Raw genomic sequence first — 144,179 nt, forward strand, 5'->3', positions numbered from 1 at the left:
GGACTGTGGTGTTATGGGTCCACAGCTCGCTAAGCAAAGGCCATTCATTTTAAATAAGTAATCGATGCACTCGCGGCTTAGCGAGGGGACGTTGGGCCATAGTGGGCCGCGGGACGATCCGTAGGGTGTGGGCGTTTCTCACCTAGTGCACAGGTGAGGAACTGCCCACATTCATGATTGTCCCGTGGCTAATGCTGCTGTGGCCCTCGTCATTTAAAAAGAAGCGCGAGTCGGTTGTGAGGAGGAAAAAAATGGAGGAATGAGAAAAAGAACGAGGTAAAGAAGAGAGGACGAAGGTTACAGGGAGCGAGGAAGCAGGCGGTGCGTGCGTGTGTTGAGCGCGCGATCGAGGGCAGCTGTAGGGAAGCTGGGTGTTAGGCCAACACCCAGACGTTTGAGTTGATGTTGCTCCCGCTGAGTGACCAGGTAGCGGGAGTGCCTAGAGGAAAGCGACGAGCCGCAGAAGGCCGAGGAAAGGCAGCGGAAGTCGGGAGGCTTGGTGGTGGAGTCCCCAATGTGTGCGTCCTGGTCATTGGTGGACATCAAGTCTCGGGGGCTGGGATGAGTGCCATACCGGAGCCAGGGATCGGGAGGTCTTCAGTCTCACGAAAGTGTAGAGGAGGGCAACTGCAGAGAGCGTCTTGCCTGCTGCTTGGCCCAAACGGGATAAGCAGGTGAGACGCTAATAAACGATGCACCGGATTTGTTGTTGTTTTAAAGACTGCTTCCATGAGAAGATTTTAACCTCTGGTTTTAAGGATGTGTTTTTTTTTCTATTTATTGGTTTTATCCCCCACGTTCTTATATTGGATTATTTAATGAAGAACTTTTGAAGAACTGCACTATTTATGGAACACTGTTTTTGTTGACTGTTTTTAATAAAAGCACTGTTTTCACTTTTAACCATCCCCTTTTTCAGATGCTCAATTATTGCCTCCATTGACTAGCTCTCTCGGTTTCATTATCGACGGTGTTGGGTTCAAGGGTTCCCAAACATCAAAGGGAGCGTGGAGCCAGAACCCACATCGTCACAGGGACCCATGTTGCCTCTTCGGGCTGTACCCGGCCGAGCCCCATGGGTGCAGGCCCGGCCACCAGGTGCTCGCCATAGAGCCCCACCTCCAGGCCTGGCTCCAGAGGGGGGCCCTGGTGACCTGCGTCCGGGCGAGGGGAAACGCCGTCCAAATTTTTTATTCGTCACAGAAGATCTATTGAACTGCTCTTTGTCTCATCCCTCACCTAGGACCAGTTTGCCTTCGGTGGCCCTACCAGGCCCTAACAGAGCTCCTAGGATCATTGGGACACGCAAACCCCTCCACCATGATAAGGTGGCAGTTTGAGAAGGGGGAAGCAGTGCAGTGTCAACACCGTATATGGTGGGGATGGTGTGCTGCTGACCTCGACTCGGGACGTTGTGGGGAGTACTTCGAAGACCTCCTCAATCTCACTAACATGCCTTCCAGTGAGGAAGCAGAGCCTGGGGACTCCGAGGTGGGCTCCCCCATCTCTGGGGCTGAGGTCACCGAGGTGGATAAAAAACTCCTTGGTGGCAGGGCCCCGGGGGTGGATGAGATACGCCTGGAGTTCCTCAAGGCTCTGGATGTTGTAGGACTGTCTTGGTTGACACGTCTCTGTAACATCGCATGGACATCGGGGACAGTGCCTCTGGATTGGCAGACCGGGGTGGTGGTCCCCCTTTTTAAAATGGGGGACTAGAGGGTGTGGTCCAACTACAGAGGGATATACACTCGTCAGCCTCCCTGGAAAAGTCTATTTGGGGGTTCTGGAGAGGAGGGTCCATCGGATTGTCAAACCTTGGATTCAGGAGGAACAGTGTGGTTTTCGTCCTGGTCGCAGAACAGTGGACCAGCTCTACACCCTTAGCAGAATCCTGGAGGGTACATGGGAGTTTGCCCAACCAGTCTACATGTGTTTTGTGGACTTGGAAAAGGCGTTCGACCATGTCCCTCAGGGAATCCTGTGGGGGGTGTTCCGGGAGTATGGGGTACCGGACCCCCGATAAGAGCTGTTCGGTCGCTGTACAAACGGTGTCAGAGCTTGGTCCGCATTGCCGGCAGTAAGTCAAGCCCATTTCCCGTGAGAGTTGGACTCCGCCAGGGATGCCCTTTGTCACCGATTCTGTTCATAACTTTTATAGACAGAATTTCTAGGCACAGCCAGGGTGTTCAGGGGGTCCGGTTTGGTGGACAGGATTGGGCCACTGCTTTTTGCAGATGATGTTGTCCTGTTTGCTTCATCGGGCCATGATCTTTAGCTCTCTCTGAATCGGTTCGCAGCTGAGTGTGAAGCGGCTGGGATGGGAATCAGCACCTCCAAATCCAAGACCATGGTCCTCAGCCGGAAAAGGGTGCAGTGCCGTCTCAGGGTTGGGGGAGAGATCCTGCCCCAAGTGGAGGAGTTCAAGTATCTCGGGTCTTGTTCATGAGTGAGGGAAGAATGGACTGTGAGAACGACAGGCGGATCGGTGCAGCGTCTGCAGTGATGCGGGCTCTGCATCGGTCTGTTGTGGTGAAAAAGGAGTTGAGTTGTAAGGCAAAGCTCTCAATTTACCAGTTGATCTACATTCCTACCCTCACCTATGATCATGAGCTATGGGTAGTGACCAAAAGAACGAGATTACGAATACAAGTGGCTGAAATTAGCTTCCTCCGCAGAGTGTCTGGGCTTTTCCTTAAAGACAGGTTGAGAAGCTCAGTCATCCGGGAGGGTTTCAGAGTACAGCCGCTGCTCCTTCGCATCGAGAGGAGTCAGATGAGGTGGCTCGGGCATCTGATCAGGATGCCTCCTGGACGCCTCCCTGGTGAGGTGTTCCAGGCACATGTAACCAGGAGGAGGCCCCGGGGAAGACCCAGGACATGCTGGAGGGACTATGTCCCCGGCTGGCCTGGGAAAACCTTGGGATTCTCCCGAAAGAGCTAGAAGAAGTGGCCGGGGAGAGGGAAGTCTGGGCCTCTCTGCTCAAGCTGCTGCCCCTGTGACCCGACCTCGGATATGCGGAAGAAGATGGATGGATGGATGGATGGATGAACTTTTGTTAGTGCAGATCAATGAATCACCTGGCTCCAATATAAAGAAGTAGCAAGTTGTTGTGTTTTTGGTTCAGAGCTGGTTGCTAGGCGTTTGTACCATGCTTCCAATTTTAATCTTTAATTTTCTACTTTTCTTATTCCTTTTTTTTATCTGTGGCTTACTGTGTCTGTCTGGCCCCTTTCACCTGTCTACTTAGGTATCAGTAATTTTAATCATCTATGGATCCCTTTATACAGAGCAGTTTATTTAGTTGTTGCCTTCTATCGTCATAATTTGGTTTACGATTCCAAGATGCTTTCCTGGTTATTAAACTTAAAATATAAAAAATTATCAGAAAAAAGTAGGTACCTGTCAAGTGCCTGATGCTGCTTGACTAGGCTCTAGCCCATTATGATCTTGACCTACCAAAAATGTGTGTTCAAAAAAATTTATGATTTTAAGTAGATGCTTCTACTGATAATGAATGTTTCATTCTTCTGTCCGTTACTTACGCAATGTACTGTATTAACATATTTCTTTTGGGGTAAAAGTAACAAGAAATTCCTTACAATTACACAGTACACTGTTCGAGTCATTCACATGTGCATGGTTATAAAACAGTAAATACAAACAGTAAAGATGTCAACACTTGAATTGCTACTTCCTCATAAACACTAAATTCTACATTTAGAAAAAAATACAGTTTCTTAAATATGAACATTTCAAAAAAGAAAGGCAGGAATTGTATAATGTAAAATTCAATCAAGATCAGAATTTCAAAAGGAATATGGTTAATACAGCTGAAATGAATAACATAATATTCTCACCTCGGTTTAATTTAATTTATTATCACTGGGGGCTATAACGTATTCTGGCCACATTGTTTGTGAGGCATTAACAAACCCTGGACAATACACCAGTCCATTACAGGAACTACTTATGCACACACCCTTACTGACACAGGACCAATGTGAAATGGCAAATTAGCCTAGGGTTCCCATTCAGAAAATTTAAAACATGCAAAGAACTGGGTATGGGATTTGAACATAGAAGGCAGTTTCTAACCACTGTCACACTCTGGTTTTCTTTCCTTTGAATTAAAATAACTAGAAAAAACAAAGACTTAAAACAGTTTATTTAGCATCGTCTTTTTTATTACAATTATATATCATATTAAGACATATCAATGAATTCGATTTTAATTTCAATTATAAAAACATAGAACTCTTCCCTTACATAATACAGTATTAATATGCATCAAATGTTTTTTGCTCTTTAAAATTTGTAATAAGTTATTTCTTTATGAAATACAGTAATAATAACCTTAACATTTACTGTAAACCATTAGTAATCTAAATTATGAAAAACTGACACCATTCGTTCCCAAAACAAGAATTACTGTCTTTGTGCACTGATAATTAAAATAAAAATGAAGAAAACATCCCATTATACCTGTCTTTATTTACAACTAAAGTTAATACAAAACACTTTACTGCATATTATATAGATATATTATGTTTGTCTTGGAAATTATTTCATTTAATTAATAAATATTAATAAAATAAATTGATCTATTTCTTTATCGGAAGTGGACATTATTTCTGATAATTAAATATTCCATAAACACATTGTAATTTAATGGTTGACAGTTAATGGGAGATTTCACTTTGTGTAAAGAAAGCAAATGTGTAGTTTTCTAAATGAAGAACCTCTCTCTAGGTCACTGGCTTATGTTAACTGCCTGCTAATATTATGGAACTTGCATTTTTCTTACATCAAAACTGAATATGTTGTTTTATAGAGTATATAATTAAAAACTGCTTAGAATTCTAAACTTGACCAGTTTGTAATGTAGTCCAATGAATTGACAGTGAATATTTCAAGCTCTTTTGTTGCTTTGTACAATGATAAAATAACCAACATATTCCAGAATAATAAAGCCCCTAGTTAGTTACTTTTATGTTACTGTTGTTAATTTGAAAACATTAATATGTACAAAGTTTCTGATGGATATTTTTATTTTTCCGTTAAAGGCCTACAACTGGTATATAAGACAGGACTATCAAAGTTAATACCATTATGAGTAAAACATTCCAGATTGCGTTAGTGAATGACTTGGGACATGACTTTTTCCCATGACCCTTAAGTTTAAACCACTCCACAACCTCATCTAGATTATATGATTGTGGTTTATATCCTAGATCTTGTTTAGCTTTTTCTAAACTGAAATAATGTGTGACTCCAGTCTTATACACCTCTGTGCGTGTCAACAGTGGTTGAAAATTATAAGCGGGACCTATAAGGAAATGAAACATCTCAGTAAGAAAGGCAAAAAAATATATTAAAGATATTGGAAGACGGACTGTTGGAAATCTATATCCTAAACCTTCAACTAATGGCCGAAAAAATTCAAAGTTGTTTACTGGTTTCCCATCAGAAATAAAGTAGGGCTGTCCTGAAGCTCTGTAATTCTTCTCAGCTGTTAAAGCATCTGCGGCGATGATGTGTGCAGCAACAAGATTATCCACATGCACAAACTCTACAAGGCTATTCACATCACCATAGACAAACTTAAAAATACCTCTTTCAATATAGCTGACAATTCTGGGGAGATGACGCTGTTCACCAGGTCCATAGATGCCTGCAGGACGAAGTGCACAAGTTCTTAGGACATCAGATCCATTTTCTAGTTTCATACCATTGGCTTTTAGAACTGCCATTTCAGCTATTGATTTTGTTTTAGAGTAGTAGTCTGGATGTAGATGAAGTGGTAGATAAGGAAGTGTTTCATTTCCATTTTTTATTACCTGACCTCCAAATACTACATTAAATGTGCTAGTATAAACCAGTCTTGGGACTCCAATTTTCAGGCAGGCCTGGATCACATTCTCTGTTCCTGTTACATTTACTTCTTCAATTAGTCTTCTGTTTAATTGTTCCCGTCCAGACATTCCATAGGACGCTATATGGAAAACACAGTTTGCATTTTTAAGGGCATCCTCTACATCTGAATAGCTGCGCACATCTCCCTGTAAAAATGTAATCTCTTTTGGAAAGTTCTCTATTGGTTTTCGGATATCAAAAAGTGTGACTTTTAAACCCTTTTCATTTAGTGCACAACCAAGCCTACAAAAAAAAAAAAAAGAATTGTAATAGGCATATTTAGAATTTAACTGAATAAACATTCAATATTATAATTTAAAATTAACATGCAGAAAAATTATTTTGTCAGTTATTAAAAAAACACTTCACAAGTTTAGAACATGTTTACTTAAATTCATCACCTAGTGGTTTTAGTTTTCATAAATAAATTAGGTAAACTCAATGACCTACCAATAGGTCTCCCTCTGATATCCAATGCAGGTAGATAGTGACTCCTGCCTACACTGGACATCTGATTGTTCATGAGCCGAACAGGATCAACGGAGAGAAGAGGCACAGACTAAAATTGAAGGGTGAAAGGTGCAAGTTTATTTACAAGAGTGCTGTACAACAAAAGCGCAGTTGTGGGCTTTGATTCACAGTCCTTCAGTACTGACACTCCTTCAAAAATAAAGACAAAAAAAGAAAAATATGGTGTATTTACAAAAACAGTGCACTCCTACAAAAACTACATGCACACTCCAAAAATGAAGGTAGTTTTCTTTCTTTAGCTCGGGCTCAGAAAGCTCCTTCAACAGGAAAAAATAAAGTAAAAAAAAATGCACAAGAAAAAAATCAAGTGTGTATAATATATACAAAAATAAAAAACAATTGCAGCAATCCATAAATCAAAACTATCCCAACACCATATAAGTACATATACCTCCACCAAAATTATCACATATCCCGTGTTTGCTCCTTCCTCTCCTTTTCTAATGCTGAGAAACTTGCCCATGCTTTTATCACATCCCACATCGATTATTGTAATTCGCTGCTGGCAGGTGCCCCATCTAATCTTATATCACAACTCCAGCTTATTTAAAACTCAGCTGCAAGAGCTCTCACTCGAACCAGCAGCAGCGAGCACATAACATCCATCCTGCTCCGTCTTCACTGACTCCCTGTGTCTTACAGAATTGAATATAAAATCCTACTAATAACCTACAAAGCCTTAAATAACCTCACGCCAAACTACATCAGTGACCTCCTCCATCACTATGTGCCTGCCCACTCACTAAGGTCCTCTGATTCTGGCAATCTTGTTGTGCCCCACACTAATCTACACTCCATGGGTGACTACCTATCCAGGTAGACACTGGCACAATCAATCCATGCGCCGTGACACACCCCGAGCAACTTTCTACTTAAAATCGAACCCCTGTGGTCACGTGCTTATAAGCCCCTCTGGATGGCCAACAGCTATGCTGAGCTCAAGCTCACCAGTTGGTAAATCTCATTTATTTACAAAATGGAATCCCCATCTCTCACTCAACCTTGGTTACAAAAGCAAATGCTGGCCATTTCTGTCAGGCGCACCACACCTTAAACCGCCTGCACTGGGCAGGCTGCAAGAACACCAGCGTGTTAAACTGAACACGTGTGGATGAGCCTGTACTGGTCATTGTACCTGCTCCATGTGCGTCCAGACTCACCGTGCCTTACAGTTCTCACCCAGTGGCAGCACCTTCAACACACAAGCGTGTGTGTTGACACTGCCAGATCTGAAGACTAGCATGGCGAACTGCTAAAGTGACTATAGCTGCAGGTGGAAGTCTCATTTTACTTTATGGTGCCAAGTAGAGTTGTGTTGTGATGCAGTTCTTTGTGAAGTTCTTTGTACCACGTGAAGGTCACTGAGAGAATAAAACTGAATAATTAAAAACAACAGCAAACCTTTATGCAAAAATTTACACTGGGTGTTACAGACTCAAATCAAATGTATGTTTTTTATTATATTATAGCAATAATAATAATAATAATAATAATAGCAGCTCACTACTCTGTCGTGTCCAGTCTCAAACCCAGTAACTTGAGTTATAAGGAAGCAGTTCTTACCTCTATACCATTCTAGAATACATATCAACTTCCTGTCAACTGACATTTGAGCTTGGGTTTTTAACTCATTGACAGCAACATGTAAAACGAATGATTTTTTTCTTTAGTTATATTCTTGAATAAAAGCACACATGTTTATTTGATATTTGGACTAAAGTCTTCACACATTATGCACTTCACGTCATTATTAGTATAATATGGAAAAAGTTTCTGCTTTAGGCATGTGAGTAGCATTTCTTTCCTGGCATTTCCTTTCATCCTACACTTACCCATATCTTTGTAGACACAGAACACACATGAAATGCATGTATTCCAAATAATGATATACTGTATTATTTACCCTATACAACTCCAGGCACCTCACATCACGATAAAAACACTTTAGCTGGGAGAACTTCACCTGTGTTGGTGGGGGTGATGGGATAGCAGGGCTGGGATTACGAGTTTTTTTGCAGGCTTCAGGGACACTAGTGTGAAGGTTTCTTTAACTTAAATTTGGTAATCACTCCCTTGGTGAACTAAGCACAATCATTAAATTTGGGGGAAGGGGTTTAATCTAGTGCAATTGTCAGAGCTAGAGGGGGGAAAAATTGTGACCCACTAACATTATAAACAATAGCAACTTACAACCAAAAGTGGGCTGTGACACAGTGGTTGAGAAACACCGCCATAGCATATTTCAAGGCTAAAAAATATTTTTTGCTTTAAAAAGATAGGTCAGGTTAGGTTGGGGAGGATTCAACGGTACAGCACGTTGGCACACTCACCACACAATGAAACAGCTCAGGATCCTGGTTCGCAACCCCCCCAGGGAGACACATGGTCCAGTCCCACACTCCAGAAATGACCATCTACCTATCACAGCCAGGTGTTACATGGGGATCCCTTTGGTCTGGTCCAGCCACTCGGGTCCTCAACAATGAGGATCCTGCGAGCCGGATCACCCTTGGAGAATCACACCACATGGCCGTAGTGCTATAACTGACGCTTCTTCACAATGCAGGTAATGTGCATCATTCAGGACTCCATGAGAACCACTCATTCAACACAAAGACAAACCAGCAGTACCTAAAGATTCCCCAAAGAGACACAGTACTGAAGGAGTCCAGTCTTAATCTCAGGTCACTGGATAGCGTCCATGTCTTGCAACCATATAGAAAGACAGGAAGCACCAGGTCTCTAAAGACTTGGAACCTCGGCATTTTGCATAGATATCAGGAGTGCCACATACCTCTTTCCAGCAACCTAGTGATCCCACACACTCTCCCAATCTGTTGTAAAAAGGCGCTATATAGGTGCCTGACCCGACACAGACTCACACTGGTGGCACGTAAAAAAACAAGAACACTTTTATTTATCTTCCCCTGTTGGGCATGTCTTCCCCATAATTCCCACAGGCACAACACAGTTCCACAAGAACACACAAGCACACCCTTCTTTGGCACCACCTCTCCTCCTCCAAGCTTCGTCCTCTTCCTCCCGACTCTGGCCATTGAGTGATGGCTGCTGGCCCCTTTTATAGTCCACCCGGAAATGCACCAGGTGGTTGACTGCTGAGTTCTGGCTGCACTTCCGGGTGTGGTGAATACACTGCCCATACGGGCTCAGGAGTCCCAGCTGCAGCACCCCCTGGCAGCGCCAGCGGTAGCCAACAGGGCTGCACACAACTCCAATTCCTATGGAGCCCTGCGGGAAACCAAGGCACTGCTCCAACCCAGGGAGGCGGCCATCTAGCGTCCAGGGGGAGGTATTGCAAAGTCCAGGGCTACTCCCCCTGAATATACAGTGAAAAGGCGTCCCGGCCAGGGTCCATGTCCGCCACACTGTCTATTGACTTCATAGGAAGAATCACCAGAGACATGAACGTTGCTGCTGAGGAAAGTAAACTGCTTGACAAAGCCGACACTCTCTACGCAGACAGACACATGGCTGATGGCTATGCCTAAGAGGTCATTAAAGGCCTGGTTCATGGTTTTTATCCAGGACACTCGCAAGCCCAGACATTCAGACCCCTCACTTAATCTCTTCAGACCCCCAATCAGAGCCTCCATTGACACCACGAAGATCACAGCATCATCAGCTAAGGCAAGATCAGTGAATGCCCCACAGCCACTGGACCCCACGAATTTGCCCAACACCCAATCTATGTAAGCATTGAACAGAGAAAGAGCAAGAATACACCCCTGATAAACCCCAGAATCAACTGGGAAAAACACAGATATTCTTCCTCAACTCTGCACAGTACTCACAGTACTAGTGTACAGGCTGGTCATGATGTCCAGCAACTTTGAGGGGATTCCACAAAGTCTCAGGATGTCCCAAAGGGCAGCTCAATCAACTGAGTCAAATGCTTTACAAAAAAAGGCTGCAAGGAAACTCTGCCGATATTTGCATTTATGCTCCATGAGAACGCTCAGTGCCAGGGTGCGGTAGATAGACAACTTAGGTGAAAAACCAGACTGCTCTGGTCGCTGGTAGGTAAGCAAGTGATCACAGATCCTATTGTGAATGACCCTAGCAAGGACCATACCCAGCACCGAGAGCAGTGCTATCACTCTGTAGTTGCGGCAAACCAGGCAATCACCCTTCCCTTTCCAGATAGGGACAACAAGACCTATTTTCCAGTCAGTTCGGATGACACCCATCTCCCAAATGGAAGCAAATATTGCTTGCAATGCCTAGAGGACAGCATTACTACCAGCCTGGAGAAGTTTACCCTGTATACCAGAGATCTCTGCAGTGTCCCCTACCATCAGTTGGTTCACCACCTATGCAATCTCAGTGAGATTAGGTGGTTCACAGTTAAATGGAGGATCAGCCTGAAGAACCGTGGACCCAGAGATATCCAGCATCCTTGCCGGAGGATCAGCTTTAAACAGCTGCTCAAAGTAGCTAGCCCAGTGGGTCACAACTGTAGTGTCATCCATAAACTGAACTGTTGCATCAGTAAAAGTTCTGTTATACTGCCAGGACATCACAATACAATTGTCACTTCCTATCTATCAAGTGGGAATCAGTATGCACCAGGGAGGCAAGCAATTGTGCGGCACAACAGGAAGGCTAGAGTAAGACAGGGGTTTTGGAGTTACCTGTTATTTGCTTCAGAAACCGTTTTGGTACTGGCACTGAAGTTTGAAAGCTGTTATCAATACTACAGTCAAAATTTTGGTACCGATTACACCCTAGTGGGCCTCCAGAATCATTACAAAGTATTCTAATGTGATTTCTGTTAATAGTCGATGTCTCTAGCTGGCTATTGTTAAAGGTGCTATCATAATGGACACTTCCATGCCATCTCCCAACATAAATACAAGTTTGAAGGCAAGGGACATATAAAATATAGTAAACAATAATGTCAATTAGAGAAATTTGTATTTTACGTGCATGAAATTTGTTTAAAATAGTTGAACAATGTATAACAGGAAAGGAAACTTGTAGGTATTAGAATAAAGAACACATACAGTACATTAAATGAGTACTTACATTTCTGTGGTACACAAATGTATTGTGTAAGCAGTCCTCAAGGTCAAAAATCCCAGTTCTGCTTACTTTGCTATAAAGAGTAATGGATAGATTTCCTTGTGGTCATGTTCACTAAGCAAAACAATATATCTTGAATTTACGTGTGGAGAAGGTCCTGGCAGCATTGTTAATGCCCCAGATAACCATTTTTAATGAATATTTTTGATTCCACCAACCAGCACAGAAAAGACAGCCTAGCAAAGCAATTTTTGTAAAAGTGTGCTCAACAGAAACTGTCACGTGTCATCTCCTTTTGGACTCCAGACATATTTCAACACATTTGAAAAGACAATATTATTACTGGAACCACATCTTAGTATAACTGTTGATGGGGTTCACAAGATTCTCATGAGCTACTAGGACACTGTTGTTAAATATGTCCATTTAAATAGGCTACAAATCATATTTATAGACAAACCACACCTTAAAAAGTACATCGAATTTAGGACTAGGTTGAATTTAGGATTTATAGTAGAAATGCAAGGTGACAGTTTTTGACTGTAATGCTTAAGATATTACATTTTAACCTCATATACAGGTATACCTCATATATATACTGCTCACAAAAATTAAAGGAACACTTTAAAGAAACACATTAGATATATCAGATCTCAATATGAAGTTGGATATCTATACAAATAACGACAGGGCAATGTCTTAGGAACAAAAGGATGCCAAGTCTTTTAATGGAAATAAAAGTTTTCTGCCTACAGAGGGCTCAATTGTGTAGACACCCTAAAATCAGAGTGAAATGAAGATGTGGCAGGCTAGTCCATTTTTTCAAAAACTTAATTTCTGCTACTCAAAATGCTTTTCAGTATCTTGTGTGGCCCCCACGAGCTTGTATGCATGCTTGACAACGTCGGGGCATGCTCCTAATGAGACGACAGATGGTGTCTTGTGGCATTTCCTCCCAGATCTATATGAGGGCATCCCTGAGCTGTTGTACAGTCTGAGGAGCAACCTGGCGGCGCCTAATGGACTGAAACATAATGTCCCACAGATGTTCTATTGGGTTTAAGTCAGGGGATCGTGAAGGCCATTCAATTGTTTCAATTCCTTTATCCTCCAGGTACTGCCTGCATACTCTTGCCACATGAGGCCGGGCATTGTCGTGCATTAGGAGGAAACCAGGACTGCACCAGCGTAGGGTCTGACAATGGGTTCAAGGATTTCAACTCGATACCTTATGGCAGTCAGAGCACCATTTCCTACGCAGTAGATGTCTGTGCGTCCCTCCATGTATATGCCTCCCCAGACCATCACTGACCCACCACCAAACCTGTCATGTTGAACGACGTTGCAGGCAGCATATCGTTCTCCTTGTCTTCTCCAGACTCTTTCACGTCTATCACAGCTGCTCAGGGTGAACCTGCTCTCGTCTGTAAAAAGTACAGGTCGCCAGAGGTGGACTTGCCAATTCTGGTGTTCTTGAGCAAATGCCAGTCGAGCTCCACGGTGCTGGGCAGTGAGCACAGGGCCCACTACAGGACGTCGGGCCCTCAGGCCATCTTCATGAAGTCTGTTCCTGATTGTTTGGGTAGAGACATTCACACCAGTGGCCCTTTGGAGGTCATTCTGTAGGGCACGAGCAGTGCTCAGCCTGTTCCGCCTTGCACAAAGGAGCAGGTATCGGTCCTGCTGATGGGTTGAGGACCTTCTGCGGCCCTGTCCAGCTCTCCGAGAATAACAGCCAGTCTCCTGAAATCTCCTCCATGTTCTGGAGATTGTGCTGGGAGACACATTAAACCTTCTTGCTGCAGCACGTGTGGATGTGCCATCCTGGAGAAGTTGGACAACCTGTGCAACTTCTGTAGGGTTAAGGAATCGCCTCATACTGCCAGTAGAGATGATTACTCAAGCCAAAACTAGCACGAGTGGAAAACCAGCCAAAAAACATCAAGAGGGAGAAACTTGAAATGACCTCCACATGTAAAACCAGTCCTGCTTTGAGGGTTTTCTAATTGTTGCCACTTTAGTGCACCTGTCGTTAAGTCCATGAACACCAATACAGCTGAAAGTGATTAACAATGACCTCAGCTGCTTAACCAACCAGAAAATTATCAGACAGGTTTAATTGATTTCATGCCAGGCCCAATAAAAAAAGTGTTCCTTTAATTTTTGGGAGCAGTGTATATAATAAGTGTATTAATTTTATGACAACACATATTTTATTATAGTTTATGAGAAGAAACAAGCTAAAGCTAAAAGCAGCAGTTCAACTGTCATAAAAAACAAGCATAGGAGATGGACATTGCTAGATATGGAAATAATTAAGTTTGTAAAACTGTAACACCCAGTACCACTAATAGCTGGTCACGTGGTGAACTCATGTTAAAATGAAACAGCCAAAGCTGGGATAGATCAAGGTTTTTATTGACACTTTCTGGTGAAATGAGTCCTGGGGGTGTCTTAATGATTTAATTTATTAGTGTTTTAATTGGTTTAATATGGACATGCAATGTATGGGATTTGCAATCTAGATATATAAATATAGTCAACAGATCTATACTAATAAAAGGCAAAGCCCTCACTGACTCACTCACTCACTCACTGACTCACTCACTCACTCATTACTAATTCTCCAACTTCCCGTGTAGGTAGAAGCCTGAAATTTGACAGGCTCATTCCTTATAGCCTACTTACAAAAGTTGGGCAGGTTTCATTTCGAAATTCTACGCGTAATGGTCATAATTGGAACCTATTTTTCTCCATATACTGTAATGGATGTTAGCCCGATGGCCGTTGGGGGCGGAGCTGCGTGTGACATCATCACGCCTCCCACATAATTACGTGAACTGACTGTGACCGCAGTACCTAGAAAAGAAGGAAGAGCCCCCAAAGAGCGCTGAAGAAAAACGCCGAATACTTTATTCACGAGATACAAGTTTAATGAGAAGACACGAGGTATAAACGAGACTTTGGATCACTTTGTAACTGAGTTAAACTTGCTGTAGCGAGAAACTTTTAAGTGCCGGGTATTAGCTAACATTAAATAACATCGTGGACATCGCAAGATCGCACTAGATAGCACAGGCACAGCTCAGAAGCTTCGATGCATGTACCTCGAGCGGCTCACGTGAACTGACTATGAGCGCAGTGTGCAGAGAAAGCAAGACCTCTAAAGAGCGCGGAGAGTTTTGCTCACGTGAACGTGTCTGCAAAAAGTGGCGTTTCCTGCACTGCAAAAATACTACAAAAGTCAGGTAGTCAGCGCACGCGTGCGTAGCAATGCCGGCCTTTGAGACGCTGACTAAGCTTCTGCCTTAAGTAAAAGTAAACGAGTCTGCAAAAAGTGGCGTTTCCTTCACTGCAAAAATACTACAAAAGTCGGGCGGCCAGCGCGCAAGCACGCCTGCATAGCTGTGCTGGCCTTTGAGACGCTGACTGCGCTTCTGCCTTAAGTGAAAGTAAACACTTTTAATTTTTTTCCCCCTTGCCATGAGCTATAGCCCAGACAACTGTAAACACGGGATCCCATTTCTAAACCGCGGCAAACTAATATTAAGGCGCTTCGCACTTTCTTTTACACGTATACGATTATGAAGTCGTCAGGTCGGATTATGAAACACGCACAGGAGTGGAGGACCGACAGTGCCATCCCGGAGAAGTAAATGTCAGGGCCGTCTCTCCAGTCTACACGAGACCCACCACGACGCTCATATCGTCAGTGAATACATCTCTCTACACTATATTAAAGAAAAAGGCAAGTTTCCTTTCTTTACACCTTTTTTCCTTTTATCCCCAACCAAAGCCTTTCTCTCTTAACACTGCAGAGCACACAAAAATGATTTTCTTTTAATTGCTGATAATGCCGGTAAGGCACATTACCACACGCAGAAATTTGGATGTTCACATAGAAAATGTCATTTCTATACCACAGCCGTCGTGTAGCGCCTTTCAAAAGGGACCAACTACCAGGAGATGATCCATATACATTTTAGCTGCTGTTAGTACTACTTACCTGTTATGTTATATCGGCTTTAAAATGTAGCTTACCCGAAACCACTCCACTGGTGCTCAGTGTATCTTTACTTCTTAAAACGTTAATGTTTTACTGTTTAATAGCTTATAGACTACATTTTATTTTTTTCCCTTGCACTCAGTGAGCGAGGCCAATGACTGATCAGTTATATATATATATATATATATATATATATATATATATATATATATATTGTCAGGGATGCCAGGGGCAATGACCCGGCCGGGACGCCATGAGGGACCGGAAGAGGGTCAAAGCCCACCCTGGATCACGTGGGGGCCGCCTTCCTGGTTGCTCTGGGGGCCACGGGTACAGGGCATGGAAGCTCCACCCTGTAGAGGCCCGTGGTCACCGCCAGGAGGCACCCCAATGCCTTGGGGAGCTGTTACCCCAGCACTTCCGCCACACCAGGAAGTGCTGGGGGGAAGATTTAGGACAGCACCCGGAGAGCTGCCGGGAGGACAGCCAGCACTTCTGCCACCTGGGGCTCATCCGGGGACTGTATAAAAGTGGCTGTCTCCATTCATTCAGAGCTAGAGTCGGGTGGAAGAGGACGAGGCAAGAGAGGAGAGTGGAGGCAGCCCGAAGAAAGGCATTGAGTGGCCAGGACTGAATATTGGGGTTTGTGCACATGGGACTGGGTCTGAGTGACCATTATTTGTAAATATTATTACATATATATAGTAGTATATATATATAATAAACGTGTGGTGGTGAGTCCGGGTCGGCTCCACAATATATATATTTCGTAATAAATGAAACACACACCATGGTGCAACACGAGAGGCTTCGCCTCTAGCGCTGACGTCCGAGGTTCGATTCCCGAGACGGGGTGCAGTGAGTGTGTACGCCTGATGAGCCCAGAATTAGGCGAAACACGTGCCACGTATTGTTTGCATTATTTGACAGTGAAACTATTTCAGTATATTCAATATATATAAATCAGCGCTCCCCGATTCATTTGACCCTCGCACCCCCTTGGTTTGAGAAGTATTAAAAAATTATGAGGTTAATGCAGAAAAAAAGATCACCAATTGAAGCTTTATGAATAATGGATAATTTATTCCCCATCAATAATTATTTTGGTAAAGCCATGCTCAGTGTGATCCTCCTTCCATGTTCTAATTTTTTTGCGACTAGCCATGATTACATGAAAGGTAAAAAAGTAAGAGCGAAGCAAGGGTGACATATCCAGGCAGGCAGGCGACACCTCAATAGCTCGAATTTGGATATAAATAGGATCTATTTAGTCGACAGAAATATCTTTGGTAGGAATGTAAGTTGAATTTACTCTTTAAATTTCTATGGTGAAGAAAAATTTATGCAATGCTGACTAAATTTACCTTTCATTTCTACCAAACATATTTCTGTCGACTAAATAAAAATTACTTATATTTAAAATTTAAATAGAACTTAAACAGATACAATACTTCATAATACCCACACAGCACTACAGTAACTGCATGTAAGAGCAGGAGTCTTAACAAGAAGCATATTACAGTGATACAAAATAGCCTGCCCATTTAATTTTTTAGGAATGGATAGATAAATTAAGATTTTGCACCCCCAGCAACAGCTGCTCGCACCCCAAAGGAGATATATATATATATATAGATATATATATATATATATATAGAGAGAGAGAGAGAGATATTGAGAGAGATATATATAGATAACAGTGACAAAACAATTACATTCATTACATTGACAATCATGTTACGTTATTTTCAAAATGTTTCCTTTTCTTTTTCATTACTTCTTTAACACATTACTTCTCTGCTGCAAAGTGAGGGTATTTTGCTATATATATATATATATATATACTGTATATATATATAATGTATGTGTGTTTGTGTATATATATTGTGGCAGTAGGGGGCGCTAGTGCTCCCTTGAACCCTCAGGTACAACTCCAGACACCAGGTAAAAGTCAAAGACTTTTTATTTTTTTCCACAGTGCAACAAGCACCTTCCACACTACTCATACAAAACAATCAATAAACCAAATATTCTCTCTCCTCCTCGCCCAGACACTTTGCTCCTCTCCGTCCCAGCACAGCTCAGTGTCTGGACTGGCCCATAGTCCTTTTATAGCCCCTGACCCGGAGGCATTCCTGTCCAATCAGACCACAGTTCCTTATTCCTTCCTGGTCAGGGCAAAGAGTCCTGTTCTTCACCCCGGGAGCACGTCGTTCCTTCCCGTCACGTGACCGTGACGTACTCCTGGGTTATAGAGCACACAAGAGCCCATGAGCCCCCCTACAGCGACTCCCGGTCGTCCCCAAGGTATCCAGCAGGGCTGTGTAAAAACACTACATAGTCCATAAGGCCCTGCTGGAACTTGGGGCACGATCCTGCTGTCGAGAGAGCTCCTCCTGGTGGCCTGGGGGTGAGGGCCGGAGCACGAAGCCAGCAGTCCTCCACAATATGTACAGTATATTTATCTGTATGTATGTATGTATGTATATATGTATATGTGTGTGTATATATATTTATATATATGTAGATGTGTATATGTATATATCTATAGATATGTGTATGTGTGGATATGTGTATATGTAGATATGTTTATATGTATATATGTCTATGTATAAATGTTTATATGTGTGTGTGTCTGTGTGTGTGTGTATATATATATTGTGAAGGATGGCCGGCCATTTATCCCGGCCAATACCCCCAAGCCGCCAGGTGGAGCCCTCCTTGCAGTGTGGAGGTCCCCAGAAGACCAGCAGGGCATCATGGACATTGGAGTTTTCATGCAAAGCCCTGCTGGATGCCATGGGGGCCACAGGAGGGAGCTGCAGGGAGGACCAAGGGCTTCTTCGTGCCCTGTGACCCGGAGGTTCGTCACAGGAAGAGCGACGGACTTCCGGGTTGAAGAAAAGGACTATTTACCCTGACCCGGAAGGAATAAGGACTTGTGGACTATTGGGCAGAAACACTTCCGGGTCAGGAGATATAAAAGGACTGTGGGAGCTCCCAGATGGCGAGCTGAGCTGGGTGGAATGGGGGCAACGCGTCTGGGAGCTGGAGGATTGGTTTATTGTATTTGAGATTTATTATATGAGTATTGTGGTAGAGAGTGTGCTTTGTGTACTGTGGAAGAGAAATAAAGTCAACATTTGGACTTTTACCTGGTGTCTGGAGTCGTGGACAGGGGTTCAAGGGAGCGAGAGCGCCCCCTATCGTTCACAATGGCGTAGCCGTCAGGATACTCTAGCGTCGTTTGCAGAGGACTTGAATAAAATATTTCTGTGGATAACGAACCCCGAAGAAGACTACGGAATCAGGAATCACCACAGCATCGCCAAAACCCGAAAAAACCGAGTCCAAAATGGGAAAGAAGAAGGGCGAGCAAAGCGACAACGCCAGCGGGAGTGCCGTAGGTGCAATGGCCGACGCTCGGGAGGAGTTAAGGAGAGGCCTTACAAGTCCGGAGAAACCTCCAGGAAGCAACGATCCCTCTAAGGTACGTGCTGGGAACGACATTAAAAATCCTTTTATTGTTTCTCACCTTGTCCCGTGCATGTACCTTGGAGATGACCACCTGGAGGCTCCGAGGGGAAAAGGAGACTGCCCCGACGACGACGGCCTTCTCCTGTCGAAGCCAGAGCGCCTAGAAATCGACTTCCGCATGATGGCAGCCGACGAGGGACACGGTAGCAAACCCGGTGCATTCTGGGAAGGAGGAGCTCTGCTTCCTGATGTTTGCACCTTCGAGCCCGAAGGAACGGACTTGGTCTTTCCGAAGGGGAAGGGGGAGGCGAGCGAGGCATCGCTCAACTCTCAAGAAGGTAAGGAGGGTCGGGAAGTAGCTGATCGGGATGTCGAAAAAATATTAAAGACAGACCGCAGTTCGCCGAAGAAGGCAACTCGACCCTCTGAGAACTCCAAGTCCCAGAAGCCTCCGCGAGACCCGTCAGAGCACGTGCCTGAAGCAGGCGTGCTCATTGGCTCCCGGTTGGCAGGTAACGCGAACAAGGAAGTGAGTGTTCTGCCGGTCGAAACAAATAATTATATAAACTTACTGGAGCTCGAAAAACTAATCGAGCCCGTAGCGAGTGTCTTACAGGTCCTGACGACCATTGAAAAGATCGTCGGGGATTTGGGAGCGGCAGCCAGAGAGCCGTTGGAGAAGGTGAGGGCCTACGGCGGCGATTTGGTGGGAGCCTCCGTAATGAATGATGCGACGATACAGGTAAGCGAGACCCGTATCGCATATAATAGAGGGACGCGTGTGATCCGGCCCGCGTTTAATAAGTAGCTGGTGCCAATACACGGCGCACCCTACAAGAGAGGCGGTACGTTAACCGAAAGTGGTCAGCGGAAGGGCTAATCGATCCGGGGCAGCTAGACAGTGCTGATTCCCGGAGCGAGACGACCCTTAAGACGCCGCCACCGGTAATTTGTAAATCAAGAGGGGTGCAGACAGTAAAGGGGCTCTCTTCTTGTAATAGAGAGACCCAGACTATATATAAGCCCCAGATTAAACAGGAGGGCTCTAAGATTAAACCGAGGTCTCCTGACAAGAAAGGAAAAGAAGCAGAAAGAGAAAAAGCACCGGTAGAGGCGGCAGGGGTTTCTCTCCCAGCAAAAGGGGCGGACCTAACATTTCCTTATTGTTTTCAGTCCCGTAGGGGAAGAATACCAGGAGGACAGAGGCAGTGTTACGGGTGCCGAAGGTTGGGCCATATTTGGCAGAACTGTCCTTGGAGAGAGGGGGACAAGATGTCGATTTGGAATAATATTCCCCCTAGGTTCTCCAGGGACCAAGATGTTCATTTTAATCAAGGCTCAACCAGGACGTCCTCTTGGAGGAAGACTTCCCTCTCGGGGCAGGCCACTCAATAATAATTGTCGCTGGGGATACTGTGAAGGATGGCCGGCCATTTATCCCGGCCAATACCCCCAAGCCGCCAGGTGGAGCCCTCCTTGCAGCGTGGAGGTCCCCAGAAGACCAGCAGGGCATCATGGACATTGGAGTTTTATGCAAAGCCCTGCTGGATGCCGTGGGGGCCACAGGAGGGAGCTGCAGGGAGGACCGAGGGCTTCTTCGTGCCCTGTGACCCGGAGGTTCGTCACAGGAAGAGCGACGGACTTCCGGGTTGAAGAAAGGACTATTTACCCTGACCCGGAAGGAATAAGGACTTGTGGACTATTGGGCAGAAACACTTCCGGGTCAGGAGATATAAAAGGACTGTGGGAGCTCCCAGACGGCGAGCTGAGCTGGGTGGAAGGGTGGCAACGCGTCTGGGAGCTGGAGGATTGGTTTATTGTATTTGAGATTTATTATATGAGTATTGTGGTAGAGAGTGTGCTTTGTGCACTGTGGAAGAGAAATAAAGTCAACATTTGGACTTTTACCTGGTGTCTGGAGTCGTGGACAGGGGTTCAAGGGAGCGAGAGCGCCCCCTATCGTTCACAATATATATATGACAGCAACACTCATATCAATGACAAAACAATTACATTAACAATCATGTTACTTTATTTTTAAAATTTTTCCTTTTCTTTTTCATAACTTCTTTAACACATATGGCAGTAGGGGGCGCTAGTGCTCCCTTGAACCATCAGGGATGACTCCAAACACCAGGTAAAAGTCCAAGACTTTTTATTTTTTAGCACCAATGTGCACCAAGCACCTTCCACACTACTCATAAACAATAATCAAATAGCACACTAATCACTCCTCCTCGCCCAGACACTTTGCTCCTCTCCCTCCCAGCACAGCTCACCGTCTGGACTGAGTCTTCATCCTTTTATAGCCCCTGACCCGGAGGTGTTCCTGTCCCAGCAGTCCACAGTTCCTTACTCCTTCCGGGTCAGGGCCATCAATCCATTACTTTAACCCGGGAGCACGACATTCCTTCCCGTCACGTGATCGTGACGTACTCCCGGGTCATAAAGCATCACAGAGTCCATAAGCCCCCCCCCACAGCGACTACTGGTGGTCCCCAAGGTATCCAACAGCGCTGCGTATAAATACTATAAAGTTCATAAGGCCCTGCTGGACCTCGGGGCACTATCCTGCTGTCAGGAGAGCTCCTCCTGGCGGCCTGGGGGTGAGGACCGGCATGAGAAGCCGGCAGTCCTCCACACACACTACTCCGCTGTGAAGCGCAGGTATTCTGCTAGTATGTAATATAATAAATAAATAATAAATAATAGATATAGATAATACAGAAATTATCAGTGTATGATAATAGTTGTTTAAGACATGTGTAAACAATGATAGGTCAGAATGTTTCACAGCAGAAGGATATCAAGAGTGTCAAAGTACTTAAAGGTCGTATGAGATTTTCAGTTCTTTTTCTACATGCACACTCGTCTTTGCAGGAAAGTGACTTATATGTATAAAAGTTCTGTTTTTAGAGGTGGTTGAAGCAGTGTGGAAGATCCCAGGGGGCAGCATGGTGTTAAGGAATCTGACAGCTTGAGGATGTAAAAATTCTCCTGAAGCCTGGCAGATCTGACTTTGATGCTGCAGTATCTTCTCTTGGATGGCAGAAGTGTGAAAAGTCCATGTGAGGGGTGTAAGGGGTCATGCACAATGCTGCAGGCCTTGCGGACACTGCGTTTATAAAATATGTCCTGTAGTGAAGGGAAAGGCACCCCAATAATGTTCTCTGCTGTCTTCACTATCTTTTGCAGGCGCTGCGGTCGGATATGTTGCAGTTGCCATTCCATACATTGATGTAGCTGGTCAGAACAGTCTCATTGGTGCCTCTGTAGAACATGGTGATGATGGAAGGGGCAAGACTTGCTTGCTTCAGCTGCCTCAGTATGTGTAGTCTCTGCTGGGCTTTCTTGATTAGTGATGAGGTGTTATGCGTCCACGTAAGTTCCTTAGTTATGTGCAAACAGAGGAACTTGGTATTGGTACTCCTAACAGTCTCCACATTTAAACCGTTGATGCTAATATGTGGGCAGGATGTGATTTTCTGAAGTCCACGATTATCTCTTTTGCCTTGTCAACATTGAGAGATAGATTGTTGTCTTCACACCAAGCAGACTGCTGTTCCACCTCATCTCTGTATGATGTTTCATCATCCCTGCTTATCAGTCCCAGCACCGCCGTATCATCCACAAACTTGATGATGTGGTTGGTGTTATGCGTGGCTGTGCAGTTGTGAGTCTGCAGGATAAACAGCAGTGGACTAAGCACGCAGCCCTGCAGCGCTCCAGCACTCAGTGTGATGTTGCTGAAAGAGTTAAAGCCCATCCGAACTGACAAAAGTCCAGGATCCAATTGCAGAGTGTGGTGTTCAGGCCCAACTTACTCAGTTTTACAACCCTCTTTTGAGGGATGATTGTGTTGAAGGCAGATCTAAAGTCTATGAATAGCATCCTGACATATGTGTCTTTTTTATCCAGATGTGTCAGGCAGAGGTGAAGGGCAGAGCATATGGCATCCTCAGTTTACCTGTTTGAGCACTATGCAAACTGAAGAGGGTCAAGGGAGGCAGGGAGATTAGTCTTTACGTGTGACAAGACTAACCTTTCAAAGCACTTCATTATGATTGGTGTGAGTGCAACTGGTCGGTAGTCATTCAAGCATGTCACTGATGACTTCTTCGGCACTGGTATGATAGTGGTCGACTTGAAGCATGCTGGGACTGATGACTGGCTAAGAGATGTGTTGAAGATGTCTGTGAGGACACCAGCCAGTTGACTGGCACATTCTTTCTGAGCACACGACCAGGTATGTTGTCAGGTCCTGCAGCCTTGCATGGATTGACTCTGGATAGAGTCCTCTTCACGTCAGTTATGGAGAGACAGAGTCCCTGGTCAGTGGAGGGAAGTGTTGCTTTTCTCGCAAGCTCTTTGTTTTGCGCCTCAAACCGTGCAAAGAAGTTGTTCAGCTCATCAGGAAGGGAGGCATCACCATCGCTGCTTTGTAGGTTGGACATGTAGTTTGTAATTGTCTGAACGCCCTGCCACATACGGCGTGTATCTCTGGTCCTGCTGAATTGTTTGTTAATCCTCCGCACGTATGCCCACTTAGCTCTCCTTATAGCGCGAGATAGGTTGGCTCTGGTCACCCTGAGGGCGGACTTGTCTCCAGATCTGAAGGCTGCATTTCTGATCTTGTGCAGCTTGTGCACTTCTCTTGTTATCCAGGGCTTTTGGTTGGCTCTTGTGGTAACATCCTTGGTAACAGTAACATCCTCTATGCATTTGGAGATGTAGCCAGTCAGAGAGTCTGTGTGCTCCTCCAGAATGATGGAGTCACCATCCCTGCTGCCTCCCTGAAAATGTCCCAGTCTGTAAATTTGAAGCAGTCTTTGACAGCTGAAACAGCATCAACCTGCCACACTCTAATGTTCTTGTAGGCTGTTTAGTGTGCTTCAGCAGGGACTTGTATGCAGGAACCATAAAAACACTGATATGGTCTGAGTAGCCAAGGTGGGGGCGGGGTAGAGCCTTGTAGGCGTCATTTGCGCTTGTGTAAACATTGTCCAGACAGTTTCCCCCTCTAGTAGCAAAGTTCACATTTTGAAAGAATTTTGGAAGAACTGACTTCAAGTTGGCATGATTGAAGTCTCCAGCAATAATGAAAAATGCCTTGGGGTGGTCGTTTGCAATTTGCTGATGATCTTGTAGAGTTCCGCTAGTGCCTGGTTAGCATTTGCTCCAGGCGGGAGGTAGACAGCAACCACCAGCACGCAACTGTATTCCCTTGGCAGGTAGAAAGGCCTGCGCCTTACTGATAAAACCTCTATCAGCGGGGAGCAGTGTCGCGCAACTGAGGCAGCGTTCGTACACCACTCTCTGTTCATATAAACACACAGTCCCCTCCCCCTCTGCGGGTGTTACCAGACAAAGAGGCGTCTCTGTCCGCCTCGAAGATGGCCAGTCCATCTAGCTGGATGGTTGAGTCTGCAATGTTTTTCTGGAGCCATGTCTCAGTGAAAATAAAGATGCAACAGTCTCTCATTTCCCACTGCTTGGCCCGCTGCAGCTTTATATAATCCAGCTTGTTGTCCAGTGATCGGACATTCGCAAGCAGAATGGACAGTATCGCAGGTCTGGCAGGGTCAGTTTTTAGCCTTGTGCTAACACCGCCGTGTTTCCCTCGTTTCTGCTTCTGATCGCTGCGCTTACATTTTCACCAGCTCAGCTTCTCAGGCTGCCAAAGTAAGCAAAGGCTGCGGAGCATCTCTGTCACCTCACTGGATATTTAGGCTCAGTTTCTTCGGAAATCGAGCAGGATTTGCCGCTTGTAAATGTATGTCTGCGTACTACTATCACTTAAATCTACTTCTTTTCTTATACTAGTTGACAATGACGAACAAAGATTAACACTAAACACCACGGACTCTGGAGCTCTGTAAGCCGCAGTCTGCACAGGTGCTGCCATATTGCTAACTACACATCAATATTGCTGCTACTTATTTGTCTTGTCTTTGCACAATGTCTTGTCTTGTTTGTGTTTTAATTTTAAATTAAAATTTTAATTCTATTTTTAATTTATTATTTGCACGTCATGTTGTTACACTATGGACCCTGAGCTTCGCAATTTCGATTATCTGTATACTTGTATATATGGCTGAGATTACAATAAAGCTCACTTTGACTAACTCATGCTGGTGAAGGATTACCATTAACTTGTTGTGGACACAGAATCCATTAAATTCATGATATTACAGCTCTCTGAATAACTAAAATACTGAGATGTATATGTGATATCATTTTCATGATGATAGGAGTTTAAGCATGATATTAAACATGGGGACACGGTGGCGCAATGATTGTGCGTGACCTTCAATAAAATAATTTATTGCAGCAGTACTGTCTTTCAAATGTACTAACCTCCAATTTCTGTCCTTCCTTTTCTTTCTCCAAATACCCAATCGCCACACAATCAACTCTGTAATAGACGTTAAGCCATCTGTAAGCTTATAACGCCGACTCTTCAAAACTTTTAAGGAACACTGAAATATCTTTGTAGTACACGTTTAATTATTCTATCCTTCATGCCAGTCCCAGTGAACCATACAGTGCGAGGCAGGAACAATCTGTGAACGGAGCACCAGATCCTTGCTAGCGTAGCGACACCGTGTCCTTTAATTATTAACAATATAGATTATTTAAATAAAGTTAGCTTTATCTGTATAATATAATAAACATATTTTGCTGCATTTCATCTTAAAAATTATATTGTCATCATATGTAAATACGCGCTTTATAAAGTGGCTCAGGTTGTGCAATATTATAACTGTATCGCAAGTTTACAGTGAGGTAATTGTACCAGTGGAACCTCGGTTCACGAACGTCTCGGTATACGTATAACTCGGTTTACGATCAAAAAGTTCACAAAACTTTTGCCTCGGCTCACAACCACACACTCGGTATACGAACAAGCCAGCTTCCCTTTTGGTTTGTGCGCGCCGATAATTTCCGCACATGTTGCATTGTTCTTAGTCAGATGTGCATGCTTGTGTGTGCTTGCATGTGCGTGCGTGCTTGCTTTCGCTGTGAACTCTTTGTGCTCTATTTCATTTCACTTCCGGTTCGTACGCGCCGATTACTGTATTTAAGCATGTGTTCAGCCTCTCCCTGTTCATTGTTCTCAGTCAGACGTGCGTGCTTTACCTGTGAACTCTTTGTGCTCTACAGTATTTTGTGTGCTTTTGCAGTTAACCATGGCTTCTAAGCACTGTAACCTCCTCTCCACCCAGTTCTTCCTCACTTCATGCCAGAACTGGACACACGCAAGGTTAGTTTTCTTGGTGGTTTATGATTAGTTTTTGTATTACGGATTTTTCAAATGTAAATTTTTCGGTTTGTAGTGTGAATTGTTGCAATGTTACTTTTCTTGGTTGTTTATAAAGTTACAGATTTTTCAAATGTTTATTTTTTTTCCCTGTGCTTAAAATTCATTTTAAAAAAAAGCGTTTACAGTGATCGGGTTGTAAGGCTGTTAGCGTGAACTTCTGCAATATTATTTTCTTGGTTGCTTATGGTTGGTTTTTAAATAAAGTTTGGATTTGTTCAAATGTTCCTTTTTTTCCCCCTGTGCTTAAAACTCATTAAAAAAAGTGTTTACAGCGATCGGGTTGTAAGGCTATAGCGCGAACTCTTGCAATGTTAGTTTTCTCTGTTGTTCAAGGTTTTCTCTGTGTTTTTTAATGTTTTTACATTTAGTTTACTATTACGATGTGCATTCTATGGTGTGATTAACTATATTTGTGCTTAAAAATGTTTAAAAAAATATATTTACATACAGTTCGTACGGTCTGGAATGGATTAATTGTATTTACATACAATCCAATGGGTTCACGACCAAATCAGTTTACAACCAGAGTTTTGGAACGAATTATGGTCGTGAACCGAGGTTCCACGATACTTATAAGTACAAACAGTTCTACAAGGAGCAGTTGATGGAGTGATTGATTGCGTTTAGAGCTCTTGGGATGAAACTGTTTCTGAACCGCGTGGTCCGTACAGTAAAGGTTTTGAAGCGTTTGCCGTGTGTGTGAGAAGCAGTTCAAATATGAAGAATGCTCTGAGTGGTGTAGTGAGAGTAATATGGAAAAAGATGATCTGCTGTGGCAACCCCTAACGGGAGCAGCTGAAAGAAGAAGAAGAAGGTGCAGTGAGAGTAACAACGCTAAAGCAGCTATAATATTTGGAGTAGTTTGACCATTCTGTGGACCATTATATTGTTACAAGTTAATTACAATCAGATGCCTTAAACTAATAAACAATATGCGGTTAATTTCAGTGTATTTATAAAGCCGCGTCAGTAATTTGGATCTGAAAAAGAAAGATAAACCACACAGGAACAGCAGCACTGCTTCTATGCTGGGTGCCGCCAGTCTGCAAAACTGAGCGGAGAACTTGCGTACGACAGGGTATGAGGTACTGTGGAAATATGCGTGGCTTCACACCAAGTTTGGATTTTATACATCGCGATTTGAACGTGTAAACGTTCTTACGCAACATTTCTGTGCGTACACACCATTCATACATGAGGCCCCAGATCTTTTGCCCCATATGTATCAAAGCAATACAGCATACTTGACCATGCAAATATGGCAGTAGTGAAAAGACTTGGAAAGAATCTACTATAAACATGGAAGGACCTCGGAGGCCCAGAACAAAATAAAGATAAAGCAATTGCAGGCTATACAAAAAGAATTCGCAGAATCTAAATCAATACTGTCCTCCAGCTATGGAAATGTGGTACTATCCATGGGCTGCAGGTAAAGATCTGGCAATGCCTCACAAAGATCACACTTAATTTGTGTCCATTACAACTTTATTTTAATGTTTACCATTGAGCACTCAATATTAACAACTACTTCTGGGTTAGTGTCACATTAAAGCAGCGTGTCCTGCTATTGGGCAAGGCACTGGGTGATTTTCAGGGATGAGTCCATCTTCTCTGTTGGGGCTAATGAGCTTAATTCTGAGAACATGACTGACTGTATATGCATATATATAAATATATATATATATATAAATATACATATACATATATATATATATACACTAATATAGGGTGGTCCAGATCTAATTATGCAATTTTCATTACGCTAGATAGATAGATAGATAGATAGATAGATAGATAGATAGATAGATAGATAGATAGATAGATAGATGCTTTATTAATCCCAAGGGGAAATTCACATTCACATAAACGCTAAGTTTATTACATATAAAATCACCCGAAAAATCCCGGACCATCAAGAAGTGTGCGAACTGTCGAAATGGACAATCGTTTTCGCGCCAAACTGGAATTGTTCCCACATAAATCAAAGTCATCCAGACAATCTGGATCTGCAAAATTAGATCTGGACCACCCTGTATATATACACATATATATAAATATATATACATATACAGTCAGTCATTGTCCAACCCATTATATCCTAACACAGGGTCACAGGGTTCTGCTGGAGACAATCCCAATCAACACAGGGCGCAAGACAGGAACAAACCCCAGGCAGGGTGCCAGCCCACCGCTGAGCACACACACACACAGCAAGCACACAATAGGGATAATTTAGGATTGCCAATGCACCTAACCTGCATGTCTTTGGACTGTGGGATGAAACCAGAGCACCCAGAGGAAACCCATGCAGACACGGGGAGAGCATGCAAACTCCATGCGGGGAGGACCCGGGAAACCAACCCAGAGTTACTTACTGCAAGGCAGTAGTGCTACCATTGCGCCACTGTACATACATATGCTCTAAACACTTAAAAGATTTATATATATACTAGCAAAATACCCGCGCTTCGCAGCGGTGAAGTACTGCCTTAAAATTTTTATTAAGAAGAAAATTAAACCTTTTTAAACTGAGGGAAAATATACCAATAATTATTTGTTAAGGATCTCTTTGTATACCACATTGTGAGTTCGGCCCTCCGGTTGTAATATGACCAAGCTGTGCGCTGAGCTTACTCTTGAGCATGCAACGTACAGTTGGCCATGTAAACAGTAATCTTGGTTCAAATCTCACAGCTTGGATTGCTGCATTCATAATCGGTATGAGTTTCATGATTTGTTTCAATTACGACAGTATTTGTAGGACTTGTGTTGAAGAGACATTCGGCATCTGTCAAGCGTTGTAAGTATACAACCGGTTTCATCGATAACTTTACATGTAGCTTTTGAGAGTTTAAACATTCATAAACATCAAAGTGTCCACTACTGAAATCGTCACCTGTCAATCAAAGATGTTTAAGAGGCATTGGCGGTTGTCAAAAGGTGTGAAATATTTGGCCATTTCGGTACACTTGAAAGCAACAACCAAACAATTCACCGGCAGCCATCAACTCACATGCAGATGCATACGTGAAGGGCTTAAGCATTTCACTCTTCTAGTGCTCCTATGTAGAATAATTATCTCCTGTACTGTCATCAGTCCACACCTTGAACCTGTCCCAGTCAAAAAATACATAAGACACAATGTTCCTCCGGATATCAAGAGTGAGCCTGATATGGCCGTGCAATATGTAACAAAGAGAATGGAAAAGGCAGGTGCTATCACCCGGCTTGGAAACCACTCGGTAAGTGACAGTTCTTTGGAATGATAAAGGAAATGGGTACCTGAACAATGTAAAGTAAGTCTAAAATACCTACACAATAACTATAATTGTAATAAACAAACAATAAAACAGCGGAGAAGCCGTGGATTAAATAAAAAGGCTGCAGTTATCAGCAGGGAGACATGAATCCCATGGCGAAGCAAGGAAGGGAATGTAGAGACTGGAGCGACGGACGGCCTTATATAGGCAGGCAGCCAACAACGTGGGAGGCGTTGGGATGGGGGACCCAACGCCGCCTCACACAGTGACCGAGCTGCAGGCTATGGATGTATATATGTATGTAAGTAGCATTCAGATAGCGACGGGAACCCGCGTACCAAATTTCTTGAAGATGGGCCCATAAGTAACAAAGACCGTTAAAAAGTTCAATATGGCGGCCGACAGTGGCATCATACCACCAGTATAAGAAACAAATTTCAGCCTTCTACATACACAGGAAGTTGGAGAATTAGTGACGTTGGAAAGTTCAATATGGCGGCTGACAGTGGCATCATACCACCAAAATAAGTATGTACGTTGGTTTCGGTTAGTGCAGGGAAGCCGCCTACCAAATTTCGTGAAGCTGGGGCCATGAATAAGAAAGTTCAACATGGTGGACGTTGTTGACCGTTATGACCGTTACGCATAGAATTTCGAAATGAAACCTGCTTAACTTTTGTAAGTAAGCTGTAAGGAATGAGCCTGCCAAATTTCAGCCTTCTACCTACACGGGAAGTTGGAGAATTAGTGACGTTGGAAAGTTCTATATGGCGACCGACAGTGGCATCATACCATCGAAATAAATATGTACTTCGGTTTCGGTTATCACAGGGAAGCTGCCTACCAAATTTCGTGAAGATGGGGCCATAAATAAGAAAGTTCAACATGGCGGACATTGTCGACCATTATGACTGTTACGTGTAGAATTTCGAAATGAAACCTGCTTAACTTTTGTAAGTAAGCTGAAAGGAATAAGCCTGTCAAATTTCAGCCTTCTACCTACACGGGAAGTTGGAGAATTAGTGATGAGTGAGTGAGTCAGTCAGTCAGTGAGGGCTTTGCCTTTTATTAGTATAGATATATATATATAGATTTTTTTTTTTTTCAAAATATAAACAATAAAAAAAACGTAAAATAAAGTTTTATTTTTCAAAATAAAACATAAACGTACAGTAAGTTGGAGGGATGTGGGAGCCCCTTTTTGCGGAACCTGGTTCAGCTGCACCATTTGCAGTTTTGCAACATATGGTCCATGGTAAATACAGCAATGGAAAATTTCTGTGGCACCCCTTTATCCTTGATGGCCTAAGCATGTACTTATTTTGCTTAATCCATCCCTAAAAGGACAGCATTTGGTACCTGTTAGATTTCATGCAGGTTTTATTTTGTCTTTTGTTGTGCAGTTAGGTTCTGTGTGAACGAGAACTGACAACCAATGAATTCCTATCTGGAAGTAAAATGTATTAACACAGCAACAAGGAATAAGGAATGTGGATTTTTTGGATTTTGCAAACAGAAGAGAGTCTTGTCCGACTGATGTCTTGTGTTTTACATACCACAACAGAATCGAAAAAATAAAAAAAACAGAAGAGATTGTGGGTGAACTCGCCATATCTGTTAAGCACGATCTCAGTTAGGAAGAATGCTATTGGCTGTCACAAAAAGATTTGAGCATGACTTCGCTGGAAAGTTGGCATGGAGTTGGTAAGTGTGACATGGCCAACAATTTTCAGTGATGTAAACAGCAACACAATCAGCAACTGCAGTCTGCAAATCTGACGTATCCCCCAGAAAGTATTTGTGTAATGCGATATCGGCTTTAGTCCTCAATAAACCCATTTCAAAGCTTGTCCAAATAAAACAGCACTTAAGATGTATCTTGTGAGCCATCTAGTGGCAAAGGAGCAATCTGTTGCACACCCAGTTTTGTCTGTAGTGATGGAAAAGAAAAAATGTTATTCTCATTTTTAATATAGAATTGAGAGTACAAAGTTCCTGACACAGTATTCATCAATGGAGACCAATGCTCAAAAACAGCAAATAGTATCAAGAAATGTATGAAAAAAATCCCCAATTATTCATGTTGCATGATCCACCTATTAGGCACACAATTGTATGTTCCAAACGTGTATACTTTGGTTAAAATACTGTTAAATAAACCACTTTTGAATTGTTGGATTTAAGATCCATTTCTCTCCTCACTTCTTGGTTGCTAAACCACAAATTGAGTACCTCAAATGTACATCGGGTTTTTGTGAAACTGCAGAAGTAAATCGATTTTATGTTTATTGAAGTAATTCACCTGAGCTCAAATATGAGGCATATTTTCCATCTAAAAATGTTTTAACATTCTTACTTTAACTTCTAATCTCTAGTTCGACACTTTTTTTAGACTATGCTGTACTGACTCACATGAGGGGGATGACATCCAAATGAATGAGCCATTCCTGGGCAGGATTCCTGACCAGTGAATGAGCTAGGCAAAGTGGGTTTCAGTTCAAAAGCTAATTCTCATTACAGCATGTTCCACTTTTGTTCATGAGAAAATTTTCCAGGAAAACTTTATTTAGCAATATTTTAGCAAATCTAAGTATGTTCGGAACATTTCAGCATATGAGGGGATACCTGACAGTTAAATAATGCAGCACAAGTAACTTGAGATTTTTTCCATGGACATTTTGAAATTGCTGTTTACAAGTGATCTTCATTGATTCCTATTGTATCAGGAATTTTGTTATATCTATTCTCTTAAATATGAGATTAAAACATTTTCTCTACAACTACAAACAACATGGGGTAAAGAATTGATAAAAATCAGTTTTGGGTGGAGTACTCATTAAGCTGAAAATAATGTGCAGTTGAGGTTCAAGTTCAAGTTAAAGTTTATTTGTACAAAGTAAATTGAATGTTTCCAAGTGAAAGCAGTAACAGTAGCACAACACCCACAAGTGACTCAAAAAAAGACAATGAATACATGAAAACATTTTTCCTTGAAATAAACCTCTTTGCTGCTGGATTTGTAACATCTGAGTATCATTCTGGGTTACTGGTCCACTCAAGAAAGCCCATACATAAATATATTCATACACAAAATTTCAGTTGGAACAGCTCTCTGCGATAAAAGCAACAGTTTTGGTTTTAAATATTAATGGCCTAGTTCAAATATAAAACACACCATTCATCACATCCACTTTTCTTAAGATTTGGATGCAAGAGGGCTCTTCAGAATTCAAAGCAAGAGTGTGAAATTGCACTATAATTAATTTCACTTTTGAGCATACAACAGACAGTACCAAAAAATCAGTATGGGTTGCAATACAGTGCTTGAATGTAAATTACATTTTAGTGATAACACAGGAAATCATTCAATGGAAGATGTTACAGTGCAATACAACCAACTGTACTATACATGAAAATAGAATCAAGTACATTAACTTACATAATAATTATGATGTACACAAATAAACAGAGTAAAATAAACACGGAATTGAGTCAAGTGAACAGCTTTAATAATATTTCATTTAAAACTAACCACACTGGCGTAATGCCTCTGTCCATTTCAATCTTTGCTGATCGAGGTGTGTGTACATTTGTTTGTTCATTTCTTTTTTTTCATCATCAAGCATATAGATATATATGATAGGTCAAAAAAGATGTCAGCTATCTTCACTTATAAATTTCTTTGAGTGTGTGCATACAGGTGTTGTTCTGGCACTGCCAGTTAAGTTCTAATTATTGTGATGGGTGGCCACTACCTGGGTGGATGGGACACCAGGGATTCCCACAGGGCATGTCGGGAACTGGAGTTTGGTGAAGCCCTGTTGGGTTCCATGGGGGCCTCCAGCGCACCTGGGAATGATTCCAGGTAATACTGATGAGCCACCTGGATCACTCCCAGGGCCTGAATAAGAAGATCTGCCTCACTCCATTGAGGAGCAAGATTTGGGAGGAAGGAGTGGACAAAGCCTGAGGAAGAGTGGATGGAGGATTGACTGGCGGCAAGGAAGGGAATGGACTGTATATTGGTGTGGTGTTGGTGGTTTGTACTCTTTTGATTATAAATAAGCACGGGTGTTGAATTGAACCTGTGTCCTGCCTGTCTGTGTCGGGGGTTAGGGTGGTGGTACACCCCTTGTGGATAACATTGTTTAGCAAACCATTGCAACCCTAACATAAAAACCCTAATGCCAATGCTGATGCTGCAGGAAACAGGATGCCAATATGACAGGAAGTAGGAAGTGAGTGCAGCAGCAGTAAGCAAACAATTCTTTGCCATCCTACTTTGTTAGCCCTTGTGAAGGTATTCCCTGTAAGTTATCTCTTTTGTCTATTTTTTTTTTATTTTTTTTTATTATTTTTATAAATTTTATTGCACTCCATACAAAGCAATCAAGTTTTTACAAAAAGAAAAATAGAGTTAAGAGCAGATCGATCCCCACCCTTGAGAGAGAGAGCAAGCCAAACGGCATAAAAATTTTACAGCTTTTAAACATACCTAAATTAATAAATTCTCTATGCTTCATGAACTTATTTTAAAATATTACTGATTAGATCCTGCCATGTTTTGAAAAACGTCTGTACAGATCCTCTAACTGAGTATTTGATTTTTCCAATTTCAAATAATATAACACATCAGTTTCCCACTGACTTAAAAGAGGAGAGTTTGGATTCTTCCAGTTTATCAGAATAAGTCTGCGTGCCAAAAGTGTAGTGGATGCAATCACAATTAGTTTGTCTTTCTCCACTTTAAGCCCCTCTGGAAGAACCCCAAACACAGCTGTTAATGGGTTAGGAGGGATTGTGAGTCCAAGGCTATCTGAAAGGTAATTAAAAATTTTTGTCCAGAATAATGTTAATTTGGTGCAGGCCCAGAACATGTGACCTAGTGAGGCTGGAACTAGTTTGCAGCGTTCACAGGTTGGATCATGCCTTGGATACATTTTGGAGAGTTTTAGTCGAGACAGATGTGCTCGATAAATAATTTTTAGTTGTATAATTGTATACTTTGCGCATATGGAGCTCGACTGAATTCTCTGCATTGCTACTTTCCACTCCTCTTCTGATATATTAATTGAGAGATCTTTTTCCCAGTGTCCTCTTGGATCTTTGAAAGGGAGGGATTGTAAAATGATTTTATATATTGCAGAGATGGAGTCTAAGTCCTTGAGATTGAGCAATATTTTTTCCAGCATGGATGAGGGTGCAAGATGAGGAAGATGTCTAGTTTTATAGCTTTTGTTTAAGCAACTTTTGTTATGGAATGTCAAAGTAAATGTTATATTTCAACACGTAAATTTACTGAGCTTTCAGCTGTTATGCTCTTAGTTATTTACTTTATGTTACTTACACAAGTACTTATTAGTGTTTATTTGTATTTGTATTTACAGTTTTACACCATTTGTGCAATTAAACATTCTTAACATCACTTCATGGCTCCAGGAATTATTGCATGAAGGTGTTTACCTTCCTGGATAATTGAACAGGAAATTCAGTGAGGCCAGTACAGTGAAAAGGGAGACTTAAAAGCAAGATTCCTCAGTGGCTTTGACTCCATTGTCTTATATGGCATCTTAAGGCAAGAATAACAGCTGCAGTAATTAGCTCAAGGATTGCTAGAGGAGTTACAGCTACTACAGTGTCAAGTTGTCTATGTAAAATGGAATTTCAAGAATCAGAAGTTAGATCTGTTGTTTGTCGTTCGACTAAATCTTAATCTGTTTCAAATGTCAGTGTGGCAGCAGCCAAAGCACGTGCTAAGGCTGAAGCTGCCCAAGCTAGAGCTGCCTTTTCAAAGAAGCAGATTGAAATTAGAATAGAAAAGGCCAGTCAAGAAGCCAAGTTACATGCTCTGGAGAGAGAGAGAGAGGCAGAGGCTGTACTGGCTGAAGCAGCTGTGATGGAAGCTGCAGTTGCAAACCTAGAGTCCACTGAAATTGAACTCGGTTCCCAGTTGCTGCCAGTACAGAGCCCACAGGAGCAGACTGAACAGTACATAAATGAGCATAGTGGCAGGCATTCATTCAGGTTAGGATATATGAATAATGGCCCCATGCCGGACATACATGTTCTCAACCTGGTAGTAGATGAAAATATAGCCAGAGAAGTAGAAGACTATTTGGCATCAGGTCATCCTGCAGATACTACCGTACACAATAATGAGTCTTCTTTAAGGCAAAGTAGCCATCCTGCCATTTTAAGTAATCAGCCAAGCAATTCCAAGAGCCCGCCTCTGTTAACACCTTGCCCCAGTCATTATAACCACCACATGGATGAAAATGCTGGAAACTCTAATGACCATACCTTGATGGATTTAGCAAGATATCTGGCATGAGGCCAACTGACATCATCAGAACTAAATAAGTTTGATTAATTATTTGACCTGTAAATTCATATTTCTTAATGCCACAGAGACATTGGGCCTTACAGCAGGAGAAAAGATAGATTTATTGATTAACTCTTTCAGAGCGGATGTCGATTTTTGTCAAAAGGAGAGGTTGACGGTGATCATCAACTGTAAACGGCGACAAAACCCGTCGTTATGTTTCAGATGGAAGTTTAGTGGCTAGAAGGAAAGTGAACTTCATTGTTTTGACCAAGATTGACTGCACTCGCATGAGTAGCGAGAGGTAAACAACAGCACAAATGGCATCAACATCTGGCAAGAGAACGAGGCGAATGCGTAAAGCGAGATACTCCGTGCACAATGTTTTATCACTGAATTGGACTCTGACTTGCTGGACTCCAATTCTGATATAAGTGATTGTAAATGAATGTGAGATACCAGCATCAGCAGATTAGTGGTGCTAAGCGGGTTCGTGTAGCTGACGCGTCTACAGCATCATTCACCTGAGAGGACCGTCATAGCTTGGGACAGAATCTGCAGAACATGCACGTAACATCAATTCAGCAAATAAGCAGAACTTGTTTATTGGGCTGCAGTGCCTTTGGGAGAGATTGGAGGAGATTTACGGGAAAGAGTACTTTGAGAGGCTGATGAATGAAGAGAACGAGAGAGACAAGAGGTTGGATGATGTGGAAATAGTGAATCAGGAAGTGCAATGGATTAGCAAGGAGGAAGTAAGGACAGCTATGAAGAGAATGAAAAATGGAAAGGCCATTGGTCCAGATGACATACCTGTGGAAGCATGGAGGTGTTTAGGAGAGATAGGAGTTTTTAACCAGATTGTTAACTGGAATATTAGAAAGTGAGAGGATGCCTGAGGAGTGGAGAATAAGTGTACTGGTGCCGATAAATTAAGAATAAGGGGGATGTGCAGGACTGTAATAATTACAGGGGGATAAAATTGATGAGCCACAGCATGAAGTTATGGGAAAGAGTAGAGTCTTTTTCCAGTTTTCTGTGGTGGCGATCTGCGCCACCACCACCTAATCAAAGCACCATGATGTCCCTACATTGATAGATTAAAGGCCAGAAGTCTACGTGATCGTCATCCTCAAGTCCTTCCATGACAACCCTGAATACAATGAGGACTGCTCATTTATGTTAGGTAGAATGTCTAGAGGGGGCTGGGCGGTCTCATGGCCTGGAACCCCTGCAGATTTTATTTTTTCTCCAGCCGTCTGGAGTTTTTTTGTTGGTTTTTCTATCCTCCCTGGCCATCGGACCTTACTTTTATTCTATGTTAATTAGTGTTCTCTTATTTTAATTCTTACTTTGTCTTTTTTTCTCTTTCTTCCTCATGTAAAGCACTTTGAGCTACATTATTTGTATGAAAATGTGCTATATAAATAAATGTTGTTGTTGTAGTGGAAGCTAGGTTAAGAAGTAAGGTGATGATTAGTGAGCAGCAGTATGGTTTCATGCCAAGAAAGAGCAAGGCAGATGCGATGTTTGCTCTGAGGATGTTGATGGAGAAGTATAGAAAAGGCCAGAAGGAGTTGCATTGCGTCTTTGTGGACCTGGAGAAAGTATATGACAGGGTGCCTCGAGAGGAGCTGTGGTATTGTATGAAAAAATCGGGGGAGTGGCAGAGGAGTATGTAAGAGTTGTACAGGATATGTACGAGGGAAGTTTGACAGTGGTAAGGTCTGTGGTAGGAGTGAGAGATGCATTCAACGTGGAGGTGGGATTACATCAGGGATTGGCTCTGAGCCCTTTCTTATTTGTAATGGTGATGGACAGACAAGATTAGACAGGAGTCCCCGTGGACTATGATGTTTGCTGATGACATTGTGATCTGTAGCAATAGTACGAAGCAGGTTGAGGAGACCCTGGAGAGGTGGAGATATGCTCTAGAGAGGAGAGGAACAAGGCAGAACACATGTGTGTAAATGAGAGGGCAGTGGTAGAGCTGCTGCCTTGCAGTAAGGAGATCTGGGTTCGCTTCTTGGGTCCTCCCTGCGTGGAGTTTGCATGTTCTCCCTATGTCTGTGTGGATTTCCTCCAGGTGTTCTGGTTTCCTCCCACAGTCCAAAGACATGCAGATTAGGTGCAATGGTGATCCTAAATTGTCCATAGCATGTGCTTGGTGTGTGTGTGTGTGTGCTGTGTGGTGGGCTGGCCAGAGTATATTTTCTGCCTTGCGCCCTGTGTTGGCTGGGATTGGCTCCAGCAGACCCCTGTGACCCTGTAGTTAGGATATAGCGGGTTGGATAATGGATGGATGGATAAATGAGAGGGACGTCAGTGGAATGGTGAGGATGCAAGGAGTAGATTTGGTGAAGGTGGGTGAGTTTAAATGGGGATTGTGGAAGAGAGGTGAAAAAGAGAGTGCAGGCAGGGTGGAATGGATGGGGAAGAGTGTCAGGAGTAATTTGTGACAGAAGGGTTTCAAAGAGTGAAAGGAAAGGTCTACAGGATGGTAGTGAGACCAGATATGTTATATGGGTTGGAGATGGTGGCACTGACCAGAAAGCAGGAGACAGAGCTATACATAGCAGAGTTAAAGATGCTAAGATTTGCACTGGGTGTGACAAGGATGGACAAGATTAGAAATGAGTACATTACAGGGTCAGCTCAGGTTGGACAACTGGGAGACAAAGTCAGAGAGGCGAGATTGCGTTGGTTTGGACATGTCCAGAGAAGAGACACTGAGTATATTTGGAGAAGGATAGAGCTGCCAGGGAAGAGGAAAAGAGGAAGGCCTAAGAGAAAGTTTATGGATGTGGTGCTTTTATTGCTCAGTTATTTCTAAAAAAAAAAGGTCCACATTCTTATATAATAATTTGTCATTTTGTTCCTCTCTTGCAGATGAGCGAGACAAAGTACAAAAAAAAGACGTTCACAAAATAGGTCAACAAGCACTTGACAAAGGTGAGAATAGTCTTAATTATTTTTTAAGAGGAAACAGACAGAGAAAAGGTCAAACATGTATTGTTTCTATTGAATGCGGTACTGCCCACTGTTGTGACAGAGACCACAAATATCAGTGTGACTACAGTTGATGCTTATTAGTTAGTAAAGGGATGGAGTATATCAGAACTCGTGCTAGCACTGTGATCAAATGCCCATATAAGTCGGCATTAATACACAGAGAGAGAGGTTAAAGAGCACACACTGATACAGTACATTGCTGCACCCACCACATGACAAACCAACTCAGGATCCCAGATTAGGACCTGAGTGCAGTCATGCAACAGGTGACACCTCAGCACCGCACTAGTTCAGATGGAGTAGAACCAGTGTGAAGTTTTTTATGGTGGCTGGAGTGCCAATTCTGCCACCAACCCCCAAGATTTCCCTGCAGGGCCTACATGCAGGGATGGATGCAGATTAACGTCATACCCAGGACGGAGCAATTGCAGGTTAAGGGCCTTGCTCAAGGGCCCAACAGAGCAGAGTCCCTTTTAGTATTTACAGGATTCGAACCTTCCGATTGCCAGTGCAGATCCCTAGCCTCAGAGCCACCAATCCGCCCTACACAGTCCACATGAAAAGAGTGTAAGGTGATCCCAACTTTGGCCAATTTTGTTTTATTTAATTAATTTCTTTTTTTTTTTGAAGCAGAGGACTTGACAGCTGAAATGTGCATCCTGCACATATCTTCTTTATAAACTTTCATTCAGTGGTGTTTATTTCAGATGTTTTTAAAACCGTATACAGTAGATGCTAGGTGATGGATTTTTTCCTTGATGCATTACGCAAAGTTTGAATTTCAAATGCTCTTTTAGGCCATCCATTCTCTTGTTTTATTATAGTAGTTTTAAATTATTAGCATATCAGCCAATTTCTATTCTTGTAACATTGTTTTTTCAGATAATGTAAAAGGTAAATAAATGCTACAAGGTAACTTAACTGCTGTGTTTCTTCCTGCTGCTGCAGGTGATGAGTGTAGCAGAACAAGACGCAGAGGACAGAAAGATATGGAAGAAGATGATCCTCTGTGGCAACCCTAACAGGAGCAGCCAAGAGAAGAAGAAGGAGGAGATTTACGGGTCACCAGAAGTCATAGAAAGTGCTCTGCTTGCAAAACTGGACAATTTTCCTAAAATACTACCTAAAAAGCACCAAAAGATTTAAGATCTGAGTGATTTACTGTTTGAGATTGAAGCTGGAAAACGAGATGGCTTTTTACCAGGGCTTTCCTACTTGGATACTGTTAGCAGTGTAAACCCAATAGTAGAAAAGCTTCCATATACGCTTCAGGAGAAGTGGATGATGCAGGGTTCCCGCTATAATCAAGAACACAGGTTTGCCTTTCCCCAATTTTCCTTCTTTTCACAGTTTATACGTGGTGAAGCTAAAGCACATAATGACCCCAGCTATACTCTCCCCTCCTCCACTGTTAACCGAAACAAGAGAGAGAAATTCATTGAGAGTCACAATAAAGCCCGTAAGCCAGTGTCTGTTCTCAAAACAGATATACTCCTTCTTCAAAACCCCCAGTCAATGATGACCCAGATAGATAATGTCCAGATCATCGCAAACCTCATCCCTTGAGAAAGTGCAGGGGCTTCAGAGAGATGCCCCTCGATAAATGGAAGAGAATATTAAAAACACATAACATCTGTTTCAAATGCTGTGCATCAACCAAACATGTTGTCCAATGTTGTGAATCAAGTGTTAAATCTTCTGAATGTGAGAGTGACAGGCATTCAGCTGCCCTCCATCCAGGCCCAGCTCCTTGGCTTTCCAAGTCCCCTTCTCCCCTCGCACAGTATGGTGAGGATAAGAAAGAAGCAGCACACAAAACTATTTCATCCAAATGCATTGAGGTGTGTGGTGAAGGCTTTAGTGGGAAATCCTGTGTAAAAATATGTCTTGTGAATGTTTATCCAGCCAGCGACTGCAGCAAAAGCAGGAGGATTTATGCCATGCTGAATGACCAAAGCAATAGGTCTCTAGCTTGACCAGACTTTTTTGACATTTTTAACACAGATGGACCTTCAGCTGCATATACATTGAACACCTGCTCTGGAATAGCTGAAACTGACAGGTGAGCAGTTGGTAACATCATAGAGTCATTAGATGAAACAGTTAGTCTTCCTTTGCCCACACTCCTAGAATGCAATATGATTCCTGACAACAGGGATGAAATTCCTACTCCAGAAGCTGCTCGCAACAACCATCACCTCACGGCAATAGCCCATGAAATACCTCCTCAATTCTGTTGTTGCTGGGAAGGGACATGCTAAAGGTGCATAAAGTCCATAAAAAGATCAATGCGCCCCATGATGTAGCATATGCCCAGAAGTTGGACTTTGGCCGGGTAATAGTTGGTGATGTGTGCCTGGGTAGTATACCCAGGCCTTCAGAGGTCACTAGCATGAAAACTTACATCCTGGAGAATAGCGGACCAAGTCACTTTCACCATGTGAGAGCCAAATTATGGTCAAAGAGAGGTTCAGCAACTTCTGAGCAGCACCAGCTCTTCTGCCACATTCCCAGAGAAAGACATCTGACCAGAGCAAATGGTGAGAAAATTGGAAAATCGTTTTTCTACAAAACAAAAGGTGATCACAAATTTGTACCTTCTATGGAAGATATTTTATTTCTCAAAAATATGGAGAATGAATTCTTCAAGACTCCAGCAACAGTTGGGTGGCCCCACTTCCTTTTCGCAAACCAGAGGCAACTACCTAATAATCGTGTATATGCTGTGAATCGTTTTAGATTTCTAACCCGCACCCTTGAGAAACATCCAGAGATGAAAGCTGATTTTCTGCAATTCATGAAAAAGATGCTAGATAGCTGTCATGCAGAGTTTGCATCCCCAGTTCAAGAAGGTAAGGAGTACTGGTATTTGCCCTTCTTTGGAGTGTACCAAACACAAAGGCCCACCCAAATACATGTGGTTTTTGATTCTAGTGTTCAATTTGAAATGGTTTCCCTTAACAATGTGCTGCTCTCTGGGCTAGACTTGAATAATAGCCTGTTGGGTAACCTTATAAGATTTAGGAAGAACGCTGTTGCAGTTACTGTTGCAGAAAATGTTTCATTGTTTTCTAGTGTAAGAAGATTGCAGGGATGTTTTGTGCTTCCTATGGTATCAGGACAGTGACCTGGACAAAAGGGTTGTTGACCATCGAATAAGGGTACATATTTTTGGTAATAGTCCCTCACCTGCTGTGGCCATTTATGGTCTGAGGCGAGTTGCACAAGAGGGAGAAAAAGAGTATGGCAGTGATGTGTGCTGCTTTATTCAAAGAGACTTTTATATTGATGATGCTTTAAAGTATGTCCCCACTGTGGAGGAAGCAAGTGTTCTTCTTAAAAGAACGCGGGAAATGTTAGCAGCTTCAAATCTTAGGCTCCACAAAGTGGCTTTTAACAAAGCTAAGGTGATGGATGCATTCTTAATGGATGATCGAGCCAAGGATCTACAAAATCTTATATTGTTTGTGGGTGACCTACCTGATCAGTAAAGTCTTGGCGTGAGGTGGAATATTATGTCAGACATTTTTACATTTTACACACCTGAAATTGAGAGACCATATACTCGCAGAGAAGAACTCTCAATGGTTAATAGTCTTTTTGACCCACTGGGCTTCCTGGCAAAGTGAATCTCCTGGGACTCATACTTCTCAGAGAACTCTCGAGACATAGCGGTGATTGGAACACCAAACTTCCAGAAAGCATGCATGAACAATGGGTGCAATGGCAGAGTTCACTGAAGTGGCTCAGAGGCATTCAAATACCCTGTATACTGTATATTCTGCTATTCCTCCTTCTAATTCCCAGCACATTGAGCTGTGCATTTTTTCAGATGCCTCTGTTAACGCCATTGCTGCTGTGGCTTATCTCAAGGGCTTTTGGCCTTCAAGCCAAGACAAGCAAATAGATGTGGGCTTTGTCCTCAGCAAAGCAAGACTTGCCACCCGACCTGAACTCACAGTGCCCAAGCTGGAACTATGTGCTGTGATGCTAGCTGTGAAGATTGCGGAAGTTGTCAGTAAGGAAATAGAGCTCCAACTAAACTCCACTAGTTTTTACACAGACAGTAAGGTGGTTTTGGGTTTTATTCACAATCAATCCAGATGCTTCAGCGTCTATGTAAATAATCAGGTGTAACAAATCCAGCAGTCTTCTAAACCTGAATAGTGGCATTATGTGCTAACAGATCAAAATCGTGCTCCTTTTCAGCCTCCAACCTCCCTGGTTCAACATGGATTACTGGACCTGCCTTCCTTCACCTTCCACTAAAGAAAATGGCAGAAGAACAAAATAAATGTGACCTCATCAACCCAGAAAGTGATGCAGATACTGTATCTGGCCTGAAGTGAACTCTCTGTCCACTCACACCTCTGAGAGTCACTTAAGCTCAAAACGGTGGGAACGTTTCTCTAGATGGACATCTCAAGGCATTGGAAATCAAAAACAAGGAGAAGGCATCTTTGCATATTTGTAAGAAAGGCATGTCAGATAGATCACTAGTAAAGACTAAAAACTTAATCATCAGAAGTGTGCTGCATGACGTATATTTAAAAGAACTTGGACCTTCCTTCATAAAGTTCCCTCATCAAGCTGAATACTATCATTGACAGCAGTGGTCTCCTCCGAGTTGGGTGCATCAATCAGTCCGGACTCAAATCAAAAGGAACTAACCCTTTCATCATCACTAGTAGCCACAATGTTGCAACTCTTCTTGTGTGGCATCACCACCAATAGGAATAACACCAGGGAAGACACTTCACCGAGGGTGCGGTCAGAGTGAGCAGCCTATGGCTAGTTGGTGTCAAATGAAGCATAGATAAAATACTAAATCAGTGTGTGACTTGCAGGAAGCTCGGAGGGAAAGTACATGAACAGCAAATGAGTGATCTGCCAGCTGAAAAGCTTGAAATGGATCCTGCATTCTCATACGTGGGTGTAGATTTGTTCTGTCCATGTGAAGTATCAACAAGGTGCACAAGAGGAGGTCATGCAAACAGTAAAAGATGGGCAGTATTCTTCACATGTCTGTGTACTCAAGCAGTCAACATAGAAGTTGTTGAAGAAATTAGCTCTTCCAGCTTCATTCATGCATTAAGGCGTTTCTTTGCACTGCATGGTCCAGCAAAACTATTGATCTCAGACTGTGGTACTAATTTTGTGGGTGCCTGTAGAGAATTAAGAATGGAAGTTCCAAAGCAAGAGAAGGTGCAGGAGTGCCTACAAGATCAGGGATGCACTTGGGTTTTCAACCCACCTCATTTATTGCATATGGGTGGAGTGGGAACACATGATTAGAGTGGTACGACGCCTATTAGACTACATGCTGTTGCAGTCTGGTCATGCACGACTTACTCATAAAGTGTTAACAATGCTAATTGCAGAGGTCACAGCCATAATTAATGCACATCCCCTGGTACCTGTTTCAACTGATCCTGAACATCCTATCGTCCAAACACCATCCAAGTTGCTCACCTAGAAAACAGGCACACCTTTTCTGTCTCAGAGTAACTATGGCATAGGTGAGATGTTGAGACACCAATGGAAGCGTGTCCAATACCTCGCTGAGGAATTCTGGAGCAGATGGAGAACGGAGTACCTCAGCACTCTGCAGACATGACAGAAATGGCAAAATAAAAGACATGACATCAAAGAAGGTGATGTTGTACTTCTGAAGGAGAACCAAGTCAAGAGGAATGAATGGTCTATGGGAATAATAATGAAGGCTGTTCCCAGCAAAGATGGATTAATAAGTAAGGTTGAGAAAAAGATGGTTCAGCAAGGAGCAACAAAAATCCTTTACAGGCCCATTTCAGAACTATTTTTTCTTTTATCACCAGATTAAAGTATTTGGCTCAGGTTATTTGGTGGTATCTTAAAGATACCAGGCGGAGAGTGTTCTGGCACTGCCAATTAAGTTCTAATTGTTTAGCAAACCTTTGTAACCCTAACATAAAAACCCTAATACTGCTGCTGTAGGAAACAGGAAGCCAATGTGACAGGAAGTAGGAAGTAAGTACTGCAGCAGTAAGCATGGTGTGTTTGTTATCTCAAACAATCCTTCGCCATCCTTCTTAGTTAGCCCTTGTGAAGGTATTCCCTGTAAGTTATCTCTTTTGTCTAGTTGTACAGCTTTTGCTTAAGTAACTTTGGTTATGGAATGTCAAAGTAAATGTTATATTTCAACACGTACATTTACTGAGCTTTCGGCTGTTAAGCTCTCAGTTATAAATGCTGCTGTATTTACTATATGTTAATTATACAAGTACTTATTAGTGTTTGTTTGTATTTGTATTTACAGTTTCACACCATTTAAACATTCTCAACATCACTTTGTGGCTTTGGGAATTATTGAATGAAGGTGTTTAGCTTGCTTTATTACTGAACAGGAGATTCAGTGAGGCCAGTATAGGTGTATTTAAATAAAGTATGTACCTCAAAAACCGCTCATGCAAACATTTTGCAAAAATACTGGCTTGGTCCCATCTCTGATATCGGAAGATTTTTTGAACGATATTGGGACACATACTGGACCAAAACCAATAGAACTGGAGCATGTAACAAGACAAAAACAATGCACCCTGTTTCAAGAAGATATGCAATGATAACTTCCAAAAAATTGACCTAGGTCTTGGGGTTTTGGGCAGATATCTCAGAAACCACTTTTCATAAAATGTTCCATCTTTGCTGGGATGTAGGCATCCAGGAGCTCTACAATGCAAAAAAAACCTTCATTTTCCAAAGAAATTTGTAATTTTAAGACATGAAAATCAATTTTGATTTTTCACAGACACACACGTACAGACAGCATGCTAAAGTCAACTTTTCTCAATTGTTTGAAAATTGTGGAATCAGAATCGGAACTTAACTCAAAAGCAAATTTTGACCTCATCACCAAACTTTAATTCACATAAAAGCAAAAGCCATCTGCAACCAAGTTTAAGTTTACCTTAAAAAGAATTTATGCGCTCAATATAGTAAAATCTTATTTATTCTTTTGACGTGTGATTTAGTTACATTGTGCACCCTGCTAGAGCTAAGACAAAAGCACATGTGCTACAGCAAGAATTAGGCTATGCATAGCTGTGCAGGTGTTAAGACAACAAGCAAGACATACATAAAAGTCGATCCTGATCACAGTATTTGTAAATATGCAACAGTGAAAGAAATTATTGGAGGTGTAGGTTGGTAGACGGTGTTAAATATCTGTGGTTTATTCACATATTTAGGGTACTTCATTGTCACATTGTTAAATCCATTTAATCCAATTCAGGGTGAAAGGGAGACTGGAACACATCCTAGTGGCATGGTGTGTGCACGGCAACAACTAGTCCTGTAAGGGACAACAGCTCATCAGGAATACTCAATGCACAGCCAGACTCACACTTTCATTGCTACTACAGGAAAGTATTCCCATTATATGTTTTCATTAATTACAATTAATCATGCAGGAAAGGTAGGCAAGTACATGCGAGAAAGAGAAGTTTAAAATATGCATTTTCATCTACTTAACATATTGAATGAAGAGGACAGGGATGAATTAGTGTTTTATTTAAGTAACTTATTTACTACTGTGACATATTTAAACTATTCTTTCTTTAAAAAAGAAAAGGAAATGTACAAACCCGTATTATTTAAAAGTGAAATTCCTAGTACCTGCAGTAAATGCATTCCATATATTAATTCACTGAAGCAGCTAAATCCAGTTTCAGCTTTTCAAGTAGCTGGAGCCCATCCAAAGAATAAAGGGGGAAAGACAGGAATAAAAAGCAATGCCAGTCTATCACAATATGCACTCATTAATAACATGACAAGTTTAGAGGGACAACATGAAAACACTTGGAGACATGAGTGGAAAATATACCCATACAACAAAAACACAATGGTACAAACTTCATAAAGAGATAATTAATGCCCATCTTCCATAAGCTCTGAGGCAGCAGCAATAACCACTGAACCACTGTGTTGGCCATATACTGTATAGTGCAGTACATAGAGTATTTTAATTTATGAAAAAAGGATAGGGGTATCTAACACAACGGAATCATTTTTCTTACCTTAACTTACAGTTTATATGTATACGAATGAGCTTCCTAATTGGCATTTTTAATCTGTCTTAAGTATTGAGCACTCAAATAGCTGTCATCACCTAAAGCAGTACTTTAGTGATGCTGAACTTACCGATGTCCTAAATACCCTCCTCCACCAGTAATAACAACACTGTGCTTAGACATGTTGTATTCTTGAGCAGCTGTGCACTACCTGCAGAAACAACATAAAGATATCAGTGTGACACTTTGAAATCAAAGACATCAAGTATAGAAACTTTTCAATGTAATGATAGGTTATGTATTTTACAATAAAGATATTAATGTTATAATAATATGGCCTTAAGTAACATATTCAAGATATAATCAAGATTTTTTGCTTATAAACATGTCTATGGAAATCTATTTATCTCTCTTCCTCCTCATTTATTGGTCAAGAGTCCTGTCTTCAATTCAAAAAGTGACTCTCATGAAACTTTCGGTTTCCTGTTTATGTGTGTACTGATAATTCTGGATATAACTATATCCTGCTAACAGTGTTTTAGCAGAAAGCAAGGCATTTTGCACATTTTGAGCATAATGACTAGAAACGGACATGAGGATTATGGAACACAAGTAAGGCAAGAATTTGTATTTTCCATTGCCATTAGACAGCGCTGTTTACTATTGCCTTCTATTTAGTCATAATCTTCTTTCTTTATATTTGGCATGAAACCATGAGACTTTCTCAGCCACCACTACAAAGAACACCGGGTAAGTAACATATAAAAAATATTTTTTGGCTGGAGTATTTATTTGTTAATTATTGGCTCTTAACAATACATTAATTTTACTGTGTTGAATCAGCAAGAGAAAGCAATATTAGCTTGCATTCCAATATTCAAATGAGCAGTTTCAGTATCCACAGCAAAGGAGCCTACAAAAATGGCAAATCTAACACAGTCATATAGGGTTACCATCCTAGTGTGGCAAAATCAAGCATAAGGACACTAGGCTGACAAAAGATTAGCAACAATCATTTTGTCAGTGCCATGGCTAGCATGATGTAGTGCTACAACATGAATAGATCAAAGACTTAGTCTGCAATAAAAAAAACTCTGGTTTTATATAAATAACTCAGTTCATCAGATGTTGTTTTGGTAAAATTCAGAGAACAATACCAAAAAAATCTAGAAAGGAACCATGGGATTAATATGAAAATGTAAATTCTTCCACCTTTCAATTCTGATGAACCACAAATTCAATATTTATTTAGTACTCTGAACACATGTTGTATAGCGCAGTTTCTTAATATTTACACGTAAATATATCTGGCAACCAAATAGCCATCACCACTACTTTCAGCCAATGTGCTCCACATGGTCCAGTATTTGGATTAGAGTTATCTTTATCTTTCCTGTATGCTGGAATCATTCTACAATATGACCAGAGGTTCCACATCAAGCTGATAAATCAACATTTCATTTGTTGTATTTCCTTAAAGAGTATATGCATATATAGATACATTTTAATGTATACCATTTTATTAGTAAACCTGCCTAATCCAATTCAGGACCATTAAGAGAGGGTCAATCCTGTTAGATCTATGTACTAGACAAGAACAACCCTGGAAAAGAGTGTCAATTTATTGCGGGCACACTTATACTACTAACCAACCTAACTGTGAATATGGGTGGAAAATTAGAATGGGTTAACATGGCGAGAATGTATATGCTGTATATGAAAATACACTCTGTAGCATTCATTTTTAATAAACATCAGCTGTTAACGTAAATAGTAAATGCATTAACGTCTTTCGACCCTTTCTCCAAGTACGTTTTTATATTGTAGATTCATGGAATCCCAATCCTTACCTCGGCAACGTTGTTCCTATATCTGCCACCGGTCAGGACGTCTTTCCATCTACGTATCTATTCACTGATTTTATGCTGTTTTGAGTAGCGCACTAAACTAACATGCAGGTCATTTGTGATGTGTAAAGTAATCGGACTACCACGAAGAAACCCAAATACACATCAAAAACCGTGCAAGCTCTCCACAGCTTGTGGCCAAATCGGAGATCGAAGTCCTTTATACATAGTTCTAAACTATTTTACAAGAGTTTGTTCGGCTAACAAGTTATAAAGTAGAAGCTACAACTTACACCTTTGAAAATCATTTGTTCATTGTTCTGCATTGGATTTAAGAGTAAGCGATTTAAAGTGTTCCTGCTGTTGCTTGTGTTTAAATAACATATATAATCTGGTTTCATATTTTCAGGAATCTCACCTTTATTATTTCATGTAGTTGGTTTTTTATGACAAATGTTGTTCGCTTATAAAAATACAGCCAGTAAAATGTCCTCCTCTATCTCTCGGTTTACATAACTCAATTACTGTATTGGGACACGAACCAGTTGCGTGCGCGCTCTTAAGGAAACGAGACTGCGCACGTTTCCCGATTCGCCTTGCGTTATTTTACTTTTGTGAAAGAATGGCGGCAGAAATGAAAACGGAAGTTTTGGAAGATATGTTAGAGCGTCTAAGAAATATTAATCAGACTCTTGGTATGTTGCTGCGCTATTCTTCTACTTCGTCAGTTACAACTGCAAATTAAACTTTAGTAATTTATGCGAACCGAGTTGTAACGCTCGGTTTTTATTGTTGCATTACATTATTCTCACGTTATCATTTTTCATGACATAATTTTTAAACATGTACTTTTCGAGTAGGTAATGCATGGGCGTAAATGTTTCACACACTTTTAAAAGTTCCTGGCACGTTTTGTGTATATTTGAACGGTAATGAAGTTTTCCTATAAGCAGCATCTTTAATCGGTAACTGAATGTGTGGCTCATATATTGTTCAACCAGTTTCAAAATCGGTGACTTATATTCCCTGTAATTAACCACACTAGTCAATTAGTTAATGCTTTATTTTGCTTGTCTAGTTGTGTTTTAGAAAAACACAATAGTGTAAGACTTCCATTCATACGAAATTTAGAAATTCTCATTTTTGCCACGTTTTTTGATTTCTTTCTCTCTTTTCCCTTTGCAGTTTCCTGTACGCCTTTGTATGTGGATTTAAATCAAACACATGCAGTATTATGTGCTTACACATTTCTTTGCGTTACATGCTTATTTTCCCAGGTGATAGAGAGGGGGTCTAGTTTTCTTTTTGTCGAATTGGTATAGAATAATACTTATGCGTACATGTTTTACTTTTTAAATACAGTATATAATACACAATTAACTATGAAATAACCAGACATGTGGATTACACTTATTACATTTATATAATTGTGTGCAAATAGCTGTTTAATACAGTTCTTTTGGTCTTTCTTTTTCTTTTCTTTTTTTTTTTTTTGTAAAGACACTATGACAACGATACTCGTCCAAACCCAGGATAGCATGCACTCGGCTGTACAGTGCCAGGATTACCTCAATAAGGTAAAGTGACGCCACAGATGTACATCCAAACAAGCTCGTCGTAACAGTATTCCATATTCAGTGCTGGAAATTATAAAAAAAAAATTTGTGGGAGCTTAAATAAAACTTGCAAATGAGAAGAAAATATTTTTTTTGCTATATAGTACGTTACCATTTTACATTTCAGCAGTCATAGGGGTTAGGGTGGGCTCTGGATTTTAAAGGATAATTTTGCAGTTTTTCTTGTGTAATATATTCAGAAAATGTATAGCTTTAAAAGATAATTACATTTCTCGAAAGTGATGATCTGTAAAGTTTGTGTTGCATTAATTCTTGAATGAGTATATATATTTACCTGTATGCATATTTATGGTACTGTATCTATATGCTTTATATTTTACTTTCATGTAGTTTATTTAGAAATTTTATAGTAATAGGTTGTCATTTTGTGCTTTTCTGTATGTATAAAAATGCTGTATCTGCAGATGGCAGCACAAACAATGTACAATCAAAATCATTGTAGCATTATTAATCAAAATTAATAATCACAGTTATATCAGTGGTGTTAATCGTTAATTATGAATTTTGTGGTAATCTTGCACCCATATTCAAGATCATGGATGGCAGATGCATCTCTAGACAGCACTGGATACAATGGGGGTACCAAACTTGTGGGAAACTCCATCTCATCATAGAGCATATGAAGTAATTAATGCTATTTAATTACAATATTTAACATGACAAAAATTAACCTTTATTACATTCACATTTATTAACACTGAAGTGGAAATGGAATACTTTGTATTTTAGTTTTTTGTAGTATTATACAATATACCCTCTACAGTTTCCATCACCTCTTTCTTCATTCCATTCCCCTGTAGTTGATCAATGACTCAATCTGACTAATTTTTGTCAGAAGTTTTTAAAATAAGGTGAAATAGTAGTCATTTTTTTTTACTTTTATTTCATTACTTTTTAAATTAAGACCTTCCATAATCCGTAATTTTCACTTAATTCAGGCTTCTGTTTGCATCATTTATAAGATTTTATTTTTAAATCCACCTCATTAAAAAATATACAAGTAACAAATATGAGCTATATTATCTATCAATTAATTTCATATCTCTCTAGTATAATATAAAAAAAACTTGGGACGAGACAAGACTAATCCTGTGATGAGACGTGACTTTTTGGAAGGAAGTCCTGCGAGATGAAGACTTTTACCATGAGATTCTTTCAAGTCAAGCTATACTTACAACTATTTTCAAACAAGACCACGGTCATCAGGTGCATTCCGGCACTTAACCTGGGCAGACACCAATCCATTAAAGGGCTTACTTATGAACACACACACACACTTATGAAGATCCAGTTTAGTATCGCCCACTCATCTAAATATGCCAGCGAGAAACGATGAAGTTAAATAAATTAACGTGACAGTTGTTGATCGCTTACACGTCAAATTGATTAAATGCGTATCAATAGACTATGTTGAAGCAGTTGGTGGTGATCGTGCTGAAGATGAAAACATCAATTTACAATATCCCATAGAATATCTACAAGCGTTAACACCGTCTGGTCTTCCACTGGTCGAATTACTGTTGAAAGAAGGATGTATCGTAATGTTATTGCGTAGTTTATGTATGAGTGATGGACTATGCAATGGAACAAGATTAGTTGTATTAAAAATTGCTCAAACAATTCTAACATATAAAACCTTAACAGACGACGAGAAAGGTAATATAGTACATATTCCGCGAGTAACATTAGACACAAAAGGAGATCTTGATTTGCCATTTGTATTAAAACGTTTACAGTTTCCTGTGAGAATAGCTTTTGCTATGACAATTAACAAATCACAGGGACAAACATTCGAAAAAGTCAGTTTATTTGAGAGAAAGAAATGATATTCACTCACTGGCAGTTATACGTTGTATTGTCACAATGTAATTCCAAACACGGAATCAAAATTCAATACGATCTTGAAGAAAAGTTAATTCCAAATATTGTTTTAACTGAAGTTTTAAAGTAAAAAGTCTGGGTATCTCTACTCAAGCCACTGCCCCTGCGACCCGACTTCAGATAAGTGGAAGAGGATGGATGGATGAAAATAATGCATATGTAACAATTCCTATGAAAACAACAATCTCTTTAAATTGTACAGTATATCCGGTTCACCAAACCTGGGGGTTGGAAAGCGAAGCGAGCTGGGGATGGAGCTCCCTAGTTTATATCAACAACAACATTTATTTATATAGCACATTTTCATACAAACAGTAGCTCAAAGTGCTTTACATAATAAAGAATAGAAAAATAAAAGACACAATAAGAAAACAAAATAAGTCAACATTAATTAACATCGAATAAGAGTAAGGTTCAATGGCCAGGATGGACAGAAAAAATAAAAAAACTCCAGACGGCTGGAGAAAAAATAAAATCTGTAGGGATTCCAGACCATGAGACCACCCAGTCCCCTCTGGGGATATAATATATAGTATTTAAACAACTAGGAATCAATTTTCTAACAATTCTAGAAAAACCTGGGGGTTGGTGGCAGAATTGGCACTCCGGCCACCATAAAAAAAAAAACTCACACTGGTTCCATCCCTTTAATATTGCTTGTACATAAAAAAAAATTGGTGTAGTTGATGGAGAAAGTAAAAGTGAAACCATATAATTAAACTCCAGAAGTCCTGTTCATTTAGAATTTGCAGTGGCACCAGACAAGGATGCCCATCATCCTATCATACATTTAGCTGTATTTTTCCACAGTTCAATTATCATTTTCCATGTTTTCTGTTTTTTTATAGGATTCCTAAAAAATGTATGTTTTTCTTTACACTAGTAATGTCTCCAAAGATTTTCTTTTCATCACTGAGTTATTTAGTACCTACAAAGCCTCATCTGGTTATGAAATTAACTGGGCAAAATCCTCTCTGCTCCATTTTAGCTATCTGCCCCAGTTTTCAAATCTCTCTTCTAATGTTTCCTTAGATATACCAGGAGATACCTAGGTATTAATGCTAGACCCACTCATTATATTCATTGCATTAATGTGTTATGACTCTGTATTCTCGACTGTTTATCTGTACCATTGGTAATCCAAAAAAAGTGATTTTCTTGTTTCAATATTACGTTTAAGATAGTTGAGGCTGAAAAAAATGATGAATGAATAAATCTTGGCAATAACATACAGATAGCCATTATGACTGGCAGATTTGTGATTTGCGGATCTGCCTATTCACAGGTTTGTCATCAATAATGAAATGGAAATTACTTAGCGAGTTGTAAACAGGAAATATGTAATTCCCACAAAGCTGTGCCTTTGAATTAAAGACAGGACTTTAAAACAATGAATCATATTTTTCTGGTTTATTATGAACGCTTCTTTTCCAGGTAGTAAGCATTAATAATGCATTAGCAAAGAATGCACACATTTTCCATGTTTTGACAATACAAATGGATATCAGACATATGGATTATGCAACATGAGTTATGTGAGGGTTTTTTTTTATGGACATTTTTCACATCATTTGCTGTTAGTTACTGTCAGGTGCCATTGAGGTTTGATATTGGAGGTATTATGGTATTAGATCTATCTCAAAATGATGACTCATAGGGGCACCAGTCTGTCATTTCCTTTTAGAGGAATAAGGCCAGTATGGAGTGTATCACAAAATTCTATTTGGTGTTTTGTTTTGACGGCGGCTTTGTTAGCATGACAGTGGAGTTTCCCTGGTGGCCAATGGCAGTGCAGAGACTGTCCCCCATGCTGGGTAGGGACTTACCACAGCATCTTTACTAAAGATCTTTCTTCAGTGTCTCCACCTCTTTGTTGAACCAATCAAGAAAAACTGTATTCTAGGAAAGCTGGACTTGTACCTAGTTAAAAATGCCTGAAAAAGAGAAAGTATATGAGTAAATACACATAAAATAATTAGATTTTTGCAAGGCTATGGAAAAAACACAGATTATCGATGTATTCTGTAATTGACCCATCCCTCTTAAGGGATAAACTTGGATATATGCAGGTGGATGAGCCTATGGTGTCCTGGCTAATAGACTATCTGTTGGTCAGACTGCAGTTTATGAGACTCCGCGTCTGTGTATCTGATATTGATTTGTTTGTTCCTAACATTTTTTTGAAATATTTAAGGAAAGAAGTTTCTGCGTTACACACCAACTTGAGTAATGAGAGTGTAATGTAAATAAAAGCCCTCAAGATACTGTAGTTGCTGGTACATTAATAAGAATAGTGAAATGCAGAATTCTAAGTGGTTTATCACCAGGAAACAGAAATCAAATTAGCTGTATTCTGAACCTGATGTGATGTTTAAACCATTATTGGCAGGTTTTTTGGTGAATATGCAAGGTGCATATTCAGTTACATCAGGACATGGCTTAGTAAGATGCATCAATGTATAACATAGAGTTCTGTACAATATTATGTTTGAAAATGTGTTCAATTATCAAAATTCACCAGCTATCTTAAAGCTGTTTGGACAGACAGACAGACAGGCTTTAAGTGCCATTTGAATGTCCCATTCTAAAATTCTGTCATAGTTGTACCCTTTGTAAGGTGTTTTACTCCTTTTTTTTTAATACTCTTTTGTCTTTCATCTTGATACATCATTAATAAAATACAGTATAATGCTGTAAAGTTTTGTCACAAGATTTATAAATACACTTCTGTTGCCACAGTTAACAATATATCATATACTGTATCTCTCCATAGCTCTCTACTCCCATCTTGTGGATAGTTAAAAATATTTCAATCCCGGTTACTTGTGCCATATACACATCTACAGTATACTAATAAAAGGTAAAGCCCTCACTGACTGACTGACTGACTCACTCACTCACTCATCACTAATTCTTCAACTTCCCGCGTAGGTAGAAGGCTGAAATTTGGCAGGCTCATTCCTTACAGCTTACTTACAAAAGTTAAGCAGGTTTTGTTTCAAAATTCTACGCGTAATGGTCATAACTGGAACCTACATATATACCCTAATAGTTCATATATACGGCTATAGCCTGCAGCTCGGTCGCTGTGAGAGGCGGAGTTGCGTCCCCCATCATCATGCCTCCTACGTAATTGAGTGCCTGCCCATATAAGGCCATCCGTCCGCAGCAATCCAATAGACACGATGCTGCTAAATATTCGCGGGTGAAGGACTGTGCTTATGCAAACGAAGATGAGATGGTCAGCGATAGAATAGTTGTGTTTGGCACAAACTCAGCAAAAGTGCGAGAGAAACTTAAGTGTCGGGTCTTAGTTAACATTAAATAAAGCCGTGGACATCGCAAGATCGCACGAGAGAGCACAAGCACAGCTGAGAACCTTAAATGCATGTACTCTGAGTGGCTCACGTGAACTGACTTTGCAGGACTGGGAAAGGTAAACCCGTGCATGCAGTGTGTGATGTCTCAGATAAAGTGGAAGACGAGCTGTTTATTGGTGCAGTAGGAAAGGAACATCCCTCGGACGCTGAACAAGCCTTTGTACACATATCAATAGGGAAGCAAGGTGTAAAGCTTAAGTTTAAATTACGTTCATAGACACGCTGCCGCTAAATATTCGCAGGCAAATCCACAACTTAATACTGGGAATGCCTGTTAAACATCTTAGATTCACGAGTACCGATTTGGGTAGTGATCACTTCGATGAATGAAACCTGTTCTCTTTACAACGGTTGACAACGAAGATGAGATGGTCAGGGGTAGACTAGACAAACACGGAATGTAACTTGAACACAACACATCCTCCAAATACGAACCTGATTGAAAGAAATAATGATAATCAAATCCTTGATGACAGCAACACTCATAACAGTCACAAAACAATTACATTGACAATCATGTTACGTTATTTTTAAAATGTTTCCTTTTCTTTTTCATAACTTCTTTAACACACTACTTCTCAGCTGCGAAGCGCAGGTATTTTGCTAGTAACATAATAATCCTTAATTGAAGTCAACACTATCTGGCTTTTACAGTTTGTGACACTGTTCCGTTATATGTATGGTATAGTACTGTAGTGACTCATAGGATAAATGTTTGAAGAGGAAGAGTCAATAAACCTAGTCAAATGTGAGAACCACCATTTTTAAATGTGTTCTAAAAAAGAACAAAAAAGGGGGCTTCCAGTGTCAAAAATATTTATGTTCACTACTAATCATTTGTAAGAATATTTGGAATTAGTGTCTAAATACATATACTGTACCTTGGAGTGTTCTCAGGATAGTCTTAAATGAATAGTTATTCAAATATATATACTGAGTCCATATTGTCCTCCTTCCAGAGGGTGAATCGTCCTATTTAAATCCATTAAATGATTACATTGTCTCAATAAACAAAACCTAAAAAAAAGATGGATTAAGGAAGATAGTCAATTAAATAGTAATAAGACATGTATGACCTGTTGAATATTCTGTAATATCAAGCCATAATTTGTATCTTTGAATCCTTTTAAATATAAAGATCTTTCATTTTTAAATAATATTATAATAACTAGGATAAAGAAATGAATGGATTGTTAATTCAGAATTTGTAAATGTTAAATTTTGTTTAAATGCATTTGATAAAGCACTTCCTGTTTTCTTAAAAAGAGATTAGCAAACTTTAATAATTGTTGAGCTGTATGTAGTAGGGTTGCCCTTTCATAGATCATTGATGTTATACACAAATTGATGTACACTTCTAAGATATAAACAAACATTGTTACAAAAGTAAATTTACTTATTACAATAAACAGTACTTTAATATCTGAATACTGTTTAATCCACTGATTACTCCAGTACTCCCTGATCATTCCAGTTCCTGACAGATAAACACATTCAGCTTAGAATGCAAGAACATTGGTATGAAGGAAGAAGTATATTGCACTGACATTAATTTGTTACCAGTTGAAAGCTTCTTTCTGTTTTTGGTAGATTAAAGGTATTAAATTACTAACTTGTATTATTTTTCCCTTTTTTTTTTTTTTTAAAGAGTATCAAACCACTGCATACAGCATTGCTACAACAAGAAGAGCCAGCTTCCACAATCCGTGCTACACTTCCAGTTCAAACTGAATGAGTTGCTTGAGGAAATGTAGTTTATATAGTTCATTTGGTTAATAAATTTTTATCTAAATAACAGTTCTCAGCTGCAGGCATTATTGTGACTCGTCAGAAAGATTTTGAAAACAGGTTTTTCTTTTGTACATTATTGCAGTAGATTAATTTTAAACAATTTGTGTTGTTTTGCAGTTTAAATATTTTGCCTTTACTGGATTTTTATTAATCTGATCAATATTTGATTCTGTATCTGTAAAGTAAAACTGATGTTTTTTTTAAAAGTTAGTCTTTCAAATATGACCCTTTTTGTCATTGTTTGCATAATTAAGTGAATTTGTCAGTTTTCAGAATGTAGACCTTTTTATGTGTAACAAAGTAATATTTGTGCTTAATTTGAATGAAGATTACCAAAACTAAACCCACCAAACTTTTCATTTTTATTTTTGACGTGCCTCTTGTCTTGCTGACTGCTAATGTGTTTAAATATTTAATTCCTTCTTTTGAAGCTGGTGGATACCTGTGATTCAGCAGATTCCTTATCTGGAAATCACAACATGTTTAGAAAGAAGGAGGTGTTAAGAGAACAAGGGTGTTACCTGTAAATTCCATATCATTTGCTGAGATATAATTAACTCACAGATTAGTATCTTTTTTCTGGTAGTTGAATGTTCTTCGCCCAGAGCTAAAACTGAGTGACAGGTAAGGGCAAAAACATAATCTGGGGGTTGGACTGGGGGAGGGATTCTCCTTATTTCCAGTTTTAAGGAAGTCTCATTTATAGTAACTTTATATTAAACAGACACACAGTATTATCTGTTCTCAATGAAATAACTAGTAAAATAATAAAGTTCGATTTTTGTGTTTTAAACTTTCAGCTTATTATGGATTTCATTGACTGCCTCCGTTTGCCTTCACTTTATTTTGCATTTACTTTCCTATATATGACTACTATTCTGCATAAACTTTTAAAAGGTGGATTAAAGCCAGGGCCAAAGTGCTTCTGGAACCTTCTGCTTGTTGTTATTGGAGAAATGGTGTGCTTTTTCATGCTGCCTGGATATGTAGGACTTTTTCTGTTGTGTCTGGAATTTCTTCTTTCACTCACTGTTTTGAGAAAATATGAAGAATTTCTTCCAGTGAGCAATAAAGCATTGTTGATTACAGGTAAGCTTACCCTTCAATATATATGACTGTTTTGTGTTTGTGTTTAACAAAATCTTTAATGATTATGTGAACTGTTACACGTCTGTGATTGTTATTTTGTAAATGTTTTAAAAAAGTGCACAGTTAGATTAATGTGTATTGATTTTTAAGCTAAATTTATTTATTTTGTTTTACTTGCCATCTTTTAAAACAGGATGTGATTCTGGGATCGGCAAAGCACTGGCAAAACACTTTGACAAACTTGGTTTTACCGTTTTTGCTGGTGTTCTCAATGAAAAAGGACCAGGCCCCGATGAGCTGAGAAGAAGCTGCTCAGAAAGGCTTTCACTTATACGTTTAGATGTGACTGACACAACACAGATTTCCCAAGCCTACTTACAGGTTAAGGCGTATATGGCAGACACAGGTATAGTATAGATGAGGTGCATTCAATGTATGTTTGTTTTACATTGTAAGGAATAAAATACATAAGATACAGGAAACCACACATTGTTTTATTGCATTACTAAAACACATGCATGTACTATATTTTAGCATGAAATTAGGAAGAAAATTGTTTATTGAAAGGAACAAACAAACCTTAAAATGTAGTCAACTGGTGTAGATTTTACTTTGATGTTTTGTTAAGGAAAAGATATGGTAAAATCGTTCCTTTCCTTCATTTTTAGTGAAGCATATTGTCACACACAAGTCATACATACATACCCTACCACAGTGCTTCTCACTTGTTCCCTATGCAAGCATCTTCATGACCTACCAACAGGTCTCCCTTGGTGAACTAAGCACAATCATTAAATTTGGGGGAAGGGGTTTAATTGAGTGCAATTGTCATAGGTGGAGTAGAAACAAGTGCGACCCACTAACATAAACAGTTGCAACTTACAACCAAAAGTGGGTTACAACACAGTGGTTAAGAAATACCAGCCTACCATATTTCAAGACTAAAAAATATTTTTTGCTTTAAAAAGATAGGTCAGGTTGGGGAGCATGCACTGGTATAGTGTCCATGTCTTGCAACCATATAATAAGACAGGAAGCACCAGGACTGTAAAGACTTGGACCTTCGGCCTTTTGCCACGCACTCCCAATATCTTAAACAGATAGTATTGTATTTATTGCCTGAATAATTGTTTGATTAGACTTGGTCAACTGTAATTAACAGCATATAAAAGCAGTTGTCCACTTTCTCTGGATCATCTGCTACTATAAGCTATTTTTCAGTTTAAAAGCAGTGGATCTTAGCTAAATATTTGGCCCCATATTTAACCAAAATCTAAGACTCAATTAGTGTTTTATCCATTTACAAGAAATGGGGACCTAATGTTTCTATACCTGTTAACCTAAAGGACATAATAGATTATCTGTATTTGTTTGCTTTCCCTGGAAATTGCCTATTCTACAGTTGAGAAATGCTTTAAAATGAGATGTTCCCAATTGCATATTTCACTAATATTTACATATTTCTGCAGTAGATATTTATAGCAGTGTATTTGCTTTTTATGTTATTTGAAGTTATAATAGTTTAGTTCTACACTTAATCACCTTAAGAGGGCAGCAGTTGTTTGTTACTTTCTTATACATTTCTTTCAAACATTGTATTGATTCTTTCACATTTGTTTGAGTTTACAGCTGTGAAATAACTATACAGTCATCTTAGGCTTATAGTTTGTTGCACCTTAAAAGTGCTTCAGTTAGAAATCACCTTTGTGAATCGTTTAGTGATTTTGATTTTTAGAATTACATATGGAAAACATTTACATGGTTTGAGGGCAGGAAAAATTAGTGACATCAAGAATAATAAGAATTTATGAGGCTCTTATCATATCATATTAGATCAATGTTAAATTGATACCCCCATACTTATACAGTTAACTGTCCTTAAGAAAGAGTAATTTTCATGATTTGTTTTAATGCACACAGAAAAAAAAAATCTTATAAAAAACTCATTCCTTCCAAAATCATTAAAGGAAGTGTCCTTTGTTTCTCTGTACTACTGCACATACAAATGTTGTTATACAACATCTTTTATTCTTTAAAGTTCAGGAATCAGATGGTATGTGCTTTGTGGCCAGTATGTTTAAAAACAAATTAAAAGAGAGCAGGAAATGGAGCACCAGTGATAGGGACCTGGACAAATGGATTGAAGAAGGCAAGTAAATGGTACAGTATTTAGGATGTCCATTCCCAGAGAAAGTAAGCATATACAGCATTAAAATATGAAATAGGTAATTCTAATAATAGCTTCTGCTGTTTGTAGGTAATTGGCAGTTTCTAGTAACATAAATTTGAGGTTTCTCACACAGAATAAGCATATTCAAAAATGTTGATAAAGCAGTGTTTTTTTATGAAATAATCCTAATTATTTTATACACTGAAAGTCTGCTTGTAAGTGAGTAAATACAACAAAGTTTTATTTTTATCTTTATCAGATCTCTGTTTAACACTGAATAAACTTAATTTGTAAACCAAATTACACATATGACCACAGGGTTGGCATGGGAAGTATTCCAGTTTTTCTTGTGTTTAATCCCTCTTCTTCTTCTTTATCTGATTTACTCCAACATTTGGTTCTATTAAAATCTGGACTCCATGAGAAGACTGTGGTAGAATAGTAAAAAGTAAACCATCGTTGAAAGTATGCTAGTACAGTACTTAAGTAAATTATGTCTAATATTATTAGCAAATTCAGAATAATCAAAGTACAGACATGAAAACTATAAAAAAAACATTCTGATACATTAGGATGATATGGAAAAGTTTAAAAGAATTAATTTGTTTTCTAATCTATTGTTTTATGAAATGGTAAAAACAGGCTATTTTGAGTCGGTGTATCCGAAAACTAATATTAGCTCTGTTGTATTTCAGAGTAAAAGAATAAATGGAAATTAGCCTGTCAAATCTAAAAAAATATCTAATTTGAAAAAAATATTTTTTTAATCTGAGTCAGATAAGAATTAACAATGCAAATGCACAAATAACTGATGCAGTATAACCTGTGTATCCTGATTGGTTATTAGATTATAGAATCATTTTTTTTTAAAGCTCCCTTTACTTTTATGTAATTTTATTTTATTTTTAAAATGTAAAGATTTCATTTTTGCATTTAATAATTTAATATTTTTAAGGATTTGAAATGCATTTTTCTTGTGGCAAATTCTACTATTATGTTATTATGTATAAACTTTTATATAGTATGTGGAATAATATTTGTAAAACCAATTGCATTTTGGTAGTATATTATTGAACACCAACAGAAAATGGCTGGTGAAATAGCCATTATTTTAAATGCTCGTATGAACTGATTTCCATGCTTTGGAAATGATCTTAAAAACAACTTGTTAAGAGTTGTTCCACTGTTGATTACTACCTAATTAAGAAAAATGGGTATGAAAATATAGGTTTTGTGGTACTTTAATTGGGAATTCTTTAATTAAACATATTATTAACCAACGTTATTACCAAACACTAGGAAAAATTAGACCGGTGTATGGTCTGATTGAATTTTTTAATTTCCTGATTGTTTATGCAAGGGTGTATGTTTTGCCTGAAGTAGGCTGTTAATTTGTTCAGTTTGCTATAGGGATGAATAGAATATGAAATGAAATGTGTAGAATGTGTGGCTTCAGTTGTCTACTTAATCATTTTCTCTACGAATATTCCAGCATACATTGATACATACAACATTGTCAGTTTTAAGGTCTAAGGTTGCATCCTAAATCTGCAATTTTTTTTGGCATTTTTGTGTTCTTCCCATAATTTTGTGGGTATTCCTTGGCAACTGTGACTTCTATGCACATATCAAAGATGTGCATATTAAGCCGATAGTCTATACTGATTTAACTCTGTACAAATGAGTGTGGATTTGTGTGCAAATGAGCTGTGCATTCATTTCTCACTTTTTTAGGCTAGTTTGATCTCCTTTGGTGTTGAATACTGTTGAATACTGGGTCAAAGCTAGAAAATATAATAATTATGTGAAAAGGTGATTGGGTTAAAACCGAAAGTATGGGCAAGTTAGATTGCCATTTACCTAATTTAATGAATTGTTATATAAAGATATAAAATATACATCATATTTGCGTGTATTACCAAACCTTTATCATATTTATGTAGGGGGTTCTTCTCTCAGTATTTATGGGAAACCAACTAAAATATTTGATAATCAAGGAGCCAGAAATGTATTTTATTTTTGTCAAAATGTGTTTTTCAGGATGGCTCATGTGAGGATAGACTTCAAGCTACATTAGACTGGATTACTGGCACATTGAGCAGATGGGTGCAATACTGTGTAGTTAAAGAAAAAACTGTGATGGTGCAAAGAGCTCCTTCTCAATTGAGTGATGTTAAAAATGGTTTTACACAACAATTCCAGGTAGATACTTTATTGATCCCAAGGGAAGTTTAACACTAGAAGTGATTTAGGCTTTGCACATTAAATTCTCAGGTTCTAGGGTCAAATACTGCTACTGACCCTGTGTGACAGTGAGCAGGACACGTCATCTGTTTAGGCGGAGATGTGGCTCTGAGGCTAGGGATCTGCACTGGCAATCAAAAGGTTGCCGGTTCGAATCCCATAAATTGCAAAAAGGACTCTGCTCTGTTGGGCCCTTGAGCAAGGCCCTTAACCTGCAATTGCTGAGCACATATACAGTAGTAGTGAGAAAAGCACTATATAAATGCAAAGATTTATTATTATTAAAGAAGGATCAAAGTGTTTATCTTGGAGTGAAATACCTGGAGCTTTATAGGGTAAATAATATATTGTCATTTGGAACATATACATTTCAGGTGTGTTCTGTGTCCACAACAATCTATGTAAACACATCTCTAAAACAGAAACGTTTTTCATGTTTTAGTAATTGACAAAATGTAGACATGAAGTGTATAATGTGTGAAACCTGAAGTCCAAATATCAAATAAAAAACTTTCACACATGGTACAAGTATAACAAAACAAGTGCACTTTTATTTAATTAGTGGAGACTGAGCTTATGCTATATAGCAGTATGTAACACTGCACAACAAAGTTTTTGCTTCTTGAACACTGTTGTGTGTTTCTTACAGATTTTTGGGTGCTGATCATGAATATCACATCAAAATTTACCCATCACGTACTGTTCCAGTTTTGTCATGATTTTTTTTTCTTATATTTGAATCCAAACATTTTTGCTCCCGCAAGTGACTTATCAGCAACAGTTTGTGTAGCCTGGGCATGTCCAGACATGGAATCAGGCCAGGTTGGAAGCTGTTCTGTGGAAGTTGACATCCTGGGCAGGTCTGAACGAGCTTGACGCTGTCTCAGCATGCTATAAAGGTGGCTTGCATACACCGACCCTGCTCATTTGGTTTATATAGATAGTCAATGTGTATGTACAGTGGGTACGGAAAGTATTCAGACCCCCTTCAATTTTTCACTTTTTGTTATATTGCAGCCATTTGCTAAAATCATTTACATTTTTTTCCCTCATTAATGTACACACAGCACCCCCATATTGACAGACAAAAAAAGGAATTTTTGAAATTGTTGCAGATTTATTAAAAAAGAAAAACTGAAATATCACATGGTCCTAAGTATTCAAACCCTTTGCTCAGTATTTAATAGAAGCACCCTTTTGAGCTAATACAGCCATGAGTCTTCTTGGGAAAGATGCAACAAGCTTTTCACACCTGGATATGGGGATTCTCTGCCATTCCTCCTTGCAGATCCTCTCCAGTTCTGTCAGGTTGGATGGTAAACGTTGGTGGACAGCCATTTTTAGGTCTCTCCAGAGATGTTCAATTGGGATGAAGTCAGGGCTCTGGCTGGGCCATTCAAGAACAGTCACAGAGTTGTTGTGAAGCCACTCCTTCGTTATTTTAGCTGTGTGCTTAGGGTCATTGTCGTGTTGGAAGGTAAACCTTCGGCCCAATCTGAGGTCCTTAGCACTCTGGAGAAGGTTTTTGTCCAGGATATCCCTGTACTTGGCTGCATTCATCTTTCCCTTGATTGGCAACCAGTCATCCTGTCCCTGCAGCTGAAAAACACTCCCACTGCATGATGCTGCCACCGCCATGCTTCACTGTGGGGACTGTATTGGACAAGTGATGAGCAGCTCTTGGGAACCTTAAGTGCAGCAGAAATTTTTTTGTAACCTTGGCCAGATCTGTGCCACAATTCTGTCTCTGGGCTCTTCAGGCAGTTCTCAGCTCTGACATGCATTGTGAGCTGTAAGGTCTTATATAGACAGGTGTGTGGCTTTCCTAATCAAGTCCGATCAGTATAATCAAACACAGCTGGACTCAAATGAAGGTGATCTCAAGGATGATCAGAAGAAATGGAAAGCACCTGAGTTAAATAGATGAGTGTCACAGCAAAGGATCTGAATACTTAGGACCATGTGATATTTCAGTTTTTCTTTTTTAATAAATCTGCAACAATTTCAAAAATTCTTTTTTTTGTCTGTCAATATGGGGGTGCTGTGTGTACATTAATGAGGGAAAAAAATAATTTAAATGATTTTAGCAAATGGCTGCAATATAACCGAGTGAAAAATTGAAGGGGGTCTGAATACTTTCCGTACCCACTGTATAGTATCAGTAAAGTATAGTATCTGTAGCAATATAATAGTAAGTAAGCTTGATGCTATAGATGTTTTGGTGTCGGGTGATATGTCTCGTCAATGTCTTAACAGCCACGATACATTGTTATATCTGTGGCGAATATACACTTGTGCCTCAGAGACGTTGGATAACTGCTCTTGTGAAGAAAGCTTATCTGTATTTCGGCTGCAAAATTGGTGATCAAGACAAGGAATCAGCGCCTTTCATTTGCTTTGTGACATGTGCTGTCAGTCTGAGAGCCTGGCTCAGAGGCACTCGAAAGATGATGCCGTTTGCAGTTCCAATGATATGGCGAGAACAGAAAGACCATGTGGCGGACTGTTACTTCTGTTTGACTAATGTGTCTGATTTCTCTAACAAAAACAAGAAGCCAATTGAATAGCCTAATCTGCCTTCAACAATGAGTCCCGTGGCACATGACGACAGTCTTCCAATTCCGAAACCACCAGAAGATTGAACCATAGATGAACCAGATGAAGAAACTGCAATGCAGGGTACTGACAGTGACATTGACCTGGATTTTGAACCGTGCTCATCAGGCGATCCACATCTGATAACACAGTGCAAATTGAACAATTTGGTCAGAGATTTGGGTCTGTCAGAAGCAAAAGCTGAGCTGCTGTGTTCGAGGCTGCAGGAATGGTGTTTGCTGTCACCAGGTATGAAAATTTCTGTGTTTCAAAGCCGACATTTTTTGCACAAGTTGACCGTCTTTGTTTCTTTTGTGACATTGAAGGATTATTGTCAGCCTTGGGTTGTGATCATAACCTGGAAATGTGGAGTATCTTCATTGATTCATCAATGTTAAGCCTGAACCCTGTTCTGCTACACAATTGCAACGTTTATACTTCAGTACCTGTTGGCTATGCAGCACACATGAAAGAAACTTATGAGAATATGGAACTGTTGCTGAAGCACGTCCAGTATAGCAGATACAACTGGAATATCTGTGGAGATCTTAGTCATTGCTTTGTTACTAGGACTGCAGCTCGTCTATACAAAGTACTGTTTCATCAGTGAATGGGACAGCCGTGCCAAAGAGTTGCACTATTCTCGACAGAACTGGCCACTCTGTAAAAAGTTAGTTCCAGGACAGAAAAATGTGGCACATGAATCGCTTGTCGACCCGGCAAAGATATTTTTGCCTCCTCTTCACATAAATCTCGTGAAACTCGAGACTCGTGAAGAATTTTGTGAAAGCACTGAACAAGGGAGGTGAAGTTTTTCGTTATTTAAGACAGATGTTCCCAAGAAGAACTGACACCAAGATCAAAGAGGGCATTTTTGTTGGCCCCCAGATCAGACATGTTATGAGTGACAAGTGGTTTGAAGATCTGTTAGTTTCCTGGAAAGCCTTCAAGACATGGTTGAAAATTTTCTGGGCAATTGCAGAACCCCAAACTACATTCAGCTGGTAGACAAACTTCTCAAAGCATACAAGACAATGAAGTGCAACATGTCACTCAAGATTCATTTCCTCCACTCACACTTGGACTTCTTCACTGCAAATGTCGGTGCTGTCAGTGACGAACACAGTGAAAGATTTCACCAGGACAATGCTACGATGGAGAAACAATACCAGGGCAACTGGAATCAGTCAATGCTTGCTGACTACTGTTGGACACTGCAACATGATGCACCAGACCTTGAATACAAAAGAAAATCGGGAGCAAAACACTTTTAATTCTGTTGAATTTAATAGCTTATGCGAAACATAAACATGACTAAATACGTTGTCAGTAAACATATAACTTTCTATTTCTCAGAGTTCCTACGTGATGCAGTAAAACCAAAACCATATTTGTGTATACCCGCAATCAGCAAAAATTTTTCAGGAAGCATAACTTTTCAAAAACATTGTGCAGTGTAGTAGTTTTTACAAACTTTACCTGTGAACTTGTTTCAACACTTTGAGTCTGTACTCACTATACAATCATAAACTGAAGCGAATAGAATATTGCATATTTGTGGGGACCTGTGTAAAATACTGTTTGCCACTATAACCTTGTTATTACAAAAAAAAACCAAACATAATTTAGTAGTTTTGGGACTTTCACATTCCAGTGATACATTTGTAAATCTGTATTTATGTAATATCAGCAAGTTACCCTAGGCAAATGTTTGTTCTTACGCTCTACATTACAGCCACAACTGCATTTATATTTAATGAAAAAAAAATCAGCATCTGCATGGTGCCCAAATTCTCAAAGTAATTTATGTGAAGAATAACTAAAATACTTAAAGTCTGAGTTACCACCCATCTGTTTATGGTCATAAGATTCCAGAGCCAATTGCAGTGGCAATGCATGTATAAGGTAGGTGCCAAACCTGAATCGGGGTGATAGTTTGCTGAAGGGTACAGTCTTGAAAACCTCAAATGTTCTTACCTACTTGAAAATTTCAAAGTTGCTAATTAACCAAAAGCATATCTTGAAACCTGAGTCATAGCAGGTTACATTTTAGCAAAAGCTGTTCTACAATTCAGAAGTAGCATTAAAGCTTAAGGTACAGATTTATTAGCATAACTGGAGCTCCAAAAGCAGTTGTAGATTCAGTAAGGTCCATTTCTCTAGGCAGGGAATGATATTACCAGAGTACAGTCACATCAGCCCAGGTGGATAAAGACAAAAAGCTACCTAAAATCAACTCTGAAAAGGTCACTTCTTTCTTCCTTATTCAGATTCTGTGCCAGAACATGCCTATTAAGAGAGTGGTAGGGAATAGCATTGAGATTTGTGATGACAAAAAACACACAACAATAATTTGAGGAGTCTCTAAATAACACTGTTATAGACTAGCATTTTTGCTAAATTGTATAGTACATGTATTGGTGTCAGTAGTCAATTTGTCCATTGAAAATTTCCCAAAGTAGTCACATTTCCTATTCATAAAGTAAATTTAAGAACAGTGATTAAGTACAGCATTTCTAATCTCATAATTTTGCTATATTATGTGAAATGTCTTGGCTATTTAAACCATTACATGGAAATTACACACAAGTGCATGTAATACTGTAGAAGACTGACTATGGGTATAACAACAATTATAGGAATACTCTACCCAAAAATGGTAGTTTTATTTATTATTGTTATTTATCCAGTGTTGTTTGTAGTTATGGCCTGAGGAAAAAAAATTAATCTCTTGTTTTCTTATAGAGTGAAGATAAAACATTTTATTTACAATGGGTATGACGGGGGAAAGCCAGGGCACTTGACCAGTGAATAAAGGAAGAAGAGGGTCTTGATTTCAAAAGCTTGAAGTCACTTGAATGTGCTGCACTTTTGTACACTGCCCATTTTCTAAAAGTAGTGATTCAATAATATTTTAATGTGTTTTGAATGCTGTCAACATATGAATGGATCATGTGGATTGTGTGATAAGAATAACCTGAGATATTGTTAATGAATATTTTAATATTGGCCCCTGTTAGTCCCACTGATCACATTGTATGAGAAACTTTTCTGTCTGCTTTCTCCATAAAAACATTTTTTTTTCTTGACCATCATTGCAAACAGTGAGTAAAGCCGATATCGCATTACGTGACTTTTTGTCAGATTTGCCAACTGCAGTCACTGATCTTGTTACTGCACCATGTCAACTTACAAAACTAAAAATCGCTGTCTGTCATATTTACTGACTAAGCCAATAATATGATGCCTAGTGGAGCCAGCCTTTTGGTTTTTTGCCCCCCATTCTGTTATGATATATAAAACATGAGACATCGGACAGACAACCTCTCTTCTATTTAAGAGGTCCACATACCCTATGCTGCCTGACTGAGCCGACACTGTATTAAGGGGGTGCTGCAGCCAGGGTTGATAGCTGTGGTGCGTTCAGCCACAACCGCAGTCTCTTTTTTTCTTCTTTTTTTTCCCCATCATATTTTAATACATGAAACATAAGCCATCAGACAGACAAGCTTCTGTTCTATTTGTGAGGTCCAAAGCTTGCATGTTCTTCATTCATCCTCAATCCATTCTATTCATTGTATTTCTGGGTGAACATTAGTTGTTCACTGTCCTGCATGTACAGTACAGTCCTCCCTCTAACTAAAAACAAAATCAAACCTGTTTGATTCAACCATAATAAGCCACAGATTAGTCGGAGTGAGTAGCTAGGTATGTCACATTAGGCAATCGACTTGACAGGACTACTCCACCAACTGCCTCCAAGTCATTATGTTAATGTAAATGAAGGCTACAACTGAAAATCATTGAAAAGTCAAATAATACGACATAGGCTTAAGCAACAGATAGACTTACTGTCATTTTTTGGATGGAGAATGCCTTTAATAATAAGTTTCTTCTCACATTGTAGTCGGAGAGACTCCACAATGTGTGATTAATATTGGTTACAGACTTTAATGAGTCTTTTTATTGTAGTTTTTTTGATTCAAATATTTAGACTTTGCACCATTAGGTGCATCTAAAGAATGATCAGTTATCTGTGAGATATGAGTGCAAATATTAAACAACAGTAACCACTTCCAGAACATTTAGGTTTGTGTAAGCATAAGCAAGCAATAACCAAAGTATTTCCTGATAAATATTGGAGCAAAATCTTAAGCATAATCAGGAAAACCAATACATATTATTGAATATTGGAAATACTCCACTTGATTTTTTTGATTGTTAAAATATGGAAAACTAGAAAATAACAGCATTTTTAATTAAGATAGGCTTGCAGGCAAAGTGACCCAGGATATCTTTTTAAATTGATAGTGAAATTAATTGGGAATCTGTTGCCCTCTGGTTAATAAGGAAATTCTTGCTTCAGTGCCAGTCAAGCAGTCCGATCTTTGTTTAAAGCTTCTGGGAAAACCTAAATATAAGGTCGCCATTAAAATCTATATATATAATTCACTAAGGCAAGACAACCATGAAAAGCACGCTGGAAAGGGCGTGGATTCACTAAGCCGCCGACAAGTTAAACACCTATGGTGCACACAGGACGGAGCCACGCCCACCAACTCCAAGACTATTGGATACGACGACAACTCGCAGGGCCACGCCCACCAACTCAGACGCGACGACACAGAACAAATGGCGTCATTTATGTTCGTCTGTCATAGAGGCCACATGCAGTGCAGGTCAGGTTAATGTCATGTACCTCCGAGCTACGTTGACTGTTCATAGAGGCATGTTTCTCGTGGAGGTGAATCGCCATATGCAGCGTGTGAAACGGTTTGCGAGGGGTATCCCATGGGATCCTTAAAAGAATCCTTTAAAACTGAGGTTAAAGCACAATGAAGGAATCAGTCTTTAAAAACCAATAAGCCCTGTGCCTCTGTTTCATTACCGTCTCACCTGCTTCACTAATGCAGGCCCTGCAACAGTCGAGACGCTCTGTCAGCAGCTGACCTTCTCTGTGCCTGACCGCTTCACACAGAGGCAGCGCAAGAGAAAGCCACGCCAGAGACAGACAGAGGCACACACACAGGCAGCTGGTGGGCGGCTCTCCGTGAGTTTCTCTTGCGAGCGGACACATGAGCAGGCAGTGTGTATGCTTCGAGTGCGAGGGTGGACGCGACAGGACCATCTAGGAAAAATCATGTCGCGGATGTGATTCGCTGTATGCAGTGTGTAAAACAGTTTGTCGCAGATGTGAATCGCTGTATGCGGCGTGTAGAACAGTTTGCGAGGGGTGTCCCTGTGTCTTTCCAGAAGTGTTCAACCATCAATAAATAATTATGCGCGGGTTCACTATTGTGTTGTATTTTGCTCTCTCCAGAGTTCCATCTTTTCATTCACTTACTGTTGTATTCTCACACTAACCTGTTTTAGACAACCGTGTCTTTCCAGAAGTGTTTACCATTCAATAAATAATTATGCATGAGATTGAGCGTGTGTCTAGGCGTGGGTAAGCCATTGAACCCCATTCGGGCTGCAAACCTTGGAATTGCCACTAAGTGCGACTCATACGCTCCCACTGTTTTCGTCCCTACCCTTTGTTCACAACCCCCTCCCACACGTTGACTGTTCATAGAGGCATGTTTCTCGTGGAGGTAAATCGCTATATGCAGCGTGTAAAACTGTTTGCGAGGGGTATCCCATGGGATCATTAAAACATTCCTTTACAACTGAGGTTAAAACACAATGAAGTGAGCAGTCTTTAAAAAGACGAGTTTTCGGGTTACGACGCAGGACCGCGTGCAGCATAGCAAAGTGTTGTACACGCTACATACAGCAATTCGCATCCGCGACAAACATGCGTCTTCTTAGATGCTCCTGCACTTTGTACACACCCCTTTCCCACCTCGCTACGCCGCACGGACGATTGTGTGTTGGTTCGTTCCGTGCATTGTTACAATGTTGCTTTTCTTGCTGATTTATTGCATTACCGATTTTGCAAATGTTACATTTTCTCCCTGTGCTTAAAAATTATTAAAAAACCGCCCAGATTATGCGGCGTATGGTACGCCGCGGGTTGCCTAGTTTGTTATATTGAAGGAGGAGAGACTTTGAAGCACTTTAGTTTCAAATATTTCTACCAGGTTTGCTTAAAAATGTCTGTTAGTAGGAATAAATTCATCCACTCTTTTGGGAGTTTGTTATAGAGTGGTAGAAATACTGTATAGATCTTATGCTTATGTGTGTAGAAAATGACTTTGTTATTATTTTATTTTTGCTGCTTCTTTATTTTATTTTTTATGTATTGTGAACTTGCTGAAACTGAGTTGAAGTAGCACTGTAACCAGTGACGTGCATAGCCTTTTGGTAAGCAGTTGTTATAAGGGATATTTTATGGGACTGGATTTGTTACTTTTTAATTCTGAACACAAATTCATGCCCATTTTTATTTATGTGATTTTAATTTCAGTTTAAACTTGGGTTTAACTTCAAGGATATTTTAATATTAACAAACTTGTCAAACAATGTTTGTCACTACATCCCCGCTGCACATATGTAAATACCAGTAACGGCGCACTGCACAATAACGTGCAGTGAATACACTTGACTTGAGCATTCATAGTTTTCATCCTCTTTCTCTGTACATTTAGTATTCATTTGCTCAGAGGTTGATGTGCTTGCTGCTTCCTGAGCAACTCTTCTTTTCTCCACCCTGGCGGCCCGCTTCTTCTCTTCTTTCGTTGGCATCTTTTCGTGTTAAAACTGATTAAGTCAGTGTTTGTATTGCAATTATTTAGTACATTTTCCTTAATTTTTCCCTTACACTAGCTCGTAAGTCTTCAATCTGCCTCAAAAATGATTTAAGATATGAAGAGATAGGGGAAGTGATGGCGAACGTGGTAAGGAATGCGAACGGCGCCCATACGCATGCATGACACAGTCGCCCTGCAGGCTGCTGCAGAGAGTTGATTCTACAATAAAATAAAGAGAGGAATAACTTTGGAGGTCAACCATCATCCCAAAAGCAGATAGCAGATGTCACGTAGTATATGTGTACTAAATTTCAAGTCAATAGTTCAAACGGTTTACGAGCTACAGGTGATTTAAGATCCTGGACAAACAAATGGATAATGGTGTATTATATAAGAAGATGTATATGTTTAAGTATATGAAAGAAAGGGTATATTTAACTTTCTTTAAAATGCAGATTTCACTCCTTATATACATACATACAGATAAAGAGAAGTCATGTAACAATATAACTGTCTTAGATTTCTTCAGTAGAGTCTTTGATGATTGCATGCTCATCTTTGGAGGAGTTTGGAAGCATTTCTGTTACATACAGTCTACCATCTTGTGCATGTTCCTAGGTTAATTAAGGATCTGAGAGGCTTTCTACCCATGTCTTCCACTGATCAATACTTGTTCTACCAATTTAGCACATCCAGTAAGCTATTTGCTTTTTCTGTTGAGCAGTGCTATAAGAGGATTAGCCCGTCTTCCACAAAGTAAGCACATTCTGCTTTGCATGCTTTAACTTCACATTGGAACCGTGCACCTGCTCCAATCATTAAAAGCCTTTAAGGTTCTATTTAACAGTCCTTACATTGCCAGAAGAAAATCTTCAAATTTGAGCAAGTTTTATAGAGTATACTGCAGAATTGTATTTATGGATGCTGAACATAAGTATATTAGGCTCACAAATTATAGTATTTGCATAGTTATTTTTTGTTTCTGATTACAACAACTAAGGTTCTTTGTTGGATGCTGCAGAAGGAAATAACAGAAACAAAAAAGAAACGGGGAGCATGGCATGTTCCAAAAAAAAGAAAGCAGATGCAGAAATGCAAACTTTGAGAGGAATGGATGGAGCAATTTATGTTTATTCTTCCTGCGGGTATTTCAAAACCAGTTTGTTTCATATCTTCTGAAACCGTAACTTTAGTAAAATGTAACAATGTGAAGTACCACTATGAGAAAAAAGCACACATCATTTGTGCAAAAGTACCCACGGCAGTCCAAAGTAAGGAAAGTAAAATAAGCAAACCGAGTGCCCAATCTGACAGATCCACCAGAGTCCTCTCACATTCATCTGCAGTGTGGATTTTTGGGACAACACAAAACACCATTTACTGATGGGAATTTTGTAAAGGAGTAGTTGCACTGTTTCTGGGACAGAGCAAGATTATTTAAGGCTTTATAAACCATTAGTAATATTTTAAAGTCTATTTTGAACTATTGTTGAAATGCTGTGGTAATTGTACCTTTTTTAATTTTTTTATAGACATTCAATGACTACATATAGAAGGACCTGAATCATAGCATAAATGTGAGGTTCAGACCTTTGATAGAGAAAGTTTTGTTGGTCAGACCTCTTTAAATTTTAGGTCAACAGCCCTTGTGTATGTACAGTCATTTTTAGTTTTTGAGTTTTAGCATGTAAGGTTGGGATGTCTAGCCTTTGGTTGGTTGGTTCATTTATTTATTTATTTTTACAGTGATGTATCAGCAACATTCTGTCATAGCATGGTCTAATGCTAGGAATAAATTGAAGATATGTTACAATTTGGCAATTGTAATTCTTTGCATACATTTTTACTGCTTTTGATTTAGACTGTGTTATGTGGGAAATTTCATGGGCCCATATGTTTTTGCTACTACATGTATTCTGATTGATGGTGGAAAACTTGTAAATGACTTATTGAAATGGATAGATACACAGATACTTTATTAATCCCAAGGGGTAATTACTCCATTTACTCACATACTCCAGCAGCAGCATACTGATAAAAAATAACATTAATTAAAGAGTGATAAAAATGCAGGTATAACAGACAATGACTTTGTATAATTTAACATTTAACCCCCCGTGTGGAATTGAAGAGTCACATAGTATGGGGGAGGAACGATCTCCTCAGTCTGTCAGTGGAGCAGGACAGTGACTGCAGTCTGTCACTAAAGCTGCTCCTCTGTGTGGAGATGATACTGTTCAGTGGATGCAGTGGACTCTCTGTGATTAACAGGAGCCTGCTCAGCGCCCGTCACCCTGCCACAGATGTCAAACTGTCCAGCTCTGTGCCTACAATAGAGCCTGCCTTCCTCACCAGTTTGTCCAGGCGTGAGACATCCCTCTTCTTTATGCTGCCTCCCCAGCACACCACCGCGTAGAAGAGGGCGTTCACCACAACCGTCTGATAGAACAGTTGCAGCATCTTATTGCAAATGTTGAAAGACACCAGCCTTCTAAGGAAGTATAGTCGGCTCTGTCCTCTCTTGCACAGAGCATCAGTATTGGCAGTCCAGTCCAATTTATCATCCAGCTGCACTCCAGGGTATTTAATAGGTCTGCACACAGTCATCTCTGATGATCATGGGGTCCATGAGGGGCCTGGTCCTCCTAAAATCCACCACCAGCTCCTTGGTTTTGCTAGTGTTCAGTTGTAGGACCGGAGTAAGTACAGTCCCCGCGGCGCTCCTGTGTTGCTGACCACAATATCAGACCTGCAGTTCCCGAGACGCACATACTGAGGTCTGTCTGTAAGATAGTCCACGATCCATGCCACCAGGTGTAAATCTACTCCCATCTCTGTCAGCTTGTCCCTAAAGAGCAGAGGTTGGATGGTGTTGAAGGTGCTAGAGAAGTTCAGAAACATAATTCTTACAGCACCACTGCCTCTGTCCAAGTGGGAGAGGGATCAGTGTAGCATACAAATGATGGCATCCTACACTCCCACCTTCTCCTGAATGCGAACTGCAGAGGGTCGAGGGCATGGCGGACCTGTGGCCTCAGGTGGTGAAGCAGTAGCTGCTCCATGGTCTTCATCACATGTGACGTAAGAGCAACATGCCAGAAGTCTTTCAGCTCACTAGGACATTATACCTTTGGGACTGGGGTGATGCAAGATGTTTTCCAAAGCCTCGGGACTCTCCCCTATTCCAGCCTCAGGTTGAAGATGCGCTGTAGGGGACTCCCCAGCTCCAACGCACAGGCCTTCAGCAGTCATGGCGATACTCCATCTGGACCCACTGCTTTGCTGGCACAAAGTCTCCTCAGCTGTCTGCTTACCTGGGCTGCTGTAATTGTGGGTGGGGGGAAACTCACTCCTATGCTGGTATCAGCAGAAGGATGGGTGAAGGGTGCAGTACTACGAGGTGAGTGTGGGTTAGGGTGGTCAAACCTGTTAAAGAAGTTGTTCTTCTGGTTTGCTCTCTCTCTCGATGGTGGCAAACCGCTTTGAGCTGCAGCCAGTGATGATCTTCATTCCATCCCACACTTATTCATGCTGTTATTCTGCAACTTCTGCTCCGCTTTCTCCTGTACTGCTCCTTCGCCGCCTTGAGCTGGACTCGGAGTTCCTTCTGCACGCAGTTGAGCTCATGCTGATCACCGCCTTTAAAAGCCCTTTTCTTCTGGTTGAAAAGGCCCTTGATGTCACTTGTAATCCACGGCTTGTTAGCATAGCAGTGTACTGTTCTTACTGGAAGTACAATGTCCATACAGAAGTTGATGTAGTCAGTAGTGCAGTCAACAGCCTCCTCAATGTCCCCACAATATAATCCCTGCAGGATATCCCAGTCTGTAGTTCCAAAGCAGTCTCTCAGAGCCTGCTCTGCATCAGGGGACCACTTCCTGAAATGATCGTGTGGTTGTAGGTAGTGCCTTCACTCTTGGTTTGTAGTGAGGCTGAAGCAGATCCAGGTTATGATCTGCTTTCCCAAGCACAGGCAGTGGGGTGGCGCTGTATGCATCTTTAACGTTTGCATACAGTAGGACAATAGTCCTATTTCCCCCGAGTGTTACAATCTACATACTGGGAGAAGGCAGGTAATGTTTTGTCCAGCGTCACATGGTTAAAGTCTCCAGCGATTAGCACAAGTGCCTTGGGGTGCTGCGTTTGTAGTGTAGCAACAGCAGAATGGATGATGTCACCCACTATCTCCATGTCTGCCTGAGGAGAGATGTAAAAAATAACAACAATGGCGTGTCCAAACTCTCTGGGCAAGTAATAGGGTCGCAGACTTACAGCCAACAGTTCAATGTCCCTGCAGCAAGTGGAGAATTTGACGTTTACATGTCCAGAGTGGCAGCACCTTGTATTCACATAGAGAGCGAGGCCTCCTCCTTTCCGCTTCCCGCAGATATTTGCGTCTCTGTCCGTGCTAAACCCGGGTAGCTCCACATTAACATCTGGGATGTTAGTTGTTAGCCACATTTCACAAAAACACAACAAACTGCATTCTCTATAGGTCCTGACATTTTTCACCAGTGCAGCCAGTTTGTCGATCTTATTTGGTAGTGAGTTCACATTTCCCAGGATCACAGAAGTCACCAAAGGCTTGTATCAGCTCGTCGGGTAAACAGGGTGCAACACTGGCACGGGCCTTTGTTCTCAGCACTTGTAGTTAACTACCTGAATAGACGAGTCTCGGTGTGTAAAAATCCATGTTCAAGTAGTAAAAAGTGTCCAGGGAACGAGTCCACATAAAAGAAAGTGGTAGGAGTGATCAGTAAAATAGAGAAAAAAGGTAGAAAGATAAAGTCATACACGGAGCTGCTGGAAAGACTGCCACTTGCAGTGGCGCCTGAGTCATAAATGTTTGAAGTGTAAAGTTATTCCCATTGGTATGAATTGGCACATGATAAAAGTAGGTTCTCAAAAGATTCGGTGCTGGAGTTACTGTTGTTTTTAACATAAATATGCTGTCATTTTTTTATGGACATAAAACAAAATCTGGTTATATTTGCAAATTATACTAAATTAAATGGAGAAGTAGATAACTTTTATGTCTGCAAAAAGCAAAAGAAAAAAACAGACTTACACATAGCATCAAGTGCAGTTCATGACTGATTATCTATACTAATAAAAGGCAAAGCCCTCACTCACTCACTGACTCATCACTAATTCTTCAACTTCCCATGTAGGTAGAAGGCTGAAATTTGGCAGGCTTATTCCTTACAGCTTACTTACAAAGGTTAAGCAGGTTTCATTTCGAAATTCTACACGTAACGGTCATAACGGTCGACAACGTCCGCCATGTTGAACTTTCTTATTTATGGCCCCATCTTCACGAAATTTGGTAGGCGGCTTCACTGCGCTAACCGAAACCGATGTACGTACTTATTTTGGTGGTATGACACCGCTGTCGGCCTCCATATTGAACTTTCCAACGTCACTAATTCTCCATTTTCACGTGTAGGTAGAAGGTTGAAATTTGGTACTTATTTCAGTGGTATGATGCCACTGTCGGCCGCCATATTGATCTTTTCAACGGTCTTTGTTACTTATGGGCCCATCTTCAAGAAATTTGGTACGCAGGTCCCCAACGCTAACTGAATACTACTTACATACATATATACATCCATAGCCTGCAGCTCTGTCACCGTGTGAGGCGGCATTGGGTCCCCCATCCCAACACCTCCCACGTTGTTGGCTGCCTGCCTATATAAGGCCGTCCGTCGCTCCAGTCTCTACATTCCCTTCCTTGCTACGTCACCGGATTCACGTCTGCCTGCTGATAACTACAGCCTTTTCATTTAATCCACGGCTTCTCCGCTGTTTTATTGTTCATTTATTACGATTATAGTTATTGTGTAGGTATTTTAGACTTACTTTACATTGTTCAGGTACCCATTTCCTTTATCATTTAAACTTTTTTAAACTTTAAACCTTTTCCATTCTCTTTGTTACATATTGCACGGCCATATCAGGCTCACTCATGATATCCGGAGGAACATTGTGGCTTATGTATTGAATGACTGGGACAGGTTCAAGGTGTGGACTGATGACGGTACAGGAGAAAATTATACTACACAGGAGCACTAGAAGAGTGAAATGCTTAAGCCCTTCACCTATGGATCTGCATGCGAGTTGATGGCTGCCGCTGAATTGTTCGGTTGCCGCTTTCAAGTGTACCGAAATGGCCAAATATTTTACACCTTTGGACAACCGCCAATGCCTCTTAAACATCTTAGATTCACAGGTGACGATTTCAGTAGTGGACACTTTGATGTTTATGAATGTTTAAATTCTTAAAAGCTGGATGTGAAGTTATCGATGAAACTGGTTGTATACTTACAACGCTTGACAGATGCCGAACGTCTCTTCAACACAAGTCCTACAAATACTGTCGTAATTGAAACAAACCATGAAACTTAAACCGACAGCAGCAATCCAAGCTGTGAGATTTGAAACAAGATTACTGTTCACATGGCCAACTGTACGTTGCATGCTCAAGAGTAAGCTCAGCGCACAGCTTGGTCATATTGCAACTGGAGGGCCGAACTCACAATGTGGCATTCAAAGAGATACTTAACAAATAGTTATTGGTATATTTTCCCTCAGTTTAAAAAGGTTTAATTTTCTTCTTATTAAAAATTTAAGGCAGTACTTTGCCGCTGCGAAGCGCGGTTATTTTGCTAGTATTTAATATTAGCTAAAGTAATTTGCGTTGTCCATGTATATTTCTATAATGGGTTAAGGTAAGAAAGCAAGTATATTTTTATTAAATGGTGACCATTTGTAAATGCTAGTTGAGATACAAAAGTCCCATTATCATCTATACCTATGGTTCCCAACTGGGGTGGTACCGCCCACTGGTGGGCACTGAAGAAATCTAAGGGGGCATTTCTGGTCCAAGACACATTAAGGGTGTATTGAGGAGCAGCCACCACCCCCTTGGGCAATACTCGCAAGAATGCACTGAAAAGTTTGATTTATACTAAAAATCATTGAACACGTTTCAACCAATTATTCTAAATGTCCATTAAGATAGACCCGTCCGTATTAAATAGTAGGTATTGGTACATTATATTTACATGCATTCTCAGATCATGCAAGTCCTTACAAGATTAATGTGCATGCAAAGGACCTCATCAATGCATGTTTGACAGGTTCATTGAACATGACTATGAATACGTGAGAACTTTTTTATCAATTTAAGATTGTTTCGGAATTCCTTCAGAACAAGTGTAAACCTGAAATTACAGTGCAGTACCTACAAATCACATTCAAAGGATAACTTACGTGGACCTACTTATTAAAAGCTAGGGGGCTTTGTCCCCTGCTTGCTTCGCTTGCCAAACCACCCTGACCCATCACCCCCACCCCCCACCGCACCGTGCCAGCCACTTTGTGTCTCTGCCACTCGCATATGTGGATTTCACTTTCACCAAACAACAAATCTTTTAATTCTCTAACGCAGATTGATTTCATTTTTGAAAAAGTCGGTACCAAATGTAGTAACCGTGCATTGTGCGATTCACCGACATTTGGTTGCAAAAAACTTTAGTGATCGCTTTCATTGCTTGCTACAGTATGTAATTAAAGCAGTTAACAAGATAAGAATCAATGCTCTCAATAATAGATTATTTGGAAAGCTTTGTGATGAAAATGATAAAGACTTCAATCGTTTACTATTGCACACAGAAGTTCGTTGGCTGTCAACGTGTACCTGTCTAAAACAATTTCATGAACTCTTTGAATTAGTTATAAAGTTTTTTGAAAACAAAGATGATTCATTAAGAGAGAATTTATTGAAATTTAAGAATGATATAGCTTATTTGACAGATTTAATTTAAAACAATCTACAGCTGCAAGGAGATGATTTGAATTTGATCAAAGCAAAGGCTATTTCTGCATTCGTGTCAAAACTTGCCTAGTACAAACGAAATTTGGGTCAGAGAAAATTTTATCAGTTTCCAAATCTTTCTTCAGTGGAAACAAATGATGATGACATTCTGGTTTGTAGACAGCATTTGGAAGCACTTAAAGAAGATTTTACAAATAGATTTCAGGATTTACTCAACATGATCATACCAGATTGGGTCCTAGAACCTTCCTCAAACCTACAAATAGCAGAATTGTCACTGCAGAAGGAGTTGATAGAATTGTCAACAAATGAAGAGTTGAAATTGAATTTAAAAAATGGATATCAAGAATTTTGGCTTTAAAGACAAATTCCAATAATGTAAATAGAAAATATTGTAAACATAGACTTAGTAGTTTTTGAGTGATGTGCAATGTTTGGGTTGGTCCTGTATCTCACATTGCACAATCCCTTTCCACTGTTTCCATTAAATCACTGATATGGAATGTAAATTTCACTGTAAGTAGGATGAAACCTCAACAATATGCCAAATTCATTACTATCAGCAGATCCGTTTTGGTATGATACTGTGGTTTTAGCTTTGCAACCAATCCCCAGTACAACCCCATTTATCAATGGAATGTTGTAAAATCCTGTACGTCTCGATTTTAAGTTATATAAACAGTAATAAGCATGCACAATTTCAGTGAACTTTCGTTGAAAAGATTGCACATGGCAAGAACAGCAGTGTTACTGAACAGTCAATATGGGTTCATACAAGGGAGGTCATATTTATTAATATGATGGAATTGTATGAGTAAGCAACAAAAGTATGCATATAATTTAATTTATCTTGATTCTTATAAGGTATTTCATTATGTCCCACAGGGAAGGTTAGGTATCAGACTGGGAGTTTGAGGTTGTAGTTTGTAGGTTGGTGCAAAATTGTCTAAAACACAGGAAGCAAGAGATTATGATTTGCACTGCCATGTTGAGATCCCTAGTTTTCTCATACTGTTTTAATAGTTCCTCTGCCTTCTGTGATAGGCATGGCATGTACACATGCCGGTATCCACATGGGACTGATACAACAGCTTCCCTGAACACTGCCCTACAGAAACGGGTATATGCCTTCTCTACTGGGAATCGCAGTATACTGCTCCCAGTTTTTGGAATTTAGCTAGGTGCTGGCTGCCAGTGTGCTTACGCAGAGCACGATTTGAACACTGATCCATTGCTCCCTGACAGCCTACATGAAAATAACTCCCACATTTTTGCATCATTGGCGGATACTCTGACAAGATGCAATCTGAGACTTGAAATGAAAAGATTGGAAAAGGCTATTAAAATTTTATTTATGTAGATGAGCAATACACTTTTTAGATTAGATAAACTTTATTAATCCCATGGAGATATTCAAATGCATACAGCAGCAGAAACATAAAAAAACAAGAATACAGATTCACAAGACAGATAATACACCCAATCAATTGATATAAATAAATAGATAAGTTTGAATTTATTTATTTAATGAGTACATCGGATGTAAAGTGCCTTGAGCATGGGAAAGGTGCTATATAAATAAAATGTGGTATTATTATTATTATTATAAGCATTGAATTCCCTGACAGCAGTGGGCAGAAAAGAACACTAGAAGTGCTTCTTAGCACACCATTGAGGATTGAGCCTGTGGCTAAAAGTGCTCATGGATGGGATTTTTCATGAAGGCATCCAATTTTCCCATTTTCCACAACAGCTGCCAGTGTGTTGTAGGTTTGCCCTGAGATGGAGCAGGCTTTCTTGATAAGTTTTTTTCAGGCAGTGGGCTTCTTTTGTGCTTGGTTGCTTCTCCAGGTGACTGCTGTGTAAGAACACCACCCTGGCTACTATGGACTGTGTGACAGATAGGGGGTGCTGTCGTCCCCTTGACCCCTCGGACGGAACACCAGACAGTAGGTAAAAGTCCAATAAATTATTTTATTCGGACAATAATGTGCACGTAGCACCCTCCACTCCACTATACTCATAAACTATCAATCACAATAATCAAATCCTGCATGCCCAGACGCGTTGTCGCCCTTCCTCCCAACTCAGCTCACACGCTGGGGTTTCCCACAGTCCTTTATAGTCATTGACCCGGAAGTGCTTCTGATCCCCCTGTCCATGTGATTCCCCAGCACTTCCGGGTCAAGTGAAAACTCCTCTTTTTCTTCAGCCCAGAAGTACTTTATTTCTTCCGTTCTCGTGACTGCGAAGTACTTCCGGGCTATACTGAACATACGAGTCCTTGAGCCTCCCTGCAGCGTCCTCTGGTGGCCCCCATGGTATCCAGCAGGACTGTGAAGGGAAACTCCGAGGTCCATGATGCCCTGCTGGAATTCGGGGCATCTCCACGTTGCAGGGAGGGCTCCACCTGGTGGCTTGGGGGTATTGGCCGGGATAAGCTGCCGGCCATAGTCCACAACTGCTAGAACATATGGAGTAGCTTGCTGCACACTCAAAAGACCCGAATCTCCTTAGCAAGTACGGTCTGCTCTGTCCCTTCTTGTACAGAGCCACTGTGTTGTCAAACCAGTCCAGTTTGTTGTTTATGTGAACCCCCAGGTACTTGTAGCTCTGCACCACTTCCGTATCCTCCCCCTGGATGGTGACTGGTATCAGAGGCTTCTTGAAGTCCACCACCAGTTCTTTTGTCTTGCTGGTTATTGTCCCTTCAGCACAAGACTTAAGTCATCCATGACTTTCATGTACTCTGACTTGCAGTGCATCACTTTTTCCACATTTTGTTATGTTACAGCCTTATTCCAAAATGGATTAAATTTTTTTTTTACACTCAGAATTCTACACAACACCCCATAATGACAACGTGAAAAAAGTTTACTCGAGGTTTTTGCAAATTTATTAAAAATAAAAAAACTGAGAAATCAATTGTACATAAGTGTTCACAGCCTTTGCTCAATACTTTGTCGATGCACCTTTGGCAGCAATTACAGCCTCAAATCTTTTTGAATATGATGCCACAAGCTTGGCACAACTATCCTTGGCCAGTTTCACCCATTCCTCTTTGCAGCACCTCTCAAGCTCCATCAGGTTGGATGGGAAGCGTCGGTGCACAGCCATTTTAAGATCTCTCCAGAGATGTTCAATCGGATTCAAGTCTGGGCTCTGGCTGGGCCACTCAAGGACATTCACAGAGTTGTCCTGAAGCCACTCCTTTGATATCTTGGCTGTGTGATTAGGGTCGTTGCCCTGCTGAAAGATGAACCGTCGTACCAGTCTGAGGTCAAGAGCGCTCTGGAGCAGGTTTTCATCCAGGATGTCTCTGTACATTGCTGCAGTCATCTTTTTCCTTTATCCTGACTAGTCTCCCAGTTCCTGCCGCTGAAAAACATCCCCACAGCATGATGCTGCCACCACTATGCTTCACTGTAGGGATGGTATTGGCCTGGTGATGAGCAGTGCCTGGTTTCCTCCAAACGTGACGCCTGGCATTCACACCAAAGAGTTCAATCTTTGTCTCATCAGACCAGAGAATTTTGTTTCTCATGGTCCGAGAGTCCTTCAGGTGCCTTTTGGCAAACTCCAGGCGGGCTGCCATGTGCCTTTTACTAAGGAATGGCTTCCGCCTGGCCTCTCTACCATACAGGCCTGATTGGTGGATTGCTGTAGAGATGCTTGTCCTTCTGGAAGGTTCTCCTCTCTCCACAGAGGACCTCTGGAGCTCTGATAGAGTGACCATCAGGTTCTTGGTCACCTCCTTGACTAAGGCCCTTCTCCCCCGATCGCTCAGTTTAGATGGCCGGCCAGCTCTAGGAAGAGTCCTGGTGGTTTTGAAATTCATCCACTTATGGATGATGGAGGCCACTGTGCTCATTGGGACCTTCAAAGCAGCAGAAACTTTTTTGTAACCTTCCCCACATTTGTGCCCCGAGACAATCCTGTCTCGGAGGTCTACAGACAATTCCTTTGACTTCATGCTTGGTTTGTGCTCTGACATGAACTGTCAACTGTGGGACCTTATATAGACAGGTGTGTGCCTTTCCAAATCATGTCCAATCAACTGAATTTACCACAGGTGGACTCCAATTAAGCTGCAGAAACATCTTTAGGATGATCAAGGGAAACAGGATGCACCTGAGATCAATTTGGAGCTTCATGGCAAAGGCTGTGAATACTTATGTACATGTGCTTTCCCAGTTTTTTTATTTTTAATAAATTTTGAAAAAACCTCAAGTACATTTTTTTTCTTGTTGTCATTATGGGGTGTTGTGTGTAGAATTCTGAGGGAAAAAATGAAATTAATCCATTTTGGAATAAGGCTGTAACATAACAAAATGTGGAAAAAGTGATGCACTGTGAATACTTTCCGGATGCACTGTATCTTCCTTATTAAGGTAGCCTATGATGGATGAATCATCTGAAAATTTATATAGATGGCAATCTCTGCTATTGTGCTGGAAGTCTGTTGTGTAGAGGGTAAAGAGGAAAGGATACAGGACAGTTCCCTGAAGTGCTCCAATATTACATTCCACCATTTCTGACACACAGTACCCCAGTCACGCAAAATGCTGTTTGTTGTTCAAGTAGTCCATGATGCTGGAGATTGTGGGATCATCAAAATTTAAAGCATTGAGCTTTTTCCCCAATCAATGAAGCAGAATGGTTTTAGAGGCATTGGAAAAGTCAAAAGAAATTTTCTTAAGATAATAAGAAAGTAATTTCTTTTTTTTTTTGTTTCTTTTGTAGTGCTTTGGGGTGTTGTGAACAATGCAGGAGTACTTGGATATGTAACTGATGCTGAGGTTCTGCCAGTGACAGTTTATCAGAAGAATATGGCTGTCAATTTTTTTGGTGCTGTTCAAGTTTCCAAAACATTTCTGCCATTATTGCGGCATTCCAAAGGTCGATTAATTACCATATCCAGCATGGCAGGTAAGATTGTGCAACATGGTGTATGGTGTAAAAAACATTTAAATTGTTGTGAAATTTGACTTAACTCTTTGATGTGTCCTTTGGCATTAACTCTGTAAAACAAAGCTAAAACATTTTTTGAGAAATCAGTTTAGCAAAATTATGCTAAATGTTTACCAGCATTACTAGGACGATAAGGTAAAAAATAAAGGAATAAATGTATAAAGTACTACTAGTACTGTATCTGCTGTGGGGCTTGTACCCCCTCCAGACCACGAGGGGGCGTCCGCCCTGGTTATGTTGGGGGCTACGGGTAAAGGGCTTGGAAGCCCAGCCCTGTAGGGACCCGTGGCCACCGCCAGGTGGTGCCCCGGTGCCTGAACAACCCTGGAGCCCAGCACTTCCGCCACACCAGGAAATGCTGGGAGGAAGACGACAGGGGACACCTGGACGGCTTCCGGGTGCGCAGCCGGCACTTCCGCCACACTGGGGCGTGTCTGCGGAGGAGTGCCGGGAAGCAGCTGGAGCCCATCCGGGTTCCTATTTAAGGGGCTGCCTCCCCTCAGTCGAGAGCGGAAATCGGGTGGAAGAGAGACGGAGCCAGAGAGAGGACTGGAGGCGGCCAGGAGAAGGAAAGGCACAAAGGACTGTGAGGCCTGGACATTGAGGGAACGGTGCAAGAGGCACTGGGGAGTGCACTGTAAATATTATAAAATAAACGTGTGTGTGGTGAACCTAAGATGTCCAACTGTCTGTGTGCGGGTTCAAGTCCACAGTGGCGTAGCCGGCAGGATGCTCCATCTGGGTCAAGGTGGGGACCTGTTCTTAAAACAAATTGTTCTGTGGACGGCCCGGCACAGCAGCGGACCCCACACACTCGCCACGGGAGTGGCATGTGCACAACCCCACGGGAGCGGTTTATCCCACGGGCCGCCGCCGGACCGCAGTATGGCCATGCTCCCCGGGTGCGGAGGAAGAAGAACAGGCGTTGCCAGAGTGCAGCGGGCTCCGAGAGTCGCGCTGTCGCGAAGGACGGCCCAGCCGGCGTGGCGACACAGAAGACCACACCGAGGCAGGGGCCTCGGAGTGACTGGATCCGGGAGGTGAGTGCCCTGCCCTGCAGTAATCGGCCCTTCGGGGTTGCATTTACCTTGTTTCCCATAGGGAGGGACGATCCGGATCCACGTCTGCGTCCATGGCAGGAGCACGCCGGGCCACAGGCTGTCAACAGCGCGAGGGCGGCAGCGGAGGAGGCTGCGAAATCGGAGCCACTGCATCTCGAAGAATCACAGCAGCTGCGAGGCTGCCAGTAGGCACGCCACCGCACCCAGAGAGGGGGAGACCCGCTGACAGGCACGGGATTGGCCAGTGTGTCTTGTACCTCCTCCAGACCGCGAGGGTGCGTCTGCCCTGGTTATGTTGGGGGCCACGGGTAAAGGTCTTGGAAGCCCAGCCCTGTAGGGACCCGTGGCCACCACCAGGCGGCGCACCGGTGCCTGAATAACCGTGGAGCCCAGCACTTCCGCCACACCAGGAAGTGCTGGGGGGAAGATGACCGGGGACACCTGGACGACTTCCGGGTGCGCAGCCGGCACTTCCGCCACACTGGGGCGTGTCTGCGGAGGAGTGCCGGGGAGCAGCTGGAGCCCATTCAGGTTCCTATTTAAGGGGCCGCCTCCCTTCAGTCGAGAGCGGAAATCGGGTGGAAGAGAGACGGAGCCAGAGAGAGGACTGGAGGCGGCCAGGAGAAGGAAAGGCACAAAGGACTGTGAGGCCTGGACATTGGGGGAACGGTGCAAGAGGCGCTGGGGAGTACACTGTAAATATTATAAAATAAACGTGTGTGTGGTGAACCTAAGATGTCCATCTGTCTGTGTCCGGGTTCAAGTCCACACTGCTTAGCTATTGTAGTATGAGCATCTTGTTGCATTTGAGAGCTCATTGGTACAATTGGTTTTTCCCTTCTAACTGACTTTGAGTTCATTTTTCCGCTTGTATCTAGCTACAGTAAATCTGAATCATCATGACTTAATTATAGATTACAACATGCCCGATAATTCAAAAAGACGCACACTGTTATATGGTGTTAATTTAACAGTAGGACCAATCTGCATTCAACACTAATATGCAAAAAAGATTCTGCCTGCTATACTATTAGATACATTTACAGATTTTTTTGCCAGTAGTTTGTTTTGCAGTCATCGCATAATTACTTTGACTGCACTCTTACTTATAGTTAACATGTTGTGTTCTGAATTTTTGGGTCTAAAGGAGCAAAATCATCGCAGACTCACAGTTTGATGTTAGCATAAGAATGGCATGTCAAATATTGTTTTATAAATAGATAGGAAAGCAGAAGTGTGTCAGAATAAATTGATTTTGTCTAAGGCAATCTTAACTATTGGAGATAATAAGCCACATTTGAACAATCAGACAGCATACATACTGCATATATTCCTGTTCTTATCAGCCAGCACCCATTCCCCCTTTCAGTTTTTTTTCCTTTCAATTTTTTGATACTTTTATCAATTTTCTAAACTTAGGCCCATGGGGAAGCTAGAGCCTATCCCAGCAAGAATCGGGCACAAGACAAAAATAATCCTTCTGCTCCATGCCAGTCTATCACAGGGTACACACAAAGTGTCAACCTAATCTGCCTGTCTTTGGACTGTGGGAGGAAATGGGAGCACTGGGAAGAGCATGCAATCTCCATGCTGGGAGCACTTTGGCTGAGAACTCATGTGCCTTTGTGCCACCATGTTGGCCTTTTTATATTCCATTTTTATATTTTTTTTAAAAACTCTGTCTTCATGTTGCTTAGACTATGAGTCATTTTCTTAAACTACTTTGTCTGAGAGAGGGATTAATGGTATTTACATGCAAGCAAAAACATGTCCACAAATAGTGAAGCATGCAATTTTTGAATTTTGCATTAGTTATAACCATTTTTTCTTATATGTAATATAAGAAAATATTAGAAGGACCTGTACTCCTGGCTATAATAAGACCAAAAGAAAAGTTTAAGGGCATGTACTATTACAATCCCATTTTACTGTTTTTCAAACACTAAAGACAATGATAACATTTATTACCTATGTTTTAGGATACAAATTTACTTTTGAAATATTTTTTCAATATTATTTGGTGCAGTATGTCTACTTTCACGATATATTTTACAGTGTGCTTAGGGACTATTTAACACATGACAAATTATTCTGATTTTAGGGGAGGTTCCAATACCAGGCTTTTCATCTTATGGAGCGTCAAAAGCAGCTCTTGTTTGTTTTGCAAATGTTCTAAGGCAGGAGCTTTTCAAGTGGGGCGTCAAAGTGATCAACATCCAGCCTTCAGCTTTCAAAACAAGTAAGTATTGATTGAACTCCATGTGAAGTTACTTGCACAAATGAATGTCACTTCAGGTGATCTTAGTCTTGTGTTTCTAAAATCAGTATCTTTTTTTTTTAACTTACAAAACTTGATAAAACTGTTGTTCATTTTTCCTTTGATATATCCATTTTTAGTAATTAATGTGAAGAATGTACATTAGCCCTAATTTTATCTCTGTAAGATATACTACTGAAACAGTCAATCATTATCCAACCCGCTATATCCTAACACAGGGTCACGGGGGTCTGCAGGAGCCAATCCCAGCCAGCAAAGCGCACAAGGCAGGAACAAACTCCGGGCAGGGCACACACACACCAAGCCCACACTAGGAACAATTTAGGATTGCCAGTGCGCCTGACATGCATGTCTTTGGACTGTGGAAGGAAACTGGAGCACCTGGAGGAAACCCACGCAGATACGGGGAGAACATGCAAACTCCACGCAGGGAGGACCCGGGAAGTGAACCCAGGTCTCCATACTACGAGGCAGCAGCATTACCACTATGCCACCGTGCCACCAGTACTGAAACAACTTTAGATTATTTATTTTTTGCTTAATATTTGTTTTGCTGCAGTAGTTTTTATAGTTAAATAACAGAAGTACTGTACCTATTAATAAAAGTGGACATTAGTTGTAGCTTTTTGAGAGCTATTTTGCTTGCAATTGGTGACAGTCTGTCCATTGCAAATTTTGCACTTTTGTTCCTCTTTCCTGAAAAACATGCTTTAATGGCATACTGACATAAACCTGATGCTAACAATTATACAATAGTATATTTTCATTAACATCTTTAGTAGTGTTAATTGGGGAATCCTGCGAGAGCATTTTTGCACCAAACATGTTGTGTTTACCAGTGACCTTGTTCACCTAATACTTCCCTGAAAATTTTCCACTTGGCCCTGTTAGACAAACTTTTTTTTTCTTCCCCCAGCATAACATTACAGATCTGTATCAGTCATGTGTATAACTTTCACACATGCATACTGCAACTCACATTTTATTTTGCAACCTGATCTGCTTTGAACAATATTACTACTTCAGAAAATGCATATATACTGTATATTTTTTTATCCAAAAAAAAGCTCACAGTATTTTCATTTGAGTGGTACACTAGCTGATCATAATGAGCATATTATGAAAATACTTTGTTCTACATAGATTGATTGTATGCTGTATCTTCACTGCTGGATTAAGTATGTCATGCTTGTCACTATGCAGTGCACATCAGGCACAGTTCACTGAATATATAACCTTGATCCCTCACATCACAGGCTCTCTGGCTGTGCCGGTTTCCATACATTATCTGGTGGCACTCTAAGACTTAAACTCAATCTTTGAGTCTTGTTGCCTAGAGCTGCATTGAATCCATCTAAAAGAAAGGGTGGGTTGGGCTAAATGCATGTGAAATTAGCCAAACTGCACACCACCACCTAGCCAAAACAAACCTTTTAAGTAAAAATTTACAAGGTGTTTCTATCGTTTTGGTGGGAAAAAAAAAAAGCGGGAAGCATCTGCACAGTTTGTCCAGAAACCGCAACACCTGAAAGATCTGTGCAGGTGCTTTTTTTCCAATAATCGGTCCAATAAACTAGCACAGTTGGTATATCCTTCTGTAGCCCTCGGGGACAATTGAAAGTCCATTGCATCAACACAATTCATTCAAAACTAGTTCCTTTTTCTCCTTTGACTTAATGTATTTCAACACATTTGGCCAAATTCTAAAATATTTGTGCTCTTTCTCCAAACTCACAGTGAAGTGAACTTTGTTGCATTTGCTCAACACTAGTCTTCATCACTGGGCACTTCATTCACTTCCTAAAAACAGTAGTTCTTTTAAGAATATGGAACAATTGTATGATTTTTGGTGATCGAATGATATTTTGGTTTATGAGATGATTTGATTTTAGCGATGTGTGAGCTATATATATATATATATATATATATACTGCTCAAAAGAATTAAAGAAACACTTTTTAATCAGAGTATAGCATAAAGTCAATGAAACTTATGGGATATTAATCTGGTCAGTTAAGTAGCAGAGGGGGTTGTTAATCAGTTTCAGCTGCTGTGGTGTTAATGAAATTAACAACAGATGCACTAGAGGGGCAACAATGAAATGACCCCCAAAACAGGAATGGTTTAACAGGTGGAGGCCACTGACATTTTTCCCTCCTCATCTTTTCTGACTGTTTCTTCACTAGTTTTGCATTTGGCTACAGTCAGTGTCACTACTGGTAGCATGAGGCGATACCTGGACCCTACAGAGGTTGCACAGGTAGTCCAACTTCTCCAGGATGGCACATCAATACGTGTCATTGCCAGAAGGTTTGCTGTGTCTCCTGCACAGTCTCAAGGGCATGGAGGAGATTCTAGGAGACAAGCAGTTACTCTAGGAGAGCTGGAGAGGGCCATAGAAGGTCCATAACCCATCAGCAGGACCAGTATCTGCTCCTTTGGGCAAGGAGGAACAGGATGAGCACTGTCAGAGCCCTACAAAATGACCTCCAGCAGGCCACTGGTGTGAATGTCTCTGACCAAACAATCAGAAACAGACTTCATGAGGGTTGCCTGAGGGCCCAAATGTCTACTGCCCTGTGCTCACTGCACAGCACCGGGGAGCTCAATTGGCATTTGCCATGGAATACCAGAATTTGCAGGTCCACCACTGGCGTCCTGTGCTTTTCACAGATGAGAGCAGGTTCACCCTGAGTATATGTGAAAGACGTGAAAGGGTCAGGAGAAGCCGTGGAGAACATTATGCTGCCTGTAACATCGTTTAGCATGACTGGTTTGGTGGTGGGTCAGTGATGATCTTGGAGGCATATCCATGGAGCGACTCACAGACCTCTACAGGCTAGACAACGGCATCTTGACTGCCATTAGGTATCAGGATGAAATCCTTGGACCCATTGTCAGACCCTACGCTGGTGCAGTAGGTCCTGGTTTCCTCTAATGCACGACAATGCCCGGCCTCATGTGGCAAGAGTATGCAGGCAGTACCTGGAGGATGAAGGAATTGAAACAATTGAATGGCCTTCACGATCCCCTGACTTAAACCCAATAGAACATCTGTGGGACATTATGTTTCGGTCCATTAGGCGCTGCCAGGTTGCTCCTCAGACTGTACAACAGCTCAGGGATGCCCTCATACAGATCTGGGAGGAAATGCCACAAGACACCATCCGTCGTCTCATTAGGAGCATGCCCCGACGTTGTCAAGCATGCATACAAGCTCGTGGGGGCTACACAAGATACTGAAAAGCATTTTGAGTAGCAGAAATTAAGTTTTTGAAAAAATGGACTAGCCTGCCACATCTTCATTTCACTCTGATTTTAGGGTGTCTACACAATTGAGCCCTCTGTAGGCAGAAAACTTTTATTTCCATTAAAAGACTTGGCATCCTTTTGTTCCTAAGACATTGCCCTGTCGTTATTTGTATAGATATCCAACTTCATATTGAGATCTGATGTATCTAATGTGTTTTTTTAAAGTGTTCCTTTAATTTTTGTGAGCAGTGTGTAAATTTATCAATATTAATATCAAATTCACCAGTCCTGGCTTTAAACACTAGCTTGGTCGCATATGAGAAGATTCACACATTTGGTTATCTTGGGTCTCATGTATAAACGATGCGTACGCACTGAAATGTTGTGTAAGAACGTTTCCATGTTCAAATCGCGATGTATAAAACCTAAACTTGGCGTAAAGCCACGCACATTTCCACTGTACCTCATATCCTGTCGTACGCAAGTTCTCCGCTCGGTTTTGCAAACTGGCGGCACCCAGCATCAAAGCAGTGCTACTGTTCCTGTGTGGTTATCCTTTCTTTTCCTGACGCGGCTTTATAAATACACTGAAATTAACCGCATATTGTTTATTAGTTTAATGCATCTGATTGTAATTAACCAGTATAATGGTCCACGGAATGGTCAAACAATTCTAAATACCATAGCTGCTTTAACGTTGTTACTCTCACTGCACGTTCTTCTTCTTCTTTCAGCTGCTCCTGTTAGGGGTTGCCACAGCGGATCATCTTTTTCCATATTACTCTCACTGCACCACTCGGAGCAGCTGATCGGAAACAGAATTATCGGTATACAGCATCAAGCACACGCTGCCTCAGCCATGCTTCCTATTTGAACTGCTTCTCATATGACAAATGCTTTAAAACTTTCCTGTACGGACCTCGCGGCTCAGAAACCGTTTCATCCCAAGAACTCAAAACGCACTCAATCAGTCCATCAACTGCTCCTTGTAGAACTATTAGTACTTATTAGTACAGTTACCTCACTGTAAACTTGCAGTACAGTTATAGTATTGCACAACCTGAGCCACTTTATAAAGAGTGTATTTACATATGATGACGATATCATTTTTAAGATGAAATGCAGCAAAATATGTTTATTATATGTGGTCCCCGGCCGGACGCCCAGGAGGACGAGAGGAGGGCTTGTGCCTCCTCCAGACCGCGAGGGGGTGTCCGTCCTGGTTATGTTGGGGGCCTCGAGTAGAGGGCTTGGAAGCCCAGCCCTGTAGGGACCCGTGGCCACTGCCAGGCGGCGCCCCAGTGCCTGATTATCCCGGGAGCCCAGCACTTCCGCCACACCAGGAAGTGCCGGGGGGAAGACGACAGGGGACACCCGGACGGCTTCCGGGTGCGCAGCCGACACTTCCACCACACGGGGGTGTGTCCACGGGAGATTGCCGGGAAGCAGCTGGAGCCCATCCGGGTTCCTATAAAAGGGGCTGCCTCCCTCCAGTCATTAGCGGAAGACAGGTGGAAGAGGACGGAGCTGGAGTGAGGACTGCAGGCGGCCAGGAGAAAGAGAGGCACAGGACTGTGTGGCCTGGACATTGGGGGAATCGGTGAGAAGACACTGGGGTTTGTGAGTGCACTAATTGTAAATATTGTACAAATAAACATGTGTTGGGTGGAACTATGTTGTCCGTCTGTGTGTGTCCGGGCCAGTGTTCACATATATTATACAGATAAAACTTTTTAACTTCATTTAAATAATCTATATTGTTAATAATTAAAAGACACGGTGTTGCTACGCTAGCGAGGATCTGGCGTGAAGGATAGAATAATTAAACATGTACTACGAAGATATCTTTTAATGTTCCTTAAAAGTTTTGAATAATCGGCGTTATAAGCTTACAGATGGCTTAATGTCCATTACAGAAATGATTGTGTGGCGATCGGTTACTTGGAAAAAGAAAAGTAAGGACTGGTATTGAAGGTTAGTACATTTAAAAGACACAGTACTGCAGGTGCGGCCTTAGGCATGTGCAAACTGTGCACCTCCACAGGGCCGCCAAATCCCAGGGGCCGCCACACCAATATATATTGAATATAAAACAGAAAAAGAAAATAACGACACAGCTAAAAACGCAGCGGCAACTTTTGGCAAAAATTAACGGTTTGTGTCATGAGCACGAGGCAGCTATGCAGTGTCCGCAACAGACGTGGCCATCCGCTGTGTATAAGATACCATATTGACATTGGCAGGTAAAAGAGCCACCGATTCTTCCTCTGCCCAGGGCCGCCACGAGCCTAGAGCCGCCCCTGAGTACTGCTGCAATAAATTATTTCATCGAAGTTTGCGCACAATCACTGCGCCACCGTGTTCACATGTTTAATAACGTGCTTTAACTCCTATCACCATGAAAATGATATCACGTATACATCTCATATTTTAGTTATTCAGAGAGCTGTAATATCATGAATGTAATGGATTCTGTGTCCTGTCAGAGGTAGAGAAAGCCAGTTTAAGAAGCACATAGTGATTCACACACAGAGCACATAGAAGAACACATACAAAACAAAGCATTTAACGTGCTACTTTATTTACGATGTGATTTGAGAAACTATTTAATTAAATGATTTTAAGATGAAGTTTATGATGTTCTACTTTAATGACAAAATAAACTACATGATTAAATTGGACATTTTGAGATTGAAGTTGACATTTCGTGCTTTTTTCCCCACTGTGTGCCTTTTTTTTTCCTTTGTGCCCTAATAAGCTTTCATATGAAACTCAGATGGTGGGCTACAACTTGCCTTTTCATGGCGACTTTGATATCTGACAACTTCTTTTTTATTTAAGGCACTGTGCAACTTTGTGAACTTGAGCTTTCGAGTTTCTCCGACACGCAATGTCAATCGATCAACTTCCTTTTGTTGTTTATACCACTGTTTAAACCAACAAATAGTACATTTTTCCTTGCCTCCACTTGGTATTCGCTGAAATTCTTCCATTTTCCCTCTTGCTTTTGTCATTGTGTTTGCATAGAACGCTGAGCGTAAGGGCAATTTATATTGATTTGCATATTCAAAGAGGCGTAATTCTGGGAGGAGTTGGGGTGGGACAGCACGTGCGTGCATGAGCGTTCCTTTTCATGCTGACCAGGATTTATGTAGTGGAAGAACGCGGAAGTTGGCGAACGCACAGATTCCTGCATCTGGATTTTTCTGTGCATAAGCAAATTTCGGCTTTTGTGCTTACATCATGTTATAGTGTGAGTTCTACGCACAGCGTTATGCATGAGGCTCCTGGTTTTCCTAAATGGCTGTGTGTTGTGGTCCTTCAGTGATCATAAATTGGAATTAAACGGGTTTACAAATTCAAGTAAAATACATGTCAGTAAAAATTACATCTGAGGTATGGTTTTTTAAAAAAAAAAAAAAAAGGAAGCAAACTGAATGGCAGGAGTGGAAATGCAGAAGATTTTGTTGTTCTTGTTCTTCAGTATTATATTTCTTAACATACACTTGTAGGGATTATTTCAAACTCTAGCACTTAAGGTACTATTGATTATTCCCATAAGGCTCATTTAAAATCACCTACAATAAAAGTGCAATTTTCTAAATATTTTGTTAACCAGTTAAAATTCTTGAATCATTTTTATTAAAGCACACACAATACTTTTTAAGTAGCCATGTTTCATTACTGTTTTTGTATTTCATATAATTCATAAAATGCATGTAGTTCTTGACCTAAAGTTGAATAAATTCATATATTTGTAAGGAAAACAAAAAGACTTAATAAGACATAATAAAGGCAAAGTGTATTGTTTATTTATTTTAACCTAATGTGTCACTGTGTACAGTGAGAATAATTACACCCGAATACTACAAACTTAAAATAATAATGAAAGCCAAAAAAAAGTAGCAATTTTCCTTTCATTGTTTTTCCTTTTGTACTATTTATGGAAAATGCAGATGGCCGTAAAATGAGAGGGATAAAACAGTACATTCCAAAATGAATGAAGCAGCCAGATATTTCTTTGTTTTCTTTAGACATCTATGTCTTCTTTGCATAGTTAAAAACTCTTAGCCATATTAAATAATGATGACCATTATATTTGTATTACCATATTGACATACAAGAGATATATCAAAACAGTTAATATGTCAGTGGTGGTAAAGTGGATAGATTTTTATTGGATGAACAGTTTTAGGGGCTACACCGGTGAGCAAATCGGAAAGGTCTGAATGTGTGTTTCCCATCTTGGGGTAAATTATTGGTAAAGGTATTCAGAAAGAAAAAAATGAATTACGAGTTTTGATTTTACCTCGTCCTTGCAAGTTTCCAAATAAAATGAAAAACAGAAACTACTCAAACTCTGCTTTATCCAGTAAAATCTTTGAGAACACCCAGGATATACTGGTGATTTTGTTAACAATATAGCATCAGTCTTGTTTGAAAATAAAATTTGGAGAAAATGGGACGACAATGTAATGATTAAGCATTAGGGTTAGAAACACCAAACGTATAGGCAATTGATATCCTTGTTAGTTTCGGTAGGACAAGATAAAAGATAAATATTTTAAAACCTCAGCTGTACATGTTGTGTTTAACTTTTCCTCTTTTTTTGCTTTTGCACACAAAAGATCCCCACAAAAATGTAGGGCTGCTGTTTCTTCCCATCATGTAGAAACAAATGCTCTGCATATTTTTCTTTGTGTACTTGGCCATGTGGAAAAAATGAATAGTGACCAGGATTTGTATTTATTTTTTTAATTCAAACTAGTTTGTAGCTAGATGCTCATATACAGTATCTACTATATCACCAGTAATTATAGTGTAAAAAATCCATTGATAAGCTTTTTTTTTTATATACTGTGCCTCAGATAGCTGGTATAAATACTGTTAGATACCATACAGCTTCGCAGTAATTCTTGCCATTTACAGACACTCCAGTTCAAAGATGCCACTAATCGTTAAAAATATTTAATTTCTATATTTAGTTAAGTAACTTAATAGATACTTATGTTAATTCTTTTGATTTTTTTAGACATTTTGGGCACCATTGATGAATGGGTTAATAACAGGAACCAGGTTCTTTCAAGTCTCTCACCAGAGATTAAAAATGACTACGGAGAAGAATATTTCATTGCTTCAGATGACAAGTGGAAAAAAATGATGTTGGATTCCCCAGATAACCTGAAGCCTGTCCTGAATGATGTGTACCATGCACTAATGGCAAAATTCCCAGAGCATCTGTATAGGCCAGGCAAAGGAGCATGGCTTATTCCCTTTATCCACACTTACTTTCCTGTTTACATTAATGATTTTCTCATAGGTATGCTTTTTGCAACAAATAAATATTATCCAAGAGCCTTAAAAAATAAATACTCAAATGAGCCTTAAAATGTAAATCGTACAAAGCCAGCAGCTTAATGTAACTTTTGCTGCTTTTTTTTTGGGGTGAAGATTCCACTACTATTATGGATGTGCATTCCTTGATGATGTGCTTTCTGATACTCTCTTTATTCTTTGTGAATTCTTTGCAATAAATTATGTGCTATAGTTGATGTGCTCAACAGAAAAAAGAAGAAAATTGATTAGAGTGGTTCGTCAATGCAAAACAGCCTACAGAATAATTCTGTCCTGGAGGCTATACAAATGCAAAAGCACGCCAATCAATTTTTTTTAACAGTATTGCATATTTATTTTCCCATAATGTAGTGTATTCTTTTTTTTTATTTGATTATTTTTAAAGTCAACGTTTTAAACAATTCAGAAGAGTATTGTTCATCAATGGGTATGTTCAGTATTTGTGAATTAGCTTTGTTTTAGTTTATTGAGATATGGGACTGATAACTTAATATTATTACAGGTTAAGGTAAATGCATGTGGTATTTATTTGGAAGAAATCCTAATGATCTTTGGTGAAATATTGACATTTTAATTGATATATTGTACAGTAAGTACAAAACTTGACAAATTGTCAACTCATTCATGGTTCTTCATTTGCTGCTAATGTTGACAACTTAGCTTTCAACACCACTATACACTTGAATAAAGGGAAAACTGGTAGGTCCATTTTTTTTTAATTAAAAGGGCATTTTAAAATTTCTTGTTATTGGTATTTTCTATTGAATATGTATTTTTAAAGTACTGTTAGCTTCTAATTGTTTGAATTATGCATTTGTACAGTAAAATTCAATCACTAACAAATAATAATTGGTAAGTTTGCATTGACTTCATTCACAAACCACATGCATGATTCTGAACTGGATATGCATTTATAATTCACTATAGACTGTAGGTTTTTTTTAAACAATTATTTGAATTCACTTTATACAAAGACATTGTATTCGCAGTACTTAGGTTTAAAAATAAATCACACATACCCGATTTGTAAAATAAGTGACTAACTTTAAATATTTCAAAAACTTCAGAATTGGTTTAAAATTATTAATAAAGTAAGTCTGAACAATAGCACAAATGCTCTCTTAATTGTTTCTTCGCTTATTTTATTATTTGTACAATGTGCATCAGTGTACATTACTAAACTGCTGTATTGTATGTTCAGGGGTGGAATGATTCAAGGTCTCTTCTGTAATGAGTTAACTTTGCTTGAAGTTTAATGCCTTGTGTCCACAAGAGTTTTCTATTACAAAAATATACACTGGCTAATCTGATCTTTTTTTACTTTCTTATATAGGGAAACTATTGTAATCATCCAAAAATTTGATTTCTAGATTTTGATGAATCTCGACTTTTTAGACCTCCCTGAGTCCAAAAATGCCATTTTTGGAATTCTGTCTGAGTGTGCATGTGTGTGTAAATACAATAACTTGAGTATGCTTTCAGTTAGGTCAAATAAATTTTGCATACAAGTAATTAGGTACAAAATGTAGATTTCTATCAACTTTTGAGCTATTTCCACTAAGCAGAAGTGGTACTTTTTTATTCATGCAGCTGCAGAGTCCATTTTATTTAACTTTTACTTTTATAATAATTGTTCAATAAATTATTTATTTGATTTGATTTGTTGTTGATAGTTCTTTAATGTGCATAATATGAAAATATAATGATTGTCTTGTGGTTTACTCCTCAAATATCCATTCCCATATCTGAGTATACAAGAAAGTCTAGGGGAGACCACTCCCAATTTATACTTACTGAAACATGACTCAAATATTCAGATACAATTCCTTTAATTGATGTTTCCCCTGGTAGTTTTATTTGTCACCATACATATTGTATTAGGCACTGAAAGAGACGGACATGGAGTGATTTTTAAAATTGTGCATCCAATATCACCTCCAATACCATTATCAGGTACTGTCCATCTTCTTTTTAACATTCCTAAATTAGTTTAGCAACTTTTTATCCAAATTGACTATTGATTATGATAAAGAAATATTATACAGTAACTTTAATTTTTACATTGTTACAATCAAATGTAATATAGTGTTTTGCCTTTAGTGTCACTATTTAGTCAAAAGTCTTATTTTTTTATTTTCTATTTGTAGTTTTTCTCCTAATTTGCATTACATGATGTTGTGATCTGCTATAATAGGATATTGTTTGTTATGATGGCACCTACTACTAGGGAGCATGATTTACATGACATATGACATCACATGGTGTGGTCACATGATTTTTGTAAAACACATTCTCTTAATTGCCTATACCATGTTAAACACATACTTTATATTTATCTGTGTTTGTAAGTGAAAGCATGCTTAATAACAATAAACTGAAACTAAAAACTGGAAGTCATTTCTAGTTGAGTTGCATTCAGGAGAAGGTTAGGACTTTCACTTGGTCACCAATTTTATTTGTGAGCCACTCCATGCAAGCATTGACCTTGTGCTTTGATAAAAGGGCAATTTTTGCTGAATGCTGCATTTAGTTGATCTACAGTATCTGGCCTGTACTTGTATCTGTCTGTTTTGCTTTTTCTTTTATTATATTCCCTTTAGATTTCAAGTTTTGTCTGAGGTGGAGCAATCAGACAAGTTTATGCTGCCACTGCCGTATTTCACTTGTTGGTGTTACATAGATCATGGCCAAAATTTCACCTTTTGATTGAGCCAGTTGGTTTTCTCTATCCTATAACCCATCTCTATTCTCCATTATGGCTACATGTCCTATATCCATTTATCAAGTCCTTTAAGAGCCTACTGCTGTCTCTCCACACTGGAAAAACCAAAACCATCCGTAAGATGTTCATAGCTAGGCAATTGAGTCTCTAGCATTCACCATATCTATAAAAATGCTTGAAGTTGTTAACCACTTTCCATACTTGGCCTTTTGAGGCAATTGGTTGCCAGCCAGTGGGGTAGAAGTTCAGCATTGCACCAGAATGCTGGAGACTCCTTACCTTCCTCTTGTTGTTAGGGTCAGCACCGACCCGTTTTACTTTTTAAATGCATAAAACTACTACCTAATTTTGCTTATTGCATTAAGGCTTTTTGAATTTGTAAGGAATCTGTATTTAATTAAAATAAAAAAATAAAAAATTGTACTAAATTATAAAATGCTCTGGTGAAAATTATTACCTTTGTGTTGGTAGGGTCAGTTTTGACCCAGTTATAATTTAAGTTTATAAAACAATAGTTAAGTTCAAAACAAAAATTATAAACACACTTTGAGGGACTTCCCTGAACAAACAAAATAAACTAGAGAAAAATCTGACAAGCTTGCTCCCATCAGGGATGTCTGGGAAAGGTGGGTGCAGCTCCTTCCACTGATGTTCAACCCAGGGCCAGAGGTAACAGTAGATGAACATTTTGTCCCTTTCTGTGGAAAATGCCCTTTCCGGCAGTACATGCCTAGTAAGCCAGGGAAATACGGCATAAAAATTTGGGCAGCCTGTGATGCAAAAACCAGCTATGCATGGAAACTGCAGATTTACACAGGCAAACATGCAAGTGGCATTCCTGGGAAAAATCAAGGAAAACGTGTAGTCCTCGATATGACTACTGGACTGTGGGGTCACAATATCACATGTGACAATGTCTTTACCAGCTATGACCTTGGACAAGAACTTCTCAGGTGGAAACTTACCATGGTGGGCACAGTAAAAAAAAAAAAAACCTGAGCTGCCTGCCGAAATTTTTCAGGTGAAGGACAGGGCTCCACTTTCTTCAAAATTTGTTTTTACAGACACCACCACGGTTGTTTCATATCATCCAAAAACACACGGGAGTGTGATACTTGTGTCCACTTTTCACAAAGACGCAGTCATGTCTTCAGCAAGTGACAAAAAGCCCATAATTCTCTTGGACTATAATAAAAACAAAGGTTGAGTGGACAGCCTGGACAAGCTAACTGCCACCTACACTTGCCAGAGAATGACCAGGAGATGGCCAATGGTTGTGTTTTATAACATTCTAGATGTGTCTGCATACAATGCATTTGTGTTGTGGACCCACATTCACCTAGGGTGGAACTCAACCAGAAAAAACAAGCGGAGAATGAATGTTTCTTGAGGAGTTAGGAAGTTCCCTTGTCAAGGCACACATTAAGCGAAAGGAACGGGTACCCTGGGACCCAGACGCTGCAGCCTTGGTCATACAGCTGCAAAGCTCACGTAGCACTCCTTCCACACCATCAGCAACACAAAGAGCATCAGTGCCAGCATCCTCTTCGGCCAGCACTGCCTCAACATCAACCTAAACAGCCACAGCCACAACCCCACTGAGGCCACCTGATTCTAAAAGAAAGAGGTGTCAGGTCTGCCCTAGCAATAAAGACAGAAAGACAAACGTACTCTGCTTCTACTGCAAAAAATATATTTGCAAAGAACACACTAAAAGTGTCACTTTTTGCCACACATGCATCTAAATGCACATGCATGTTCTTGCACACAGATGTTTTTTGGAATTAGTGCCTCATTTCTATTGGTTTGATTTACTTGATTGTTCGTTGTTTGTTTGACCTTGCAGATCCACATTTTGAGATTTACTTGTTTAGCTTTCCATTTATATTTTTTGAAAATACTTTTTTTGCCTTTTTCTTTGAAATAAATATACATATGGGTCAAATTTGACCTGTAACGCCATAGATGTTACTTTAGTAATTAATATTATAATAAAAAATATATATAACAAATTTATTTAAGAGATGTGTTCTAATAGCCCTCAGTAATAGTCAGGTAACATAACAACCTTTTATTTATTTAAATAATTCTCTTGAGGTTCATTTAATCATTTTTTAAAATTGAAAACGAGAGGTAGACTGTTAAAGTAAAAGCTCATGAGGTCACAGCAAAAATATTAAAAACATTCTTTTAATGGACAAGGAAGCGTAACAAAGTAACCAAGAGGTAAGGAAAAAAAATTGGATGATAAATAATTGTTTTGAGGGTAATATGGCTGATTAAAGACACGGGTCAAAACCGACCCGTTAACATAAGAGATAGAAAGCTAACATAAGAGGAAGGTTAAGAAATATAGTAACACCGCTCTCTCTATCTATATATAATGTTCCAAATATTTGGATGTACTTTATAATGCATTTAGTAATAAAATGTATTGCATTTTTGTTCCAACAAATGGAAAAGGGAAGACCTGAGCCAAAGGGTGGGGGACTATGTAGCGGTGCCACATATTATTTTTATTTATCCTTGTAAATATTTCCTTGTTTTAGTAAGTCAATGAATACTCTGAATTATGGAAGGGACTTACCAGTGAAATAGCCATGACATGAAAGAGAAGGACCTCAACAATCAGCAATTCTCAAACCCAGAAGTCCTTTGTTAAATTTTTTGAGTCAGTCACTGTGAACGAAAAGGAGTGATAGAGGTTGTATTTGAAGAAGTGTTCAGTCTTATGAAAACAAATACTTATGTGCTTTTGAAGACTACAGATGATCCGCAATCAACTTGCACTGAACACTGACTTTTCAAGATACCCGTACAATTCATCGTATTTTGAGATGATGAGCCTATATTCATTAGCTGACTATATACCAATCAGCCGCAACATTAAACCTACCTGCCCAATATTGTGTAGGTCCCCCTCATGCTACCAAAACAGCTGTGACATGTTGAGGTATTGACCCTGCAAGACCTGTGAAGATCTGGAAACAAAATGTTAGCAGCAGATCCTTTCATTTTTGTAAGTTGCGAGGTGGGACCTCTGTGGATTGGATTTGTTTTACTAGCACATTTGACTGATTTTCGATCAAGTGGAGGTCTGGAGTATTTGGAGGTTAATTCATCACCTTCTTGTGTTCCTCAAATCAATCCTGAACAGTTTTTTGCAGTGTGGCATGGCACATTATCATGCTGAAAGAGGCCTCTGCCATCAGGGAATTTTATTGCCTTGAAGGGGAGAATGTGGTCTGCAACAATCTTTAGATGGATGATTTGTGTCAAACCAACAGCCACATGTATTCCAGGATCCAATGTTTCCCAGCAGAGCATTGTCCAGAGCATCACATTGCCTCCGCCCGCTTCTCTTATTACCATAATGTATCCTGCTGTCATTTCTTCCCCTGGTAAACAATGCACACACACCTGAGGTCTCTTTCGGAAAGCCTGATTAGATTATCCTGGGTCTCAGAATGAAGCCCAACTTCATTCACTGGTGCGATTTTGCACCAGCAGATTAGGTGGTTCTAGAACACCAGATTTCAATCAGTCTCGTGCAATCCCAGATAGGCTGATCCAGACTAACCTGCATTCAAGACAAATTTTGCAAACTGCTATAAGTTGAGCATTGATCAGCTAATTAACCATGAACCACAAGTCTGAGAAATAGAGAAAACAACCTTTACACCAGCAAAGTAAGTAATGAACACGCTAAAGAGTTAATGAATATAGACTTTGTGTGGTAAATTGTTTTATTTTGCAAAATTGAATACCTCCCTAGCATTATTACTTTACTTTAAATGTTGTATGCTCTCAAGTAAGCATTGTTTTGGCAATTTTAATATCATCAAAAACATGTAAGTAAGACCCATGCCATTTATGTTTTCAACATACATAGAGTTGCCATAGTAGTTACTGTGGGAGATATCAAATGTTATTCTACCTGCACTGAATCCTAGATTGTTCAGTAATTAAGTGACAAAAGAAAGAAATGGTTAAATACTGTCATGTAAGCTACAAATATACAACAAAAGATGCACAGTGCACACTCTTTGAATGGTAACTTACCCTGTTCAAACATCCATCAATCCATACATCCATCCATTATCCAACCCGCTATATCCTAACTACAGAGTCACAAGGGTCTGCTGGAGCCAATCCCAACCAACACAGGGCGCAAGGCAGGAAACCCTGGGCAGGGCGCCAGCCCACCGCAGGGCACTGTTAAAACAAGGAACCTGGATATTTGGCTTCAACATTTGTACAGTAATTATATGTGTGGCATCTGGTGTTATTTTAAGAATGGATAAGAGGACGCATTGATGTTTGTACTGAGTATTGTGTGTCATTCATGAAAACCATGAGCTAAAAGAACAACAGTATAATGCAGAAATGATTTTGTTGCCTTATTCCATTACAGAACCCCAATTAGAAACTGCATTAAAAGGTATATTGGCTATCTGCTGAAGGAGAGAGTCTTCAGAGGCATTTGCTTAAAAAGTGAGGAACAATGTAGAAGGGCTGAAGGTATGCCGCTTGTTCCACAAACCAGTCTGTTACCAGCTATTGCTCAGAAATGCAACAGTTGATTAAATTTGATTGCCCTACTTTTGATTCTGTGGAATTATTCTTTGATAGCGAACAGATGCTGCTTCAAAGTTTAGTATGGTTTTGTGACTGCTTTTCTATTATGTGCAGCATTCCCAAAGTTGCAAAGAAAACTGCCATTTACCAAAAAAAAAGACCTGGTAAATACCAATGATTTGTATTGATGTCAACTTAAAGTCTTGATGTGTGACACTGAACATTCCCTGTTTTAGAAGGTTGCTCTGATATAGCCTTGGATGTAAAACAGTAACAACCATGGAGACCCTTTCCTGGGAATGCCAGAATGTTCGATCGGGGTCTGATTACTTTTTTCGGGGTAGAATTTCGTAAAAGAGTTGTGCTTCTATGTCATTTGTTCCTTTAGGAGGAGGCATGACATTTACAACACTTTGTCGTTTTTTCTTCTTCCTAAATAGTGCAGCTAGGATCAGTATTTCTGAAAGGATATTTATAGACTTTGATGTTGTGATCCAATGCCCTGTTCCTTAATTACCGAGGCTTCACGTTAAACCTGCCCTTTCCAGGTTAGTTTCAGATGATCTAAAAGAAAACGTGATTCAGACCAGGCCACCTTCTTCCATTGATCCAAGGTCCAGTTCTGATGCTCATGTGCCCATTGTAGTCAGCAATTTGTGTTACAATAGTTCTGTGGAATTGGAGCAAAAGGGACAAATTTCACTCCCAACATGCATCAGTGAACCATAGGTACTCATGACCATGTTTTCAATTCACCAGTTGTCCTTTCTTGGACTACTTTTGGTAGGTACTAACCACGACATTCCAGGAACACCCCATAAGACATTTGGAGATGCTCTGATCCAGTTGTCGAGCCATCACAATTTGGCCCTTGTACTGCAGATTCTTACACATACCCATTTTTCCTGCTTCCAACACATCACCTTCAAGAACTGACTGTTCACAAGTTCTCTAATACACCCCACCCCTTGATAGGTTCCACTGCGACAATCTAGATAATCGTTATTCACTTCACCTGTGAGTAGTTTTAATGTTGTGGCTGATCAGCCTAACTTGTTGGGGACTGAAAAATGTGGGTTGAAAATTATCTGAGGACCTAAGTGTTTAACATTCTTTGTTTTATTCCACAAGTTTGGGTCTTTTTTCTCAGTGTAACCATACTGTTTTTCTAATGCCATTATGGAGTTGACTTTCTTTTGTATAGAAAGTTGGGACTTCAAAAGATGTTATTGAGAAACATTTAGCCTTGATCTGCAAACTAATTATGTACCCTTTTATGAATAATTTTTTAATCAAGTGGTGAACCTGACTAATACAGAGGTTTGTTACAGATGGCAGATCTCAAGCATTACTGCTGTTGGGAATCCTGTACCAATTGCGATATGATTGTGGCAACAGACAGATTAATATTATAACTTAATAAAATTTCAAATGAAATTCATAAGAAAAAATTAATAGAGAATATACTAATGTCATTGAGGTCCATTAAATTTTCTAGTGATCTACCCTCAGTATGAGAGCAGGAATAAATTACGTAAATAAAAAACAAATTCCAGCTATAGCTAGTAGCTAGCTGTAAACAGTGGACACAGGACTGCCAGGATCCAAGTTTGAGATCCCTATGGTGAGACCATCAGCTGCTTCCTTCTGTGTGACAGTCAAGGAGATCCAATGGGATTAGTACTTTCTCAATTAGTGTGATTTATTTCATATCATTTTTCAGTATAAAACTTTCTTTATTTGTTTATAGTGGTGGTTGATTACAAAATCTGTTGGAATGAAAAATGCAATGCATTTTATTAGTACAAAAGACAATGGGTATATCGAGAATGATGCCCCACAAGTGACATTGTAGGTATTGAGGTCTGCAGTTAAGACTCTGTTGAATTTCTTTCAATTATTTGACACTTTGTAACGTGGCTAAATAGTAAATAGGTATTTTTTTATGTGTCTATGCTGAGTTGCATTTTGTTTTCATTGTCTCGTTTACTATCATGTATTTGCGTATAAGTAAATGTTGTCCCCGTAAGTCAAACGGGGGAAGGACGATGAAGAAAGGCCGCAACCCTGTGACGGGAATTTCCTGTTTAATCATCCAATTACATCCGAGACATTCAGTTTTAAATGAGAGGAGTGGAAAAAGAGAGAGAGAAAGAAGATCAAGAAAAAAAAGGAGCCAACTTACACATTAATTTCCAACTCATCACTTCTATTTATTGTACAGTTCCACTGCTTGCTTTTTCAGTATCCGGATTATCATTATGACAACCAGTGCAGAGAAACTTCGGGGTTTGGATTAGTACCAGCCATTGCCAGGACTTTCATGGTGAGGTAGTTTTGTATTTCGGGAAGATGCACAGTATCACTGCAGCCAATATTCAATTACCGCCGGACTTTTAGATTTGGACTCATTTACCACCTACATTTCTACTGCCATTTATTATTAATCTGTGTTTGTGTGTGTACTATTGTGACAGGTGTCTGATCACACTTACAGGTAATCTAACCTAGACACCGTTAAAATATCCGACTATGCCACCCAGTTTTATTAAGAGACTGGGAACTCTTGAAATTTACTGATAATAGCACATAGGTTTCTTTAAATTGGGTGGTAAGTAAACACACAATGAAAGACACAACAGTAATTTCAGGAAAAGCAACACTAACTTCTATTACACAAGACAATATAAAGTACATTTAAAAGATAAACATAACAAAATCTAAAAATACCAGGAACAAATTTCCTTTTTTTTTAAAAAGGAAAACATACAGTCCTATTGGGATGTGAGATTTTGCATATAATTTGATAAATATTTTGTATGTCTTTATTTGTAATTTAGGCAAAGCAATGTAATTTAGTGTTTACCCCCAATAGGAATGGGCCTCTTTGAATTTTATGACAGAGTTGGGGGAGGATTTGTATTTCTCTGCTAAAGTCTTTCAACACCCGCAAGGAAGCTAGGTTACGTTATCATATGGTTTGGGGGGTGGCAGGTGTTAAGATGTTCTATTCCCCCATTGGTTTGAGGTATGACTGTTTGGAATTGACTTGTCTCAGAGGCCTTTAAGTACCATGATGTCCTATTGGCTCTAGGGGTTGGACAGAGAATCTATAAACCAAATATATGTTTATGTGTGTGTGTGTATATATATATATATATATATGCTAGCAACACTCATGACAATGACAATGTCAATCATGTTACGTTATTATTAAAATGTTTCCTTTTCTTTTTCATTACTTCTTTAACACACTACTTCTCTGCTGCGAAGCGCAGGTATTTTGCTAGTTATAGTATATAACTTCTTCCCACCTTCCCTTCTATATCTATAACCTCAGGCAATTAGATGTAGTAAAAAGACAAGCAGGAGTTACGTTACAATTTAAACACTCTATTATTGATAACTAGCAAAATACCCACGCTTCGCAGCGGAAAAGTAATGTGTTAAAGAAGTAATGAAAAAGAAAAAGAAACATTTTAATAATAACGTAACATGATTGACATTGTCATTGTCATGAGTGTTGCTGTCATATATATATATATACTATATATATATATACACACACACACATATTTACAGTATATATACATATACATCCACATATATATACATATGTACTGTATATGTGCACAAAACCACAATTTTATCAAGGCTTCTGTCGAGTAGTCTTTTGAAATGAAATTTTCCTCCAATCAGTCCTAGCAACGTGCTTTCTTCTGACTCTTACATTTTTGTAGCTCTGATGTGTGCATCAATGTAATCGGTGTACCAGGAAATCATGCATTGACAGATGTTCCCCTTTGCTTGGAATGCAAAGTGTGATTAAATGCGTTATTTTTTAACGCGTTATAGAGCACATGCATCAAAGCTTCTCAGCTGTGCTTGTGCTAAGAAGAGGAAACATTTTAAAAATAACGTAACATGATTGTCAATGTAACCTTTTGTAAGTAGTGCCTGGAGAATTCAGAGTGTGGAGAAACTCTAGAGACAGCGTGTGTATTAACTTATGGATTTTTCTGTGAGTATTTGGTGGCAGTGTCACAAAGTTGCTTCCGCAAGACTGCGGAGCTCAGCTCAGAGCGAAATGAGGTGAATGGGAGGGGAGATGATGACGTGACTCCCCCACCCACCTTAACTGTCAATCCCCCAGCCCTTCACCAGCAATTTTAACTTAGTTACAAAGTGATCAAAACTCTCGTTTATACCCTGCGTCCTCTCATTAAACTTGTATCCCGCCGTGGGCATGACAAACGCCAGCGGCAGCCTGTCTATGAACTTAATTTAAACTTTAGGTTTACACCGTGCTTTGTTTCTGAAGAGCTGCAGTCATGAATATGCTTGTATGTGTCACTCGCACGCTTCTTATTGTTTCGCTGACTTCTCAATTGTATAATGCATGTTTTCTTCAGCGCTTTTTGGAGCTCTTCCTTGTTTTCTACGTACTGCGTTTACAGTCAGTTCATTTGATTACAAGGGAGGCGTGATGATGTCACATGAAACTCCGCCCCCCCCCACGGCCATCGAGCTCAATTCCATTACAGTATATGGAGAAAAATAGGTTCCAGTTATGACCATTATGCGTAGAATGAAATCTGCCCAACTTTTGTAAGTAAGCTGTAAGGAATGAGTCTGCCAAATTTCAGCCTTCCACCTACACGGAAAGTTGGAGAATTAGTGATGAGTCAGTAAGTCAGTGAGGGCTTTGCCTTTTATTAGTATAGATATTCATAATAACAATATGCAAAGTACATTTTGATATTGGCAACCATACAACCTGATTTAATGGTGATATGTAGTTCAGGCGGCGCACAGACTTGTAGTTACTTAAAATGTTTCTAGTTAAGGTATCATTGGTGCTCAACTTTCAGCCTCATGTCTGTTCAATATAGCTGAGGCTGTGCTCTTCATTGTGTTGTCTTCAGTTCATGGTGTGATGGTCTTCTTCATAAGATCAGTAAGATAAAGACACTACTTCATCATCACAGGTTGGTAAGAGAGAGCTTCTTTCAGATGTTAGTAAGAGAAAAAAAATGAGATAAAGCAAGCAAATTTATGGGTTTTCTGTCCAACCCCTACAGCCAATAGGGCATCATGGTACTTAGAGGCCTCTGAGACAAGCCAATTCCAAACAGCCATACCTTAGACCAATGAGGGAATAGAACATGTTAACATCTGCCACCCCCCCAAGACCATATGTTAAGCTAACCTGGCTTTATGTGGGGGATGAGAGAAAGACTTTAGCAAAGAACCACTCGCCAAACTGGTTTAAGACACCTCTCCCAAATCCTGTTGTAAAATTACAAAGAGACTTAGTCGAGGTGTGGGTGGGGGGTTTGGGGGCAAACACGAATGCCTCTCACCAAAGTAACACTAAATTACATTGCTTTTCCTAAATTATAAATAAAGACATACAAAACCTTTATCAAGTTATATGCAAAATTTTACATCACAACACTCCACCCCGATGAATGTTTTGTACAATGTCTTTATAAACAATGTCTTTAAATTGTTTAAAGAGTTTGATGCATAACTTGTGCATTGATTTGCAGTATTTGCTCTCCCAGTGTTAAAAGTTGTCCATGACCATTTGTCCATTACATATCTTCTTTATTTCAAGGAGAATCTGAAGAACTTGGAAGCACTCCTGATGACTTGTATCTGCACCGGCTTGCTTCAACTGTTTCTTTAACTTTCTGCAGTCTTCATATGTCATCAGATCTGGTGGTTCAAAATGAGACAAGTCCACACCTTTCACTAAACTAGCCCACTGAAAATTAAGTCTATTGTGTGAATTCTCAATCTGTATTGGTTTTGTGTCTAACTGCTAATTAGACCCCTGTCCCAAACTATCTGCTTAAGCCTATGCAGCTGTACAGTTAATATCAAAATTTAAAAGGTAACATACCACAGGTGCCAGTGCAACCATTTCTGTCCAAGTGAGAGCACATGTGCCACTGCATAAACTGTTCACAAACCAACATCTGTGGCCCCTCTTCACACATTTGGAGTTGATTTAGTTGCCTCTTGTGCTTTCCTACCCATGGTGCAACTCTTGACTGCCATCAGCCACCATGAGACATCAAAGCTGTGCAACTCTCATCATTCCCCCTGTAGGCCACCCCTAGAGTTGTGCTAAACACCTCGGTTGAGAATTGGCCCACTAGTCCTGTGTTTGTACCACAGCTGACAACCTCATCAGGGCTTCCGTATTTTCCCAATTAGACTATACTTAAACATTGGAACCCATATGTCTTGCAAATGTACCAGCTGCACCTGCTTTCCTGAAAAGTTAACCAATTTGCTCAGTATACCGCTCTTTAATAATAGTATCAATTATATTAATTATCCCACTTAATTAATACCCAGAATGTATACTTTATGAACCCAAAATTAATCCCCTTATTTTTGACATTCCTAACTGTTTTGTTCAGTTTCCACTCCTTGGAATATAAACTTGCTGCAGTAATAAACAAACCTTTCCTTTTAAACTATAGCTATTCTGACTAGACTTATTATTGCATGACTTGTGGATTTGTTACTCACTTAAACCCCAGTAAGTGTCTCTTCTGGCTGTCCATTCAGTTGTTCTTCATGTCTTTATCTTTGTCTTTAGTCTTTGCATGTTGTCTTTCCTTCTTTATTTTTTTTTTCATTCTGCTATGTAGGCAGGTCTGCAAAATAGAAGGTGACAAAGCAGTTTCTGTCCATCTCATCTTCTTGGTTGTCGACCTGGTGCCAAAATTCAAATTTTGCTTCCAGGCGTTCATTGGAACAGCTTGGCCACTAGTGCCACTTTGCTCCAATGTGCTAGTGGTAACCCGATCTCCTGCATGGATTTTACTCTACTAATTGCCATCACTATTTATTACCTGCACCAACCCAAAGTCCATAAAACCTTACAATAGAAGTAGCACTATTGCAAAAGGCCAGAAAATGGAAACAGAAATAACTATTTTCCTTTTCCTGTCTTCCTTTCTTCTATTTTTTTCATTGCCTGTGTGTCCTTTTTTCTTTATTTTATGGTAACTGCTACTTGAAAGTGTGGGCTGAAACCACTCCAAAATCCAAGTGCCAGATCCAGCATCTCTCCTAAAACTGACCTGTGTTCTTTACTAAAGACCAGCTCACTTTGCTCCATTTTATTGCATGGAGATTCATAGGCTGTCTTTTTAAACAACTGGTCAGGTTCAGTGATTCGAAACCTAAGTGTGTGTGTTTTTTAATTACTGCTGACCGCAGCATTGCTGTTAGGACTTTCACACCCCTGTGCATTCCTGGCTTCCTGATCTTTCTGAGTATCTTGGCAGCGTTCTCAGTGGACTGTCCCTCTCTTTGCCTTCTCCTGCCCAGAAGTTTAAATCTCCTTCAGTCCCTGCCATTATCAGTTCTGGACAATCAGATTAAACAATGGCATATCTAAATTTCCTGGGTTTAACAAATAATGAAAACACAAGTTAACAAAATATGTTACCAACTATCAATGAGTACACAGCTGATTAGAAACCAGTATTTTCAGACATGTTAATTTCCAAGTCAGGTAAATACAAACATCCTCCAAGGAAGGAGCAGGTCTGTTATAACAACTTTGTATTGTTTGTATGTTTAAGCAGTTAAAACCTCAAAGTGGTGATTCTTTTGCAAGACAGCAAATACCTACAGTATATCCTGAAGACAGCCATCACAATAATCAGTAACAGGATTACCTAGGAAATTTGCCTTTTCATCTGTTGTGTTTTAAATGTAATATTTACATGTTCCTTTGCCTAAGAGAGAAATGAAACCACTAGTGTACAAAAATGCCCCCTCTGACACTATGTTTATTCATTTATTATTTAGGGGAAAAGTGGGGTTTTTGTAAATAATATTTTTTCATATAAATAATTCATATATATATAATCATTCACAGGTGTTTTGGGTAGAGTGGTGAATTGTGTGCACATATATATAGTATTAAGTATTTGTCTGTCCTTGTGTGTGTATATACAGTATTTATCCACTGTCAATATATCTGCACTTGATTTTTTGTTTTGTAGCTCCTGTTATTTCGTCATTTGGGGGAAAAAGGACTATTTGTAACGAGTATGGCTTGTTATAATCTTGAGAAGCCTCAGGCTATCCAAGGCATTAGTCTTGGTAGTGTAGTTGCCGGTCTGGGTAAAGGGGTTGGCCGTTACAACTTCGGCCCTTAGATTTTAGTATTAGATCATAATAGTACGCGATTTACCCTGGACTGGTTCAGCTAGTGGTCCTTACATCCCTTCTTTTTTGAATGAACACTAATGATGTTGGACTAAGCTCTAGCTTCAGTTTTGACTTGCCATTTTCAGCCGAAGTATGAATCCGTCTTGGTGTTTAATTTGTGTGTACATTTCTAAAGGTGAGTAGTAAAAATCTACATATGAGTTGGGAGAATGCCTGAAGAGTGATTCTCATAAATAAATAAATTTAAAAATGAACAGTCACAGGTTTTTAGCACTCCAATTTTCCAAAGTATTTGCTCTGTCTACTCACTTTAATTTCCACATAATTGGTGACAAATTTCTAAGAAAAATAAGCATGAAAATCTGTTTGTATTCTTGTCCTCCCAGTGTGTCCTTTCACACAGTTAACTGTGCATACTCCCATTTTACTTTTTGCAGTCTTCAACTTGGGTGACTCCTACTAGTAGCTCATGTGAATAGAGCTTTTAATATGGTTTTTCACCACTCAAAATGGGTGTGACATTGAAAAAGGGTGAACAGATGGAAAGTATATTTATAAACCTGCTGTAAATTAGGTGGCTTACCTAGGGTCAAACAATGAGCTAGCAACTTGAGGCATTGTGGATATGAGCTGTGCTCCTTAACTCCTGCCTAATGCATGCATTGTAAATAACAATTTGGCACACATATGCATGAGTCAAAGTACATGGCCTATAGTATCTGTTGAACTTGTTCTTGCAACACTCAAATTTCTATAAGCTTATGTTTCACTGTAATCATAAGTTTTCATTTTTATCAAGAAACTGGGATTCATTTTCACTGGTATAGGGTTTAATGCTGGCACAGCTCACAGCTCTTAGGTTTTGCTTTGATTCCTAAATGACATGTTTTCCTTGTCAAGCTTTGTATTGTCCTTGTGGCATATCATGTGTGTTTCTTTTAGTTCTTTTTATTTACCTTTGTGGTGACTTGTGACATTAAATTGGTCCTGAGCTAGTGTTTCTGTGTCCATTGGGGAGTATCCTTTGCATGTGTCTTTGGGAGACAGCTTAATGGATCAGTTGATTGTAATTATCTGCCAACCAGAGGATTGCACTATGTATTAATGACTTCTTTTTATTTCCCCACCAGAAGTGTATAAAACTGGAAGTTCAGCCATCTTAGGCAGTTCAGCTTTAGACTCGTGTCTGGAAAGATGTAATTTTGTTGCTCTTTTATAAAAGTGTATTTTTTCTTGTTATTTTTAACATTATACAGGTACGGCTTGCCCAAACCTTTTTAATTTGTACTTTCTCTTTCTCAACTTTTGTACCTGATGGGGGTACTGCAATTATTAAAAACCAAGTTTGACAAACAATGAACTCGACTCGCTGAGGCAGTTGTGTGGGATCGAGCATGTAAGGCTCTCCTACAGGACCAGTCATTTGCTATGTTCCAGATATTGGTACCCTTACACTCGGGGACTATATAGAGACTTTTTTTATTGGTGTTTGAGAGAATAACAACCTGACACCACTGGGAGCATATGGAATTGGCACAAATAATGACAGCATTCTTGAAGTAAGAAGCGCAGCAAGCTTATTGCAACCTTGATGAGCAGGACGCTGCGAATTATGAACTAAACACTGTTCTTGCTGTGGTACGGCATAACCCCAGACCAACAGGCAAGGCTCTGCAGGGAGGGAAATGTGACCCTGAGCGGCCAGTGCACTCCCAGTTATTTGACTTGTAGGAAAGATCAGGTGCTGGCTGAAACCAGAGCATTACTCTGCTAAGGAGATCGTAGCGCAAGTCACATATGACTTTGCTCTCAATGCCCTCCTTGAATTTCTCACCCAGCTGGTCCACACACATCAAATTATATCCATGTAATGCCTCATAGCAGTCCTCAAGCATCATCGGGTGGCTTCGCAAATCAAGTGCTCGGAAAACTTGCTAATTCCCCTCCTACAAGAGAGGATGTCACCAAAATATTGTCCACCCAGCTGTTTCAAGTGCGGGGAACTCGGGCATTCTTTCCCCGACTGCCCTTGGTTAGGCGAATGACTACAGCTGGGCATGAGGAGGGAGGTATTGTGCACTTGCCAGTCCTCTGTCCCTTTCTTATACAGGTTGGTTGGTTTTAAACTTGCAGCTCTCATTGATTCTGCCAGTAATATTTCAATTGTTGCTCACCATTATGTTCTTCCTTGACTGTTGGAGTCTGGCTTGACCAGTGTGACCTGTATCCACAGGGGAAACTCAATGGCACAGGTCCACCTCTTGTATAATTGCTTACCAAGGTGTGACCCACACGCTCAGGGTGGCTGTTATGTGCAGTCCACCCCACACTATAATATTGGGGCAGAACTGGTCGGATAGTAAAAGAGCAGAAGCACACACCACACCTAAAACTTCACTTTACCTTGTAATAGATGCCAAAAATGCATCACAAGCTGTCTGCATGTCACACTCTGAGCTGGCTTGAGAGCCTGGCTACATGGTTACCCAGGCTTACGTGGAGGAGATCATGTCAACTCGTTCTGATGTCTCTATGGAGACCAATGCTGGGAAATCACGGCGGACACACAAGCCCCTCGTAGTTGTTGAGGATCTACTCTCACAGTTACATTTTAAGTTCAGGCAAACTCCTGCTTCTTTTAAAAGAAAACAGTGGACTGATGATTTCCCTAAAGTTTGCCAAAAATACAGTACTTCTGGTTTATATGCAGTGTTCCAACATTCCTATGCCAAGGGAACCGTATTTTGTTCTAAATAATGATTTGTTATATCGCGTAGCTGAATATGACAGTGAGGTGAGATAATTTTTGCTAGTCCCAAAAACCTACCAGTGGCAGGTTAGTGAGTTGCCTCATGCCCACCTCCTAGGTGCCCACTTGGGGACCAAAAAACACTTGAGCGAAGTAATCTCTGTTTTGATACATGAGGAGGTCTGCCACTTTTGTGCTTCATGTCTGGAGTATCAACTGCTGCAGATTCCTTGGAAGGACTGTGCTCCTCTTGTCTTAGAGCCAGTCATCGGTGTACCGTTTGAGCGAGTAGGGAGAGATATAGTACGACCCCTTGAAACCTCAGCCAGGGACTATGAGTATATTTTAGTCCTGGTTGATTATGCTACAAGATATCCCAAAGAAATCTCATTTTAAAACGCCAATTCTAAAAATATTGCACAGGAACTTGTAGGGGTCTTTGTGTGTTTTGGCATCCCTAAAGATGTCTTAACAGACCAAGGGAACGGTGTTTACCTCAGAGACATTTGAGGAAGTTGTCAAATTACTCAGGATAAAGCATCTAAAGACCTAAGTATATCCTTCTCAAACTAATGGTCTTATAGAGCTATTTAATGAAACGCTCAAACAAATGCTGCATGAGGTGGTCATTGTGGATTGGAGGAACTGGGATCAGTTAATCCCTCCATGTTATCTGCTTACCGGGAAGTCCTGCAAGGCCTCTACTGGGTTCTCAGCTTTTGAATTGTTAGTTGGATGGCAACCCCAAGGACTACTGGATATATTAAAGGAAGGATGGGAAGAAGAAAGGCACTCCCTTCTACAGATATTTTAGAGTATATTGTGCAGTTATGCAATAGATTCACAAAAATTAGGCATATATTAAAAGAAAATAAGGAGCATGTGCAAGCATCCCAGGCCCACTGGTACAATCATGGCACAAGCCTTCACAAGTTTCAATATGGCCTTATTCCCACTTCCCATTCTAAGTTATTGGTTCAGTGGCAAGGCCCATATGAAATGAAGGAGAGGAAAGAGTTGGTTGATAATTTGGTCGAACAACTGAACCATCATCCAACATTGCTGGTCTACCATGTAAATCTGCTGAAACCTGCTGAATCTGTGGAAGGACTGGGATCCCGATCCCAACTCCAGTCAGCCCAGTTTTTTTTTTTTTTGCTCTAAAAACATCTGTTAATTTTGGATCTGATTTGACACCCAGGCAACAAGAACTTGAAGCAGCCACCATGTCTATCCAAAAAGTGGTAAATTAACAACCGGAAGGACCAACTTGATTGTGCACAACATCATCACAAAACTGGGAGTAGTTATCAAGAATCTCCATACAGACTCGCAGAAGCAAAATGTGCAGAAGTGGAACTTAGGATCAAACGGATCTTAGACCTTGGTGTGATTGAGAAAAGTTTTAGTTCCAAAGCCAGACAGAAGTAGCCGCTTTTGCCATAATTTCCACCATCTTAATCAAGTCTCCTAATTCAATGCTTATCACATGCCGCTAGTAGACGAACTTCTCAAGCAACTTGGTAAAGCTCAATACTTGAGCACGCTTGACATGGGAAAAGGTTATTGGCAGATTCATTTAACAGACTCTGCAAAGGAGCAGATCGAATTTAGTACCTCTAGTGGACACTCAATATCATGTCCTGTCATTTGGATTATACAGGGCTATGGCAACTTTCCAACATGTGGTGGACAGAGTGTTACAAGCCCACAGTTCCTATAGTGCCGCCTACCTAGACGATATCATCATCTATTCCAGCACCTGGGAGGAACACATAGAGCATGTCTAAGCCATCCTCCTAGCACTAAGGCCAGGCTCCGAATGAACCCAAAAAATGTTTCTTTGAGCTAAAGAAGGTCAAATGTTTGGTCACAATGTTCAAAAATAGTTGCCATTTTGAAATAACCCTGTCTGAAAACCAAGAGACAAGTGCAGAGATTCTTGGAGTTAGCGGGGTACTGCCACAGGTTTGTACCGCATTTCTCTGGCAGGGTAGCATCCTTGACAAATCTCACAAAAAAAAGTGTGCTCCCAACATGGTAGTATGGGATAAAAGAGCAGAATATATATTTAATGACTTAAAACAGGCCCTAAGGTCTGTACTAATTCTGAAGGCTTCTATGCTTTGGGCACAAGTCTTTGTGCCATGCTAAGCTAAAGTATCAGTGGTGTAGAACACCCCATTGTGTTCTTGAGCCAGAAAATGTTTGGACCAAGAAAACAGGTATGTGGCTGTGGAACATGAAGCCTTGGCAATTAAATTGGCTACTAACCAGGTGAGGTACTTTCACTCTTGTCACAGACCATGCACTCCTCCAAAGGATGGTCTTGCACTAAGAGTGATATCCTTGTGTCACTAGATAGTTCCTGAGCCTACAACCAAGTCCTTCATCGTCGAGGTACTCTTTATGCCAATGTTCATTTCTGGGTTCATGACCACATGGTTTGGAACACCCAACCCAACAGGTGTGGTCATTGTGCCATGTCACGATTGTGCATTTCGGAGACAACTTATGGGCTCAGTTGATGATACTTACCACTGAGCCAGGGGTTGGCACTGTGTATTAATGCCTTCTCTTTATCTCTCTCTGCAGAATGGAAGATTGACAGCTCTACCATTTCTGATGTCACTTCCAGTATCTGGCATTCTGGACCTGCCCCTTCCTGCTGGAAGTGTATAAGACCAGACGTTCAGCCAATTTAGGCAGTTCATCTTTGAACTTGTTTCTAGAAAGATGTAATTTTGTTGCTCCTTTTAGTAAGTCTATTTTTCCTTGTTATTTTCAATAGTTTACAGGTGTGGCTTGCCCAAACCTTTTTAATTGTCCTTTTGTCTTGCACCTTGAATGGGCCAGTGTCCTAGCCAGAGGTGGCTCTTGCTTTGTGCCCTTTGCTCCTGTAATAGGCTACAGTAAAGAGGATCCAGAACATAGATTAGACCAGACAGTGCAGCCGTGTAAATTTAGTGTTTATAATCATCATTCCATTATTTGGACGAATCCGCGAAGGATCTTTGGGTAGCTAAGCCGTATAAAGTAGCAAAGGCATGTTTAAAATTTACCAAGGGCATGAATAAGTATAATCGCAAACTAAACAAGAAATTAATTTCTTCTGTTTGCAATTGATGACACAATGTGTTATTTTTAAAATGAAAAATATTGCACCACCTTAGTAATATTTACAAAATTAGCAATTTATGAGATTCAATATATACACACTAGGACAAAACAGACCTGTTTTCCCACCACTTCACTCATTAAGACAAGTGCTATTATTTAGCAGGACTGTGCTTTAGAGAATTAGTATTCCAGTGTGGTACAGCATGACAAAAGAAACTTTCATATGGCTTTGAATTTTTAACTTTCAACATCCAAATTCTAAGGATATTACAGCCTAACATAGCTTCATAGCTATTTATGTTAAATGTTAAACTTTTATCATTTATTTCATTTAAAGGTAATATGAACAATGCATTTTTTATCTGCCCTTTTTTTAACAAGATGTGGTTAGTTTCTAAGCAACCATGCTGAGAAGAAGATAAAAAAACTTCACTAAAGAAGAAAGAAACAAAAAAGTAGATGTCAGCATTTAGTCATTGCTAGCAAGTAGCCTGCCAGTTAATGTTACTTCAGAGATGGACTTTAGTTTATGACGTCTTCACAAAGTACAAAGTGCTTGTAATTTGTCCGGTATGGTACATTTATACTTTACATAATTAAAGAAAGCCGCCACCCAGACTTGTAGATGACAATAAATTAAGAGGTAAGTAAACCCTAATTTCTGTTTTACATTTATTTGAACTTGCTCTTTTTATTTCATACAAACATGCACTTATTAAGTACAGTAATCTGTTTATCAACTAAAATTGCAATACAATTGCTTCATTCACAGAAGTGCTGAAAAATGTCTTGCAGGTTTAACTTGTTTAGAGATTTTTGCAGAAAGTATGGAAGAGCAATACATGAAATAAAAACTGCTTTCATCAAGCTGCACCTTCCTTATCTACCATGTGTTGCTCTAAGCACCTCCTGAAATCTGTCAGGGCTACATTTTGTGTTGTCTTGTTTTTTTTGCTGTACTACAGTTGAGGTCTAGCTGTCTTTTATCAAACCTACTTAAACCAATTTAGGGATGCATGGCAGGCCCCCTTGTGTAATTATTTTCAAGGATCTCTCTAAAGAGACTTACTCTGCCACCTCAACCAGTATCCCATTACTTTCATTTACAATAACCTCTTCACATCCGTACGATCATGGGAGTTGGAGCGTATCCGGAACTAAAAAACATGGCCACTTAACTATAGGATTCTTTTTAAATACTTCAGTTAATTCCGTAAACCTGATACTTGTACTCAACCTATTTGCATTAAACAATAACATTGATTTTTAAGTGTAATTGTATTCACCATGTTCAATGCAAAAGGATAATGAGCAACTATGAATAACAAAGAAAACTATTTTGTTATTAGACTGTAAGAACAGCCACCAAGGAGAGCAGATCACAGGTCACATTCTTTTAACATCCCATTGTCTTCTTCCTGAAAAAGTCTGTGCTACCAGCATCCAGCCATCATGGATAAAAAGGTAATATTGCTTTTCATCCTACGTTATTGATTCTGTGAGAAATGCTATTTGTGTGGAGTGGGGAGTAACAAAAACATCCATTTTTTTGAATCCATATTAATATGGAGTTGGTCGACAGTATAACAGCATCTGCTCTTTGGATTTTGGAGTGTATTTGTTTCAATTTGTGCTATCAGGTAGTGATGTTAGATCAGAAGATGTGGCTCGTAATCTGCGTTCCAATTCTTCCCAAAGATGTTCAGTAGGGTTAAGGTCGGCTGTGTGTAGGCCTGTCGAGTTTCTCCACAACAAACTTGTCAAGCCATGTCTTTATGGATCTGGTTTTGTGCACAGGGGCACAGTTATGCTGGAAATAAAAGGGCCTTCCCCACACTCTCTGGTCCTGCTCTATGAGTCTAAGTGGTCTACTACTTTGTGTCTGAGCTGTTGTTGCTCCCAGACTCTTGCACTTCATAGTAATAGCACTTACATTTGGCCGAGGCTGATAGAGCAGAGCAGAAATTTTACATACTGATTTGTAACAATGTTAGCATCCTGGGGCGGTGTTATGTTTAAAGTCACTGAGCTCTTTGGTACAGTCCATTCTACTGGAAACGGTTGTCAATGGAGATTGTATGTCTGTGCGCTATGTGTTTCATTTTATGTACCTGTTAAACATGGGTGCAGCTAAAACACCTGAACTTAATAATTTAGAAGGGTGTCCGCGTGCGTTTGCCTATATAGTGCATGTAAACTGTATTGTTTTATCATGGATAGGCCTTTGGAGATACCTCTCCCCAAAACATATGCCTTCTCTTACCAATGTGGATTCACGGTCTAATGTCTAATTCTCTTTTATTCTGACCTTTAACAGCACTTGAAATATAATGCCCACCCTTTATTTGTGCTATTGTATCAATTCTATTAGAGACTACTCCTCACCCACTGTTCTGACTAATGCTCTTAATAGAATTACAATTGCTTTTTTACTCTGACCTTTAACAGCACTTAGGGTTGTGACAGAATCAGAGGACAATAATAAAAAGTTGAGGTACCAGCTTGGTAACCCTGTATAATTGAATGGCAAGAAAATGGGGGGGCAGGGGTATTTTCAGACTTCAGGATAGAACTGGCAAAGATGGTGGAGCTTCCAGTTTTTAGTCCTTCCTGCAGGATGAGATGGGTCCAAGTGGATGGACACCGGAAGTGATGTCAGTGGAGTTTCGGCTGTCATTCATCTAGTCTGCAGAGGGAGGAAGAGAGAAAGGCACTAGAACAGTGCCAACCCCTAGTCCGGTGGTAGAATTGCAGTCACTAGAGCCCTTCAGCTGTCCCCAGTGCACATGTGCGTAACAGATAAGACCTGTGTTTTATTCTAAATCATGCTAATTTATTAATTCTATACAGCCTGCATTTTAAATTTAATTTAATGGAATGTACTTTTCCTCTCCTGTTGACCTAACTATTGCACCTAGCTTTTGCTGTTAGAATAAATAGAAATGCAATCCAGTTCATTCAGTTTAGTATTAAAGTGTTCAAAATATTAATATTTATCAATATTATATGCCAAAGTGGTGGCACGGTGGCACAGCAGTAGTGCTGCTGCCTCGCAGTTAGGAGACCTGGATTTGCTTCCCGGGTCCTACCTGCGTGGAGTTTGTATGTTCTCCCCGTGTCTGTGTGGGTTTCCTCCGGGTGCTCTGGTTTACTCCCACAGTCCAAAGACATGCTGGTTGGGTGCATTGGCGATCCTAAATTGTCCCTAGTGTGTGCTTGGTGTGTGTGTGTGCCCTGCAGTGGGCTGGCACCATGCCCGGGGTTTGTTTCCAGCCTTGCGCCTTGTATTGGCTGGGATTGGCTCCAGCAGACCCCGTGACCCTAGGATATAGCGGGTTGGATAATGGATGGATGGATGGATGGTTATGCCAAAGTGGAAGCAAACTATGATCTGACAGTCCACACCATACAACCTGATAGTGTAAGCTGTTCGGTCTCTCATGCAACGTTGTTTCCACATTGCTGTTCAGCATTTCATGCTCTTTTGCACTGCATATGTACCTCAGTCATGACAGTATTTGTAGACTCTTGATCAGCTCTTTTACTAACCCTATATAGCTTATTGTACAACAACCATCTACTTCCTTACCCCTGGCAGTTTCTGTCCCAACACCAGTCACTTTTCCCTCTCCACTGTTTACTAATCCAGGGCTCATAAAAAAAAATAATAATAATTTTTATTGTCTCCAAAAAGTGGTCAACTTCATTCTTCAAGTTCATAAAACTAAAATAAGCTCCTGACATCAGAAGTGAGCCAAGCTGTAGCAAAGCATGCTTGTGTGGCTTAGCTCTCAGAAAAAAAACACAACAGAAGCAGCAACTTCACACTCAGAAGTGGAGGCTGTAAAACAATGAAATGCTTTTTGTGGCGGCTGCCTTTGATTAAATCTGGTTCTCATCTCTTATCAGAATACATCAAGTAACACAGTAGTATTTCTAAAAACAGTGGACTTACAGTGCCACAGTCTTTAAAACATTTCTCTTAAACTAACTCAAACTATTCTTTTCTAAATAAGAAAGGGAATATGGTCAAGGTAGGTTTTGTGTATAACAAGGCATGCTGTTGCCTCAAAAGCTTGCATATTGTAATCTTTGTAGTTAGCCAATAAAAGGTGTCATTTTGCTTAACTTCTGATTACATCCATAATGGCTAACGGTACAATTTCCTAGTACTACATAGAAAAATAATAGTGTCCTCAAGTTATAGTTTAAGGTACTTCAAGAAAAGTCATTTTTCTTCCACCTGCACATGTGCCTGCTATTTATACATGAATATGTCTAAATCTGTCAAAGGATGAGGGCTGTCAAGGCTCTAAACCTTCACTTGGGTTCAGAGACAAAGTCAAATCATTTACAATAACTGGAGTAAAGACAAGTATCAAACAAATAGCAATGGTAAGTATAATGGAAGTTTGAAATACAAGAGTTCATTCTGTCCATCAATCTCACATGGTTAGTTAATAGGGAAGTTGTCCCAGGATTTCATACAGAAAGATTCCCAGGGTTTTAAGTAGTAGCCCTGTATAGGTCCATCTGTTGTGGTTTGGGGATTATACCTGGCTGAATGTCTGTACTCCCTTTCTCCAGACATTACAATTGCTTTTTTTCATTTCTTTTCTTCTTTTCACCTTTCTTCAATGTCTGGTCACCTTTCCTCACAACTAGAAATGGCTCATTTTCTTTATTTTTCACCCAAACTTAAGATCAACTAGCTCTGAAAGAAATGTTCTTAAATGTTCTTCTTCTTGGTAATCACTTGAAATTCTCAATGGCTAGCTAGCCTTTACAAAGAGGCCAAAATTCTATTCTATAAACATCCCATAAGGTCTTGTAGACTTTGCCTTGGGTCTGTTATGCTTTATGCCAGTGGTCTCAAATTCTGGTCCTGGAGGGCCACAGTGGCTGCAGATTTTCATTTTAACACTTTTCATAATTAGTGACCTGGTTTTTCTGCTAATTAACTTCTTTTTCATTAATTTTAATTGACTTGCACTTGAAGACTCTGACCCCTTAATTGTTTTTCCATCAATTAGGAGTAAAACAGTAATGAGATACAAAATGAACCAAAACATAACCAGCAAACTGCATCCCTCATACAATATCTGCAAATAAACAAAAGAGAAGGTCTCAGGAATGCTTATCTGCTCAGGTCCACAAAACATTTTAGCAATGCTGTTAGAAAAGAGAAAATCAAAGTGTCTGCTATTGCACAATGAGAGCAGCAACAAGCCATGGAATTAAAGAATGAGTTTAATTAACAACAACACTCGGTGCCAAATAAAGCAACTGGTTGGAGTGACATTGGCTGGAGTTTGAAGCCCCGAGATAATTGGTCTTGTGTTGGTTCACTCATTTCACATTTCATTTCTGTTTGGGTGCCATTTAAAGAAAGAAATGAAGCAATTCAGGGGAACAAATCTTAAAAAAACAAGTCAATTGAACGGAAAAGGAGTTAATTAGCAGCAAAAATGGGTCACCGGTTAAGAAAAGTGTTAGAATGAAAACCTCCAGCCATTGCGGCCCTCCAGGACCGGAGTTTTTAAGACCATTGCTTTACACCAGGGGTGCCCAACTCCAGTCCTGGAGGGCCGCAGTGGCTGCAGGTTTTCATTCTAACCCTTTTCTTAATTAGTGACCTGTTTTCAATGCTAATTAACCTCTTTTGAATTCATTTCATTTGACTTGCTCTTGAAGACTCAGATCTCTTAATTATTTCCTTTTCCTTAATTAGCAGCCAAACAATAATGAGATACAAAATGAGCCAAAACAGGACCAGCAAACTGTGACTGATCTGCTCTTAGAAAAGAGAAATTTCACAATTTTGGAAATGTCTGCTATTGCACAATGAGAGCAGCAACAAGCCATGGAATTAAAGAACGGGTTTAACTAACAACAAGACTCAGTGCCTCATTAAGCAACTGGTTGGAGTGAAATTGGTTGGAGTTTGAGGCCCTGACTTAGTTGGTATTCTATTGGCTCACTCACTTCACATTTCACTTCTGTTTGGGTGCCATTTAAGGAAAGAAATGAAGCAATTCAGAGGAATAATAAAGAGAAATTCAGGGAAACATTTCTTAAAAACCAAGTCAATTAAAATTAATTCAAAAGAAGTTAATTAGCAGCAAAAACAGATCACTAATTAAGAAAAGGGTTAGAATGAAAACCTGCAGCCATTGTGGCCCTCCAGGACTGGAGGTGGACATCCCTGCTTTACACCATTCAGTCCTGGCACATAGTTGAGAAAAGACTTGGTTTTATACCAAGATGGCACAAGCAAACACCTATATTCAATAATTCATCTATCCTAACTGGATGACATTCAGGCAATTACCCTTCTTGGTCTCTTCTGCATATTTTATAATATCTCTGGACTCTGCCCATTTCAAAAACAGCTTGCATGGTTCAGTCTGCCCTCCACCACTTTTTTCTTTTATCTCCATCTCGGGTCATCTCTTAAAGGATAAGTTTAGTATTTTTCGTTCTGTATTTAGATTAAATAAGCTATCATTTTACTCAGCAACTTGTCTGACTACGAAGACAAGAATACATTTAACAATATTGCTGAGCCATAATTGTAATATATAATTAGAAGATCCAAAAGATCATTAAGGATGGAACAAAGAAAAGAGCAAAATATGAAACTGGAAGCAACAGACAAATGTCAAAGGGTGGTGCACATGTGGAAAATGTGAAGTTATGATACTCATGAAGAGTGCTTCTGTTGTAGGGAGTTTGAATTGCTGCTTCCACTACCGGAAAGCTTAAACGTATAGGGGACGTTTGTTACGTGAAGCTGCTGTAGGTGCGACAGATAAGTAGAAATTTTCAGGTATCATCCATCACAGGGTTCTGGAGACAGGTCTCCACTTTCCATAAGTAAATAAAAAAGAAACTATCAAAACCTGAGGGACCGAATGGATAGCTTTAGGAAATTTGCTTTTTGATGTTATTTTTGGCAGTGTTAAAAGCTTACTTAGCATTGATGTATAAGAGAACGGGTTGATTGTATGGGAATTATTATTTATTTATTTAGCTGACATGTTTATCCAAAGTGACTTATATAGTTTGTTATAATACATACAAGAATGACTGCATATTCTCCAGTGTTGGTGTATTGCATGTTGCACACAGGATGAATTCTGATGCATTACAAGACATGCTCAATCCAGACACTATGTATTTTACTTTTTTTTAAAGACTGTTAAAACAAAATTGTTCTAAGCATTATTAGACACTTGTTTGGTTTAATGCTGATCAACCTCCTTATTTATGTTGTGACCTGTAGGTGGCATTGCAGCACCCCAAATCCCAGTCACAACCTCACAGACACAAGTCCTGGGTTCAAATGCAGACATTAATACAATAAAATACCTTACAAAGGTTTCTCTGTAAGAAAGGCACATGCACAATATAGTACACTCTTCTTTTTTTCCTCTCTTTCCTTTTCCTACAATGCCTCCTGGTGAGCTTTGTCTACATTCTGCACCCGAATCCAACTCCCCTAGGTGAGGCAGAGCAGCTTCTTTTGTTGAAGACCTGGTCATTTGTAGGAATAACTTCAGATGGAAGTCTCTCAAAGCAGGGATCACCCTGCAACTCCCCCTGGAGACATCCACAGAACCTAACAGGGTTGCTCTACAGCACTACAGTATCCAGCATGCTCTGCAAGAGTCCATGTGAGTACCAAATCCCAGGGAGAATATCAGAGGAGAATGTAGCCAGCTGTAGTTGTCTCCCCCAGATCTTCCATTGGATTTGCCTTCCAGCCTGGTAAAAGTCCTTGCTCCAACATACTCTTCATATTTTTTTCATCCAACTCCATGGCAAAGACAGGAATTGTTCTGTCTTCTCTTTATCCTAGCTGCTTGGCCAGGTAATAGATGTGTACCCATCCCTGAATGGATGCCAGCCCATAGGTGCTGTCCATTACAACGTCTAAACTTCACCAATGACAGTAACTGTGAGCAGACAAGCAAGCAGGAAATCTTACCTTAAGAAAATAGTTCCAAGGATCTATGATAGAATAATTGTTTCCAATTTTGTTTTGTTATCACAAGGATGCCACAAAAACACTGAAAACATGTTTTCTTAAATTGAAACATTTGCTGCTTCCAAGTGGACATATTTGGATATTTTAAGCCTTGTTTTTATATTTGGACCCAGATTACCTTAAGTCCCTTTATAAGTTGCAAGAACAGACACGGTATTTTTAAAATGTATTAAAAAAATGTTTTAAATTATTATATACCATGTGTTGCCAGGTGCAGGAATGACAAATTGTCATATTAAGATTTGCCAACTGAGTCATCTTGTTTAATGGAATAGTAAAATAAAAAAAAATAAAAAAACACCCGTCATGACATAATACTTCCCTGGTTTCAGGACAACAAAATAGAAACAAAATATTCCTCTCTGGGTCACTTTTATAAAAGTCCATTTATAAGTGTGTCCCTTTAGCAAAATGATACCTCCTTCCAGGAGTCCAGTGGCTTTCTGATCAAAGGACTAGAAAGGGTGTAGTCAGGTGCACTCCCTGGGCAGTTTCTTGGGAGAGAAGGACAAGACACTGTTAGCGGTAGCACCTGCTTCTGGGCCCCTCAGGTTATTACATCCCTTGATGGAACCCGTAAGGAGGTCCTCAGATTTGCATGCATGACACATGATTGTGAAGAAATAACTTTGAATTGAAAAATACTAACCTTATCTTTTAAGACCAATGGTGTCTGTTTACAGACTTTTCTTCATTGATATCCTCGATATTTCTAAGTATTACTCCTTCTACCAAAAGCCCTGTATCAGCCATCTACTCTTTATTATCTAAACCCACCTATAAACCTTTTTCTGCTGCTTCTCATTATAAAAAAACCCGTTAGGATACAGTGTTTATCAATGTATGCTTGTCTTCCAAAATTCCAAAACTATGTTTTCACAACTGCAGATCATTTATAGAATACTCCTTACCTCTAGAAGGCTGTTCAAACTTTTGCTTGGTATCTGATCCGTTGTGTTATTCCTGTTCACTTGATGTTCTTGGTGCTTTCCTTCATGTGTTCTGGGAGTTTCCCAGCATTTGTCTTCTGGTCTGCAGTTGCTCATTTTCTTTTCTGTGTACTAAAACTGTAAAATTCCTGATGATTCTTGTGTTTATTTTAATTATTATTGAAAGAGAGTCATCTTATTGGGTACTGTAGCCACAAAAATCATTGTTGTGTCTAGATGGAAATCCCCAGGATGGATGACTCTTCAACAATATTTTGTTTCATTTTTTAAGTTAATCCATTTTGAAATGTCCATTGGTAGAATTAATAATGCTTCTTCTAAATCCACCAACCTATGGGTGGTGGCAGCTGATGCACTAGAATACTATATAGTGTAGCTCTTATTCTATTATTATTGTTAGCCTCCTTCCACCCTTTTTTAGCATCTTTCCATTGCTGTCATTCTCTTTAGTGGCCATACTTATCTCTACTTGAAACTCCCAAGCACTGGGGTGGGGGAGTGGGGGCTTGTTTTTGTTAATATTGTTTAATGGTTTGAATTTCATAATGGGGTTGGAGGGAGGGTGGATTATGTGAAGGATTTTATTATGGTGGTATTAACTTTTGTTATTTCAAAACTTTTTATTTTATTTATTGTTTGTTTTTATTGGTTGAAATATCAATGCAAAAATTTTGCTCACAAAAAAAAGCTTGGGCAGGACAAACAATCATTTTATATCCTATTTGAGGAATATTTCTAGGCTTCCTATTGGAATCAGTTCTATGTTCAGAAGCCACCAGATCACAGCCTTATAAATTCTTTGTCCTGGCAGTGGCCCGTATCATTCAAATCCCATGCTAGGACTTTCCCTTAGATGGCTTGACCTCAACTCCAAGAACACTTTTATCCACGTCTGGACCAGAATCCCTTCTCTTAGATTCTAACCTTGCATTATATATGTATTTTTGTGAAATCATCACATACCAGGAGTTTTTGTTGAACAATGAAAGCCACCAAATATTGTCCCACTTAAAAAAAAAAAAGAGTAACCAAGGTAAACAAAGTAATTACTGTATAATTCAGTTAGTTTAAGTAACACCGCATGACAATTAATGGAAACCATTTTGAAAGGCAAGATGGAGTGTCAGCTGTCCAGCATTGAATGTAGGCCGTAAACAACTTACCTACGTGTGAGGGAATGGGGTGTAAACAAACTGCAGCAGAATTCTCTAGATTGATGAGTCAAAATTTGAAATTTTGTCCAATAGAGGATGAATTTCTGTGGGCAACAGTGAAGCACAGTGGAGGTTTTCTGCAAGTCTGGGGCTACATTACTACAGACAGAATTAGTGATTTTCAGGGGCTCAAAAGTTTTTGGACAAAGTAACATAATCATGAATATAACAATCGTTTTCAATACTTGGTTGAAAATCCTTTGCAATCAGTGACTGCTTGAAGTTGGGAACCCATGGCCTTCTCCAAGTGCTGGGTTTCCAACCTAATGATGCATTTCCAGGTCTTTACTGCAGCTATCTTCAGGTGCTGCTTGTTCGTTTAACTTTTTGCCTTCGGTTTTGTCTTCAGCAAGTGAAATGCATGTCCAACTTGGTTGAGTTCAGAAGATTGACATGGCTTTTAAAGAATATTCCACTACTTTGCATTGAAAAGCACTTAGTTTGCTGGTATGTTTTGGCACATTGTCCATCTGTACTGTGAAGTGTCTTCCTATCAGTTTTGCGGCATTTGTTTGAATCTGAGCACACAGTATAGCCCTGTACTCTTCAGAAATCATCCTGCAACTTTTTCAGCACTCATATCATCAGTAAACACCAGTGACCCACTTCCATTGGCAGGCACGCACACTTATGCCATAACACTGCCTCCACCATGTTTCACAGATGATGTGGTATGCTACAGATCACGAACCATTCATTCCCTTCTCCATATTCTTCTCTATCCATTATTCTGGCACATTTTAATCTTAATTTCATTTGTCCAAAGAAAACTGTTCCGAAATTGGACTGTTGTTTTTCTGGCAAAGTCTAATTTGTCCTTCCTATGCTGGAGGATTACAAATTGTTTGCACTTTGTGGTAAAACCTCTGTGGCTGTGATAGGCCTACCTATCAGAGAGTGTTCTTGGTTTAGCTAAATGTTGTGAATTGGTTTTTCTTCACCAAGGAAACAATTCTGTGATCATCTAGCAAAGTTGTCTTCCATGGTTTTCTAGGCCGTTTGGTGTTGCTGAGATCACCAGTGCGCTCCTTCACTTTAAGAATATACCAGATGGTTGATTTGACCACTCCTGGTGTTTCTGCTATTTTTTAGATGGGTTTGCTTTGTTTTCTCTGCCTAACAATGGCCTATTTTCACTTACACGGGCAGCTCTTTGGCCTTCATATTGAGAGCTCACAGCAACAGCTTCCAAATCCAAATTCCACTCCAAACCTTCTACCTGCTTAATAATAAATGAAATAATTAGGGACTTGCACACACCTGGCTATGAAACAGTTGGTCAGTCAATAATCCAAATACTTTTTAGCCCCTGAAAATGGGGGGACCATGTATAAAAATGGTTGTCATTCCTAAATGACTCATACTATATTTCTGTTAAATCCTTTGAATTCGTACTTAAGGCCTACACTTCAATCATGTAATTATTTCTTCATTTCAAATTCATTGTAGTGGCATATAAAGCCAAAATTATGCAAATTGTGTTACTGTCCAAATACTTATGGACTTAACTGTATGTTTGTGTGCTTCCATATATATAACAGGGGTTGCAAGGTTTATAAAAATATATGTATATATCCAGAATATTATGGAGAGCATGCTGACATCCCTTCATGACATACCCATTTGTTGTGATATCCACTGTGACATATGTTATCCACTATGTTGGTGACATCCTCGGAGGTTGCAAATGAAAATATTTCTTAATTTTAGTGCGTTACTCACAGAAGCAGTAGTCTGCAAGTTTTTCACTGATTTTGCAGGTGTTTGCAATGTGATATTGTTCCATGAATCCCTCACAGTCAACCTGAAGAACCTATATGAGCGTACTGCTCAAACATACACCTCCACAACTGAATACACCATTCCAGTGAATAAAACATATCTTATCTCCAGCATGAAATCACAAAACTAAGCTAAAAGTGGACAGGACTTCAGCTAATTTTACGTGACTACTTTTGCTGCTATTAAACTAAGATGGAGCTTCTTATGCGTAAGGGACTTATTTTTTGTGTGCCACCCATTGTATATATTAATATGTTTGTGTGTTGGGTACATGTGATGTGTTTTTAATGAGTAGTTACCATAACAAAATGCTCTGCCTGTATTGTTTATTTCAGGAAATGACAAAACTGGAGGAATATTTCATGAGGATTGGATTCAAGGAACCATATGATAAGCCTGACTTGAAAACGTTGATCCAACTGCAGGAACACTTCATCAGAAGTGTTCCTTTTGAAAACCTTGACATTTTCTGTGGAGAGCAAATAGTTTTAGACTTTGATGCCATCTTTAACAAAATAGTCAGGTGCAAGCGAGGGGGGTGGTGTTGTGAAAACAATCAGTTATTTTCTTGGGCATTAAAGGAGCTGGGATATAACATCATCAACTTGGGGGCAAGGTCTTTTAATAATAAGAAGAATGATTATAACCCATTTGTGTCACATTTCATTACAAAAGTGATAATAGATGGAAAGTCGTTTTTGGCAGATGTTGGTTACGGTGTGTCTGGTCAAACCTGGCAGCCTCTTGAACTTATATTAGACAAGAAGCAGCCTCAGGGCCCAGGTGACTACCAGTTCATAGAAGAAAAAGGAATGTGGCACTTAGTAAAGTTTGTAAGAAAGATTGATATTCCAAATGAAGCTTTTGCAAAGTCTCCATTGCTTAGTACAAATCCTTGCAGGAGATTATACTGTTTTAACATGGAGCCACGTGAAATTAATAGCTTCAAGGAAATATGTTACTACCTGCAGACCTCCCCTGACTCTCAATTAAATGGGAAGGCAATCTGTACCTTACAAACACCAACAGGGGTCCGTGCTGTGATTGGTAAGACTTATAGTGAGGTCACCTACAGCTACCAAGATGGAGCTGATCTTTATGATATGTCAACAGTAGCTGAGGAGGAGATGGAGAAAATGTTCAAAGAGAAATTTGGAATTGACTTGAAAGGCAAATTTGTGCCTCAAAACACAAGCTATTACACTTTATAGAGGACAGAAATCAGTCATTTTAGCAGGAACACTCAGACTGTTGGTGCATAATGACATTTGGCTGCGCATCAAGTCTATCAGAGCCAAATCGAGTTACTAGTTAATATGTATTTACTCAACTGGCATAGACAAGAGAAAGCAGTTTAAAATAAAGATTATAACTCAAACATTCTTCAGCTATTTCTTACCTGCTTCTATTCACAATTCCATTCCCTTTTTTTTGCAAGTTTACCTTCCAGTTTGCATTGTTTGTAGAATGCAAACTACTCTTTAATTTTTAAATAAGATATTTCATTGATTTTTAAACAATAAACTTATTCAAAACATTTTCAGACCCCTTCACTTTTTTTACACTTTGATATGTTGCAGGCGTATGCACTAAAATTGTTTAAATTTGCCTTTGCCTTTTAATTAACATCACTCAGTACCTTAAAATGAGAAATTGGAAACAGGATTTTATAAATCTTTGCAAATGTATTTAAAATAAAACATTTCGGTATCATATTGACATGAATATTCAGACCTTTACTTGATACTTCATTGATACACCTTTGGCAGGGACTCCAGCCTGGAGTCTTCTTGGGTATGACCCAACAAGCTTTGTGCACCTGGATTTGGGTATTTTCTGCCATTCTTCTCTGCAGATCCTCTCGGGCTTTGTCAAATTGAATGGAGACTTTCAGGTCTCTTCAGAGATATTTGATTGAGTGCAGGTTGGCCCTGGTTGGGCAACTCAAAGACCTTCCTGAAGTTACCCCTAAGCTACTCCAGTGGTGTTTTTGCTTTGTGCTTAGGGTCATTGTCCTGTTAGAAGGTTAACCTTCAGCCCAGTCGGAGGTCCAGAGCATTCTGGACCATGTTTTCATTAAGGATATCTCTTTATTTTGCTCTGTTCAGCTTTTCCTCAACCCTGACTAATACCTGCTAGTGAAAAACAACCTAAAGTAAGATGTTGTCACCACCATCCTTCATCATTGGAATGGCATGCGTAGAATTCACACTAAAACATGGCGTGCGGACAAAAGTGGAAATGTGTGTACGCACAAAAAAATCCAGATGCATAAATCTGTGCGAATGCCAGCTTCCACGTACTTCCGCTCCATAAATCCTGGTCAGCGTGAAAAGTAACGCATGTGCATGCGCCTGCTCCCCCACCCCAACTCCTCCCAGAATTACACATCTTTGAATATGCAAATCAATATAAACAGCCTTCAAGCTCAGCGTTCTGTAAAAAGGTAATGGCAAAAGCACGGGGGGAATACAAGAATTTCAGCGAATACCAAGTAGAGACAAGGAAAAACATACTATTTGTTGGTTTAAACAGTGGTATATACAACAATAGGAAGTTGATCAAGCTCAAGTTCACAAAGTCGCACAGTGCCCGAAATAAAAAAGTTGTTAGATTTCAAAGTCACCGTGAAAAGGTGAGTCGTAGCCCACCATCTGACTGTCATATGGAAGCTTATTAGGGTACAGAGAAAAGAAAAAAAAAACAAGGACAAAGTGAGGAAAAAAGCACGGAACTTTAATCTCAAAATTTCCACTTTAATCACATAGTTTATATTGTCATTAAAGTAGAACATCATAAGTTTTATCTTAAAATCTTTAATTTACTAGTTTCTCAAATACCATCGTAACTAAAGTAATACGTTAAATGCTATGTTTGTACGTGTTTTTCTATGTGCTCTATGTGTGTGAATCACTACGTGATTCTTAAATGGGTTCTCTCTTCCTCCGACAGGACACAGAATTCATTACATTTGTGATATTAGAGCTCTCTGAATAATTTAAATACTGAGATGTATACTTGATATTATTTTCATGATGATAGGAATTAAAACATGTTATTAAACATGGGAACACAGTGGTGCAGTGATAGTGACAAGCTGGCGCCTCATCCAGAGACTGTTCCTGCATCACGCAAGATGCTTGCTGCACTGTGCGCAACGTTTGATGAAATAATTTATTGCAGAAGTACTGTCTTTTTCAAACATACTAACCCCCAATTCCTGTCCTTCCTTTTCGTTCTCCAAGTAACCAATCACCACGTGATCAGCTCTGTAATAGATGTCAAGCCATCTGTAGGCTTAGAACGCCGATTCTTCAAAACTTTTAACGAACATTGAAATATCTTTGTAGTACATGTTTAATTTTTCTATCCATCTATCCATCCAGTGTCGCACCAGCCCCAGCAAGAATACAGCGCAAGCAGGAGCAATCCCTAAACTAGCTAGCACTGTGACACCATGTACTCACATGTTTAATTATTAACAGTATAGATTATTTAAATAATGTTAACATTTTATCTGTATAATGTTGTAAACATATTTTGCTGCATTTTATCTTAAAAATGATATTGTCATCATATGTAAATACGCACTTTATAAAGTGGCACAGGTTGTGCAATATTATAACTGTATCGCAAGTTTACAGTGAGGTGATTGTACTTATAAGTACAAACAGCTCTACAAGGAGCACTTTATGGTCTGATTGAGTGCGTTCATAGTTCTTGGGATGAAACTGTTTTGGAACTGTGATGTCCATACTGGAAAAACTCTGATGGAACAAAAGCACTGCTTTGACGCTGAGTGCCGTCAGTTTGCAAAACTGAGTGGAGAACTTGTGTATGCAATGGTTTGAGCTAGCGTGAAAATGTGCTTGGCTTTACGGCAAGTTTAGGTATACACCGTTTATACATGAGGTCCCAGATCATTTGAGTGATGCAGTGATGGTTGACCTTCTGCAAGGTTCCTCCACCTCTACACAGGATCTTTTTATTTTTTCTCAGGGTGACTGACCATCTGGTTCTTGGTCACCTCTTTTACCATGGTCTTTGTCATCCGATTACTTAGTTTGGCCAGGCAGTTGCTGCAGAAATGTCTTGTAGCTTTCCTCAGATTTGTTCCTTAACATAATTCTGTCTCCGAGCTCAGTTCTTTTGACCTCATTGCTTGGTTTTGCTCTGGTACACATTTGTCAATTCTGGGACCTTCTATAGAGAGGTGTGTGCCTTTCCTAATCGCATCCAATGAACTGAATTGACCAAAGGCAGATTCCAAACAAGGTGTAGAAACATCCCAGTGAACATCTCAGTGATAATCAATTGAATGAGGTGCACCAAGTTTCAAGTGTCATTGCAAAGGGTCTGAATACTTTCATCAATATAATATTTTAGTTTGTTATTTTTAATAAAATTGTAAACTTTTCTAAAATCCTGTTTTTCACTTTGTCATTCTGAAGTATTGAGTGTTGATTGATGTGAGAAAAAACTAATTTAAACAATTTTAGCACGAGGCTGCAGCATAAAAAGATGTAAAAAGTAAATGGGTCTGAATACTTTTTGATGGCACAGTATATAAGTTTGCAGACTATACTGCTGCATAATTTCAAGTAATTTTTAAGAAGCCTGAGAGAAATAAAATCACAGGAAATGAAGAGCAGTTTGAGGAATGTCCATCACAGATGAGAAATTAACATTATGCTCGAATTCAATCAAATTCTTAGAAATACAGTATATATGGTGAAAAATGTTTGTCAGTCTGAAATGCAGCTCTGTTTGTGTTAAATTTTGTACATGTTTTATTATGAATCAATTTTCATTACAGTATATCAGCGGTTCCCATCTTGAGGTGCCCACACCCCCAGGGTGTGCAAGATGGCATTTCAGGGGGCATGACGAAGATGAAGTACTGTGTCATAATTTGGCAAACTGAGTGAGGTGCGTTGTCCAACTTTATTGTGGTGCAGTCAGTGCCTTGCAGTGTGCCATCATTTGTAGGTCATTTATTTGTTAGTGTTCCTAACACTAAGGGGGGGCTCCAATCCCCCAAACTTCTCAATCGTTAATCATGTGTCATTTCTTCATGCTGCTTGATTCTTTGCAGGATACCCTAAACCCCTTATAATGAAGTGTCTAATCTTCATGGGGGACACATTTACAAGATTATTGAGATTTCTAAAGTTAAATTACTCAATTTATATTTAAATTTTATGCACCGAGTTAAAAGCTTATTTGTTGAGTTTAATTTGTTCACCTGCAATAATGTATGTAGCTCAATTGTGGAACAAATTAGAAATTGGACATCCTCATCTTCAAATGTGATATTACTTTTGTAGCTGGTGTGAACATAAATCAAACATTTTCTAGGGGGTGCAGGGCATAGAAAAAGTTGGGAATGCAGCACTATACACTATGATCAAAAATTTACAAACTAGTTGATAATATTCATGACATACATTTGAGATTGTTCAACTCAAATGTGTTGTTTAGAATCTTGCATATTCCCAGCAATTAATATTAAATAAAACTGAGATGAGATATTTCCCTGTAGAATGGTTCTACTCTTTATAAGCAAACACAAGCATCATTGTATTGCATTATACTTTAACATCATGCTCTCTTATAAACGTGTTATACTAAAATAAATACTGACTGGTGTGTGTGAAAAAGCTAATTAAGAAGATAACGTTTACAGCTTTGAAATCATTTTCAGTGAATGCTACCATTACCAATTAGCTATTTGTTTCTACTATTGTCATACTAAATCAATATGATGTATTATATATGTTAAAATAAAATTGTGGAGAACTGATCTGTATTTTTTCTTGTCCTAACAAGCTAATGAGGAACTGAAAACAGAATAAAATGGAGTCAAAGAAGATATGCAATGTGGAAATCCTCTCCAAAGTAAATGAGCTACAGTGTGACCTGTGCCCTACAGCCTTGATCCCATGCATTTTCCCTAATCCCACTGCCTATGTTTTAAGTTCTTATGCCATATTTAAACATCTGGGGTCAAAGACAAGGAATCTTCAGAATTAATTTGTCCATTTTCTACCGCTTATCTGAACCAAGGCCACATGGGAAACAGTTTTAGCAGTGAGGCCCATACAGCCCATTCCCCAGTCACATTTGTATGGGATAATCAGTCAGGACGTAAAGGGCACTGTGAGCATGGGTGAAGGGAAGGAGGAAGAGAGAAAAGGAGAATAAAAGTGGAGAGGAAAAACTAACACGATTGTATGGTACAACTATTTATTTGAACTATATAACTACTTGCCAGTTCATATTATTGGATCCCTAGGCTTCCCAGGCCTTCTGGGAGATATAATCCAACCTGCGAGCACTGGGTTTTCCTCGGAGGTCTTCTCCTAGCTAGTTGTGCCTCCTGAAGACCCTGATGCTAACAGGGTAGGACGGGGTCCTATGTTTCTTAGATGATATTATAGTCTATGGGAATTCAACATCTGTTCATGAACACAGATTACAAGCAGTACTCCATTGTCTTCATGACAGCAGCTTAATATGCAGAAATGTCAATTCAGAATAAATGAACTAACATTATTAGGCCATATCATTTCTTCTGCTGGCCTTAAGCCCAATGTAGAACACATATGTGCAATAGCTAAAGCCCCTCCACCTCGTGATATACGCTCATTTCTTTGACTTGAAGTTCATTCCAAATGATGCCACTTTAGGGGAATTCTAACAGAGTGGGTTGTGTAAAATGGACTTATTATTCGTGGCACTCATCGGGTCATTGTTCCATCAGGAGTACAGTCGAAGGCCAAATTTATACTTCATGCAACACAAACTTCAGTGGACACTACTGCTACACAAGAGTTGTACTGTTTATACATGCACTCGTACTTTATGTAAATCTGGAAGATTCTACTAGGTGGCAGTGAGAGATATCACCATGGTAAGAAAACGTTCAGCTTCGCTGTGTTGTGAAATGCCTGAAACATTCACTAAATTCCGAGGACATATTGCCACAATATCTCTGAAAAGGATGTTTAATGATTAAATCCATCAGTCCAGGGATGCGCCCATTCCTGCAAGCACTGGGCATGAGACAGAAACAATCCCTGGATGGGGCATCAGCTCATCATAAGGTGAACGCAAGCACACGCATAAACTGGCATTATTTTAGCGGCACCAAATCCCCAAATCTTCATATGTTTGGAGGGAAACCAGAGCACACTGTGGAAACCCACCAGAAAAACATACAAACTCCAGGAAGGGAACATCAGCGACGTGACTCCCTGTGAGGCAGCAGCCCTACCGCTCTGCCACCGTGCTGCTCCCATATGTGTAATTATTAACAATATTCATTATTTAAACAAAGTTAGCGATTTATCTGTAAAACGTAATATGCATTGTTTAGTGCACCTTATCATGAAAGTGATATCAAGTATAAATGTAAGGATTCTAAATGTGCAGAGATATCATAAATTTAATATGTTCTGTGTGGTGATTGCTGCTTGCCGCTCCTGTCAATACAGGAGGAAGCCCCAGAAGCACATAGTGATTAACAACTGGGTCAGTTTTAAGATGACGTTTATGACAGTCTACGATAAAGTAAACTACGATGTTAAAGTGAACATTTTGAGATTAAAACTGAAACATCCACTTTAATCACATAATAGACCTTTTCACCGTGTCCTTTATTTTTTTCTCTGTGGCTCAAATACGCTGCTGTACATTCTGATGCTGTTGTGTAGGTGCAAAAAAAAAAAAAAGAGGGCACGGAAGATAGTATGTGAGACTTTTAAAATGTCTTTATGTTGGGGAATATGCAATGCTTGAATATAAAAGCACCACAGATGTATTTGTATGTTGCCATTTTGCTTCACCACATTCATCAAATATCGAAGAACGCACATCGATCCCGGAGGATCCTCAAAGCGGCTTTCTATCACATGTGGATAGTAAACAGAGATTCTGATGTCATAATGCCACTTTTATCACACTACGCCATCTGGCTTTTTGCTGCTACTGCAACTCACGCACGCGTTGTGTTAATTTCTGAGGACCATGATGTGTGCTCGTATGCGTTCTGAGCGTGAAGTATAAATGAGCCCATAGATGATTCATCTGGCACACTCAACAACATCAAGGGTTTGTACAAACAAAACAGAGACTCTGGGATTTATACTATGGGCCTGTCATGGACTCTCAAGTGGAAGATGCTATCAAGTCTTGCACAATTTGCATACAACATGATAAAACCGCTAACACAAATGCAGTTCCATTCAGTGGCGTAGCTTGAGTTCGTGCCGCTGTGTGCGGGGTAGGGCGGGGCTTCAATTTGCCGCACTCCAACATATCTGAATATGTTAAAGTATTTAAATAGAAAATTAAAATGACGTATAGAGAAAAATTAAGATACATTTTGCAGAAATTTATTCATATATAAAGAAACAGCAATAATTTTTTATATACATTTATAAGCTAGACAAGAATATAGTACAGACGCACTGATAAGCCGTGTTCTAATTATTAGTTTAATATAATTACGCAACAAAAACCAGAATCAAAGTAGGGTACAAGTGATAGGTGGGGATATTTTCTGCGCAGAGCAAGAACACATTCGGATTAATAACGAAATAAAATTATAAATTGTACATTAGTTGTTTATCTTCCTAGAAACTGTTATCGGTGTAATGTTTATGTTTGTTTTTGTTATTGCCTCATAAATTTCAACTGCTGTGTCTGATGCAGAAGGACAGTCTGAACATTATTTTTCAAGCATTTGTGGTTAAAAATCAGAGAATTGGACTTTTTTCATACATGAGTGATATTTTTCTGAACCCTGCTGCTTACACACGAATTGTACTGAGCCTTTTGGCCAATAATGCCACCCCCTAAAATGTGTCCGCCCCCTCCGCCCCCTAGCTATGCCAATGGCTCCATTACAACCAGTGCCCATTCCAAATACAGCTTCGGGCAAACTGGCCATTGCTATTGAGGGGCCATTCTAAACCGCACCAACCACGGACCTATTACTATGCAATTACATTTATCGACTACTTCAGTAAGTAGCCAGATGTTGCTTTTGCATCTGCTGTGACTTCAGCAACCATTATCAACTGTACAATTTTTTAGTAAGGAAGGGAATCCATTGGAAATTGTTACTAACAAAGGATCTCAGTATGTTTCTTCTGAATTTGAAGTGTGTTTTATTGATAGGGAAATCAAACATAGTTCTGTTTACTATCCACAAGCAAATGGTGAGATAGAGGGGGTATTTATTATTTATATCAGATGCCTCATCTTGGATGATTTAATGCCGATGAAACTCATCCAGGATAAGTCGTTTTTTCAAACTCAGCGGTGTAGTAGATTAGTCTAGCTGGATCTAATCATCCGAGATGATTGCGCACACCCGCACTGATTAAAAAGCCCATATATATTGAGTCTAGAAAACATGATCAGCAAGTCTTTGATAGGCTGCAACAAAATGACGAAAGAACGGGAGCAATTTTTTCCACACAAGCGGAGCAGGACCTTTTATTTAAAGGATATGAAGAATTTCAAGATTTAATATGCACAAGGGGTAACACTGCTATAGCAGCCCAAACCAGAAAAGACGGCTAGCAAAAACTGGCCGACAAATTAAACGCCTAAGTAGTGTGCATTGTACTTACTGAATGCAGTATTTCATTTCCTATGTGTCAGATTAATAATTATTTAATATGTCATAATTCCAGATCACATGCGAGCACAAGGAGAACATGGGAGCAGGTTAAATTGAAGTACAAGAATATACTTCAAACTGGTAAATATTGTATATAACTATTAAAAGAATTGTTGACATAAAGAATCATATATAATATAAAAAACATTAATTTTGAAGCTAATAAGAAGGCAGACAAGCATAAAACAGGTGGAGGTCCACACAGTCCAGACCTAACCCTTGCAGAAGAGTTGGCTATCTAGCAAAATGCCCATCGCCCTGTTTCTGAGGGCATTCCAGGGGCAAGCTCCTCCTCAGAACCAGTGGCAGGATGCAGTGGTCACTTCATTTCAGGTAAAGGATGGTCATTGCATATATTTGTACTCCATGTGTACCATAGGTATATTCCATATATCCCTCTTTTTTCTTTTTTTTTGTTGGATCAGTTGCAGTGAATGTCATATCCCTAGAACTTGTGTCTGACCAACGAGATATTGACGAAGGTCCAATATTTGATGAAGACACTGTGTCTAATTATTCATCAGGAGGAGAGGTACATTTTCCAAATAATGTTTGATCAAAGTCCACTCTGATCAGTCCCATGTGCCCCAATCACATTTGGAAATCCTGGGTAATGAGAATGTTAGGCTGATTGTGAGATTCTTTATGGGAATGTGGGTGTTTTTGCCTGTGTATTACCAACCTGCAATGGCATGAAAAGCCTCTTTTATTGTCTGCACACGTAGGTGTCCAGGAAACACTATGAAAACCCAAAGGAAATATTTCAGAGCCAAACAGACTTTATGAATTGCCTGGCAAACTGCACTTTTAGATAGATTTTCCGCATCGTCTACAGTATATAAAAAAGTACTGCTTGCAAAAAAACTCAAAGCAATGCATACTGTCTGTGTGGTTACGAGAGCCCGACTTCGCCTAGTTTGACTTTGAATATAAGGTGCTAATAAATCTTTGAGGTACGATATTCCCCCTCGGCTAAAGCGGTATCTTTCAAAAAGAATTTCCTTCGGGAGCAATAAAGGATCTTGCCAATCGCACAAAAACCCTCTCTATATGAAATTCTCTTCTTAAAATGTGCGCACCGATATCAATTGGTCTCTCATTCATGAATGGCGAAGCCATGGCTGAATGATTTCCACGCACAGACACTGATTAACTGTGTGAGCTAATCCTTGTTAACATAGAGCAGGTTTGAGAATTTGGATGTGCTGCTATGATAACACATCCAGCAAGAGTTTCGAAAAACTGACAGATCAAGGATCATGCCAAATTGTCAACAATTACATCCTGCTAAATGAGTAATCCACGTATGAAAAATACCCCCAGAGTGTTTTAATAGAGTGTTAATAGATTGTTTGAAAACTGAAAATATTGAAGGAAAGCCTTGGAAGTCATTTGTGACTGATTTTTTACAGGCATATCGTGCTACCACACATACACTAACACAAAAGTCACCTGCTGAACTCTTACGTGGTTGCTCAGCGATTACTTAATTAAATGATTGAGGCCTGCTTCCAACTGTGCCTTTGAAGCAGCGTACTAGTGTGGTACAGCATGTGCAACAGTTCCATCCATCCATCCATTAGTAGCAAAAAAAATAAAAAAGTACATATTAGGCATAGTTCAAAAGGATTTGAGTTCAGTCAGCCTTGCCAGGTAATCTCTCAGAAAGGCCATACCACATACTTTTTGTCAGATGGCAAGATTCTGGAATGCAGTTCACCCTGCTCCAGCTACACCAGCACATTCCAGTCTGAGTTCAGCCACACAAACAGGGGATTCATGTGTGCCAACCCATCCCTTACACTCAGCTGATATTTCTGTTGCTACACCTGCTAAAGTTCTTTCAAATACATCAGGGGTGTCCAAACTATGGTCTGCAGGCCAACTGCGGCCCGTGGTCCATTTTTATTTGGCCTGCAGTAAATTCAAAAAATATAATGAAATATGGCCCACACACAAAACTTGTTCTTACCTGTATTGTACTTCTTAGGTTTAACACAAAGTGGAGCTACTTGCTTGAACAAGGCAGCGTCTTCAAAAACAAGTGCAACCAAAGAACAATTTTGCCAAATAAACGCACAATAGCAAGTGAGTGCAGAAAATTTCAGACACGATGGGAAAATTTATAATTCTTCCTAGAAGTCAAAGGCAAGTGTGTCAGTTTGATTTGCAATGAAACTAAAGCAGTGATGAAAGAGTATAATGTGTGTTGACACTGCGAAACCAAACTTCCAACCTACACGTCCTACATCGGTGCCGAGCGAGAACAGAAAGTTGAGCAAATGGCAACTAGTCTGCTAGCTCAACAATAGAATTTTTTCCGTGCTAACAAAACACAAGAAAATGCCACATTAGCCAGCTATGAGGTAGCGCAAATCACTGCCAGACACGGGAAACCTGTCTCAGATGGTGACTTCGTTAAACAGTGCCTCACTAAAGTCGCAGGAATAATGTGCCCAGAGAAAATGCAGGAATTCAACAACGTTCACTTGTCCAGAAACACAGTTGTGCGGTGAATTGAAGATTTGTCAGCTAGCTTAAAACATCAAGTGTCAGATAAAGCTTGTGCTTTTCATTTTTATTCGATTGCATGTGATTAGAGCACTTTGAAAAACAATAGATGAAAACCCATTAATGGAGAGCTGTGATGCTGTTTTTTTCTTTAAGTATATTCGATTATGAAGCATAATTGACCTATATTTGATTGATTTTGCTAGCGTAATACACAGGAGGTGAGGCAATATAGCTCACCTCTAGTGGGTGGCCCAGCCCTTCATATATTTTTCTGTATGTGGCCCCCAGTGAAAAAAGTTTGGACACCCCTGAAAAACATGGAGAGGTAGAATAGGACAGGCTCCTGTGTGGGCAAAGGACTATGCTACATAAACGTTTGCAGCATTTTGAAGCTACACATACAAACTGAACTGTTTGACTGAACAAGTTATAAGGGGATAGGATACTTGAATTGTTTTGGTTGTATTAATGTTGAAAACTACAGATTAGAATTATCCCTGTGATTAAAAAGGGAAGAAAAGAAAAAAAAAACAAGTTACTGCATGTCTATGTATGCTCTTTTATTGTAATGTTTAATAATATTGGTGATTGTTTACATTTTTCTGCACTAGAGGTATATGTGGGCGACTGATGTAATCAGTCAGGAGGTAGAGGGCACTGTGAGCAGAGGTGAAAGGAAGGAGGAGGAGAGAAAAGGAGAATAAAGGTGGTGAGGAAATACTAGCAAGATTGTGTGGTACATTTATTTCAACTATACAACAACCTGCCATCTCATACTATGGGATCCAAAGATATTCTCAGGCTATCTGGGAGATACAGTCCTCCCAGCGTGCACTGGGTGTCCCTCAGAAGTCTCCTCTCATCTACTGTAGATTCCAGAATATAAGCAAAAAATTTTGTCCTAGACTTTTGGCTTGGAGTTATGAGGTCGGCTTATACAACAAGTATTGTTTCAAATTCAAGATTTCAAGCGCAATGCCAGTTTTGCCGATGAATACGAAAGTAATTAATGATGAAACTTTGCATGGTGGTACTTTAAATTAAATAAAGAATTTATTCAAAAAAGTGTTGTAGTTGTTGATTGTATTAATAAAAATTATAATAAATTATCAGGAAGTTAAAAATAAAATATCATTGTTTTGATTTACGACCAACATCTTGCGTTACGACCCGAATGCGTTCACGTGTATCCGCTTGCGCGATTGTAAACAAACAACCGAGAGCGTTAGTAAGCGTCAGTCGGAGCCCAGATACATGTGTTTGTGGATGTAATTTCGGTTATTGCAGTGATTTACCTATATATATAATTCACTAAGACCATGCAAGCAAGACACATAATTGCTAAGGAAGGAAGAGAAGGTAACAAATGCGATCCCAATCGAAACGAAGAAGGAAATTGTGTGGAAATATGAGAGTGATGTTCGTGTGACCGATCTCGCTAATATGTACAGCGTGTCGAAATCCACCATCTTGACAATTTTACAAAGAAAAGATTTGCATAAGGAGGCTCCTTCTAAACAATAACCACCTTCCGTTTCATTCTCCTCCTCCTCCCTTCCTGCAGCCCAAAGATGTCTAATTAAATATT

General features: G+C 39.8%; 3 protein-coding genes across 6 annotated transcripts; 2 read left to right on the top strand and 1 right to left on the bottom strand.

Annotated features, from left to right (window-relative positions):
- Positions 1–4,178: 4,178 nt before the first annotated feature.
- sdr42e1 (short chain dehydrogenase/reductase family 42E, member 1) lies at positions 4,179–49,309 on the bottom strand. 4 transcript variants are annotated; one of them, XM_039763489.1, is made up of 4 exons: positions 47,067–47,149; positions 44,361–44,493; positions 11,491–11,560; positions 4,179–6,156 (listed from the first exon to the last, which is right to left on the bottom strand). In XM_039763489.1, coding segments are annotated over exons 3-4 (1,101 nt in total). In that variant the 5' UTR covers positions 11,493–11,560; positions 44,361–44,493; positions 47,067–47,149; the 3' UTR covers positions 4,179–5,057. The 4 variants fall into 4 exon arrangements, with proteins under 4 accessions (XP_039619423.1, XP_039619422.1, XP_039619425.1 ...); XM_039763488.1 differs by lacking the exons at positions 11,491–11,560; positions 44,361–44,493 and adding an exon at positions 49,202–49,309 and having other exon boundaries at positions 47,067–47,147; XM_039763491.1 differs by lacking the exon at positions 44,361–44,493.
- Positions 49,310–49,364: 55 nt separating this feature from the next.
- Positions 49,365–97,093, top strand: hsd17b2 (hydroxysteroid (17-beta) dehydrogenase 2). Its single transcript, XM_039763487.1, has 8 exons — positions 49,365–49,478; positions 50,284–50,360; positions 57,330–58,096; positions 58,273–58,561; positions 58,755–58,967; positions 84,843–85,028; positions 88,233–88,370; positions 96,694–97,093. Exons 4-8 carry the CDS (start codon positions 58,279–58,281, stop codon positions 97,047–97,049), a joined length of 1,176 nt encoding a protein of 391 aa, XP_039619421.1. The 5' UTR covers positions 49,365–49,478; positions 50,284–50,360; positions 57,330–58,096; positions 58,273–58,278; the 3' UTR covers positions 97,050–97,093.
- A 21,472-nt stretch (positions 97,094–118,565) lies between these two features.
- LOC120535561 (arylamine N-acetyltransferase, pineal gland isozyme NAT-10-like) lies at positions 118,566–132,653 on the top strand. The gene is made up of 3 exons (XM_039763493.1): positions 118,566–119,033; positions 119,740–119,854; positions 130,722–132,653. Exons 2-3 carry the CDS (start codon positions 119,843–119,845, stop codon positions 131,595–131,597), a joined length of 888 nt encoding a protein of 295 aa, XP_039619427.1. The 5' UTR covers positions 118,566–119,033; positions 119,740–119,842; the 3' UTR covers positions 131,598–132,653.
- The last annotated feature ends 11,526 nt before the right edge of the window (positions 132,654–144,179 follow it).

The sequence above is a fragment of the Polypterus senegalus genome, chromosome 9 (genome assembly GCF_016835505.1).
Source record: "Polypterus senegalus isolate Bchr_013 chromosome 9, ASM1683550v1, whole genome shotgun sequence".
In the NCBI taxonomy this organism is placed as follows: domain Eukaryota; kingdom Metazoa; phylum Chordata; class Cladistia; order Polypteriformes; family Polypteridae; genus Polypterus; species Polypterus senegalus.

Bases quoted from the DNA above. Each gene is read 5' to 3' on its own strand.
- sdr42e1 (XM_039763488.1), bottom strand. From the start codon at position 47,119: ATGTCTAAGCACAGTGTTGTTATTACTGGTGGAGGAGGGTATTTAGGA. The intron at 6,157-47,066 runs GTAAGTTCAGCA...TTTTTTTTGTAG, and splicing joins GGAGGGTATTTAGGACATCG to GCTTGGTTGTGCACTAAATG.
- hsd17b2 (XM_039763487.1), top strand. From the start codon at position 58,279: ATGGATTTCATTGACTGCCTCCGTTTGCCTTCACTTTATTTTGCATTT. The intron at 58,562-58,754 runs GTAAGCTTACCC...CTTTTAAAACAG, and splicing joins TAAAGCATTGTTGATTACAG to GATGTGATTCTGGGATCGGC. The intron at 58,968-84,842 runs GTATAGTATAGA...TTTCTTTTGTAG, and splicing joins GGCGTATATGGCAGACACAG to TGCTTTGGGGTGTTGTGAAC.